The sequence below is a fragment of the Panthera onca genome, chromosome B2 (genome assembly GCF_046562875.1).
Source record: "Panthera onca isolate mPanOnc1 chromosome B2, mPanOnc1 haplotype 2, whole genome shotgun sequence".
Lineage (NCBI taxonomy): Eukaryota > Metazoa > Chordata > Mammalia > Carnivora > Felidae > Panthera > Panthera onca.
The window spans coordinates 1741265-1855872 of record NC_138343.1 but is presented as its reverse complement, the minus strand read 5'-3'; the positions used below and the strand labels follow the sequence as shown (position 1 = coordinate 1855872).

At 49.3% G+C, this 114608-nt stretch overlaps 1 protein-coding gene, 2 long non-coding RNA genes and 25 other non-coding genes across 28 annotated transcripts; 10 read left to right on the top strand and 18 right to left on the bottom strand.

Annotated features, from left to right (window-relative positions):
• The first annotated feature begins 1381 nt into the window (after positions 1 to 1381).
• On the top strand, positions 1382 to 1453 carry TRNAA-UGC (transfer RNA alanine (anticodon UGC)). Its single transcript has one exon. It is a non-coding gene; the product is annotated as a tRNA-Ala (tRNA).
• A 3599-nt stretch (positions 1454 to 5052) lies between these two features.
• TRNAT-CGU (transfer RNA threonine (anticodon CGU)) lies at positions 5053 to 5126 on the bottom strand. Its single transcript has one exon. It is a non-coding gene; the product is annotated as a tRNA-Thr (tRNA).
• Positions 5127 to 12680: 7554 nt separating this feature from the next.
• TRNAA-AGC (transfer RNA alanine (anticodon AGC)) lies at positions 12681 to 12752 on the bottom strand. The gene has a single exon. It is a non-coding gene; the product is annotated as a tRNA-Ala (tRNA).
• Positions 12753 to 27756: 15004 nt separating this feature from the next.
• On the bottom strand, positions 27757 to 27828 carry TRNAA-CGC (transfer RNA alanine (anticodon CGC)). The gene has a single exon. It is a non-coding gene; the product is annotated as a tRNA-Ala (tRNA).
• Positions 27829 to 32966: 5138 nt separating this feature from the next.
• TRNAK-UUU (transfer RNA lysine (anticodon UUU)) lies at positions 32967 to 33039 on the top strand. Its single transcript has one exon. It is a non-coding gene; the product is annotated as a tRNA-Lys (tRNA).
• A 3784-nt stretch (positions 33040 to 36823) lies between these two features.
• TRNAA-CGC (transfer RNA alanine (anticodon CGC)) lies at positions 36824 to 36895 on the bottom strand. Its single transcript has one exon. It is a non-coding gene; the product is annotated as a tRNA-Ala (tRNA).
• Positions 36896 to 46240: 9345 nt separating this feature from the next.
• On the top strand, positions 46241 to 46312 carry TRNAA-AGC (transfer RNA alanine (anticodon AGC)). Its single transcript has one exon. It is a non-coding gene; the product is annotated as a tRNA-Ala (tRNA).
• A 643-nt stretch (positions 46313 to 46955) lies between these two features.
• TRNAA-AGC (transfer RNA alanine (anticodon AGC)) lies at positions 46956 to 47027 on the bottom strand. The gene has a single exon. It is a non-coding gene; the product is annotated as a tRNA-Ala (tRNA).
• A 1954-nt stretch (positions 47028 to 48981) lies between these two features.
• Positions 48982 to 49053, top strand: TRNAA-AGC (transfer RNA alanine (anticodon AGC)). Its single transcript has one exon. It is a non-coding gene; the product is annotated as a tRNA-Ala (tRNA).
• A 10336-nt stretch (positions 49054 to 59389) lies between these two features.
• TRNAF-GAA (transfer RNA phenylalanine (anticodon GAA)) lies at positions 59390 to 59462 on the top strand. Its single transcript has one exon. It is a non-coding gene; the product is annotated as a tRNA-Phe (tRNA).
• A 645-nt stretch (positions 59463 to 60107) lies between these two features.
• TRNAF-GAA (transfer RNA phenylalanine (anticodon GAA)) lies at positions 60108 to 60180 on the bottom strand. Its single transcript has one exon. It is a non-coding gene; the product is annotated as a tRNA-Phe (tRNA).
• Positions 60181 to 60616: 436 nt separating this feature from the next.
• On the bottom strand, positions 60617 to 60689 carry TRNAF-GAA (transfer RNA phenylalanine (anticodon GAA)). Its single transcript has one exon. It is a non-coding gene; the product is annotated as a tRNA-Phe (tRNA).
• Positions 60690 to 61673: 984 nt separating this feature from the next.
• TRNAT-AGU (transfer RNA threonine (anticodon AGU)) lies at positions 61674 to 61747 on the top strand. Its single transcript has one exon. It is a non-coding gene; the product is annotated as a tRNA-Thr (tRNA).
• Positions 61748 to 63263: 1516 nt separating this feature from the next.
• On the bottom strand, positions 63264 to 63336 carry TRNAF-GAA (transfer RNA phenylalanine (anticodon GAA)). Its single transcript has one exon. It is a non-coding gene; the product is annotated as a tRNA-Phe (tRNA).
• A 2039-nt stretch (positions 63337 to 65375) lies between these two features.
• TRNAA-UGC (transfer RNA alanine (anticodon UGC)) lies at positions 65376 to 65447 on the top strand. The gene has a single exon. It is a non-coding gene; the product is annotated as a tRNA-Ala (tRNA).
• Positions 65448 to 66864: 1417 nt separating this feature from the next.
• On the bottom strand, positions 66865 to 71785 carry LOC132666263 (uncharacterized). Its single transcript, XR_009604589.3, has 5 exons — positions 71358 to 71785; positions 69900 to 70178; positions 69500 to 69631; positions 69135 to 69353; positions 66865 to 68195 (listed from the first exon to the last, which is right to left on the bottom strand). It is a non-coding gene; the product is annotated as an uncharacterized LOC132666263 (long non-coding RNA).
• Positions 67936 to 68007, top strand: TRNAA-CGC (transfer RNA alanine (anticodon CGC)). Its single transcript has one exon. It is a non-coding gene; the product is annotated as a tRNA-Ala (tRNA).
• Positions 71252 to 71323, bottom strand: TRNAA-AGC (transfer RNA alanine (anticodon AGC)). The gene has a single exon. It is a non-coding gene; the product is annotated as a tRNA-Ala (tRNA).
• Positions 71786 to 77101: 5316 nt separating the features above from the next.
• Positions 77102 to 77174, bottom strand: TRNAR-CCG (transfer RNA arginine (anticodon CCG)). The gene has a single exon. It is a non-coding gene; the product is annotated as a tRNA-Arg (tRNA).
• A 3818-nt stretch (positions 77175 to 80992) lies between these two features.
• TRNAK-UUU (transfer RNA lysine (anticodon UUU)) lies at positions 80993 to 81065 on the top strand. Its single transcript has one exon. It is a non-coding gene; the product is annotated as a tRNA-Lys (tRNA).
• A 2337-nt stretch (positions 81066 to 83402) lies between these two features.
• LOC132666248 (protein RER1) lies at positions 83403 to 84258 on the bottom strand. The gene has a single exon (XM_060614201.3). It carries the CDS (start codon positions 84166 to 84168, stop codon positions 83578 to 83580), a length of 591 nt encoding a protein of 196 aa, XP_060470184.3. The 5' UTR covers positions 84169 to 84258; the 3' UTR covers positions 83403 to 83577.
• Positions 84259 to 89280: 5022 nt separating this feature from the next.
• LOC132666266 (uncharacterized) lies at positions 89281 to 95642 on the top strand. The gene is made up of 3 exons (XR_009604593.2): positions 89281 to 89351; positions 95152 to 95206; positions 95369 to 95642. It is a non-coding gene; the product is annotated as an uncharacterized LOC132666266 (long non-coding RNA).
• Positions 89912 to 89983, bottom strand: TRNAA-UGC (transfer RNA alanine (anticodon UGC)). The gene has a single exon. It is a non-coding gene; the product is annotated as a tRNA-Ala (tRNA).
• TRNAF-GAA (transfer RNA phenylalanine (anticodon GAA)) lies at positions 92212 to 92284 on the bottom strand. Its single transcript has one exon. It is a non-coding gene; the product is annotated as a tRNA-Phe (tRNA).
• Positions 95643 to 98376: 2734 nt separating the features above from the next.
• Positions 98377 to 98448, bottom strand: TRNAA-AGC (transfer RNA alanine (anticodon AGC)). The gene has a single exon. It is a non-coding gene; the product is annotated as a tRNA-Ala (tRNA).
• Positions 98449 to 102114: 3666 nt separating this feature from the next.
• Positions 102115 to 102186, bottom strand: TRNAA-CGC (transfer RNA alanine (anticodon CGC)). Its single transcript has one exon. It is a non-coding gene; the product is annotated as a tRNA-Ala (tRNA).
• A 3889-nt stretch (positions 102187 to 106075) lies between these two features.
• TRNAA-AGC (transfer RNA alanine (anticodon AGC)) lies at positions 106076 to 106147 on the bottom strand. The gene has a single exon. It is a non-coding gene; the product is annotated as a tRNA-Ala (tRNA).
• A 6924-nt stretch (positions 106148 to 113071) lies between these two features.
• On the bottom strand, positions 113072 to 113143 carry TRNAA-AGC (transfer RNA alanine (anticodon AGC)). The gene has a single exon. It is a non-coding gene; the product is annotated as a tRNA-Ala (tRNA).
• Positions 113144 to 114608: the final 1465 nt, after the last annotated feature.

Sequence of the window (114608 nt, the reverse complement as noted above, 5' to 3'; positions counted from 1 at the left end):
GGTGGGATCATGGGGTGCAACTGTTGCCCCGGAACAGGAGTTTTTATCATTTTGGTCATAATTGCCCTGGGTGCCGGCCGGCACCGCGATTGGATGCTTGAGTCCAGTCCTGGACAGGGCGGTCTGCCCTCCTGCCCTTGCTCCCTCCCACGTGACCTTCGATGTAGGCCTGAGGTCCTCGGTTCATCCCTGGTCTGTCCACGCACGGGACGTCTACACCTGTAGACGCGCTTTCTTTCGGCCTTTTGCCGTTCTTAATCTGCCTTCGCTCGTCTTTATCTTCCTCTTCTCTTCGAATGGCCAGTGGACAGATTATCTGATGTTCAAGGGCTTTCCAACATCGAGAGAAGGGTCTGATATGGTTTGTACGTCAGTGCACAATTCATTAAGCTTTAAAAATTAACATTTGTAAATATTCACACTCTATTTTCACAGTGTATTAAAAACATAAATTCAAAACTTAGATTTCCCTTACACACAAATATTTATAAAAACTCAGGCCTTATGTTAAATTGTTTAATCTTTAAATGTTGGACGCACCTTAGTCCTGCAGTGTTGTTGGAAAATGATGTAGTAAGGTAGCATTCTGCACAGCAGACTGTTCAAAAGCTCTGTACAAAAACTGTTCCTGAGTTTTTGCGTGTATCAGCATCACCTCCGGGTCTTGTCAGGACAAGGGTTGCTAGGTCCCCATGCCTCAAGTTCTGGACTCACCGAGATGGGGCCTAAGAATTTGCACTTTTAGCAAGATCTCAGGTGATGCTGATGCTGCGGATACAAAGACCATGCTTTGAGAGCCGTTGCCTCACCCTAAAACCCTTTCTAAAGTATTAAAACCTGGATTTATGTTTGAATCTTCAGCGTCTTTCTTATACTTTCTATTCCACAGGATACAGGTTTACTCACCCAGTCTACAGAGTGGGCTCTTCCTTCTTGGGCCGAGATTTACACACACTGTGGACAATTCCAAGCCTAGAACCTGAGATTGAGTGGACCCTGCAAGATGACTCTGTCTCCGTCCTGTACCCAGGACTTTGTCCATCCATCACATTTCCCAGGGGGTTGCTGTAGCCATCTGTGGGTCTAGTTTTTCTCATGCCAGCCTTTCCAAAAGCCTCATGATCTGAATGACATATTCTTGGTCATTGTTAGGATAAAACCCACATTTCCACCTGCTTGTTTTGAGCTGGGCCTGGGCAGATTAAGGTGAATCTAAAGCCTTTAGTGATATTGATTTACAAACATTTTCTTTCTGACATTCAAGACCTGTAAAATTCATATAATTCTTGCACAACAAAGTGTAGCGAAATACATATTACAGAAAACTTGATGTATGTTCATAAAGAAAGGTATTTTTGTGCCCCATAAACTCTACAGTTCTGGGGATGTAGCTCAGTGGTAGAGCGCATGCTTTGCATGTATGAGGTCCTGGGTTCGATCCCCAGCATCTCCAGTCTCTGGCCGCTTGTGGCACGCCTTTTTAAAATGCTACATCTTGAACCAGACGTCTGTGGCTTTTAGCCCTTTTGACACTTTTGAGCAATTTAAACTGGAAGCAACTAAGTCAGGTTTCACTCTGGCCAGAAAGCCAAATATGCTGCTGAAGAAAATACTCGACTTGCTCTGCCAAGGGCACAGACTGATGTTCTGTTCCCCTTGAACAAGGAGCAGAGGCGAGGGTAAGGAGAGATTAAGCTGAGACGGTGGACTGGTTATTTCCACTTCTGCAACTTTGCTTTGTCAGCAACTTTTTGAACTTTGTCATAAGTGCCTCTACCGTTCATAACCAAAGAAATGCTTTACATCTCATTCTTTCTGTTTTAGAGGAGATCACATCTAAAGCCAGCCGCTGACTAGGAAGTCCACCACTGGTATAAATGGGGTAAACACATGACTAATTTCTAATGAGTTGGTTGCTGGAAGCTGAGAATGTAACAAGGAGAAATTGTAGGCCAAGAACAGTCTTCAGGTACAAGAGGAAAGAGAGACTTGGTTAGAAATCCATGCAGAGGGGGCCGCCTGGGTGGCTCAGTCGGTTAAGCGTCCGACTTTGGCTCACGTCATGATCTCACAGTTCTTGGGTTCAAGCCCCGCGTCGGGATCTGTTCTGACAGCTCAGAGCCTGGAGCCTGCTTCCCATTCTGTGTCTCCCTCTCTCTCTGCCCCTTCCCTGCTCATGCTGTGTCTCTCTCTGTCTCAAAAATAAGTAAACATTTAAAAAAAAATCCATGCAGAGAGCAAAAGGTTTTATTGGCTTCTCCTTGGTTCTTTTTGTAAACCAGAAAAAACTGCTCTTACCAATTATCATCAGGGACATAGGCCAACAGTGTCCTCTAAAAACATAGGCTAAGAAAATTTGTTCTTGGAAATCATGTCAGTAACAATAGAGTATCCTTATTATCTAACTGATGTGGCTTAAATGACTTTGGCTTTGACAAAAAATTTTGCTATGACTTTGACATAGAAACTTAGACTCTATTTCCAACCACTTTCCAGAGTTTCAGTAAGGATTTTCAGGAACATCTTCTAAAATTTATTATAACTGTATAGTTTTCTTTATTACTTTTTTAGAGAGAGAGCAAGCACATGCCAGTGGGGGCAGAGAAGCAGAAGGAGAGAGAGAGTCCTAAGCAGGCTCCACACTCAGCATGGGGCCTCATCCCACAACCCTGGGATCATGGCCTGAGCTGAACTCAAGAGTCGGTCGCTCAGCAGACTGAGCCACCCAGATGCCCCTCTAACTCTGTAGTTTTAAGAAAACAGGATGTGAGTCCAATTCTCAGGCCTGCCTGATGCTGCCACTTTATATACAGTCCTGCTTTGCTTTGATTCTATAAAACGCTGTTTCGATTATATTATACTATATTATATTATTATATTTAAAACTTAAACTCGCCCCCCCTCCCCAGCAAATCCTATAATGACGATGCCTCTTGCTTCGTTTGGCCAAAGTCTGTACTTCTGTTTGCATTTCCCCCATTGCCTGAGCAAGGATTAAGTTCATCTTTTATGTGTGAAGATTCAGCAATTGTAATTTATTTAACATTTTCTAATACAGAAGCGAAAAAATTGATATGGTGAGGCTAAGAAACAGAGACTGGTCTTTAAATAAAGTAAAAATTAATGTTCTTGAACTTTCTATAGGGAAAGCCTATTTAAGACACCAAAAAAAAAAAAAACCCCTACATAAATAAAAATATTGATTCATTTGCCTGGTTGTATTTAATATAAAGACACTCGTGGTTGCCATCCACAAACCAAGGGGAAAGGCTTTGAAGAACGACCCAACCAACACCTGATTGCAGACTACTTTCTTCAAGAACTGTGAGAAAAAAAATTCCTGTTATTTAAGCCATCGTGTCTGTGGGGCTTTGTGACGGCAGCCCTAGAAAGCTGACACAATTCTAAATGTGCCCAGGAGGCAGTGCTATTGTTACTGTCTTCACACCCCAGGGATAAAAGGAGAGTGTACATTTGTTGGATACATATTGGCATTCAGCATGCATTCCTACTTTCTTCTGGTTGACAGTCTTTACTGGAGGGCTTGGAAAGCTACAAAGGGTATGTCCCATACCCCCTTGCACCTAGGGATCTTGATACAAATGATATTAAAACAACTATTAGGCACACTTCTCTGAGGTTTACAAAACAGGATATTATCCTGCTCATTTTGGCCATTTTCTGCTGGCAAGCCAGACTGTGGACACATGCTTTCTCTGTAGCAATGTTACAAGCCCAGCCTCTGTAGAACAGGAGAGAGAGCGGTGACAGAGCCAATGCCATCATCCACGTTCCAATGTGCAGTCACAGCTCCTGAGTTTGGGAAGGGTCCTAGACAAGGCGGTCTCCTAAGCTTAACCTCATGGTTCGCAGACATGGTGGCATGTCCACGAGCTCAGCAATGTTATCACTAGCTTCCCTTGTAAAGCAGTTCTATAGATATGTGTATCCTTGTAATCAGGGGAAAGCACAAACACAGTCTTGTGGATATTTCTTGGACTCTTACTTGAAGGTCCAGTCTGAAGTCTGTCTCTCAATCACTTCTGCTGACTTTATACTAATCCAGTTTCCTGTTTTTAAATCCTTCCTGCTTAAGACATTTAGAGTGCTTCCTGTTTACTACACTGAACTCTGAATTGTGCTTCAGGTTAAGAAATATCAAAATAAATACTGATAGTAATGGGCTATAACCTATTGGATACAATAACAACCTGTGAATCCGTACAAATAAATAAGTCAATGAAGAAGAAAGAAATCGTCTTCTTCTTATACTAAGAAGTCAAATTATAAATATAGAAAGAATGATGGGTTTAGAAAATCACCATTTGGAAATCATTACATTAATAATTGATTTAGGCAAGAATCATCGAGTGATAAATTAAATAGGTAAAAGTTGAATGAGAACAGTACCTTTACATAGTCTCAAAGCATGTCCTCAAAAGATACTTATTAATTGCAAAAAAAAAAAAAAGTAGTTACGGAGAAATCTGGAAGACATCATCATAAGCAAGTGACCAACATTAACATCAGCAAGAACGGGACAATATGGGACAGTTGACATTATATGTCCACTGATGTGATGCACTGAAAAAGACACAACATCAGTTATATTCCTGCCCAGAATACAGAGCCTAAATTAATTGTGAAGAGGCCGCAGACTAACCCAAATTATGCAGTATGTTACAACATAACTGCTCTGTACTCTTCGAAAATGGCCATGTCAGAAAAAGAAAGCCCACAGGTTAAAGATGAAAGAGAACGACAAACGAGTTCAGTACATAATCAAAGATTTTTGCTAAAAAGGGCATCATGGAGGGAGGAGGACTGACATCCGCAACATGTCAGAGTTGGACCCTCCTCCCCAACAAGCGCACTATTCAGCAACAAGTCATTAATCCCTTCCTGAGAAATCAGGAACTATTGGAAACGCTCCCTCACGCAGGACTGTAAACCAGATTAGAGCTCCAAACAGTAGATTTGAGATTGAGATCAGAGATGATTTCAGACTAAAAAATTGGAGTAAATGGCCAAACAAAAAAAAAAAAGCTTTGCAGGCCCCGCTGGGAGTCGAACCCAGGATCTCCTGTTTACGAGACAGGCGCTTTAGCCAACTAAGCCACAGAGCCAGCTGCGCGGCGGGCGGAGGGACTTTGGTGATCAAATCGCGGTGCATTAGGGGGAAAGCCACTTCCGCCAGGTTCCCGCGCTCGCCCTAGCGGAGGAGGTCGCGCTCGCATGGGCGGGCGGGGGCTCGCGCGGGACACCCGGGAGCTTGGACGGGCACCTGCACGACAGCACGCATGCGCGCACCCTCCCCGTGCCGGGGAAAAAGCCTGGACCAGCCTCGCGGCGGGAAAGGCGAGAGCCGAGCTGAGTGTTGTGCGCGGGAAGGGGCTCGTCCGCGTGACGTCACACCGATCGCGGTCTTCGGGAACCTTCCGGTGAGAGGCCGGGTGAGGGGCCGGCTCCTCCCGCGAAGCAGGTGGGTGCGGCTTCCATCCCGGCGCGCAGAGGACCGCGCGCTGCGCTCGGACAACCGAGCCGAACCGAAACCAGCCGGGCGCCTAAAGGTTCCGGGCGGCTGTGCCCGAGCAAGTAGCAGACGGAGCAAGGTGGCTGCTCCAGGGTCGCCGCCCCGCAGCCCCGCCCTCGCGGGCCCGAGCCCACCAGCGCCCCGCCGGCCGCGGCAGGTGCACAGGGGGAAGCGAAGTTGGCGGCGGCGGCGGAGGAAATTCCTCTCGCTTTGGTGTTTCCAGAGGCTGCCCTTCTGTACTTTCCTCGTGGACTCTCGGCTCGTGGGGGCTCAACAAGCATCAGCTGACTGTGTAAATAAACATCACACAACCAAGCATTCATTCTTAAACCGTCAAGGACTGCACCCAGGTTTTCTGCCTTTAATTAGAAGAAAGTGCTACCAGGGAGGGGAGTGAAGTCGCCGGTTTAGAAGGTGACGCTGCACGTCCGCCCCGCTCCCGCTGCCCGGTTAAAATGCAAGACCGAGGACTCCTGAATTCTGTATCCATCCAAGTAAGGCTAAAAGGAATTCTGCATGAGGAGGCCCTCGAATCGCAAAGTCGTTTTAAATTCCTTTCTTGAATCAAATGTTCTGGCCTTGCCATTTTCTATTCCACTCACAGTGTTTTGGTAGAGAGTGTAAACACATGTCTGCGAACCAGATGATCACTTTTAAACTTAGTCTGTTAGCAAACTTCTATGGCTAGGACGGTGTTTACTGTATACTCCGGATACTGTGGATTTACTGAGTGTGGAAACCAGCACCCCAAGTCATAATTGGGCCAGGGACCCCGGCATTTCTGAATTCTAATTAGCTGCATTGTTTATGATAAGGACTGAATAAATTTCAGTCACAAAAGTGCAATTGGGGGGCAGCTGGGTGGCTCAGTCGTTGAGCATCAGAGTCTTGATTTAGGCTCAGGTCATGATCCAGGGTGGTGAGTTTGAGCCCCCTCCCCCCCCCCCCCCCCCACACACACACACGAGCTCTGTGCTGAGCCGTGGAACCTGCTTAGGATTCTCTCTCTTTCTCTCTCTCTCTCCCTCTGCCCCTTCCCCATTATGTGCCCCCCTTTCTAAAATAAAAAATAAAAAAAATAATTTTAAAAAAGTTCAATTGGAATGTCAACATTTTCAGTGAAGTATGGCCAACAAGAGTTGTACTACTGAGAACCTAGCATGTGTCAGGTGCTGAAATGACTTCTGTGGATACAACTGGGCACAAGATGGCCACAGATGGTAGGAAACGAAAGGAGAAATGTTACTGAACATTGTAAGTGTTACAATAAAAGAAATACAAGATAACAGATGAACGCCTAACAGGGCCGGTGACATAGTTAAGTACACAGTACTCCCTATGTACATGGCTCAGTACATTTTCTTGGTCATTGCTCTTCGTTAGATTTTTCTTCTAGAAAAAAAATTATGTGTGTGTATAAATGATACAGGTAGCACTTAAAAACATCTGTAATACTTTCAAGTTAATCCCAGGCATTTAACCAAAATAGGAATCTGTGCTGAGGTGCAATGAAATAAACCTGACCAAGGTCCAGTGGTGGGAAGGTCTGGAAGGCACTTTAAGTAAAATTATCATGAGAGCAAAAAGAGGCAGAAGCTGGGGAACCTATTCCAGCGAGGGTCTCCCAGAAGTAGACTTGCACAGGGAAAGGACTGTGACTGGACTGAAAGAGCAAACAACATGAGACTACGGGCCAATTTGATGTAAAATTGCTTGAGTAACATTAGACGCAAAATAGCTACATAAGGGAGCACGGATACTAGAGCCTGGAGATGTTTCGTGATTGCAGTGATTTCTCATGAGCCTCTGAGTGCTTTCTCTGTTGAGAATAGGGTGAGGTGATGTACCACTAGCTAACGGGTGTTATCAGTGGAACTACGTCCCCCTAAACATCCCTATGTTGACATCCTAACCCCCAGGCCTGCAGAATGGGGTATAACTAGTGAAGATAAAGTCACCCTGGGGTAGGGTGGGGCTCTCTGATATATTATATACGTACTATGGATCCATATATACTCCTGTCCTTGTACAAGGGGAAATTTGGAGGCAGACATGCACACGTGTGAACATGAACACCAGCATCTGGGTGATGCATCCACAAGACAAAGAAGATTCCAGCAAACCACTAAAAGCTGGGGGTGGGGGGAGCATAGAGCAGGAGAAACGACCCTGCCTGCACCTTGATCTTGGATGTGTAGCCTCTAGAACTGCCAGGTAATAGACTTCTATTGTTTCAGTCACATAGTTTGTGTTATTTGGTTATGGCTGTCCTAGGCATCCTCCTCTGAGGAAGAACTAAGTTTTTTCCTGTGTTTTGCCCCAAACTTAACTGAAATAAATTTATTTTAAAAGGGAACTACCGAATAAGGGGCAATGGGAGGAAAGTGCAAGAGGTTCCTATGTCCTAACTAAAAAGCTGGACAAAAATTCAAGTTCAAAAGCAAAAAGAAAAGGAAAGTAAAAAAGGAAGGAGGAAGGAAGGAAAGAAGCAAGGAAGAGGAAGGGAGGGAAGGAATAAAGGAAGGAAGGGAAGGAAGGAAGGGAAGGGAGGAAGGAAGGGAAGGAGGGAAGTAGGCGGGGAAGGAAGGAAGGGAAGGGAGGAAGGAAGGGAAGGAGGGAAGTAGGCGGGGAAGGAAGGAAAGAAGGAAGGAAAGAAGGAAGGAAAGAGGGAGGGAAGGAAGGGAAGAGGGAGGGAAGGAAGGGAAGAGGGAGGGAGGAGGAGGGAGGAATGAGAGAGGGAATGAAGGAAGGGAAGGGAGGGAGGAAGGGAAGGGAGGGAGGAGGGAGGGATAGAGGAAAGGAGAAAGGAAGGAAAATGAAAGGAAAGAAGGAAGGAGGGAGGAGGAAGGAGGGAAAGGGTGGGAGGAAGGTAGGGAGGGGAGGAAAGAAGGAGGGAGGGAGGGAGGGAGAGAGAAAGAAAGGGAGGCAGTCAGGCAAGCACAAGGAGAAATCTATGTCTGATCAGTGATCAGGTCCAAAGTTCCAGAAAACAACCAGAGGTGGGGAGACGTGGAAAGAAATATGGGGCACTCAGAATTGGAACCCCTGATGTGTTGGGAAGGGGACAGCTTCAGCCTGGGAAGGAAAAGTTAAGAACAGGGATACCATGGAGGCTTGGGGGAGAAGGATCAAATGGGGGTAACCAGGTAAGGGGCCGTTACAAGGGGAGCAAAAGCAAAGACTGAGTGAGGAGCACACAGAGGCCAGAGCCTCCAAGGGGGGTTGAGGGGGGAGGCGAAAGAGAGGGGAATGTGGGGAGCATGGGTGAGTGAGATCTGGGATGGAGGTGGCGGGCAATCCGCACCAGGATGGGGGGGGAGGTGCAGGAAAAGGCACTTTGAAGAAGACAGGAGAGGTGCAGGCAGTGCAGAGGGCAATGTGGGCTGTTAGGGGGTCAGTACAACAGACTTCTAGTATAAAGTGTAGACTGCAAGGGTCCACATGGAGAGAGGAAGGGAAACGAAAAGGTAGGGGTCCATCATTTTCCCAGAAAAAGAAAGATTTGGATAATGAGTTTATGAGGTCTATTGTAACATTCTCTGTATCAATATCTTAAATATCTCATAATTAATTTTAATAACAGAATGTTTTGCATAAACTTTCACATGATCACATTAGAAGAAGAATATGGACGTAGAGCTGGAGGCCAGCGCACCTGCAAACTCCGAGCATGAGCCTGGTTGCTTTACACGTAGTAGAGCCTCTTCCATAATCAAGTGTTGCTACCATTTCTAGACTTCCAAATCTATGAATCCAATGCCCGAGGAAAGGAGCAAAGGGTAGAGAAATGGTCTTTGTCCCTAAGTGGCTCCGTTTAGATATAAAACAATGTATCCGTGGGCCACCATACTGTGGCTTTCCTAGAACACACGCCATTCTTCCTCAAAGTGATTCCTATTTCTTGACAAAGGTAGGGATCATTGCTTCCCTGGAGAATTGGCAGACTTTTGTTAGATAAAATTTTACCCAAGAGAATGCCAGGACCTAAGAACAAAGTGTGACAGTTTAATTTTATGTGTCAACTCGGCTAGGCTGTGGTGCCCGGCTATCCGGTCACAACCCAGTCTCGTTGTGGCTGTGAACATATTTTTTTTTAGACGCGATTAACATTTATATTAGTAGACCTTGAGTAAAGCAGATTACCCTCCATAAGGTGGGTAGGCTTCATCCAAACACCTGAGGGCCTTAAGAGTAGTTCCCCCAAGGAGGACACATTCGGCTTCTGGATTGCCTCTGCACTCAAGACTGCTCTGTCAACTCTTGCCAGACTTTTCAGCCTGCCCTGCAGATTTCAGACTTGCCGGCTCCCACAGCTGAGTGAGCCAGTTCCTTAAAATAAGTCTCTCGCTCTCTCTGTCTCTGTCTCTGTCTCTCTGTCTCTACACACACACACACACACACACACACACACACACAACACTGGTATATTTCTCTGGAGAACACGGACTAGCTCACCAAGTAAGATGTTCAGTTGCTAAGAGAAAACACCTGTACAGCTCCCAGGAGACCAGCAAGACCTTCGGGCTCAAGGAACTCCTAGCTCTTAAACCTGACCCCGGGCTGAGTGTTTAAGCTCTCCCAGATTTGCTGCATTCTGCTGACATCTTGGAGCCCGGAATGCAGTCTGGTTCTATGTAAATGTCTGCATGAGAAGTGCAGTTGGCTTGTCTCCTCATCTGGTTTGTCCTCTCTTCGTACCTGAAGACCCAATACAGACAGGAAAGAAAAGAGATTAGCCTTCTGTGCTATCTACATACCTGGACATATCTTATTTTCAATGACCAAGAGGCCCGTGGTCACAATTTAAGATTAAACTGTGCGAGGATCGCCCAGTACTACCATGCAGGTCGGCTATGTCTCATTCTCCTTGCAATGAAAAGAATAAGGTGTATTTCTTTTTCATGAAACTACCTAGGTTCACCTCTAATTTTCTCTAGCCACAAGACTATAGAAACTGGTAAATGGAGTCAAACTCAGTGTGGGCTCAGAGAAATTTCATTGTTCCTAAATAAAAGGAGTCCTTAGCCTTTTCAGTGCTAAGGAATAAAGATCAGCAAATCGCATTTTCCCCAGATGTCAGCTCTGCTCCTTTCTATGTTCTTAGAAAATAGCTGCATTGCTTTCTGTCTTTGCTCCTCTTAATATTCTTTGGGCCAAAAAAAAAAAAAAAAGAAAAACTACAAAAAATGAGATCTGGCTTTATGTGATTAAAATAGTCATCTCTTGAAATATTGTTAAAGACATTATTATCTTCCTATCAGGGAGCCAGAATCACATGACACATTAAAACAAGCCCTCCTTTAGGGGTCCGTGAGTTCGAGCCCTGCATCAGGCTCTGGGCTGAAAGCTCGGAGCCTGGAGCCTGTTTCCGATTCTGTGTCTCCCTCTCTCTCTGCCCCTCCCCCGTTCATGCTCTGTCTCTCTCTGTCCCAAAAATTAAAAAAAAAAAAAAAAAAAAAAAAAAAAAAAAGTTGAAAAAAAAAAAACAAGCCCTCCTTTATGAAGACATAGCCCCAAGTTACCAATATCAACCCCTGCATTCCAGGAGTAATTTTATTTCAGGAAACTTGTAAGTCTATATCAGAGTCTCTTAGAGCACTGAGAGATACCTCCAAATTTAAATCTGGGGGAGCAGAGTTTAGGGTATATGCCTTCTGTCCCAGATGGCCCTCAATTATTAAATAATCTCCTTTCTTCCCAATGACCAGCTTTGCAAACTAGGGACCTCAGGGGGAGAGAGGGGGAGAGGGGAGAGACAGAGAGAGAGGTGGAGGGGGGAAGAGGGAAAGAAGGAGAAAAAAAGAGAAGCAAGAGAGGGAGAGAGGAGAGAGAGAGAGGAGGGGAGAGGGAGAGAGTGACAGAGATGTGTGGAAGAGGGAGACAAAGGGAGGAGGAGAGAGAGGGAAGGAGGGTGGGGAGCGGGAGAGCGAGCCCTCTTCTCTCTACTTAATGGAACTGAATGTGGAGAACTTAAGTTCTATCTGATTGGTGGCCTCCAGCTGCCCCTGACGTGGCCAGCCTGGGGACTGCTCAGACATCTGCGACCATCTGAGTGGCCAGTGTGGTCCCTAGATTAGTTTCGCCTAACTGAGAAAGGAAAAAACCTGCAGACGACCTGCCTTATCCCTCATCCCACCTTTGAGGGTATTTGGAGAGAATTTCAGTAGACACCATTGGAGTCAGGGGGCCAGCCGTGGTGACAGACGGGGGTATTAAGGTCTGACATAAAGGATGCTGGCCACGGTCACAGTTTAGGCCGGGCTCCTGCACCTGCTAGGAATCTGGGACGTTCAGGGTCGTGTCTGCGGTCCCTGGGACTCTAGGGAGGCCTGCCTGGGGGTGGGGGGAGCGAAGCCACAGAAAACCGTTCCCTAAACCCCCTGCTGGCAGAGGTGACAGAGGGTCCCAGGTGGAGAGGTGGAGGCTGAGGCACGAGGAACAGGACGCCGCGTTCGGAGACCCGGCAGACCCGGCGGACCCGGCGGTGGACGGTCCTCACCCGCAGGCGCCGCGTCTACTGGCATAGATTCTCCGGGTTGAGTCTCCAACCTGCACACCCGGTCCGCGCAGAGCACACCCGGACCCAGCCCTCCCGGGGTCGCACCCGGGGGCGAGAGGTCGGGCTGGGGAGGAGGGGGGAGGGCCTCCCACGCGCGTCCGCACCCCCCCCCCGGGGAGGGAACCCCCCCTCCCTGTGGCGCGTCCGCAAACCCCCACCCCGGGGAGGGACACCCCTCCCTGTCGCGCGTCCGCACCGCCCCACCTGGGGGAGGGACCCTCCTCCCTGTCGCGCGTCCGCACCCCACCCCCACCCCGGGGAGCCTCTGGCGGCCACGGCCTGGAAACTCAGCGAAGATACGGATTCATCCGCAAACCTTCTGGTGCAGACTTTTCACGGACAAACGTCACCAAGTCACCAAGGCTTTCTTCCTGCATGGGCGGGGGAGGGAGGGGGGAGCCGCTCCTGATTCGCTTTGTGGGCAAGCGCGGCCAGGCACGCAGTGGAGACGGTGGAGGGGTTCCGTGGACAGCCCCGCACCCCGCTGCCGCGGGGGATGGGAGGGGGGTAAGATGAATCGGCTTCTGCGGGGATGGACCCGGGCCGGAAGCAAGAAGGAAGCGTGTCCCCTGCGAGGGGACAAAAGGCTGGAGATGCTGGGGATCGAACCCGGGACCTCATGCATGCTAAGCATGCGCTCTACCACTGAGCTACATCCCCTCCGCGAGTGAGCCGGCTTTTCCAAACTGTCTTCACAGAACGATACAAATTTACCCCCTTCACGTTCTACATGCGTCTGTGGTTCGGGGAACTCGGATTTCCATCTCTGTCTATGGGAACCCACGGCCCAGGAACTCTGACCCGCAAGCCGTCCCCGCAGTAACCGCGGGGACGCGCGTCTGGGGAACCTGTAAGAAACACGCTCCCACAGCTTCCCCCCGTCAGTGCCTCGCTCTTCCCTCTGGAGGCACGTGGGCCAAAGGACAGGTGCTTCAGGGAAGGAAAAACCGCTTTGCCAACGGGACCCTCCAAACTGCCCCCAACTATCCCCCCACTTCTGCACCCCGCCCCCGGGCTCCAGAAACAGCCCTGCACCTCATTCCCGGGCTTCAGAAACTGCTCTGCACCCCGTCCCGGGCTTCAGAAGCCTCACTGCATCCCATCCCCGGGCTCCAGAAACCGCCCTGCAACGCGTCCCGGGATCCAGAAACCGCCCTGCACCCCATCCCGTGATCCAAAACAGCCCTGCACCCCATCCCCAGGCTCCAGAACCGCCCTGCACCCCGTCCCCAGGCTGCACCCCATTGGGGCGCTCCAGAAACCGCCTCGCACCCCGTCCCCGGGCTCCAGGAACTTCCCCGCACCCCATTCCCGGGATCCAGAAACAGCCCTGCACCCCATTCTCAGGCTTCAGAAACCTCCTGCACCCCGTCCCCAGGGTCCAGGAACCGCCCTGCACCCCATTCCTGGGCTTCAGAAAGCGCTCTGCATCCTGTCCCAGGCTTCAGAAACCTCCCTGCACCCCATCCCCGGGCTCCAAAAACCGCCCTGCACCCCATCCCGGGATCCAGAAATTGCTCTGCACCCCGTTCCGGGGGCTCCAGAAACCGTCCTGCACCTCGTCCCCGGGCTCCAGAAACCTCCCTGCACCCCGTCCTGGGCTCCAGATCGCCCTGCACCCCATCCCGGGATCTAGAAATCGCCCTGCTCCCCATTCCCGGGCTCCAGAAACCGCCCTGCATCCGGTCCCCGGGCTCCAGGAACTTCCCTGCACCCCGTTCTCGGGATCCAGACACAGCCTTGCACCTCATTCCCGGGCTTCGGAAACCGCTCTGCACCCCGTCCCTGGGCTCCAGAAACCGCCCTGCCCCCCGTCCCCGGGCTCCAGGAACCTCTCTGCACCCCATTCCCCGGATCCAGAAACAGCCTTGCACCCCATCCCAGGATCCAGAAATCGCCCCGCACCCCGTTCCCGGGATCCAGAAATAGCCCTGCACCCCGTCCCCGGGCTCCAGCAATCGCCCTGTACCCTATTCCCGGGATCCAGAAACAGCCCCCCACCTTTCCTTAGAAAACCGGGGCCGGTGGAGGGAACTCTGTCACAAGAACGATCTGCTTCCTCTCCCCTCGACTTGACGAGCCAAAGGGCGGAGATGTAGAGTGCTGCCCTCGGCTCGTGGCCCCCATTTTATCCAAAGAATGCAACCCAAATTCGGAGACTGGGAGTTCTGCGTCTTTGAAACAAAGGGCCTGGAAGGAGGTGAGAGAGGCGATACCGTGGAGGGCTTCCGTGGGGCTTTATCTGCTACACAGACGTGGTTCTCGGCCATCGGGGCCCCTTTCTCCCCAAGGGTTGCGAGCCGAGGCTTGGCGCCCGAGTGCGCGCACCCGGTGACCCAAGAACAAATCTGGAAGGACGGAGGGGATGCGGGGAGAAAGGAGAGCAGAGCTGAGGCTGCCGCGCGCAGAGGCGCGGATGTGTGAGCGGCTCGGAGGGGCCGGCTGCGCGCAGCTAGACCCTGGCCCGCGCCCCGCGCCCTTCCTCCCGGCTGGGGGAGCCCCCGGCCCGCGCCCCGCACCCTTCCTCCCCGCTGGGGGGGCGGGGTGTTCCCGCACTGGGGGTGGTGGGCCCCCACAGTCTGCGCAAAACTGAGTCGAATCGAGTTCAATGGCCCTTCCCTTCCCCGGGGCCAGTGATGGTTTTCAAGGAAGGTACAGAACCCTCTGGTGGACACACACACTAGCCAGTCCGCAAAAAGACCAGTTTTCTCAGGATAAAAAGAGAAACACGAGAGGGCAATCACGCGTCTTCGTTTAGCATTGCAACTCGATTTTCCGGGAGTGTGGTTCCTGATAATAGTCTGCTATCTTAAAGGAAAGGATAAAAATTATTTTTTTGTGAGCAATTATTATTTACTAAAGAGAAAATGTGTTTAAGGCCTGCGGTGACTATTAGCTATCTACTGTGTAACCTGGAGGTAGACATCATTGCGTGCCTTCCTGAAGGTTGGCCAAGGCACTGCTATCCCCAGTCCTACAGTACCTGGCCTAAGTAAATATCTGAGTCATTTTTTTTAAGAGTGAATGAGTGAATGGATAGACAGATGGATGCTTGCATAAATAAACCAACAGCATATTTCAGTGGCCACTTAGGAGATTTCAAATGGGAGAAATCATGAAATTTGCGTTCAGTCCCCTCAATTCCAAGAGAGAAATGGAAAATGTATAAAAATGTACCAGTTATCAAAGCCAACCCAAGAAGTTACAGAAAATCTGATTCAACATACAACCATTTAAAAAGCTGAATCGAGAGTTTGAGCAACATTTCCATAAAATATATTTTCTAGTCTGATATTATTTTATTGGCACGGGATATGAAATCTGAAAGGAAATGATAGCCTCTGTTATACAAAATATTCCAGCAAACAGAAAAGCTTTATAAGTTATTCTAGGAGAGAAGTATAATATTGCCACCAAAACTCAATGGAGAAAACTTAAGAAAGAAAAATTACAGGACAATTTCACTAACAAACACAGAGGCAAAAACATAAATAAAAACCCCAGCCAACAGACCTCCAGTTTCTGATTCCATAGGTAAGGACTTTGGAAGTTACCACTCCATCCTACTAACCAGTAAAAAGCAAAACAGGCTGAAAAATCAGCAACTACTGCCCCCGAGTTTGGAAAGACAGATGGTAAGTACAGGGAGGAAACATGCTCTGGACTTTTATCCAACATGGTACTGGAAGTCCTAGCTCCTGCAGTCAGGCAAGAAGAAGAAATAAAAGGCATCAGGGGCCCTGGGTGACTCAGTCGGCTGAATGTCTGACTGTTGATTTCTGCCGGGGTCATGATCTCACAGTCGTGAGACTGAGCCCCACGCCAGGCTACGGGCTGACAGCGCAGAGCCTGCTGGGATTTTCTCTGCCCCTCCCCCACCTGTGCTCGCTCATGTTCTCTCTCTAAATAAATAAATAAACATAAAAAAATAAAAGAGAAATAAAAGGCATACAAATTGGAAAAGAAGAAGTAAAACACTCACTATTTGCAGATGACATGACACTATGTATAGAAAACCCTAAAGACACCACCAAAATCTAGGAAAACTAATAAACAAGTCGGTAAACTTGCAGCATATAAAATCAATGTACAAGAATCAGTCGTGTTTCTAATAACAAATGATCTGAGAGAAATTAACAATCCCATTAAAAATTTTTTTTACATTTATTTATTTTTGAGAGACAGAGCACAAGTGGGGAGGGACAGAGAGAGAAGGAGACAGAATCCGAAGCAGGCTCCAGGCTCTGAGCTGTCAGCACAGAGCCCCACCCCACGCGGGCTCGAGAGAGCCCCACGGGGCTCAAACTCACAAACCATGAGATCAGGACCTGAGCCGAAGTTGGACGCTCAACCAACTGAGTCACTCAGGCGCCCCAACAATCTCATTTTAAAGAAGATGTGGTATATATAAACAATAGAATATTACTCAGCCATAAAAAAGGATGAAATCTTGTCATTTACAACAACATAGATGGAGCTAGAGAGTATTATGCTAAGTGAAATAAGTCAAAGAAAGACAAATACCATATGATTTCACTCATATATGGAATGTAAGAAACAAATGAGCAAAGGGAAAAAAGAGAGAGAGGCAAACCAAGAAACAGACTCTTAACTACAGAGAACACACTGGTGGTCAGCAGAGGGAAGGTGGGGGGAAGGGTGAACTAGGTGATGGGGATTAAGGAGGGCACTTGTGATGAGCACCGGGTGAAGTATGGAAGTGTTGAATCACTAAATTGTACTCCTGAAACTAATATTACACTGTATATTAACTAACTGGAATTTAAATAAAAACTTAAAAAAATTTTTACATGAAAAAAGAAACAAAACAATCCTATTTATAGCTGTATTGAAAAGAATAAAATACCTAGGAATAAACATAACCAAGGAAGAAAAGATCTATATACTAAAAACTATAAGACATTGATGAAAGTAATTGAAGAAGACATTAAGAAAATGGAAAGATATATATCCATGTACATGGATTAGAAGAATTAATGTTGTTAAAATGTACCCATACTACCCAAAGCAATTTACAGGTTCAATGTAATCCCTATCAAAATCCCAATGGCATTTTTTATAGTAAAAGAAAAAAAATCCTAAAATTTGTATAGAATCACAAAAGAAATGGAAGAGCCAGACAATCCCAGAAAGAACAGAGCTGGAAGTTTCACACTTCCTGGCTTTAAACCGTACCACAAGGCTGTAGGAACCAACAGTATGATACTGTCATGAAAACAGACACATAGATCAATGGAACAAAGTAGCTCAGAAATAAGCCCTTGCATATATGGCCAATGAATTATGACAAAGGACCCAAGAATATACAATAGGGAAAGGATAGTCTCTTCAATCAATGGTGCTGGGAAAACTGGACAGACACATGCAAAACGAACCTGGACCCCCATCGTACTCTGTACACAAAAATTAACTCAAAGTGGGTTACACACTTAAGTATAAGACCTAAACCATAAAACTCCTAGAAGAAAACACACAGGGTAAGCTCCTTGACACTGGTCTCAACAATGATTTTTTGGATTTGACAGCAAAAGCAGAGACATAAAAACAAAAATACAGAAGCAGGACGACATCAAACTAAAAAGCTTCTGCACAACTGAGAAAATCATTAACAAATGAAAAGATAACCTATAAAATAAGCAAAAATATTTGCAAATCATATATCTGGTTAGTTATCCGATAAGGGTTTACTATCCAAAATATATAAAGAACTCATACAACTCAATAGCAAAATCGAACAATCCAATTTAAAAATGAGCAGAGGAACTGAATAGACACTTTTCCAAAGAAGACCTACAAATGGCCAACAGGTACATGAAAAAGTGTTCAATGGCACTCATCATCAGAGAAATGCAAATAAATACCACAATGAGATATCACCTCACACCTGTTCCAATGGCTATTGGCAAAAAGTCAGGGCTGTAGGCAAGGATGTGGAGAAAAGCGGACCCGTCCACACTGTTGGTGGGAATTTGAGCAGCCACCACTAAAAATATAGAGCTCCTCAAAAATTAGAAACAGAGCTACTATATGATCCAGCAACTCCACTTCCGCGTGTGTATGTCTGTGATATTGTGCTTTATAATAAGAAAAAATTTGTATTTGGTTTTCATCCTGTTGCCGGCCCACAGCTCCTAAAACCCACAGAATTTCCTAGGTCATTAGAGCGGCAAAGATGTGTTTTGTTATGTTAATAGTGACGGCTCCTGCCGTTGGGGGCTGGGTGCCAGGAGAACCAGCCCTGCGGCAACGAAGGTAGGAACTTCTAGCCCCACCTCTCTAACTCCCAGGAAGGGGAGATGGGCTGAAGGTCAAATCAACTACCAATGGGCAACGATTTTATCGATCATGCCTGCGTAGTCGTGCCTAAGCACGGAGATTTCTCTGCACCGAAACCCTAAAGAACAGGATTTGGAACAAAGCTTCTGGGTTGGTGATCACGTAGAGACTGGGGGTGAGTGGCACACTTGGAGGGCAGAGAAACTCCATGCCCTTTCCCTAAGCAGTTCTTCCATCTGGCTGTTCTGAGTTACACCCTTTTAATCCAGTAAGTAAACTGTTTCTCTGAGCAGTGTGATCTGTTCTGGGAAATTAATCAAACCCAAGGAGGGAGGGTCATGGAAACCTCTGGTTTATAGTCAGTCAGTGAGAAGTACAGGTGGTGTCCTGGACTTGTGACTGGTGTCTGAAGCAGAGGAGGGGAGAGGAGAGGCAGTTCTGTGGGATGGAGCCCTTAACCTATGGGACCCAGTTCTATCTCCAGGTAGATAGCGCCAGAATACAGCTGAACGCTAGGACACTCAGCTGACACACAGAGCATTGCTTATTGGTGTGGGGAAATTCCCTGCACACACACACTGGAATTTGGTTATTAGAACCACCTTTTAATATTCAAAAGAAATTAAGATAGATATCGAAGAGATATCTATTCACCCATGTTCACTGCATCATTAATTGCAATAGTAATATATGGAAACAACCTAAGTGTCCACCAACAAATGAATGGGCAAAGAAGATGTGGCATATATATTCAGTGCAGTATTATCCAGCCACGAGAAAGAAAATTCTACCATTTGTGACAACATTGGTGGACCTTCAGGGCATTATGTTACATGAAATAAGCCAGACAGAGAAGATAAATATGGCAAGGTGTCACTTCTATGTGGAATCAGGGCGGGCAAAAGTCAAACTCATAAAAAACAGGGCAGAAAAGTGGTTGTCAGGGGCTGGAAAATGGGGGAAATAAAGAAGTTGGTCTGTCACCTTAACATGACTTCTGCCCCAGTTCCATGCGGAAGTCCCCATCATGAAGTGAAAGCCCCTTCATGAATATGGATGCACTCTTAGGCTAAAACTTCCCAGTTTTGTTTTTGAGGAGACACTGCTTTGGGAAATATCCCTGGTGTTCTCCTTTATTTCTTGCAAATAAAACCCTTCCTTTTCCTACTCTTTGGCTTGGTTGTGTCTTTTGGCTGATGCCCCCCCCCCCCCAGATAAACCCAGTGTCAGGTAACAGTGAGTCTGATGTGTTCCCCTCCCCACCCCCAACAACACCAAGCAATTCTCCAATTATCAGCGGACACTGACTGGGTGTCCTACGAATTTAATTCAGATCTGACCCTATGTACCTGGAGACACTATCAGATTCCATAGGTTAAGGGCTCAGTCCCACCAGACGGCCCCTGGGTGGCTCAGTTGGTTGAGCGTCCGACTCTTGGTTTTGGCTCAGGTCATGATCTCACAGGTTTGTGGGATTGAGCCCCTCATCAGGCTCTGTGCTGACAGTTTGGGATTCTCCCTGTCTCTCTTCCCACCCCTCCCCCACTCGCACACACACACTCTCCCTCTCAAAATAAATAAATAAACATTAAAAAAAAAAAGATGGCCCCAATTCAGATGCCAATCACAAGTCCAGGGTGTTACCTGTGTTTCTGACTGACTGGATATAAACTGGAGGTTCACACAATTGCCTTGCTGTCAATCACTTGCTGAAGTAGCTCACAGAACTCTACTTACCAGGTTAGTACTTGATGTCAGGTTATCTACTTGACCAAGTCCTTATAAAAGATATAATAAAAGATGCAGGTGAACAGCCAGATGAAAAGACACATAGGGCAAGGTCTGGAAGGGTCCTGAGCATGGGAGCATCTGTCCCCATGGAAGTGGGTGCAACCCCCCCCCCCCCAGCATGTGGATGCTTCACCAAGACGGACAGTCATCAAATCTTGTTGTTCAATAGTTTTTATAGTGGTTAGTCTTCAGACCTTGTCTTCCCAGAGGCCAGTGGTTGAGGCTGAACAATGCAACACTGTAAACACTCAGTTGCTCTGGGACCAGTGAATCCAAGGCCATGGAGGGGTCCCTTTCTAACCTACCACATTAGCATAAATTCAGGTGTGCTTAAAAGGGGCTCCTTATGGGTAACAAAAGACATTCCTATCATTTGGGAGAGTACAAGGGTTTTAGAAGCTCTATGCTAGGAACCTGGGACAAAAACGGGAGATATTTCTTGTTGTGCCACAATGAAAAATAGCAATTATTAAGACAGGGAAAGCAAATGACTAGGGGACAATATTGGGATCACCAGGCAGCAGTGTCTACCCATTTAATATTTGTTTCTGTGAACTTAAAATGACTCCCATGAGCATGGTTAGGTGTTTTTCTTTGGAAAATTTTGGCTTCCCAGGCATTGGCATGGTTAGTTTTAACCTCAATTAAGGACCTTGCTAACAAAGCCCAGTGCAAGGAGGGAAGGGAAGTTGATCTGTGGGTGTTTAGGAGTTTGAAGAATGGCTGGAGATGCATACTAGAGTGAATGAGCAGGGAGGTAGCATATGGTTTTGAGAGGTAATGGAGAGTAGCACTGGGAGTCCTGGGTGATTGATTAGATACGTGTGGGCAAAACAGGGCACGGCACCCATGGGGCAGCTAAGTGGAGATGTGCTAGACTAAAGATATATTTTGAGAAGTGTCAGCTTATTGAGGGTGTTAGAGCCATCTAGTACACAAGAATGCTTAGGAAGGATGTGTAGTGTAGGAAGAAAGATCATCTAGGTCCAACCTTCGCCAAAATATGTCCATTAGATTTAGAGACAAAGGCCTCAATGGTGACTCTGGTAACCAATTCACTGGAGTTCTAGGGGTCAAGGCCATATTTGAGCGCTGAGAAGGAGGAGTGAGATGAGGGATAGAGACAGGGTGCAAAGACTGGCAATTCAAGAAATAGAGCTGGCGTCCAGAGAAGAGGAAGAGTGGGGACCATAAGAGAACATGCAGCTAGGGGAGAAACTTGAGCCATTTTAGATAATAATGAGAAGAAGCCAGTGGAGAGGGAGAGATGTAAGAAAAAAGAAAGAGCGATTGACAGAACAGGGTCCCTCAAACGCAGGACATGATGGCTGGAACAGTTGGAGGACTAGACCTGGGCGGGGGGGGGGGGGGTCAGTTCTTGCCACTAAAAGTGTAGTATGGAGACCAGTGACATTTGATAGGGTTTGGGGGTAATGGTGGGGTCTGGAGCCGACAGCCAAGAAAGAATTCTTGAAGATATCTTTGGTGCAAAGAGGTGATGTTATTAAAACACGGGGACAGGACCCATGGGCAGAAAGAGCTGAGGGGTGACTCTTTATATGCTGTGGAGTTGGGGGAGAAAAAGTCAAGAGGAGGTTTCTTAAAGGGATTTCCATATGCTAATGAAGACTCACAGATTACTGGAGGCCGAGCTGTTGTCAAGCAAAGGTTGTTTTTCCCTCTAGCAAAGCATCAACGTTAGGACAGTAGGAAGTTCCTGGAGATGAAGCTACTCAAGAGATCACCCTTTTCTTGTAATTTACGAAGATATTTGTGAACTGATGGAGACTCAGGTCCTGTTGTCTCTGTCAGTTCAACCATAGTGTTCTGTCCTTTCCTTTGTCCTAGGGCAGCCAGGAGGAGAACCTGAAGAATATCACACATTATCCCACCTGGGGTAGGGGGGAGGGCATTCTTAGCTTTTGCTTGGCCCTCAGGCTGCCTTATGCTTCCTCATCAGCATTGACATCACTGGGAGCTGGTTATAAATGTAGAATCTCAGATCTCGCCCCAGACCCATGGAATTTTCTTTCTTTTTTTTAATGTTTATTTATTTGAGAGAGAGAGAGAGAGAGAGAGAGAGAGAGACGGAGTGGGGGGAAGAATAGAGACAGAGGGAGACACAGAACCTGAAGAAGGCTCCAGGCTCCGAGCCATCAGCACGGAACCCAACGCGGGGCTCAAACTCACTAACCATGAACCACGAGATCATGACCTGCGCTGATGTCAGACACTTAACCAACAGCTGCCCAGGTGCCCCTGGAATTTTCATTTTAACAAAATTCACAGGTGATTTTGTGTGGATAGTCAAGCTTGAGTAGCACTGAGACAAGGGATATTTCTTTCATTTTAGCAGACAGCAATTTAAAAAGGATGGATACGCACGTTTTTTTAAGGTAGTGAAGGAAGTTATGTGAACCTTCAGTTGATTGAATTGTTATGTTTAAAGTAGGAGGCAAAATTAGCAGAAGGGACAGAAAGTAGGATTAGATGTTTCAAGGAACTGAAGCAGCTACTGTAAATCTTACTAGGGAACTACAGAGGAAGAGTGGCATTGGCAAAGGTAACAGAAGTCACCTCTCTCTCTGCCTCAAAGATAGAAATTTGGACTGAAGTCCCCAACGTCCTATTCGGACCCAAAGGGACAAAATTCATAATGATGCCATTGGTCTTTGTTCCTTCTCTCCTCTCTGAAGATGACGCCAGCTTGAATCCCTACACAGGAGGAGACAGAGGTATGGACTGCCTCTTGGACCCCTGCAGAAGAAGGTCTGGCTTCTTTGTTTTTGTTCTGAGTGGGGGCGGGGGTGGGGGGACGCAACAGCAGCCGAGCTCCCCAGACCTCATGCTGGGTGGGGACACAGGGGAGACTCTGGGTCTGGCCTTGGGGACCATGCACTGATGACCCACTCAATTCTCAGAGGGGCACTAACTTTCCTGATGGCATGTTCTCCAGCTGTACGCAGCCATCTTTGTGCAAACAATAAGAAGGTGTGTTTGGAGTCATCTACAGTTAGACTTCTGAGGGAGGGTGCTCATAGGAAACCAAGGAGTCTGCGGTCATTGTCAAAATGTGCTTGAAGGGGAGGGTCAAAGAATCTAGGCTGGGAGTGTGGCTTAGAGTGTGCAGGCTGCTGTAACAGAATACTGCAGATCGGCTGGTGTATAAGCAACAGAAATGCATTTCTCACAGTCCTAGAGGCTGGGAAGCCCAAGATCAAGGTGCAGGCAGATTCGGGATCTGCTGTGCCCTCACGGGGTGAAAGGGACAGGACAGCCCTGAGGCCTCCTCTACAAGGTCACTAATCCTGTCATGAAGACTCCACCCTCAAGACCTAAGCACGTCCCAAGGGCTCCACCTCCAAACACCATCACACAGAGGACCAGGTTTCAATCTGTGAATCTTGGGCAGTCACAAACATTCCTTCTATAGCCACAGGGAAAGAAGAAATTGTAGGAAGTGAAGATTCACAGGGAGAAAGAAAAGTTAGGGAACTGGGAGCTTCAATTCAGTAGAAAAACAGAAGTTGTGGAAGTAACGGGATGAGATTGCCAGGAAGTAGATTAGAATTGGGTTGTAAGCTAGTGCAGTGCCTGGCGTAATGGTCCCATACGACACCCGTGTCCTACTTCCCAAACCTGTGAATACTGCTTGACACAGTAAATGGGACTTTGAAGATGGACTGATTTGAGCATCTTGAAATGGAGAGATTATTCTGGATGACCCATGTGTACCCAGTGTCACCAGAAGCATCCTTGTAAGGGAAAGAGGGAGTCAGGAGGATCAGACTCAGAGACCGATTGGAAGATTCTTTGAAGAGCGAGGGAGAAGCCACAAGCCAAGGAACACCGGCACCTCTAAGAGGTGGAAAAGCCCGGAGGACTGACCCTTGCTTGAAGCCTCCAGAAGGAACACAGCCCTGATGACAGCCTGGTAGTAGCCCCATGGGACCCACTTCAGACTTCTGATCCTTAGAAATATAAAATAGTAAACGTGTGTTGTTTGAAGACACTACTCTCACGGCAGCTCTCAGGGACTAACGCAGATCTCAGTACTGTTAATAATAGCAGCTAACACTCTTGAGCACACACATTACTCCAGGGCATCATCACAAGTACTTTTACAAGATTTAACTCACTTAATCCTTATACTAGAGGTTTAATATTCACTGAGTTTTTTTCCCATGAGTCAGTTATCACGCTAAGTACATTAAATATATTATCTTATTTAATATTTACTCAGCCCTGTGAGTTGGCATCATTATTCACCCCATTTTACAGATGATGGAACTGAGGCTTAAGTCAGTTAAATGGTCTGCCTCAGATCCCACAGTAGCAGGGCAGCTGGGATCTAAACCTTAGCATTATGTTTCCAGAGGTCATGCTCTTAAAAAATCACTATATTCCACATGGACTTAGTATATATTTTTTACACTGGCTGGGACAGTCCTATTGGTCTTTTTTTTTTTAATGTTTATTTACTTATTTTGAGACAGAGAGAGAGAGAGAGAGAGAGAGAGAGAGAGAGAGAGAGAGAGAGAATCCCAAGTGGGTTCCATGCTCAATGCAGAGCCCGACATAAGACTCGATCTCAGGACCCTGAGATCATGACCTGACCCCAAATCAAGAGTCAGGTGCTTAGCTGACTGCACCACCCAGGTGTGCCCCTGGACTTAATATTTTAGCATAATCTTGATTCCTGCTCAGGTGCAGAGGATGGCCACGGAAGTGAGCTGCTAAAGACAGTAGAAGCAAAGGTGATTGGGAAAACAGAGATGGAAGGAGCCAGAAGCTGTTGATCTGGTGACCTGTCTACCTGGGTGCTGATATCACCAAGACCCAGTGGAAGAAGTGAGGCTCCAGTCTCAGGATCCATTCAACTAGGAAGAATCTTCTTGATGAGAAAAGTGAGATAATGGATAGACCATAGCTCCCAAGGGCCAGAGTGTTGTTGTTGTTTTAACGCAGGTAGAAACGTAATGGTTCGGAAATTGGAAATGTGGCCTCAGGAAGGTCCCAACCCCTCCTGATTCTGAAGCTGAAGGATGTGCTGGACCTGCTTGAAGCAGCAAGGTCATTAGGGTGAGCCAGTTTAAGTTAAAGCAAGAAGGTTTGGCTAGATGGGTTGTTAAACATGGAAACTTGAGTCATAAAGAGTGGAGTCGAAGTATTCAGGGGAGACAGACTGCACGTTTAAGTCATTAAACTGGAAGGACAGAGGGTATGTCTATCCTGGAAGGTACCAGATGGGGTAGAGAATCGGGGGGTTCTTGTCTTGAGTGGTGAACTGGGATAGCAAGAATGAGAGACAGTGGGTTAAGCGGTCAAATGGTTTCTAAGTCAATTAACTGTTCCCCACAGTCGAAAAGATTCCATTGGAAGTGACAACAATGGGTAAGAAGGCATGATTAATTAAGATAGTAAAAGATTCAAACAGACAAGGCTCTTAGAATTTAGCTCCGTCCCAGAGATGGATCCCCTGCTGGACCTCAATCTTTGAGACAGTCAGCTGTGCCCACTGTCCAGGTCATTGGGAGCACACCAGCCTCTGGCTTTCTCACTCCTGGGTTCCTAAGGAATGGTCTCAGCACAGGTTTTGATGTCCTGAAGCTCACTCCTCAGTGCAGGTCCCCAGGCTCTCGGGACTTTTGCAATAATGACTGAATTGTTTTCATCTTCTCTCACCTCCATTCCCAATCCATTTTCACATTACAGAATTAACTTTGTAAAATTAAAATCCGATTGTGGCCATGTCTTGTTTACAAGGCTTCATTGTCTCTGCATTGCCTACTGGATCCTTTGGGAAGGCATCCATACATGGGGACATGGTCATTGGGAATGTGGGGTGTGTGTGTGTGTGTGTGTGTGTGTGTGTGTGTGTGTGTCTGCGCTTCTTTATTATGTTCAGGGAATCTGACAGTTTTTAGAGTCAGATGCTTGCTTTCAAGGCTGCTGGCATGGATCTAAACCTGGCCAAGCAGATATTCTTCCCCACTTAAGTGAACCATATGCAGTGTTTGCTTTTTGCAACCGAGAACACTGACTGATAGAGTCCAAAATCTCGCTGAACCACCCAGTCCTACATCTCCCACATTTCCCTACTGAATCCTGTGATCCAGCCTCACATAACGACCCAAGTCTTCCAACGTTTTCTGCCACGGCTTCATGCCGTGCACACGATGTTTGTTACGACTACAGTAACTCTATGATCCTCATTTCCCGCTGTGAACCTCGCACTTGTTCTCTAATACCCATCACCAGTCTCTGCTTTTGTGAAGCTTTGCCTGACCCACCTCCTCGAGAAGAATCGATCCGGCCCTCTGCTGTGTCCCAGTGTGTCTCCTACAAACCTCCGGTATGGTGCTTATGAGAGAGCTGCAAATCCGGCTTATAAATCGTCTCTTCCTCTCCTTTCGGCTCCATCCACTGATTCATAGTGCGGTTACACGGTAATAAACAAAAGCCGCCCGACAAAGCCTCAATAAGTAGACTATTGGATTTCCTTATAATAAGGGCAGGCGAATACATGGTATCAGTTTACCGTATTTTTATTTAAAAAGAATTTTTTTTTTACGTTTATTTATTTTTGAGACAGAGAGAGACAGAGCATGAACGGGGAAGGGTCAGAGAGAGGGAGACACAGAATCTGAAACAGGCTCCGGGCTCTGAGCTGTCAGCACAGGGGCCCGATGCGGGGCCCGATGCGGGGCCCAATCTCACGGACCGCGAGATCGTGACCTGGGCCGAAGTCGGCGCTCAACCGACTGAGCCACCCAGGCGCCCCTAGTTTACCGTATTTTTAAATGTGAACAGAAACGGTAGATTGTTGCTATTTATTATCAATAGTTCAAAGCACTGAGTTGAATCAAGGAATGAATGTAAGTGCAATCGGAAATCACATAAGCCTAAACATCCATTTGATGAGAGATGCCAGATGGCAGCGCCACTTGGGCCTCCAGGGCCGTCAGGCAATCTTTTATGGGTTTCTTCCCACCCGTGGGCTATTTCTAACCTTACTGCCTTCCCGAACCTCCTGCACTGACCAGACCTCCCCTGCCCAGAATCCTTAAGTAAAGCCAAAGAACCAGACAGAAATGAAATGGTAAGGACAGCATATGAAGAAATTATTCTAATGGTCCTCGGATGGCCCCTCGAATACTGACACCCAATGCCCACCTCAACACCAGGAATCCTCCCCCCTCCCTCCCCTAAAATAATTACTAAAAGCTGTTTTGCGTTTACTGATTATTTTCCAGGGGTAAGTGGAATGGATGGGACCTCATTGAATGGAGCTAAATCATTCTGTCCTACGCACCTGTATTCCCTCCTCCTGGACGCTTTCATAGGATGAACTTACTTTGAAGATGGCCCCTCTGGCTTTGCACCCCAGGGGAGTTTTCAGAAAGCAGGGAATGTTAGTAATGAAATGGCAGTAAAACAAATAGGCAGACGGGAAATAGCTCGACCTAAAGAGAATGGTAACAGCAAAAATGAGAACGGGCTAAAAAAAACTGTTTTCTCTGGCGATTCCAGAGCAGAGGCTGGACTGGGGGAGGATGGGGATAAAACGCTACCGTGGAGATGCCGGGGATCGAACCCGGGGCCTCATACATGCGAAGCATGCGCTCTACCACTGAGCTACATCCCCTGGCGCAGGGCGGCGGCTGGGCAGCCTCCCTGTCCTGTTAAAAGCGCGGGTTATTCGGCGTTGGGCCTGCGCGCGGCGGTCGGCGAGGAAGAATCCCATCTGCAGCCTCCTTGGGTGTCACCAAGGGCCTGCATCCCGCACGCGGCGCCAGCTTCCAGCTCTAGGCTGCAGCGAGCAGAGCTGCGGACGCCCGCTTCCCATCCCGCCGGCCTCACCGAGCACCGAGCAGGGCGCACGCGGGGGTCCTCGGGGACCCTGGCGAGAACCCTCCACCAGCCAAGGACTTATGGAAAATGCGACCCACATGTTGGAAAGGTGAATGAATCTGGGGAGGTGCCGCCCCCGACCTGATCCCGCCCAGAGAAACACCTGTCCAGGTAGATGAAAACACCTGTCCAGGTAGATGAAAACGTGGAAATCCTGCCCACATCTTCGTCCCCGGAGGCCACGGCTCGGCTCCGGCGGACACCGCGAACCTGGACTTCGTGAAGAGTCTTCCATTTGAGAAGCCGGCGATTCCTTGTTTCCCTCTTTTCTTGACCACGTGCCAGCTTCTGTTTGATCGAGTCCAGCTGAGACCCCGCAGGGCTGCACGGAAGAGGGGGACCCACACCAGCTCACCTGAGCCCCCCCCCCCCACCGCAAGGCTGAGCGGAGGGAGCCCGCACCAGACCCCCCTGAACTACCGCAGACCCCGCGGCAGCCACCCTCCAGGGTCTCCTCTCACCTCGGAAGTTATACAGGAGAGAATAGCGACTGTTCAGAAGAAACTGTGACAGCAGCGAAGGCGCAGGATCCATAAAAAGAGTAAGTGACGAGTGGGACTTCACCAGACAAGCCGTAGACTGGGAAAAATACTTTCAAGGCACGGATTTGATAGCGGACCGGTATCCCAAGTGTACAAAAACTCTTAAAACTCAACAGTGAGAAAACAAACCTCTGATTAAAACCAAAGCAAACCGAACGGGCCCAATACATTAACACTCACCAAAGAAGACATGCGGAGTCCAGATAAGCCCCGGGAAGGATGGCCCACATATGTCGTCAGGGAGGTGCAAGTGACAGCAGTACTGAGCCGCCAGGACACGCCTACTGGGTGGGATGGCCCAAACCCAGAACACCAGCACCACCTAGTGCTGGGGGCGTGTGGGATGAGGGAACTCCTTTCTTGGAGCCAGAAACCACTCCGAGTGATGCCGTGACGGTGCCATTATCCATTTGTCAAAACTCCTACCAGGCGCAACACTGAAAGGGAGCCCTAACACGCTCGGGGGGTAATGATGGACCAATGCAGGCCTTCCTTCCCTACACCCTTGATTTCTCTTTTTTGTCTCACTCTGTGAGCTGGTACTTCACGGATATTGGGGAGTGCCGAGGGGGACCTCCTTGCCTTACTCTTGACTTTAGCCAGAAGCTTCGAGTTTCTCATGGTTAAGAATAACGTTAGCTACAGGATTTTTGTAGATACATACTCTTTATCAAGCTGAAGATTTCCCCTTCTATTCTGAGTTTGCTGAGAATTTTTATCATAAACGAGAGTTGGATTTTTATCAAATGCTTTTCTGCATCTATTGATATGGTCATGTGATTTATCTTTAGCCTGTTGATGTGGTGGATTAGGTCAACTGATTTTCAAACGTCCAACTAGCTTTGCGTACCTGCAGTAAACCCCACGTGGGCATCATGTTTAATTCTTTTTTGCACATTGTTGGATTTGATTTGCTATTATTTATTTATTTATTTATTTAATTTATTTTTGACACAGAGACAGAGCACGAGTGGGGGAGGGGCAGAGAGAGGGAGACACAGAATCTGAAGCAGGCTCCAGACTCTGAGCTGTCAGCACAGAGCCCGATGCGGGGCTCCAACTTACGGATCCGCGAGATCAGGACCCGAGCCAAAGTCGTATGCTCAACCAACTGGTCACCCAGGCGACCCTGATTTGCTATTTTTTAAAGGATTTTTGCATTTATGTTCATGAAAGATATTGATCTTAACTTTCCTTTATAGGAATGCCTTTGTCTGGTTTTTCTGTTAGGGTGATGCTGGCCTCATAAAATGAATTAGTAAGTATTCCTGATGCTTCTATCTATTGGAAGAAATTCTTGAGAATTGGCATAACTTCCTCCTTAAATGTTTGGTATGATTCCCCAACGAACCCATCTGGCTCTGGTACTTTCTGTTTTGGAAGGTCATTGTTTATTGATTTAATTTCTGTAATATATATGCATTTATGTAGCCTTTCTATTTCTTTTTGTGTAAATTAATTAGTGTAATTTTCCTTTCCTTTTTACTGAAGAACATTTTGACATAGATAAGAACAAAAAAGGATGTTATAATGAATTTCCGCATATCCATTACTCAGTTTTATTAAATACCAACTCATAACCAACCCATTTGGTGCATAATCGGATTAGCTTTGGTGTCCAATTCTGTTCCGATGAGTTTGGGCATCTTTTCATACATTCATATATTTAAGACCCATTTCTATCTACCTTCTGTGAACCATCTTTTTATATTCTTCGCCAAATTTTCTGCTAAATCTTGGATATCTTTCTAATTGATACATAGGCTCCTTTTATATGTATGGGGGCGTAGTAATTGGTATTTTCCCAAATACATCTCTTCTCCTTTTCTGGGTGTACGTTCGGAACACGTTTCTCGGCTCCCTTGAAGTTAGGTGTGACCATTTTTTTCCCCACCCAAATGAGTAAATGGATGCATGTGGCTTCTCTCTTGAACTTCAAAAGCAGGTGCCTAATTCTTCATAGCTCACTTTCCCTCTGAAATAGCAACGGACACTATTCTAGATAGAAGCTGAAGTCTGCCACCCCAGAATATGCCATTTTGGCAAACCGATTATTTTTTAGTTGGAGGTAAATGAGAATCAGCAGATTTGAAAAGACGTTCCCACAACTTCCTTTATCGGAGTAAAAGCAGACACTTCTGAGAAATGAGGGCTGTCACAAATCCCCCCTCCTGGGGAAGTTTTCTGGCCATGGAGAAGTAGAAGGTTGGAGCTGCGATGCATGTGCACCAAGAGACCTTCCCGCAGTTTGCTGCAGGGAAGTCCCAAGCCCTTTTCCTCTATTTTGTCACTTCTCTACAGATGTGTTCTTCTCTGCTAAGATGCTGGATCGGCCCACGTTTTAGCTCCATCGTGAAGTAGTGCCACGTAACACAGGCTGCATGCCTTAGCCCACGTCTGCTCACGTTCCCCTTGTCCGTGTTTTAGGTCAGTTTAATCTGCAGGGCCCCAGGCGGTGAATTTAAACTGGGTAGGAGAAAAAGATGTTTTTCCTCCCCTACACTGCTTTATCATCCTAATTCTCAATCCCAGATTGAGAATGCTGGCGAGGAGAGCCATCAGCCACCCACGGATGGGGGGGGGGGATGTAATGTGCCCGCAATAAGCTTTTATTGTGAAGTCACTGAGATTTTGTGCATGTTTTCTCTTACACCCTAATCAAGCCTACACTTAGTGACGTGTGGAAACTATCCTTTTTGTGATATGAATGGCAATTCTATTTTCCCAGTCTGAGATTTCTCTTTGACTTTGCTTGTGGGTTTTCAGTCTGTCCTACAGAAGGTTTTGTTTTGTTTGACTCCATGATTATTCTAATAGTACATATTTATTGTATAAAATTTGGAAAGTAGGAAAAGAGTAAATATACTGAAGAAAAACTACTATACTCTGACCAGTCTTTCAGATGCTCTCTTGAAATAAAATTTGTCAATATTTTTCTTTAAATAATTTTGGATTTTTGAATCACAACTGGAAACACTATTTGGAATTCATTCTGCTACACGCTGTGGAATATGGAATCAATTTTTTCTCCAGGTAACTACCCAAATTCTGTCTCTTCAATTATTAAATAGACCATCTTTACCCATAATGGAAGATTACAACTCACTGGCTTTGATGAGGGACCATGGGGCAAGCTGAGGGCAAAGTACAGGTTACAGCACCCGTTCCCCCACCCACCCCAGGTGGGACATGTGTGATATTCCTCAGACACTCCTGGCCGCCCAAGAACTAAGGAAAGGGGTTTAAGTGCTGGCCATGGTGATGGGGGAAACTAAGGCAAATGAAAAATTAAATTCCCTTACTGCCTACAGACATTGGCAAGTCCTTGAAACCAGCAGAGCGACCTCCCTCTAGGAGGTCAGCTGCCTCGATGATGGCACTTTGCTGGGGGCAAAAGGGAACCTTAGCTTAACATTATCCTGACTGCCCCCCACCCCCAACCCAGAACCCGTAAGTCTACTTTAACCTATAAAAATTCCTTTGGAAACTTCCTTTATTTCAACTGCCCCAAGATATATACTGAGTTGCTATCTTTTCAAATGTATGTCTAAGTGTCCTTTCAGATGTGAATTTCACCTTGTTTATGATAACTTCCCTTGTTGAAAGTACATATATCTGAATCTCTTTTCAAATATATATCTTATCTTTTTACTGCTACACATTTTGTTTTTAAAGCAAATACATACTCGAATAGCTTTTGAAAAGTATATTATCAACCTTCTGAATGTGTGTGTGTGTGTGTGTGTGTGTGTGTGTGTGTGTGAACCCAAGAATTTCTCTCCCCAGTGGACTGCAAAGTAATTTCTGGAATATTAAGGGATTCCGAGGGTTGTGGACATTTTAAATATGGGTTTCTGCCTGCAGGAAGTTATGGAGGGAATATGTACTGGCAGAAAGTCAGAAACCTCTTTCCAATCTTAACACACCCATTTTATGAGTGAATGATTTGGTTAGAAGACAATCTTAGATCATTCACAGAAAAAATGTATCAGCCTTTAGATATCAGAAAGAAAAGAGATTGTAGAAAGATTATGAAATATGAAGCATCTTATCAGAAGGAATTCAGGAGTTCCTCTTCACTTCTGGAGGAAATACCACAACGTACCAACCAGCGGGAGAGGTGCTTTTCCTACAGCTTCGTAAAGGGGACCTCATCCGCCCCAGACGGGGCGCCACCCCTCGTCTTAATAAAGGGGACCCCATTTATCCCACACGGGGCACCTGAGTTCCGCGTGCAAGCGGCTGCTTTCGACACGTTGTCAACAGAAAAACGGTCATTAGGCGACTGCCCTGACCTTTCCTAGGCGGTCAGAGGAGCCCCAGTACGGGAGCCCGGGTAGCTCAGCTGGTAGAGCATCAGACTTTTAATCTGAGGGTCCAGGGTTCAAGTCCCTGTTCGGGCGGAGAGGCTGACATTTTTCCCCTGAATTCTCACATCCAAAAAGTGTTTAAGCATTTCTTCCCTCCCGTGTGAAGCAGATTGGATCCAGGCGGGGCGGTGGTGCCCCGACTGGGGCGGATGAAGGCCCCTTCACCAAGGCGGAGAGTGGTGCCTCCTCTGAGGAGGATGCGGTCCCCTTTACCAAGGCGGGAGTGGGTTTGGAAAGGATCTCCCCGCCCCCGACGACCTCAAATCCCACAGTTTGGGTAAAAACGGGTGGATTTTCTCGTGGGACAGAAGTGTCCGCCCCCGGTCCTTCCTCGTACCTGGAGGGCAGAGAAAAGATGCAGAGCCGGCCGGGCCCCCCACCCACCTATCCACATCCTCCTTCCGTGTACAGATCCGCACGCAAACCCTCCGCGCCTTGTCGGGTGGCGGTTCCTTAGGCTCGAAGAGGAAGCCTGGAGGCCGGCGCGGAGGAGGCCGTGCCCAGCCGCGGGTGGGGGGGGGGGGGTGGTGGAGCGGGAGCGGGGGTCAGAGGCGCGTCCAGGCCGCGCTCCCCGAGAAGCCCCGTCTCACGGACGGGCCCCGGGTGGCGGCGCCAGCACGGGAGGCTCTGAGCAAGAGAGGAGGAAACGTGGGAGACCAGCCCCGAGTCCTGAACATTCTGTCCCCCGGTTCCCAACCGGCGGTGAAACATGGGGGAGGGGAACCCAACCCCTCGGGATGGCGGCTCGTCCTCGCGCGCTCTGTCACACACACACACACGCACACGCACACACCTGCTCTCACATCTGCAGACTGTACTTTCCGCTTCAGTAAACGTTCCTGCTTGTGTTGCGTCTGTGCTGGATTCCTTCTCCTGAGACCCAGAACCTTCCCGGGCATCTTCGGGTCCGGCTGGGTCGAGGCCCCCGGACCCGGGTGTCCCCAGGTCACCGGGTGGCAGCCTCACCTCGCCTCCGCCCTCTGCCGCATCACCCACGCCTCACCCCTCTCTCCCTCCGCCTCCTCCTCCTCCAGGAAGCCTTCCCAATTTCGCGGTCCACGGCTACCGGGTTCCGGGGTCCCAAGGTCTCGGAGTCGGGGCTTCCCGGATCTCTGCTAGATTATCAGTCCGGGGAGCTTCTCAGTAGTAAATCCTTCTGTGCGGCCCCGCGGGGCTACGACACTCGGTGGCCTAAGGCAGAGAGCGTCCCCCGGGCGCCCGCGGGTCCGGCTGTGGCCGCGCCGCCCGCACGGGCCCTCACGTCAACCCCGCGCCCTGGACCCCGCTCCCGGATCCCCGCGCCCCACGCCTGGCTCCCCGAGCCCCGCGCCGTGCTCCCGGTTCCCCGCGCGCCGCCCCCCACGCCCCATCCCCCGCGCCCCGCTCCCCCGCGCCCCGGGCCCTCTCCCTGCGCCCCACGCCCGGCTCCCCGATGGAACGGAAACGCTTTCTCGACGGATCAGTGGGACCCGGCGCCAGCCGACCGCCGCAGAAAGACCCTTGAAGCAGGAACAGCGAACCCCAGGCTCCAAAACCAGCTTCAAGCAGCCGTTCTTCAGTTTTCCAGAAATTCCTAACCCCCCAGTCCAGCGCTCAGGGCTCTGTCACTTCAGCGTCACCATTCTGCCTTCCCCTTACAGGTGGAAACCCGGTTCGGGACGCCAGCTCTCCGCGGACGCGGCCATCGCCCGCAGGTGGTGTTTCTTACCCGGTTCAGGTCCATCGCGTTCCAGGACTGCCAGATACGTGGTCGTTCCCCCCTCCCCCCACCATCCCGCCCCGTTTCCGTCAGTGGATGAAGATTTTCGGTCTTCTCTTCCCATCTGGACCCAGACTTCCAGAGACAACTGAGTTTTTCCCTTTGTACCCTTTGTTGCGCATTTTCTAGCAGGCCTGTGGGAGCCGGGAGCAGTGGGGCGTCAGGGACCCCGCTATGACGGCGGGTAACGCCCGAGGTAATGACGGAGGTTGACCCCGCAGGGACTGACAGACCTGGAGGGCCATCTGCGTCACGTGGCCTGGCCGTGTGGGGGCCCCAGCTGTCAGCCATTTCCCCAAAAGCGCGCCCAGCACGTGGATTCCCTCGGAGACGACACTGGCGGGGGTCCCAGCGCTGCAGGCGCTCTCGGCTCTGCCCCGATGCCGAGCCTGAGGCCCTATAGAGCCTTCCTACTTAACCCCGGAGGTTACGAAAGTCACGGGAAGCACATAGGTGCTCCTGGAAGGGAAAACACCGAGTGCCAGGTCTCTTCTCTGCCAAGAATCACCAGAAGGAAAATTGAAGACAACAACCAGGTCACTTGAAAAGGAATCTGAGAGCAGCCCTCGCGCCCTGACACAGACGCGGCGTCCGAAGAGTGTTTCTGAGCTGGGAGGGTCTGGGCGCCTGGGACGCCTGTGCTCTAGGCGGTGACAGCTGCTGGACACACAGGTGACAGTGTGACGGACACACAGGTGACAGCTGCTGTAACAACAGGGCCCCCTGAGCCCGTGTCTGTTCCATTTGCCTGTGAGCGGCCCAGCCTCACCCCTTCTGGCCCTGTAGCCTGGGAGAGGGGAGATTTTGTTTGTACTCAGGGGACAGCAAAGCTTGTTTTGAGACTCAGGTTTTGCAGAATTCCTACCCTGTGATACACCGACTAGCACCCGAAAGAAAATGAAAATGTAACGCATTGTGATACATCCACCCAACGTAGAATCATGTTTAGAAATGAAGGAATTCTGTAATTGTTACCCACACCTTGTTTGTTTCAGGAAACACAGGGAACTTACACATCTCTCTATTCCCACCCTTCCCTCCGTGTGCCCACGACCACTCTTACACACACACAGACAAACCACACACACACACACACACACACACACACACACACACACACACACACTGCCCCTCTGGGCTTCATCTCTCTCTCCGATCCTTGCTGGGACCTTAACACGTGTGTTCGCTTTTATGACTTTCCTTAGCGTTCTAGAAACAAGTGCTAGAAACGGTTGAAGAAGCCGGTTGAGGTGATGCAAACTTACTGAATCCGTCACGAGTGCGCGGTGACCTTCCAGAAGACCGCCAAGTGGGGCAGAAGGCAGAAGACTTCCAGGACAGCAACAGGTGGAAACTCTCGGATGGGCCGGGGCCGCGGGGACTTGGTCTGGGGCGGGAGGGCAGGGACCGCGGTTCGGGTCAAGCAGGTCACCCCGACAGGGACTCGCACCTGAGGAGCGAGAACCCCGTGCGCGGGTGGAAGCGGCGTGGAAGGGTTGCTCGCGGACACGCGAGGATTTTATGCCAGCTGCGCGCGTGCGCAGTTCGGGGGTTTCCGGCGCGAGGCCCAAGGAACCCCCCGCCCGGGGCCGAGACCCGAGGGAACCCCACCCCCCGGACGAGGCCTGAGGAAATCCGCCCCCCATTCCTAAGTGGGGCTTCTCCCGAGTCCGTGGCCCCCGGTGCAGCGGTTGGGTCGCGGGGTGTTTTCCGGGTCGCCCCCCAGCAGATTTGGGCTCCGGCCCCCGCACCCCAGCCATGCGGTGACGGGCGGTGGTCGCGCAGGGGTGCGCGCGCGGGGCACGCAGAGGCCTGGGGTCGCGGTGTGGGGTCAGACCCCCTGCTGTCACAGAACAGGACCTGAACGCGGGTTCAGGTTTCATCTTCCCTGTCCTGTGTGCGTCCTGCGCTTTCCGGACACCGTCCGTAATTAGACCGTGGAGGAGGTCGGATGGTGGGCGGGCTTCCTTCTTTCACCTGCTGCGGGCGCGGGGCGGGGGTGGTGCGTGACAAGAAAAACAAGCCTGCAGATTCCCTGATCCCGGAGAAAACTCGGGCTGGAGGTGCCGGGGATTGAACCCGGGGCCTCGTACATGCGAAGCACGCGCTCTACCGCTGAGCTACACCCCCCCGGCCTGCGTCCCTCTCTCCTGCTTCATAAAATAGCACTTTTATTTTTCCTTTTTTTACCATCTAAGAACCGGCCTGCAGAGTCTACTGGGCTAAACTTCGCTGCTTCCAAATTCGCCAAACTGGAGAGCATTTAGCGGCTTGGTCGGAATAGCGCCCCTGCCGACCCGAGAGCCGCCCACCCCCACCCGGGTACCTGCTCCGGGCCCGCTCCTCAGGGCAGGGTCTGCGTGGCCTCCGCCGGGAAAGCTCGCGTCTCCCACCCGGACCGCAGCGCCGACGTTCAGACGGACGCTCCCCGCGCCCCGCGCCGCGGCGGCCGCAGGTGCACCTGCGTGTTCTGGCGCCGCGCGCTGGGAGACGTCCGCGTCCGCTCCGCTGTCCCTGTGGGTCCCCCTCCCGAGGGTCAGGTCCACAAGGGGTTGTACGAACAACAGCCTCAGAACTGCCCCCACTTTAACTGAAGTGACTTTGTCCCGCACTGGAGGGAAGAACCGGGGCGCAGGGCAGGCAGGGGGCAGCCGAGCAAAGTTGGGGCACCGAGCGAAGCCGGCAAAGTCCTTCCCTGGGACACCCGCTGACCCAGCGGAAAGCCTGCTGTGGGTGCAGATATTCGAAAGAACAAAATCAAGGAACGCGGGGAGACCTCCAAGTGGTGCCCTGGGTGCTTGGGGGTGGGGGTGGGGGGGGGGGTTCCTGGACCCCGAAAAGCAAGCGGGAGTGGTCTGTCCGGGAAAGACCGAGGAAGAGGCTGTTCGCTCGGCGGCCTGCTTACCGACTTGAGCCCCGTGGAGTGCTGACGGATGTCCTTCGGGTGGATCTGCGTTTAAAGACCGGAGGACGTTAAGTGTAATTGAAGGGCCCCGCCCTCCCCCCCCCCCCCCCTTGATTCTCTGCAAGATTTACCGGAGACACGAGCGCGTCTGGATGTTTGCAATCAGGTGACACGTAAGGAGACACCTGACCTTCCAAATGGGAGATCTGGGACTTTTAGACCATCATTCCCGGGCTCTCCCCGGGTATTTCGGCCACACCTCCACCTTCATGGACACTGATAGTTTCCGTGTTCAGAACAGTTCAGTAAGCACTGCGTTCCTCGAGAAATCCCTCCCTTGCTCCCTCGAGAAGAAGTTGGGGTCCATACCCTGTCACGATTGGTGATTGATCTGGACTAAGGAAAAGGAGGGGACAATCAGTGGGCACGTCTTCTGCGCCTCAAGCTTCATACAAGTGCAACTGAGAACCCAGAAGGAAATTTGACAAACATTGTGCGAGGGCCGTCCTCTTCTTTGGTCTTTGTTTTTCTCTCCGGTTCATTGGTGAGCTGCGCCATGGGCAGGGGCATGAGCCTCTTCGTGGGGGCGATGGCACCCTTATTCCTCTCCTTTCCAGAGACCCCCGAGTGAGCGTGGTCTTTCTTCCTGCTCACTCCTTCTGGTCTTCCTTGTGCTGATGCTGCTTGGACGTGCACAACCTCGAAGGGGAAAGAGGGAAGCTGGGTTGAAGGAATCCAGGAACACACCCAGCCTCTCCTGCAGGTGAGCCCGAGCTGGGCACCTGGGTACACCCCACACTCCAGCAAACCCTGTACAGTGGATGGTTGCCCTGCCTACCGGGTTATCCTAGGATCTCACAGTTGGTAGAACAAGGTTTGCTGTATTTAGCTTCACTAGTTCACAAAATCTTAGCCCGAATCTTTTTTGCGCCTCTGCAGTGAGAAGGATATCTGAATGCTAGACCAAAGATCCCGCGGCTAAGATCCCCTGAGTGCAGCCGACTCCAAGGTCAGCTCAAGTTCCAGGGGGAGTCCCAGGTGGAATATTCACCTCTGTCTCCAGTTCCCTTTTCTTTCAACTTCTGTTGTGACTTCTAAGCAAGGAAGACCCTGTTAAAATTAAATACAAAATAGAGACCAGACTTGAAAATTGCCTGAGCAGACAGGACCACATAAGTCACATAAGCCACAGTAAATGCAGCCTATCTCATGAACACAAGTGTAATGTGGGTTGTCCCTTGTAAATGCCTGAAAAGAACCAAGTCATCTGCTTAAAAATGGTGTAAGATAATCACTTCTAACCAATCCCTGCCATCTGGAAATCACTGCAATACCCAATCCCTATAAAAATTAAACAGCTTCATCGGGGCACCTGGGCGGCTCAGTCGGTTAAGCATCAGACTTTGGCTCAGGTCATGATCTCACCGTTAGTGAGTTCGAGCCCTGCTCAGACTTTGTGCTGACAGCTTGGAGCCTGGAGCCTGCTTTGGATTCTGTGTCTGCCCCTCCCTCTGTCTCTCTTTCTCAAGAATAAATAAGCATTTTAAAAAATTAAAGACCTTCCCCACTTTCACGTTATAAGCCATCCTGTGATGTCATGCCTTGAGCTTTGTATCAGCTTTACATCTGAAAGCTCCCAGTTCATGAGCTATTATGTATGCACAATAAACTCATACTAAATGTGATTTTATCGATTTGGTGGTTTTTAATTTAATTTTAATTTTCTGGTTTTTGATAACCGGTAAGATAGTGCAGAGGGGCAGATAGAAGATTAGCAGTGTGTCACCTCAGAGAAATTACATCCAGGTTGGAGAAAAGATACAAGTGGAATAAAGTAAGAACCTTGGAGAGAGACAAAGCATAGCGAGATGAGTGATGTAAACGCAGATCTCAAAATCTAGGCTACTGTGGGGGAGATAAGACAGAAGAGGACTGAATTGGTCACAAAACTTGGTCATAGGTGGCGAACAGTGTGTTTCACAGTCACTGCTCTAGTAATCCCTGGTGTAGATCCAGTTAGTGGATGCTTCAGCTCTAGTTCAGGAGACCCCCATACAAAGACGAAGGAAGAGGAAAGGAAGAAAAGGCTACAATTTATCGCAGAGCCTTGTTTGGACAGATTCTCGCCTAAATAAAGAAAGCACAGAGAGGCAAATATGTGAGCTGGGACACTAGGTTTTACAAAACCTTTGCAAAATCTAAGACTTTGGAAAACCTCCAGAGGCTAGAGAAGTCTTCAGCTTCATCACATAGAACGCAGAGCCCTGAGTTGTGGATGAAGTGCTGGACACCGTTGAGGAAAACCATCAATAGTTTCCGTGACTTTGAAGTCTCCCCAGTGATTCTAGTAATCGGCCAGTTCAGGAACCATTAGCCTGGAAGGTCAAGCACCCAGAAATTGCATTCAGTTAACTTACTGGAAAAGTGCCATCATCCAAAAGGAGACGTATCTACAGGTGGCCCACCTCATCCTTCTCCCCATCTTCTGAATACAAAACAATGGGCAATGTCCCCTTTCTCCGGGAAAGAGAAGGGGATGATGACATTTGTCCCACAGGAAGACCCGACTTGTAGAGTCCAGAGCTGTCGTGGCTTGGGCAGTGCCAGGCTGCTCGTGCTGCTGATGGAGAACACTGTGAGCATGCGTGGGCTGGTGGGGGGGACCTCCTTGCAAGAGCCTCTGTTACAGGTAGCTCCTGCAAGAACCACACGAAGCCAGCTTTCCTGAAACCCCATGTGTCCCTGTGTGGGGAGCATGTTGACTGCGGCATTCAGGCTTGAACGTCTCTGGTATAAGTGGGGGCAAAATCCACATGAATACCTGGAATAAAGAAAAAGTACAAGGCAAAAATCCACATGACTAGACATCAATGATCTCTTTGCCTAGGGAGTGGTATGGCTCTGTTGGTGAAGGTTTAGTCTTTGGTGCGAGACTTCAGGATTTCAGGCCCTGTTCAAGCTACTCTTTCCTTTCCCCTACACATTTCTAAGTCTTAGAAGAAGCTAATTGAAACCTGGCTTTCTCTTAGGAAACTCACTATGGTGTTTATAGTGTGGGCATCTCTGTCCATACAGCCTCATCTCTTCTCAACTGGCTTCTAAAGTCAAGACTTTGAGGGGGCAAAGCCAGAGTTGCAATAGAGTGAGAACACCATTGTTCCAATGTAGGTAACCCACTAATCCTCTTTAGAGACTCTTACAAGATTTAGACGGGTGAACAAAAGAGTGGATGTAGGCGTGAAAATGGAAAGACAGATTTGAGAACAAGGAAGAGTGTAGACAGACACAGGATTTGCAGCCATGTTGGATTTGGGGAGTGAGGGATTCACTTAAAAGACCTCTAGGTGGCTTGACCAGACTTAGAGTAAAACCTAGGTTTCTGAGCATAGGTCGTCCTGGAAACATGCTTGTAATCCAAAGCACTTGCATATCAAAGCGAATTTCCCCATAAGAAATAATGGAAATTTAGACGATTTGTTCCACAACCCAAAGATATTCATATAAAAATGATTACGATGTTAAATTACAATACTGTAATATAATACAAAATAATAAAGAAAATACAAAATATAAAGAAAAACAAATTGGCCTGCACTTACCTTTGAGAACCTTGGTGGCTGGTGTGAGGGAGACAAGAGAGGAGGATTATTGCATAGGACGACTTTCACTATCAGTAACAAAATCACTGCTATCTCTTGGTTCAATGGAACCTTTTCCTGCACAGGGGCCATTGTATGTGCTTGCATGGATGTTGACTACAGCACAGTATTAATAATATAATACTTAAATTTAAATAATTAAAATACTCATCATAGACTGTATTTAATGTAACTGGCAATAAGGCAGCAGAGGAAAGGGTCTACATCTGCAGGCAGCCTGACCTAAAATGAAGCAAAGGATTCCTAAGCTCACTCTTGGATGGAAAAGCAAAGGACTGTCCATAGGTGTTTGGAAGTAACAAAAAATACACTAGTGCCAGTTACGGGCACCTTCCAACGTGCTGAAAAATCACTGATTTCTGCCAAACACAGCAGCCTGAGACCCAGCATCTGAGCATGAGAGATGATCACCCACAATCCCAGAGAGAGAGAGAGAGAGCGCGCCATTGGCTCAGTTGTGATCACGTGACATTTGGTGTCACAGACGACTCATACTCCAGGACATCGCTTGTTTATCAAGTTAAAACATATTAGAAATGTTTGCTTACCTTGCAGAACATTCACAGAACAAGTTACTCGCAATCCAAGGTTTTACTGTGTATTATGCTAGTAAGTACAGAGGCACGAACAGGATTTCTTCTAGGTTTTTGTTGTTTTTAGGTTAATTTGTTTCTGCATTAGAAGCAAGAAACAGAAAATCCTTGACACCATTATGTGGCTTTAGGCTTTGTGTTAGCATGGAGAAACTTGGGCATGAATTAACAATGTAGCTTAATGGATACAATGTTTAATTCCAACTAGAAAATTAAGAGCTCACAATTGAAATTGGATCGATACCCTTATCTTCTGATACCAATGGATAATTTTGAGCCCTTCTTACCACCTAGTCTCCAAGGGCCCTCCTTTTCATGGAGGGCCTTAGGATCCTTAGGATCCTCATCCTTAGGATAAGAGATATCTACAGAGTTCCCGACTCAGAGATTAGAGCCTTCTGAAACCTCTATAAATTGTTACTTAGATGTAGTAGGCTCTACAGTGAAAAGAAGTGTCAGGCTTCCTGCCAGTAATGCCCACCTAAGTCACTAATATGGATGACCAACTCAGGGTAGAGATGTCTGACCCCAGCGATCAAGTCTGCAATGAAGTTTGTATAGATTAAAATAGTAACAGCAAGGGGGCACCTGGATGGCTCAGTCGGTTCCAGCCCCACGTCAGGCTCCTTGCTGACAGCTTGGAGCCTGGAGCCTGCTTCAGATTCTGTGTCTCCCTCTCTCTTTCCCCCCTCATTCGTGCCCTGTCTCTCTCTCAAAAATAAATAAAAATGTAAAAAAAAAATTAAAATAGTAACAGCAAGGACCCGCAGGGAGTTCAGAAGTTCTTTTTGCTCTCTCATTTCTATGTTCCTTTCTCTTCAGCAATGTTGCAAAATGGTAGCTCTGGTTGGAAAAGCTGATTAATCTCGTGGCTACTTGTGGCTTTACACTCATTTCTTTCTTATGTTGTGCCTATCACCCTGTGTAGGAACAACCCACTGGATGTTGTGACAAGACAGGGGGAGAAAGGAGACAATTCCCTATTTCCAGAGTCAGGGGAAGACAGAGCCGCCCTAGATCCGTCAGGAACCCAAGCCAGAACTTTCACAAATGCCAGAAACACAGCCTCCCATTGAACCATCTTTGACAGTGGCAGGTTTTTTGCAGCATCCTGCAAAATATGTGTATATTTCACTTATTTTCTGTGGTTCTTCGAAACCCTCACTTTTTAAACTAAAAGCCCGTTCCCTTGGGGCATCTGGCTGGCTCAGCTGGTAGAGCATGTGACTCTTGATCTTGGGGTCATGAGTTCAAGCCCCATGTTTGGGTGTAGAGCTTACTTAAAAAAAATTAAAAATCAACTGGATTTAATAAGACTTTAGCAAAAAGATGTTATTTTTTTAAGTCCGTTGTGTTAAACCCACTATATCTATAACCTCAACCTAGATCCATAAAGAAAGGATAATAAATTCTAGACTGTATGATACCATCCTGCTCTTACAACCTTACCTGCCTGGCCAGTCTCTCCCAGACACCTGTTCACTGGCCTAAAACCTCTTTTTATATTATTTTCAAGCCACACCCACGAAACTCCCAAGATGGAACTTTCTCTTCCTCTCCACAGTTTCTTTCTCTCATGCTACAAACCAGTTCCAATCCAGTCTTTCTTGACCATCTTGTCCACACCCGCGTTCAAGTGTCATCTGTCTACAGTTGACTTGTGGCTTTATTTTCTATACCATGCCTGCCTTCTCCACCTGCAATCAATAAAGCCCAGGAAATACCTCCTGGGAAAGAAGAACTTCAGCACCACCATATACAAAACAAAAATGTCTCCTATTTCCAGTGGTCTCTTTTCTCTCAACTTTGTAGTTATGAGATGGCTTCACACTACAGCTGGTAAGACCGGAGAGTAGGTTACCAAGAATTCTTGTGGGTTTTGATGTAATTGCCTTCTAATCTTTTGTACTCCCAACCCCTTGAGGTCAGAGACTACTTCATTCACACTTTAAGCCAAGTGATTAACCCAATAATTGTTTCAATATAAGTAGCAGATACGAGACTTTGATTGAATTGTTGCGGCATGAACTGGGGAGCCCCCTGGTCCTGGGGCCTCCACCCAGGCCAACCCGAAGGAGTCCTCTAAGGTTCTGAGCCTTGTCAGGGGAATGAATTCAAGGACAGACACGCATCACGGTCAACAAGCCACACAGATGGGAAAGTTTATTAAAGCAAAAGGTACACTCTGGAGATAGGTGAGCTAGTGAGAGCCCAAGCACCCCGGGGTTTGGAGTTTCTATCTGTTATTGACAGTTGTTAAGAAGCAGGAGGAATATTCATTACCTGGGGGTGGGGATTTCTTGGAAGCAGGATCGTGTGCCTTCTCCTCCATACTTGCTCAGGGGCTTCCTGTCCTGGCTCCGCCATCTGGGGCCCGTCTGGTGTGCTGGGGCTTCTGGGGAGTGCGGCCGGACAGGCCTCTGACCCTCCCCATGACTGGGCACAGCCTCCTCCGTGCTGGCCTCCAGGCTTCCTCTTAGAACCTAATTAACTGCCCACTCTAACACAATGAGTGGAAGGTAATGGGTGCACAGCTGCTGTTTTTTGTTCTTCTTGGAGGGACACAATGAGTGCATAATATATTTTTTTTCAAAATTCCACTAATCACCAATTTCTCTGGTCTGGGTTTATAATTCTCCTTTAGGGGCTGAGGAATGATGGCTTCAGACCTCGAACGTGCTGCGATAATTTAAGTACTGTCGAAGCCTCCACCACTAGAGCTTAAGCAGCACAATCCGGCTTCTTCTAAATCTAGTGTTGCCATTCCTTCTCTCGGTGCTAAAAAATCACCATTTGGATTGGAAGTTCTCCCTTTTCTTCCTCTTCCATTTGCTTCTCCTTTTCCTCTTTCTTCTCTCTTTTTTAACTCCTGCTCCTCGTGAAGCCGCCTCAGCTCCTCCAGCCAACCAAATCGTCTTTAACTTTGAGCAAGTAGCCTTAGCCCATGTCATTGATGAACTTAAGCCTTTCCTTGTATCTTGATCAAGATCATGAATTCTTTCCTAAAAAGAACGGAGCCTCCTACCCATCACCAGGCTCTCCTGCACCACCCTGGGCACCAAGGAAGCAAACCCTCTTGCACGACCTTGAGCCCTGAGATAATGTCTGTAGCTGTCGCCATCAAAACTGTGCATGATCAAGAATTGCCACAGATCACTGCATCCTTAACTGATTAACTAAGTCCCCTTAAAAACCCCATCCCTGGGCCAGGCAGAAACCTTGGAGGTGGCTTTTGGACAAGAGTCTGCCTTCTCCCCAGGTTGCTGGGCTCCTGAATAAAGGTCATATTCCTTTCCAGTCAAATCTGGTCTCTTAAGTATTAGCTTTTCAAGCCAGGGGCAGATGAACTTGGGGTTCAGTGACACATTCTCTCTAAACTAAAAAAGGTTTGTTTGGGTTTTGTTTTGTTTTGTTTTAATATTGGGTGAGTTTTGATGAAGGGAAGCCCTGTTTCTTAAACAATGTCGCAGCTTACCTGGCACCCTCACACACCTCTTTAAGCCATATTTAACTTCCACACGAAGAAAACACAAAATCCCAGTCAGCCATCTTTTGGTGATGTTTCTATGTGTCCTAACAAATACTCCCTGGTATCCTGTTACTCAAATTCTGGGTCATAAAGATAACTACAGTGACTAGTCTTACGTTATGGGGTAGTTGTACTCAGTTGAAATTTCCTCTTCCTCCAAATTCATGGGCGTCCTGGGACCTCAGAATGTCACTTCATTTGGAAATAGGGTCTTTGCAGATGTAATCAGGTGCAGATGAGGCCATTAGATGGGTGCTAACCCAATAGGACTGGTGTCCTCATAGGAAGAGGGAAATTTGAACACGGAACCCCAGAGACAGAGACTTGGACTGATAAGGCTGCAAATCCAGGAAGGCCAGGAGAGAGGGGTGCTTCTGGCCCTTCTAGTCCTTGTGTCTGCCGAGTATTGGTCATCATAGCCGTCCGCTCCACCTCTATTCCATATTTCCTTCCCATCAACAAGCACTCCAGCTGGCCGAGTGAGGCTCATCCACACTGCCAAAAGTTTGGTCACATTAGCAGTGCTCCCTATATCAGGTTATTACAGTTTTCATTGACTTTTTAATCACAGTGCATGAGGTCATTGACAGGTACCCCTGGGAAATCTCCTTGAGCTCTACACATATTCCCTATGTAACCCCATTTTATAGTAGTGCAACCTCTCCTCTCTAGTGCGTCTGAAACAGCAGGGTTGTATGCAGTAGGTCCTGAGTTGTCAGCTTAATTCTTGTCGCAACTGCAGATAATAGGAGCCACCAGTATGGTGGACACCAGAGCACTCTACCAGAAGGGGGTGTGGCTCAGTGGTAGAGCGTGCGCTTAGCATGCGCGAGGCCCTGGGTTCAATCCCCAGCACCTCCACATGGCCATCCGCGAGGGCAAGCTTTTGAACGAACTCCATGGGTTTGACTCCGGAAGGAGTTCCAACCTGACATCTCACTCTTTCTTTCCCTGGTGGCATTTTCATGCCAGGCACAGTGTGGAAGGATAGGGAAGAGCAGGGAATAGCCAGGCACAGTGTGGAAGGATAGGGAAGAGCAGGGAATAGGAAAAAAGGGAAAGTTTCTTCTCTGTGTATTCACTTGAGGATAGTGAGAAAGAGACAGAGAAGAAATTTGGTGCAATTTGTCCCAGGATTCTTCTATCTTTCCTTTTCATGGTTGATAATTTAATACTTAGTCATTTCAATTCCTAAGGGCTTGGTTCCTCCAAACGGACTGCTTCAACACTGCGGTAATTATACCTGTGCTAGGTAAAGACAACACGGCTATTCTTCTGTCAGTGGTATGCCTGTCCTGGCATTCAGATCATGGTTGATAATTTAATACTTAGTCATTTCAATTCCTAAGGGCTTGGTTCCTCCAAACGGACTGCTTCAACACTGCGGTAATTATACCTGCGCTAGGTAAAGACAACACGGCTATTCTTCTGTCAGTGGTATGCCTGTCCTGGCATTCAGATCAGTGTGGAGTTCGGTCAAAAGTGAACCTGCAGGAAGGAAGCATGGAGGTGCTGGGGATCGAACCCAGGGCCTCGTGCATGCTAAGCACGCGCTCTACCACTGAGCTACACCCCCTCCTGGTGGGATCCTGTGGTGTCCACCATACTGGTCGCCCCTATTATCTGCAGGTGCACCAAGATTTAAGCTGACAGCTCAGGACCCACTGCATACAACCCTGCTGTTTCAGACGCACTCGAGAGAGGACACATTGCATTCCAACCTGCAAAGCCCTTAACACAATTAGCCTCATAACTGACCCTCAGAGGACTGCAGGCAGCCGACTTCCTGAGTGAAAGTTCCTGTCCACCACCAAGGAGAGTTTCAGGATGGAACATTCTCTTGGTTCTTCAGTTTCCTTCCCTCCTATCTGCAGAGCTCTCAGAAGAAAAGTGGTGCGGGGGATACACAAAAACAGTACCTGTATAGGATCAGCGCTAAAAACAAACAAAACAAAACAGAACAGAACAAAAGAAAAGAAAAAAAGGACAAACCAGTAAGGTGAGGCCACTCAGGAAAGTGAGGTCCAGGTTGGGAGACAATGTGGAGTCAGTACTTCACAATATTGGTGTGAAATGAGGAGCAGAGTGTGTCTGTCACTTCTTCCCTAAATTGCTGTGCCAAACATCTGTGTCTAGGGAGGTGGGGTCCTCACTCTGTCTAGACGCTGCGTCTCGTTCTGAGAGCCGGAAGGACAGAAGACAGAAAAGTAGACTAGAAAACACACTCCTGTGTACATAGAGGCTCTTTCAGAAGAAAATGCTCTCCAGGGGAACTTGAAGGAAGGAAAGAAATGAATTTGCTCTTTATAAGCCCCTTCGTACAGAACACACCAAAACTCATAGTGAAGTTGTTCAAGCCCAGAGTGTAGGTGGGTCGTCATTTGAACTCAGGGCCACTTCCACTGAAGACACATGAGGATCCGTGGTTCCACACGTAGTAACGCACAAACCATTATAAAGAAAGCTTTCTCTTCTCTCTCTTTCTTACCAGTATAGACTCAGGTTTTCTTATTGTATCCATTAGATTACATTCCTTCATTGTTCATTTTCCATTTTAATACTCAGTGCTTCCAACATTTCTCTAGAGGCCCCGTGTCCTTTTGAGCCTACCGTCATCTTTTGAGCACTTTCTTACATTCTGGCACAGAGACATGGTCTAGGGTCCTCTTGTGATTCCCCTGCCCCAGCCCTGGGGCGACAGCAACTTCCTCCAGCAGCCTTGGTTCCTGCTAGCGGGGATCTGTATTAAGAAATTAAGATAGAGCCAAATTATGGAAAGAGCCCAAATGTCCATGGACTGATGAATGGATAAAGACATGCAAAAAGATGGTACGTATACATATAAATAAGTCAGAGAAAGACAAATATCATATGATTTCACCCGTGGAATTGAAGAAATACAACAGATGAACATAGGGAAAGGGGAGGAAAAATAAGATAAACACAGAGAAGGAGACAAACCATAAGACTCTTAAAGATAGAGAACAAACTGAGGGATGAGGGAGGGAGGTGGGTGGGGGATGGGCCAGATGGAGATGGGCATTGAGGAGGGCGCTTGCTGGGACCAGCACTGGGTGTTGTGTGTAAGTGATGAATTCCTGGGTTCTATTCCTGAAGCCAAGACTACACCGTATGTTAACTTACTTGAATTCAAATAAATAAATCTTCAAAAAAGAGAAATTAAGATAGGAGACTAGCCCTCCTCGTTGTCACTAGGGCAGCACTGTTTCTGTGCTTCTGTGCTGGCAGACCTATGACCCGGCTCCTCACTGCCGTCTTCTCATGAAGCTTTGAGGGGCCCCAAGGTCAGGGCGGGCTGAGGAGCATGAGCGGGTCTCGGGAAGGGTGTCTTTCACTCGAGCACCATCACCTTCATCCTCACGCAGCTGCACAAGAGACGCCGTCTAGGGGGTTCCCCGAAATAAGGAGTCGTGTGTAAGGATGTCGGCGCTCAAAGCTTCGTGTCCTCAGGACGCCCAGCGGGTAGATGGCTGCGGTGAAAATGCTTCTGAAAAAGGTGTGCCCACACCGGGGGTGTAGCTCAGTGGTAGAGCGCGTGCTTAGCATGCATGAGGCCCCGGGTTCAATCCCCGGCACCTCCATTCCCCAGGCTCCTATATCTCCTCGAAGAGGGATCTTTTGATCCTGGAGTGAAAAAAATCCAGGTTTCTGTCTGCAAGTCTCCATCCTCCTAGGAGGAGGATGCTATCGTGGCGACCTTCTAGCCACTTTGGAACACAAGGTAGAATTCTAGCCACTTTGGAACACAAGGTAGAACTTCGTGCTCATTCACTCAACGTCAGCCTTTTTCATCCTCCGCCCACCCTCGGCAACCAGCGCTGCATTCTCCAAGGTCTTCACTCCGCCATCACTAAGTTGGGAAAGTCAGAGTTCCAAAAGCAGGAAACCCTCTGACCGGAAAGGGCATCTGCTAAGACAGTGAAACCATACCCACCTAGCCTCTCCTGCACCTCGAACATCAGGAGCCAAGTCAACAGGGTTTTCCTGGATTTGAGGGAAAGTCTAAAATTAAAGGCCTAGAAAATCTGAAAAAGTCAACCTGCTTCGGTACCTTCAGAGGAAGGTTTCCGCTCTGCAACAAAAAACACGGGATTGCCCAGTGATGAAAGGTGGCCCGGCTGGCTGCATAATCTGCTGGGCCCTGGTCAGGGACTGCGGCTGGCCCTGATGACATGTCGGGTGACAGACCGGGGGGAGGCCAGCCTAGGCCGCTCATTCCCTGAAAGACCGAGAGCGAGATGTTCAAGGACACCGAAGGTAGCCACTCATGGCAAGCACTTGCTGCTCTCCCTGCCCTGTTTGGATTCCAAAATAAGGGCAGAGTGGGGGAAACATCCCCCTCGCACCGGTCCTGAGCTCAGACTCCGCGTAGCTGGCAGAGCACGGCCTCCTGGAAAGGCTGTAAGAGAAGAAGGACGGCAGGTGCCATGAGCACTTACAGGAGAATCAGAGAAGCCGCTCACCTTCTCCCCTGATTTAGGGCAATTGCTTTTGCTTGTGGGGCGACTGGACCTTTCTCCACAATTTTTCAATCCACAGTCCTGATAACATAGTAACTTTGGTAAATCCATATGAATTCGTTCATACAACCCAGTTTTATAAAGTAAAATAGTCTTTATGCCTGACCTAAACCAGGAGAAAATATTGCACGGAGAGACTTGAATGCGAAGCAAGAGATTTGAGGGAAAGAGCAGCTAACTTAGTTTTGAAGTTATCTCTACACCCAAGGTGGGGATTGAACTTACAACCTGGGGATCAAGCAGCCCAGGCTGTACCAACTGAGTCAGGCAGGTGGCCCAAGAGCTTCTATCGTTGATCACGAAAGAGGTGATTGGTTTGCTGTGGGCTAATTCAGTGTTTGTCGCAGATAATGAGCCACTCTCAGGAAACCAAACCACTGTATGAATCGAGAGGTGCTATGAAGGCTCTTCTTCAAGACTGTGGGAACCTTGTATCTCTTGCCCCGCCCTCCGGGGCCCCGTAAATTAGGGCGACATTGGAGAGTCACGCAAAATCACCAGTTTTCTGTGTACTAACTCACATCGGCTCTAGCGGACATGCTCCACCCAAAGTAAACGCTCCTTTCCTGCAAGAAGGGCCCCCAAGCAATCCCGTGCCTCCGGGTTGCACACAACATCCTCAACATCCAAGCCGCAGAAGACGTGCTGTCCACTCTTCCCGAGACCTGAGGCCCTCTGGGTCCACCCATCCCGCACACCCGGCGATTCAGCCAAACATAGGTCCTAAGATCACGTGCATTTATTGTTTCCTCCAAATGTCTTCATTAATTTTAATTCTGTACATATTATAAATGTGTAGTTATTCATAAGACAGAAATGTTTTTATGCCACACTACAGTCTGTAAATGCTGTGGGTTTCTCAAATTGTTATAAATAATCGAAGGCATACTAAAGAAAATTCTAAATGACTTATATGTTTGTATCTATTACGGAGTCCTGAGAAGATAATTTCCTTATGACAATGATTCTTAAACTTTAGCAAGACCACATTCTTGAAATCTACAGTATAAATGAATTATATGAAAGACTTTGTTTTCTTCTGATGGAGCCGTCAGTTGCCGCTTACACATTCTTCCTGGAACATTCTTCCTGTGATCCTCACGTCTTCCTAATATCCTATCCCTGTCTCTCTCCCCTGTTCCTCTCATCTCTCAGGTCATTGTCTCCACCTTCATGGCAGAAGTTGGTCTCTGGCTCAGGCTTCTCCACTCCAGATGCTTGAATACACACACACACAATCATGAGAGTGCCATCAAAATCGGCTTGTCTCCCAGACTTTGTGATACGTCCCCCTTTCTAATATGTCCCCCTTTCTAATAAAGAGCTTGTTACCAAAACTTGGTGATGCAAATGGGACTATCATACATCCTTGCACTGTGCTATGTTGCCTGATCTATTCTGATCGTGATTTCATTTAGAAATTAAAAAATAAAAATCTAAACTGTAATTGGAAAAATCTTCAAGAAGTGTGTGTGTGGGGATTCCAGTATGCTACTCAGCAACACCCTTTTTCATTCATTCCTACCTTGAATGTTATATGCGTGTGCATGTGGGGTGATGGCCAATCATAGGCACAGTGAAAATACCCAGAAGAATCTCTATAGTGTGTGTGTGTGTGTGTGCGTGCGCGCGCGTGCGTACGTGTGTGTGTGTCACTGTGGTGTGCATGTTGTTATGAGAAACTACTTGGCATTAGGCCATCTTGGTTTCACTGGTGACATGGGGAAAATTGTTGAACATCACTGGCCATTTGCACAATGAACTGAGCCTTTTAATTCTCCCTCCTGCCAAACAGTCTTGCAGCGAACCTACCATTACTGGTAGAGTTTTGTCCCTGTCTGGAATGTCTAACTTTTCAGGGCTCCGGGAAAGAACAGTATGAACCATTCTTAAATGAAGGATAAGTTAACTACTGAGATTAGAATACTAAAAATGTTGACTAGAATTTAAATAAAAATTTGAGAAAATAATCAATAACTTAAAATAAAAATGGAAAGCAGATGACAACCAAGGTCATAAAGATTCAGATCTGAAAACCAATTTCATTCACTGACATCAATAACTTCCTTCTTGGTATTCCTTATTATAGATACTAAATCATTTTATTTTATTTTGCCATATATTCATTCGACATTTCTAGGCCAATATCTTTGATGCAACATTTCGCTAATGTCTTGGCAATTACAGTTTTTAATAAAGTAGCATTTTATAAAAGTAGCCTGGATCACTAACGTTCTTATGTAAAATATTGAACATCTGCCCCCATAGCTTTTTAATTCAGTCTTCTTTTCAAAGAGCTCTTTTTATTTTGAATTTGTTTTATGTTTTGGTGTTAACATAACTTAAGTTCTAATGGCTTTGTTCCTTGATCAGCCAACACGTTTCTGCAAATAACCCCATTAGCACCTCACCATCAATGAAAACTACAAAACCAAACTTAACCTATGAAAGATCACATGTCCACCTAAAACCAGAAGGACCAATTTTGGTCTGCATTTTTTGCAATCATTTCTATCCTCATCCTATTGAGATACTACCACTTTTTTGACAAAAAAAAAAAAAAAAAGAAAAAAAAAAGAAAAAGAAAAAGAAAACCATCAAATGAACCTAATTTAGTCTTCAATAAATTAAATTTTAAAAAATATATAATTTGGAGCCTGCTTCGGATTCTGTGTCTCCCTCTCTCTCTGCCCCTCCCCCATTCACACACTGTCTCTCTCTCCCTCAAAAATAAATAAACATTAAAAAATTTTAAACATATGTATAATTTTAAAATTCCAATTAGCTACTAATGTTAAACTGTAAAATTTTAAAAGTTTTTTAAAAATGTTTAATTATTATTTTTGAGAGAGAGGGGGAGAGAAAACCCAAGCAAGGGAGGGGGCAGAGAATCCCAAGTAGGTGTTGCACTGTCAGTGCAGAGCTCAATGTGGGGCTCAAACCATGAACCGTGAGGTCATGACCTGAGCCCAAGTCAGATGCTCAACCAACTGAGCCACCCAGACTCCCCTAAACTATAAATTTTTAAAAATAGACCTGAAGGGGCGCCTGGGTGGCGCAGTCGGTTAAGCGTCCGACTTCAGCCAGGTCGCGATCTCGCGGTCTGTGAGTTCGAGCCCCGCGTCAGGCTCTGGGCTGATGGCTCGGAGCCTGGAGCCTGTTTCCGATTCTGTGTCTCCCTCTCTCTCTCTGCCCCTCCCCCGTTCATGCTCTGTCTCTCTCTGTCCCAAAAATAAATAAAAAACGTTGAAAAAAAAATTAAAAAAAAAAAAAAAGAAAAAAAAATAAAAATAGACCTGAACACTTAAATATAACAAGATACGAAAAAAACATAATTTCTCAGGTTTTCATATGCTTTTGGGTTAGTTGACAAGTTAACCCTAAAATATCATGTGCCACAATATGGTCCCACTACACGTGACTAGTGAAGTAAACCAAAATATGTCACTTAAAATATTCCACTTTGACATAAAAATTACTTTGACCAGAAGGCAGTTAAGAAGCAGCAAACACAAAATATCTCTCTACCCTTCCCCTTTCTGCCTTAAGTCAGGATCTAAAGTCTCTGTTTACAGGAGACGGACATGTACCAGCCTGGAGAGGCACCAGACGAAGCTGCAAACAGACCTTTTCCCCATTAGTTTCCTGCCATGTCTTTACTTTCTGCCTTGCTGCCCTTATCGCCTAAAACTGTCTTCCTCAGTCCTGTTGGTCCTGTTGTTTCTCTGAAAATTTCCTGCTCTTTGTAGAAGATGCTAAGAAGTTCTAAGCTGATGTTTTCAGCTACTGTTTGTTGAGGTTAATCCCACACGATATATACTTCACACGTTAATAAACTCTGTTTTTCTCTTATTCATCTACCTTTTGGTTAGAGTCCCAGTTGAGAACCTCGGATGGGTAGAGGTGAAGTTTTGCTCCCCTGTACTAGTCTGTTTCCTCTCTTTGTTCTATTCAATGAGCAGGCGGACAGCCCCCATTAGACCCACACACTGTTAGGTGAGCCAGGTCCTCTGGGTATGCACGTGGGGGTGAAAGCCATCAAAAGATTCCCCAGCATTTTTAAGTCCTTATTTCCATGTCTACACTCATTTCATGGGGAACCAGTAACAACTAATGGAAGTCAGCAGAGACAGGTATGTTTCCGAACTTCTCGGATTATGAGGCAGTGTAGTTCAGCGGTCGAGTGCATTCCTGCCCTTCCCCTTCCATCTCTTAAACCACACATGGACAGCCTTTCCTCACTTTCCTCTCATTGAATTAATTTACTCACTTTGCCCTGTTTATATCAGAGTTTGGTTCATACCCTGCATGGGTTGCCTTTGCTCCTGACCCATCTCAACGCCACGGGCCTCATCGTTACTGATGATGTCTGTCTTCCCAAGGAATATTTGATTGAAGGAAACAAAAGAGAAAGATCTGGAACTGGGGATGACAAAGTTACATCAAGCCTGAGGACTCGATTCCACTGGCAATATCTTGCAGAGGCATGAAAGAGAAAACAGAAAGAGAAAGAAAAAGTAACAGATGAGATTCTCAGTCAGTTATCTCTTAAAGGGCATTATTTTTTCAACTGTGCCTGGGTCAATGCACTAGCTGCAGGCCAAGGAGAAACAAACCTTCCTGGTGACAGTCCCTTCCCCCTCCCTCCCCACCCTTCTATCTTCAGCTAGAAATTATCCTGTACAGTCACCAGAAGGAGCAAGCAACGGGTCGTGACGCTTTCCAAGCAAGTAAAGTGGGGTCCTCCACAGAAGAGAACTAATCACTCTGCTTCCAAAGTTGAGAAACGTGGGGGTGGGAGTCAGGGGGTTGGTGAATCCACAGTGTTCTGGTGCAACCAAAATAGGTCTCTCCTCCTTACTGGATGTAGGAAAAGTACTGTTTTTGTCCAAAAACATTCTCATCCCTCCGCTCTTTGTACACAACTTAACAGACCACGTCCTCCTTCACCGGTTCCTGAGGTGAATTCTTCAGAGCTCTGACATAGGGAACTTAGGGATTTCATGCCGTCAGGTTCTCCTCTGTATCCCTCACTAACCCCCCACCCCCACTGTTTTTAACTCTCTAAATAAGGTCATGCCTGTTATACAGACGTTCTGATCACATAGAGAGCACTGGAAAAACACTTAAAGGCTCTGGAGTCAGAATGAAGGTCGTCAATGGCATAGACAGGAAGCAAAATGGTCCCTTGGCCATTAGCCATAAGAGCAAAAGGACTGAGTCCCATCTCCTCTCCCTGACTCCTGCAACCACGAATCCCCATGAGAGAGAGACAGTGCTACGTACTGGTTCAGAGCACCTAGCATATCCTGGATGTCATTACCCCCGCTCCCAGAAAACTGTTGTCTCCTAACCCGTACCATAACCAAGTACTTGGAAGGGCAGTCCACCATTCCAGTAGGCCAGCTGCTTCAGAGAGATGGCGAACTCCAGAACATTAGCCCACCGCCATACTCCATCTGCTCCTGAAATGGTTTCTTATCTCAGAAAGAATGCTGTGCAATCAAAGGACACTCAGCAAATTCATGGATGGTGGTTTGGCCAGAGCACTGTGAGAGGTAAAGGCAAATCTCCACCCAGGGTCAGTTTCTATTCCGGTGACAACATACGCCAACCCTGTAGTGTGAACTTGGTCAGGTGTAATGAACCCGACTCGAGGTGGGTAACTGGTTCCTCCGTGGAATGATAACATGTGAAGACTCAAGGTTTGTGATGTTGTGAGTTTGGTCACTCAGAAGAGGCTCGAAGCAGATCTATTTTGCTGAGCCCACAGTGACCTCCCAGCTCCTTGAACAAGGACAGTGGTGGCAAGGACAGGAGAAGCTTACAGACTTAGCAGAATGGGTCATCTTGTCCACCTGCCTATTCAGATTCCCCTCTGAGGACAGTGCTCTTTGGAGAGCATTCACTTGGGGAAGAAACGCCCTTAGACTTTGTACTTTTGGAGAAATCTAACCCTCGGCCTCCTCCCCAGACCTCTTTGTCACCACGGCCCCAATAATTTTCCCTCCAAGCCTCTCTGTAATCATCCAGCCAAACTGTGAGCTGCTCTCAGTAATTAGCACGGACTCTATATCACCTCTGTCCTTGCAGGCAGAGCCGGCAGGTGCCTGAGTGAAGCAATGCTCCCTGGAAAGATCCGCCTTCCCCACCGACCATCAAGTACCCTGGAACCTGCTGGCTTTCGTGTGGTGCAGCAGAACCACCTGGAAGCCCGGCTGGTCTTTTCCCTTCTTCAGTTGTGGGAAACACCCCATGAGGCTGAGGGTGTGGGCTGAAAACATAGAGAAGATGTCCCAAGTGTAAGAGCCAAGGGAACATGGCTGTTTTCTCTGCCTGTGGTCCGTGGTTGTCGACCCTGCTCAGATACTCTGCTTCTGCTTGCGATGAACTGATGCTGTCCATGCCCAGTGTTATGGCTGTGTGGATTAGAGAGACCTCCGTCATGACTGGAAGCCCCGGTCCCACTGTAACTTGGTGACTTGTGCTCGAGAATCCAAGCTCTCCTGGCCCCAGTAGCAAGCTACAAACTATTTTATTAAAGAGGATAACAATTTGCAGAGGATGCCATAGTCTTTCCTCCAAATCCCAAAGGTGTGTCCTGTGACTCACTTGCAGAAAAATGCATAAACTCCAAATACCATGTGCGTCTTCCACAGACACTCTGAATGCTTTGCTGGGTCACAGAGGTCAGCTGTCACTGTGGCCTTCATACAGCCTGGAGCTGCCACAGACTTCCTTTGTTCCGGGCTTCACACAAAATAGGTAGCTTTCCTAGACACAGAGAGGGGGCTGGTAGTTGCCAGAAGCAGGGGTGGGGGGCGAAATGGGTGAAAGGAGTGATTCCTATTCATAAAATAAATAGGTCCTAGGGATGTAAGGCACAGCACGGTGACTATGGTTGGTAATACCTTACTGCATATTTGAAAGTTGCTAAGAGGTTACATCTTCTCATCATAAGAAAAAAAACCATTTTGTAACAGTATACAACACGAGCAACTGTGCTAGTCATTTTATAAAGCATACAGATACCCAACCATTATGTTGTACATCTGAAACTGATAGAATGTCATATGCCAATTATACCTCAGTTTAAAAACAACTGGTTTAAAAAAAAAAACAAATCTGGTAGCTTTTCAAGTACAAATGACTCTGTATTGTCTCCGAAATTTAAGGAGGCTCGCTAGACATTTTACTTCTTTTCTAGTGGGACGAGCCAGAAGCAACAGCTTGTTGGTCACCCCTGAAGGGTTATGTCAACATGGTCGATAGGTCACAGAGATGACAGGCTCCTGAACTCTTGTGGGCTGTGCTTTCACACTGCGGCCTGCACGTATTAACCAAGGAGTCTACACTGGCGGCTGCTTGTAATCAAGGACTCAAAACCAGGTCCAATAAGCGTGTTATTATCAATATAACGGACCAGCGCGATATCCTGCACAATGGAGAGGTGAGCGGTGTCCCAGGACTCGATGGTCAAAGGCTAGGCATGCCCTGTGCTCCTAGGCGAGACTGGAAATACCTCACCGGCCCTGCCAGTCGGAGGCGAACCATGCCTGATGGCTGTGTTACTCTGCCAGGTCTGCCAGAGCAAAATACCAGAGATTCGGTGGCTTCAACAACAGAAATTCATTTCCTCGCAGTTCTGGAGGCTACATGTCCAACGTCAGGGCGTCAGCAGGTATGGTTTCTTCTGACGCCTCTCTCCTGGAAGCAGCCCTCTCACCACGTCCTCACGTCTCTCCTCGGTGTGTGTGCTGTGTGCGTCCTCGTCTCCTCTTCTTGTAAGGTCACGGTCCTTACCTGCGTCATACCGGATTAGTCCGCACTCATATGACCTATCTTACCTTAATTATCTCTAAGTACAGTCACAGTCTGAGGTTGGGACTCTGTGGGTTGGGACTTCAACACAGAATTTTGGAGAGACAGAAGTCAGCGCGGAGCAGTGGTCAGTTTCCATCGACGCGAAGAGTGAAATATTTTCTGCGGCAGTAGGTGCACATGAAGTACGAGTGGCCGCGACATTTGCTCCAGGAGGGAAATCCTACCGGACGTGGAAGCGACCGCTTCATTCGGCTCACGATACCATGCTGCCATTTCTCACCATGACTCTGCTCTCTGCACAGGCCAGACAGGCAGCGGGACGGCCAAGTGCTAAGAATCACCGCCCTCTGCATCTTTCAAGTCCTTGCCGGTGGTTCTTGTATTTGGAATTCTTCCAGGACCGCAGTATCCTTCGCAAATATTATTTCCGCAAGTGGAGAGAACTCTGATGGCTCCCGACTGGCGTTTCCTAACTTAACATCTCACACGTCAGGAACCCGATTCAGATCTCCTCGAACCGAGAGGAGGCTGGCGCCACTTGAGCAGGGAACTTGGCACACAGCTAAAAATGTACACGGTAAGTATTACTTTTCAAGTCTTCCCCAAAGGAAGTCCGCTCACTGAGGCAATTGTAAGAATGTTTGCAGATGACTGAACACGATTCTGAGCTGACATTAGGAATTGGAACACATTAAAATGTCACTGTGGTCTATGGTTGGGGGGGGGGGTGCTTATAGAGGTCATGTGAAGAGTAGAATCAGGTCTATTTTACTGCAGCCCTATTTGGATCCCTGAGTCTGCCCCATAGCTATTTCGAGACCCAGGATGCCTTGCTGCAGTAGACACAGCCACTCCTGTATCCCATCATCACAACTGAGTCTGGGAGCCATTGCAATTGTAACGTCCATCTGTCCCTCCGGGCCTGCAGAGAGTAGCCCCTGCAGACACTTTTACGAAGGATGCTGTTTTCTCCTCACCAACACATTCCTCAAGGACTCAGAGAAGAGAGTCCTCTAGACCAGGAGTTGGCAAACTTTGTGTAGATGGCCAAAAAGTAGATACTGTAGAATTTGCAGGTCACATGGCAAAATCAAGGCTATAGATACTTATATAACGATTTTTAAGCATGACATTAAAGTATAGTAATATTTGAGTACAGTTATTATTACTACCAACAAAGAATGGAATTATCTTTGGGGGTGACATTTTGTTTAACTGGAGTTCCAAGTTAATGTTCCTGATCACAGAAATTTCTCAGCATTCTTGGAGATAATGAAACAACGGAAAGAAGAGAAAAATGAGAGACAAGATGTATTTCCTTCGGTTTCGTTTATTCTCTGAGTGGTGCCTGGGACACTTCACAGGACACAGAGGAGGGGGGAAGGCCTCCAGGGTTTCCCTCATCCCCACCCCCTCCTGTCCCCTCCTCACTGACCACCCCGCCGGGACAAAGATATTGGGCAACTGGACAGTCGCACTTAAGGAATCCAAAAACGCCCAAAGACACCCAAAAACTTGAAAACGGTCCAAGTACTGGCGAAAAAAAAAGACAAGAAAACACTCCTAACAAGGAGCCGAAATAGCTCAGCTGGGAGAGCGTTAGACTGAAGATCTAAAGGTCCCTGGTTCGATCCCGGGTTTCGGCAGGTGCAGTTTTGGTTCCCGTGAATGAGCCACGTGGGTGTGTTCCAATCACACGTCACACGTGGACGCGGAGATCCGAATTTCTTACACATGCCACGTGTCACCAAGCGCTGTTCTCCTTTTACCTTTCCGCCTCTTACGACAGTAACAGGTGCTCGCTGGGGTCGCACCTGCACGCGGTGCGCGTTGTCCACTGCGTGAGCCGGGCTGGGGAGCCCTCCCTTCGCTCCCCTCTGCTCCCCTCGGTTAGGTTCTCATCCCCTCCGTTCCCCTCCCCTCCGCTCCCCTCCGCTCCCCTCCGCTCCCTCCGCTCGCCTCCGCTCCCTCCTCTCTGCTCCCAACCGCTCTCCTCCCCTTCCCTCCCTTCTCCCTCCGCTCCCCTCGGCTCCCCTCCTCTACCCCCTCTGCCTCCGCTCCCCTCCCCTCCTTACATCACAGTGACAGCGACACGTCGTCCGCAACTTTGTCAGGGTCCCGCGTCCCTGTTCCTTCCTGTGACCAAGGTTCGCACAGCTGTGGGAACAACAAAAGTGCGCTGCGATCGCGACCCTGTTCCTGAGTGACAGCACAGCTTCTGTGCAATCGGCCCTTTTCAGTAGCCCAGTCGTCTGCATGAACACCTTGTTCACGGAAACCAAAACAGCACCTGACGAAACCCAGGATCGAACCAGGGACCTTCAGATCTTCAGCCTAACGCTCTCCCAGCTGAGCTATTCCGGCTCCTTAAGAGAGGCCTTTCGCCCCGCCCCCCCCCCCCCCCCCCCATACTTAGACTGTTGAACTTTCGGTTTTTTGAGGGGTGTTTTTAGATTCCTTAAGTGCGACTGTCCAGTTGCCCAATATCTTTGTCCACCCAGAAAGACTCGGAGTCTGCGGTCTTCCTCCGTGCACGGTGCTCGGACTCTTGGCAGGGTGGTCGGTGAGGAGGGAACAGGAGGAGGGGAGCCCCAGCCCGGCTCACGCAGTGGACAACGCGCACCGCGTGCAGGTGCGACCCCAGCGAGCACCTGTTACTGTCGTAAGAGGCGGAAAGGTAAAAGGAGAACAGCGCTTGGTGACACGTGGCAAGTGTAAGAAATTCGGATCTCCGCGTCCACGTGTGACGTGTGATTGGAACACACCCACGTGGCTCATTCACGGGAACCAAAACTGCACCTGCCGAAACCCGGGATCGAACCAGGGACCTTTAGATCTTCAGTCTAACGCTCTCCCAGCTGAGCTATTTCGGCTCCTTATTGGGAGTGTTTTCTTGTCTTTTTTTTCGCCAGTACTTGGACCGTTTTCAAGTTTTTGGGTGTCTTTGGGTGTTTTTGGATTCCTTAAGTGCGACTGTCCAGTTGCCCAATATCTTTGTCCCGGCGGGGTGGTCAGTGAGGAGGGGACAGGAGGGGCGTGGAGGACGAGGAGGAGGACGGAGAGGACAAGCCGGCGCCCACCTGCCCGCGCTCCTCACTTGGTGACAGCCCCTGCTCACAGACTGCCGTGTCGGAGGGGAGGGTCTGCCCTGGGGTGGAGGCCCCGCTTCTGGCATCCTCCCGCCTCGCCCCCGCCCTGCCGGGCTCCGTGCCTGGGTGCCTGGAGGTCCCCGCCTCCCCCACGTGCCTGATCCCGGGACCTCTCCGCGCACCGAGTCCCTGCAGCCCCGCCGAGCGCAGGTCAGGTGGCCGCGGCCGGGATCCCAGGAGCAGAGCAGGGATCCGCGGCCTGCGGGACGCCTGGTGCGCAGGCACGCGGGGGGCCTGGGGACTGGGCGCCCACTCCCCCGAGGGACTGAGACGCCCCCGGGGCAGAGGCAGAGGGACAGGGAGAGGGTGTGAGGCCCCGATGCGGCGTCGCGGGCCTGGTCCCCTGATAAAATGGGCGCACTGGGACCCGCGCCCCCCCCCCCCCCGCGGCCTCCCCTCCAGGGTCCCCGTGCTGCGGGAGGACATCCGCGCGGAGCCCCTCCCGGCCCCTGCCCCAGTCCCTTGCTGACCTTCAGCGCTGAGCTGACCGCAGGCCCCTGCCCCAGTCCCCTGCTGACCCTCAGCGGTGAGCTGACCAGCACAAGGCAGCAGGAAGACCGACGAGCCCGTGTGCGGGTTCAGGTGGTCCGGGTGGCTCTGAGTGGGTCAAAGGCCGAGGGGACGCAAGCCCAGGAAGGGGTGAGGCCCTCCCTGGACACCTGCTGGACAAAACCCTATTGGTGAGAGACCCAGGCTGGCCGGCGGCGGGGCCCCGTGGCTTAGCTGGTCAAAGCGCCTGTCTAGTAAACAGGAGATCCTGGGTTCGAGTCCCAGCGGGGCCTGGAGTGTCTGTGGGTTTGCCCCTTCCGCTGAGAGGTGCTGGCCCTTTCCTTTACACTGCGATTTCTGCAGCTTTTTTTTCTACCATGGCCCCCCCCCGCCCCCCCCCCCACACTTCCCGACCGTCTCCCCGCCGCCCCAGACTTTGGACAAGGAAAATCCCAAGACTTCGGAAACAAAATGGAACAGACTTCAGAAACAGCCACACAACGCAGGAGTGTAAGAAAGCAAAGAGCTGTGCGACGATCTTAGCCTGCTACTCTGTTTTCTCGGGGTGCCTCTTCGTGAATGCAAGCACCATGCAGTGTATTCCAATCCTGATTTCGTATAAAGAGCTGTGCACGGATTAGCTGAAGTCCGGGGAGGGAATACAGACTGTGGGCATGAATCTTAATGTGGTGGTGGCCAGTGCCCTTGAGGTTATAATTCAACTGTGCTATAATTATAACATATTTATAGTCTACTATATAACTATGTTACAATTATACTTATAGTCTATTATATAACTATGTCATAATTATAACTATAACTGTATTATAATTCAACCCTGGGGACCCTGGGGTGGCCATGGAGGTGGGTGTACTGAATCCAAGACATGTGTGAAAGCGTACTGTGAGTGTTGATTGAATGTTGGGCCCAGTGCAAGGAGACAATGGACAGGAAGCCATCCTCACTGCCAGCCTGGCCCTAAGTGTCTCTTCTCCACCTGCTGTACTCCAGCCATCAGAATTGCCCCCAACCTCGGCGGGCATCAAATCAGGGCTCATATCTGCTGTGCTCTAACAGAAATCCAGAATCTCTTCTGCTGTGCAGAGGCCGCGACTTCATGCTTTTGAGATAAGAGTCTGGAGTATAATATGTGGTCATCCCAGGGGCAATAGTTCGTGGCTTTCTCCCCGACATGGATTCTTCCTCTTGACTGTACCCATCGTTCAGAAAATAAATAGATAAATAAATAAATACATTTTTTTAAGGAGAGGGAAAATACCATTAAAAGTGGTAATAAAATATAAACTTTTTTCCTTTCTTCCTTCTCTCTCCACCCGTCAATGTATTTTTCACTTGCTTTCTTAATGTCATTCTAAATTTTTTTTTTTTTTTCAACGTTTTTTATTTATTTTTGGGACAGAGAGAGACAGAGCATGAACGGGGGAGGGGCAGAGAGAGAGAGGGAGACACAGAATCGGAAACAGGCTCCAGGCTCCGAGCCATCAGCCCAGAGCCTGACGCGGGGCTCGAACTCACGGACCGCGAGATCGTGACCTGGCTGAAGTCGGACGCTTAACCGACTGCGCCACCCAGGCGCCCCAATGTCATTCTAATTAAGTAGAATTAACATTGTGAATTATCAGCATGAATTTTATTGTTCAACTTTTTTTCCTACATCAGCTAACAAAATATAAGCTAACAAAATATAAGTTTTAAGGTGTCATTATTATGGAGTTTCAAGATGGTCAGGGTGGATCTCGGGGTTACTGGCTGGAGTCGTCTGTGTTAGGATCAACAAAAGGCTCCACCTGCCGAAACCCGGGGTCAAACCAGGGACCTTTAGATCTTCAGTCTAACGCTCTCCCAGCTGAGCTATTTCGGCTGCCTAGAGGAAGGTTTCCTGATAATTGGTTTTGCAATACTTAGATTGTCTTCTACTTCCAATTTAGGAGATTTCAGATTCTTCAAGCGTTGCAGTCTAATCGTCCAATACATGTACCTATCCAGAAATCTGGGGGATCTCTTGTCTTCCGCCTGTATTAATATTGCATATAATTCCTGGCAGGTGGGAAGGTGGGTGCAGGAGGAAGACAGAAAAGAGGCGTAGGGTTTCCTCCGAAAGCCTTTCTGCTCTTCTGCAACTTGGCTAATCCAGACACATCTCAGAAAACTAAGGAAACCAAAGAAAACATTTCGTGAGGTCCCTTACATAGGAGAAAGTCTTTGTGACCCTGGGTCAGACAAATATTTTGTAGATACAGCAGCAAAAGCATAAAAGTTTGATAAATTTAACCTCATCAAAAAACTTTCAATCCTGCTCTGTGCAAAACTGTTTAAGAGAACAGCAAGGCCAGTCACAGACTGGGAGACAACCTTTGCAAACCATGTTTGCACCTTTGTATCTTATAAAGGATTTGCGTCTAGAATGTGTAAAGCGCTCTAAGCAGCCAACAAAAAGAAAACATGATTTTAAAACAGACAAAATATTTAAGCAGATGCTTCTCCAAAGAAGCAATAAGGATGGGAAATAAACAAAAGGTGTTCCACATCAGTCATTAAGCAAAACATGAATTAAAACCATAATGATATACCATTGCACTTATGACTTGCTAAAATTTAAAAATGCCAGGCATACCGAATGTTTGCAAGAATGCGGAGGAAATGAAACTCTCATATCCTGTTAGTGGCAAAGGAAAACAGCACTACTTTGAGACACTTTGTCAGTTTCTTAAAAAGTTGAAGATATACCTTCCCCGTGATGCAGCCACTCACATCCTAAGTATGTATCCAAAAGAAAAAAATAAAACTATTATGTCCATACAAATTCTGGTACACAAGTATTCATATGCTTGTAAGAGCCAATAATGGGAGAGAACCCAAATGCCTTTCCCTGGGTGAACTGATAAACAAATTGTGGTCTATTCATACCATGGAATATTCCTTGGCATAAAGTGGAATAAGCTATTGATATGTACAACATGGATGAATCTCAAAATAATTATGATGAGTGAAAGAAGATCAAAAAAGTAAATATATGATTCAATTTGTGTAAACCTTTAGAAGCAAACTAATGTATAGTGACAGGAATTAGATGGCCGGTTTCTTGGGGTTGGAGAGGCAGGCAGGAGTATGACAGAAGGGGAACCCATAAACGTTTTCTTCCTCTCTCTCTCTCTCTCTCTCTCTCTCTCTCTCTCTCTCCCCTTCCCAGCCTCCCTCTCTCCTCCTCCCTCCTCCCTCCCTCCCTCTTTCCTTCTCTTTTCTAGACTTGCCAGAGAGCCGTGGGGTTAAGACCATTTCTCAAGATACGGAATGGAGGGAAGCAGCAGGATTGGAAATAAGTGATAATTATTTTCATTTTGCACGTAGGATGTCAAAGTGCTTCCTTGATTTTCCAGAGCATGAAATCCCGGTCTTGAAAATGGCTGGTGAGAAAGGTAAGGTTCCATGTAGAGGGTAAGGGAGGAGAATGAGTACAGACCCTTGAAGAGGTGGGTGGGTGCAGACAAGATGGTCAGTGAAGATTAGGTACAATGATCTATGGAGGAGGAAAAAAACGTGGAGAAAAAGAGAATGAAGTCAAGTGAAACTTCCAACTGGAGACTTTCTGTGGCAGTGGTTCTCAAAAACAAAACAAAATACAGGCATTAGGACGGTAAGATCTTAGAGAAGACTGACCCTGACAGGGAAGAACTTAGGAGCAGCAATAGTATCAATTTGGATTTAGAATTTACTATTCTTGAGTATAGCCAGAAAACAAATTCCGATTTAGAAATACAATTAGCGGAGTTAACAGAATGCATTTTCTGGCGCGCGCGCGCGCGCACACACACACACACACACACACACACACAGCCTTGCCCAAGAATACAGAAAATAGCTGTATTTCCTAATATATCACAAAACAAGCAGCTCTCACCTGGGGGTGTAGCTCAGTGGTAGAGCGCATGCTTTGCATGTATGAGGTCCTGGGTTCGATGCCCAGCACCTCCAGGGGCACCTCCCTTTTTCCCATCCCCAGTCACCAACCAAATCTGCTTTCCTGCCTTTTGTTACTTTTTTTTTCTTCTGCTCTCACGGAAAGTAAACATGACTGGCGCAACATCAGAAGGAAGAAAGGGGGAATAAAGACTTATTCAACAACTCCGAATGCAGCCAACATAACCAGCTTTGTCACACAGAGTATCATTTTACAAAAGGAGGTAAGAAAGAGGAAGAGAGGGGGAGAGAGAAGGGAAGAGAGGAGGAGAGAAGGGGAGAGAGTGGGGGGGGGGTGAGGAAGAGGAGAGGGAGAGGGAGAGAGAGAGGAACCCAATTTCATTAGCCTGAACAGCTAATCCTAAAGACCGAGGCATGGGAAAAATTAGGGTGACGTGAGCAGGATTCCAACTGTCTCTGGAAAAGTACTTTGGCCGGCAAACCAAAGCTTTGGACAAACAACTATTGGTGAACCTTCATCACATACCAGGAATAGAACACATGAATCCCAACAAGGACTTTTGTTTGTTTCTTCAGTAAGAGCCTGAAAAATGACAGAGTAAGGAAAATCCCAACTCGACCTGCGTTCATTTTGGAGACAAAGTAATGTTCATCCTCTGCAGCAGAGAATGCTTCGCTTTCCGATAAATCCAGGGAATGGAGAGCTCTCGTCTTCTAAGAAGTCAACCACGCCCTTGTGTCCTTCCCATCTTCCCATCCCACTGCGTCTAAAGAAGGTGGAGGAGCCCTAGGTGTGCTGTGGAGGCAGGAGACCCTCCCTGTCAATAAACCGGCCCCGTGGACAGTATTTCTACTCAAAGAGTGTCCTTTGGGGACTGGTGGAACTGATGGCCTAAGTGACCTGCACGTTCTGTGATTGCTTCTCTCAAGGTGGCCACTCCGGGAAGCCACCCTGCGAGGCGTCCACGAAGGAGCACTGTGCTGTGAGGGAGCCCAAGCTAGAACCGTGAAGAGAGAAGGGAACAGAAAACCGCACAGGGTGGTGCCCCCTGGCACCTGTGAGGCCAGCCTTGCTACCAGCTCCGGGAAGAGCAGAGAATACCCCAGCTGGCTATAGGAGCAGAGGAAGGCCCAGCCAAAATTTCTGACCCAGGGAATTGTGAGCAAATGTGATAGATGTCTGTTTAAAGTCACTCGATTTTGAGGAGTTTGATACACAACATTGTATAACCAAAATTGTCCCAGACTGGCAACGATAGGCAAAGAAGACATCACCACCTTATCCGGAAGCTGATAGCAGGAGTGGGACTTTTACTGGTGTTCTCAGGAAAATGTAAGGCCATGATGAGAAGTATAAATGTTTTACAGATGAGATCAGTCTAGGAGCAATCTCATTTTTTCCCCACAAATACCAATAAGTTCTTTACTAGTCTTTTAAAAATGTTTTAAGTTTATTTATTTAGAGAGGGGGCAGAGGGGGAGAGAGAGAGAGAGAGAGAGAGAGAGAGAGAGAGAGAGAGAGAGAGAGGATTCCAAGCAGGCCCTGTGCTATCAGTGCAGAACTCAACTTGGGACTTGATTCCGTGACCCTGATCATGGCTTGAGCCGAAATCAAGAGTCGATGCTCAACCCACTGAGCCACCCAGGTGCCCAGGTGCCCCCTTTATCTTCTGGTCTTAATGGACAACTTTAAGTCCTTACTCTACCCACTCCTAACCGGCACTCTCCTCCCAGACACATGAATGTCCGAAATTCAGGGTCAGAGATGTCTCGAGAATTCCAGACTCCGCTTGTAATGTGTTTAAGAGACACCCTCAAGGGGCTATCCTGTAGATACTTGAAATATGCCTATCCAAACTCAAACTATTCGTTTCCCCCTTACTGCTCCACATACGGGCCCAAAGCAAAAGCAAATCAACAGACCAGTCACAACAAGGACAAAAAGAACAGAACTGTCTCCCCTCCTCCTATAGTTACTATTTTGTGCAGAAGGCGTCACTATCTGCACAATTCAAGCTGCAGGGCTCCCTAGGTGTATTTGCTCTAGGAAGAGCCCGAGCCCTGTGATTGGACCTCGTTCCTCGTTCTAGATCTCTCCTTTGCCTTTCATCCTTAAATTCTTGTTCAACTCGTCTGGATCCTGGAAGGAACCTCGGAAGCTGCGTGCCTAGATGAGGACAGAGTAGAGGTCGCTGGATCGCACCCGTCAGGGCTGTCTCGTGCTCTCGCCCCCTCAGCGCCCTGCTTCTCAAAAGCCAGCTGAGCCCTCAGGCGGTGACAAGAGGAGGGACACGCTGGCGGTCGATAGGCGGCGCCCTTTCCGTACAGAAGCTGGAAATAATGCAGAGGAAACAGGAAACAACTCCAGGGGCCGCAACTCCGACACTCGTTGAGAGGCTGAGACCCCACTGAGCCGCAGACCTCGTTACAGCGGGTGCAGCCTGAGCTCGCCGAGCTGGGCGCGTCTACTTTCTCCGACGGAAATACAACGTGAGCCGCGGATGCGGTTTTCAGTTTACAGGTGATGCCGCCCCCTGCGGCTGGGGGTGTAGCTCAGTGGTAGAGCGCGTGCTTCGCATGTACGAGGCCCCGGGTTCGACCCCCGGCTCCTCCACCCGTGCTTTTTGTGCTTTTTCCTCCACTGTTACGTCGTTCCCGCTGCGTGGGGTTTGGTGCCCCCCGGGACGCGGGCGTTCTCGAAGAAACGCGGGAGAAGAAGGCACGGCCGCAAGGCCGCCTGAAGCCCCACGGGGCAGCCACATCCACGGGGACGTCTACCGCGGGTCTCACCTGGCAGAACCCCTGAAGAGCAGGGCAGGAAAGGGAAAGAACACGTCTGTGACGTTTCCTGGGTTTGAGGAGCACCATGCGGTCCAAGGCGCGGGGGCCGGGCTCCTCCGCTTCCCCCCCGCGCCCCAGCTCGCCCCCAGGGTGCCCCCCACCGCGCCCCCGCTTCCGGGGACGCCAGGACCGCGCCGGTGCGAACCCCGCCAGGCTCCCGCGGGGTGGGCAGTGGGCGCCTACCAGCCCTGCGGGAGTTTAAGCCGTAATTTGGGAGCTGGGGCGAGACGGTAAGGGACAGGTCCTGGGGTTGGCGGCTCGGTTATTTTGTATTTTATTCCGAATCGGCGCGACTCTCGCAAGTGTACCCAGAACGCACCCTCGAAGACCCCAACTAACCCCGCCACCCCCTCAACCAAAACGCCTCCTGGAGCTAAGTCTCGGGGACCCGGACATTTTATTCTTAAATCTTTAGGTGGATTAACACCCCTCGGAGCACCACACCGAGTCCCGCGGAGACGGGGCCACCGGGGTCTTGGTGGGATGGGGCGGGTGTACAAAGGTCCTGTGTTCACACAGACCAACACTTGTTACAGAGACGGCGCGGACGGCGCAACCGGGAGCATCTCTGCGAGGCGCCCGTCTCCCGCGCGAGCCCCGTGCGTGAGCGCACCAGCCTTCGCCTGCTCCTTTTGTGTTTTCAACCGGGGCGTCGACAAATCTGAAAGATGGTGCCTAAATCCCCTCCTTTGGAAAAACTAAAAGCACGTTCCTCATCGCTCCTCCAGGATCTCGAGAGGAAGCAGGGACCCATCCCCCCCCCCCCCCCCAGCTGGGCTTCCTCCTGGGCTCGCGCCGCAGACGGACCCTGTACCAGCGAGGCCACAGAACTTCCTGCCACGGCCATCGCTGGGCTGTGGTCATCCAGGCGTGTTGGCGACACGCTGCTGGTGAAATTACCTGAGCAAAGGCTGAGCGAGCGAGCGTCCCTTGTGATTCTTCCTCCTGACTCCCGACTGGGCGCAGGAACCAGCAGGGGAAACCGCTGGGACCACCCTCCTCCATTTTGCCACGCGCGGGTTCTCCGGGCACGATCCTGCTCCTGCTCTTTATGGCCTTGGCCTCGCTGTGATTGGTGTGGAGCCCTGGAACTGCCTCAGGGAAGCTCTCGGGCAGCTGCTAAATAAAAGTCAAGACAGACAGTAAGTCCCCCTCGGGCCATGTAATTCACGAGGGCATCCCTATTTGGGATACACTTTTTCCAGGGGGAGGGAGTAGCTGACCCCAGAACCTAGAAGCCGCAGACCCGGACATGCATGGCCCACCTCAACTCAGGTTGGAACCCCAAACGTGCGGCTCCTCCTCGGGGCAGTCTGGCTGTATCACAGATTTCCCGCATCAGTACCCCGGGGCCTTTGCACCGCCAAAGCTTCTCGCTGTCACGCGGGCAGGAAATGCTACAAGAAGGGCACAAAAGGGCAGAACCCGAAACGTTGCCTCAGGGAACTTAGACCCAGATGGAAAGAGGGTACAGATCCCACATAAAAACCAGTATGTGTATGCTGTCACATCGGGTCAGGACCCGGGCCTGGGCCTGCCTTCCGGAGACCCACAGCGAGGCACCAGGGAGGCGCTCTGGACGCAGAGCAAGGACCTCCTCTCAGCAGGTTCACAGTCACAACAGTCCCCCCCCCCCCCCCGGGGGTTGTGGACAAATATTCCAACCTCGATCACCACAGCGGCTTCCCTGCTGTTGTTGGAAGTGATCCCGGATGGTCGGTTCTCCTGTCACTTTCCATCAGGCTCTCTTGTCCCCGTGCGGAACCTGTACCTTCCTGACTCTCTCCTTTGACCGCGTGTCGCTCTCCGGCTCACCCCTGCGCTCCTCTGCCCGGAATCGCCCGGCGAGGCTCCGTCGTCGCTGGGAAGTGGCCGGAGCGCGCGTCCGGAGGGAGACGACCTTGAGGAGGAAGGCGGTGAATAACCCCGTCGCCCCGAGGTGACCTGTGGATCGGAGACAAGATGTTGGAGCAGGACTCAGCGGCTGCCGACCCCCTGGGGACCGTGCGGGGACTTGGCGACGGCGCACATCCCCTTGTCCCCGGACGGCTCCGGTGCGCGCTGACCCCCCCCCCCCACGGGCAGCGGGTGTAGGGGGGCGTCCATAGGATCGAAGCGCCTCCCCAGACCTCTTTGTCCACCGCGAAGGTTCCAGAACCGCCAGCCGGGAAAGCGCGGCCGCGGGAGCTGAAGGGAGCGGAGCTGCCCGAGGAGGCGGCACGGGGGCGAGCGCGGAAAGGAGGAGCGGGCGGTGGCGCAGGACTCGGAGAGGAAAAAAGGGGCAGAGGGGCCGCGGGGTGGGTCTCTGCACCCGCATCTCCACCAGAGCGCAGGCTGCGGTGCGGGGGGGGGGGGTGGTGCGGGGGGGCGCCTCGTCTCTGTTCCCACCCGCAGGTTCCCGTCCTCCTGCGAGAAGTGGGCTCAACCCCGGGTGCCCCACGGGAACGCGTAGCCCCCTTTGCCCCGGCTGTCAGGGCTCTGGGGGCGGCTCGCTACCTCTGGGGGTAACGTTCCCGCTGCGGGTTCAGGGGGCCTCCGAGGCACCCGAAGCGCCCTCCCCTGGACGCAAGCCTAAACACCCGTCACAGGAACGAGCTGGGGTCCCAGCGCCCGGGGCTGCTGACCGACCTTTTGCTGCCCAATCAAGATTCTGGGGGGTGGGCGGGGGTGCAGGGGCGAGTGGGGACCGGACGACCGGCAGGACAGGTGTCTCCTGGGCCAGCAGTGTGTCCACTGAGGCAAGCACAGCTGAGGGAAACGGGGGGCGGGGTCTGAGGTAGTTTCTCCAAAGGCCTCCTTGTCTTCTTCCCACTTCTTAGTAATAATTACGAATAAATCTTAGTAATAACGAAAGCGGTCCCGTGCTCTCCCGAAATAACGAAAGCGGCCCCGTGCTCTCCCTTCGGGTGGATTCTGTACTGTGCGAAGCAGTCTGGTCGGGAGATTAAGGGACAACTAAAGTGCGCGCTTTGCGGAGACGGAAAAGTGCGGGGCCGAGCTACCCGGCTCCAAACGCCTGGAGGTGCCGGGGATCGAACCCGGGGCCTCCTGCATGCTAAGCACGCGCTCTCCCGCTGAGCTACACCCCCTCGGGGGCAGGGGTTTCGGGAATGGCCACTGCACCGTCTGGATCGGTTGGCAGGTCCTTCCACCTCCGAAATCTTCGGACTGAATCCTGCCTCGCAGCTGCGCCCGGGGAGAAACGCGTCCGGAACCGAAGGCCCCCACCTTCCTCCCAAGGCGGCCTGCTGAACCTTCAGATCCCCCTTCTCAGAAAACGTCCTTCTCTGCCCACGAAGCCACCAGACAGACAAAAGGTAGCGCGGGGACACAAGGACGCGCCCCGTGGGCACCCTGGAGACGATCGGCTCCGGTGTGGACTTGGGACAAGAGGGAATTCATTCACAGCACGCGACTCGCCACACGCGACAAGGGTGTGTGTTGGCCACGTTCAGCACCGGCTTTGGAGACGCGACAGCGCCTCTGTTCGGGCGCCGCGGTGGCTCTGGTTTTGAGGACAACACACGAGAGGACACGGCCCTGCCCCGACCGCGTCCCTGCACAAGCTTTCTGCGCACCGAGGGGAGCCTGGGGACGCTGGGAGCAAACTGCGACACAAACGCGCCCTCTGTGACCCCTCCCGAGGCCCGCGCGTCCCCGACTGTGCTCAGTCCCCGAGGCGCGGAGTCGTCACTTCCCACCTTTACGCAAAATTCGGTGCAAATGTTAACGCAGATGCGAGTTTTGGAGAAAATCCTAAACCCTCTGGCCGGAGAGGGGACGGGGAGGAGCGGACAGGTGCCCGCAGAGGTCACGTTGTTACCGCCCTGGAGAGGCCCAGGGCTTCGACCTGGACCCAGCTGAGGAGCGGACCCGCGGAGGGCTGGAGCAGGGCGAGCGCAGGGGAGATGGTGGAGGAGAGAAGAGGCCGCGAAGAGGAGGAGAGGAAGAGGGGGAGGAGGAGGAGGAGGAGGGGGAGGGGAGCGGGAGGAAGAGGAGGGGAGGAGGAGGGGAAGGAGGAAGATGGGGGGAGGAGTGGGGAGGAGGGGGGAGGAGGAAGAAGATGAGGGGGAGGAGGGGGAGGAGAAGGGGGAAGACTGAGGAGGGGTGGTTGGGGGATAGGCCTGGGGGTGGGGGGAGACCGGGAGCATGTGCAGGTAGAAAGTGACCGAGGCCCGGTCCCGCCACGCGGTCTCCAGGCCCCGAGGAGGGAGGTTCGGAGAAGGGAAGTCCCTTCGGCTGGTTTTGCCGAAGGTCCTGGGACCCTGAGAGTGTCCCGCGGCCTGTGTCGCGGCGCACGGAGGCCGCGCATTTCCAGGGCGCAGCCCGGGTCGAGGATCCGCACCAGGAGCCGGGGTCCTGGGATTTGGGGGCGCCACGATGTACGCACCCCACGTGGAAGCAGCGCCGAGTCTAGAAACACGTTGTAACCCGGTTTTCTGCTCGCGCACCTCACCGGCAGCGACGGGTTTTTAGCGCGTTTGGGTTTCAAACACAAGGACGAACGGAGGTGGGGGCGGGGTTCAGCAGTGAGTAAACGGTGTGGTTGGAACGAAGACTAGACACCGCCGCGCTCCCGAGCTTGCCAGGTGCGCACAGGCCCTGAGCTGATCCACCGCTAGCCTCGTGCGCATTCTTTCACTTCCCACGACCTCTCGACCTCTCCGAAACTCTTGTAGGCCGAGGGCTGAGCCCAGGGGCGGGGCGCCCTGGCACTCTTCCACCCACACAACTGCCGTTTTGTTTTACCCCGCGCTGGATGGAAGGACACCTGCACAGAAATCAGGGGCACCCGCGCCCCAAGTCACTCTCGTGTCAGTGTGGTCGCTGAGGGGGACAGAGCTCGGTTACGCGCGCGCATTCACCCTGCGGAGGAATCTTGGCTCTAAACCCTTTTAAACACTCCCTTCTCTTGTATGTCCCGACAGAAGTCATTTTTATTTTGTAAATGGCGTTTAATTTTAGAACAGTAATAGATTTTCAAGAAAAAACCCCTGAGAATGTTAGAGATTTCTTCTATCCCAGCATCCAGTGTCGCTTATGATTCTCTAACATTAAGATGATATATTTGCTAAATTAATAAACCAATTGATATATTTTATTAAATGAATTCCGTAGTCTATTCAGATTTCCTTAGTTTTTAGCCTAATAGCCTTTGTCCGATCCACAATAGACATTACATTTACTTGTATGTGTCTTCAGGGTTGTTGTTGTTGTTGTTGTTGTTTTTCTGTGACAGTTTCTTAGATTTTTCTTGGTTTTGATGACTGTATTAATCAGGGTTCTCCAGAGAAACAAAGCAAGTAGGATACATAGAGATTGTCAAAAATCCAGAAACAGTAAAAATCAAAGCCAAAGCAGTGAAATCGTATTTAGTAAGGGTTTACTGTGCACCAGAAACAGTTCCTGAACTCAGTCTTCAGTTCCAACACTGATAAGAAGCTCAGGGGCATGACATCACAAGACGGCTTATAGAGTGAAAATGAGGTCATTGTTTAACCTTTAAAATGACCGGTTATTACATCGGGGGGGGGGGGGGGGTTCTAGACAGCAGGAGATGGTTAAAAGTGATGATCTTATACCATTTTAGGAAGATGACAAGCTTCTTTTATGATTATTAGAGACATTTACAGGAAATAACCTCCATTAAGTTTTACTTGTATTCATGAAATAAGCTAGATTTGGGTTCACTTATGTGGTTTGCAGGGTTTTGTTTGCTTGGGCGATTTTTGAGGGTATTCTCATTTTATTTTATTGTAACAAGATATATGTAAGAAGAGATTTCATGTGGGAATTGGCTCATGTAGTTGTGGAGGCTGAGAAGTCCTATAATCTGCCATCTACATGCTGGAGAATCAGAAAACCCAGTGGCATCATCAGTCCCAGTTGGAAAGCCTTCCAACCAGGAGCTCAGGATGTCTGAGAATGTAGATTTTCAACATGTAGATTGAAATGTAGATTTCCCAGCTCAGGCGAGAGACAGTCTCCTCTCCTTTGCCCTTTTGTTCCTCTTGGGCCCTCATTGGTGGGGGCAGGTCTGTTCACTCAGTCTACTGAATCAAATGCTAACCTCTCCCGGAAACACTCTCAGACACACCCAGAAATAATGTTTTAGCACTTCTCCCGGCATCCCTTAGCCGGGTCAAGTGGACACACAAGATTGGCCTTCACAATGACTTTGATACTTTAGAGGAACTCTGGTGAGGTATTCGGTAAGATGCTCTCTGCTGGAATTGTCTGCTCTTTTGGACATGATTAGGCTGGGGCGCTGAGTTCTGGGGAGGAAGACCACAAGGTATAAATATTTATATATTTATAGATCTATCTACATATATTTTTCATCACATATTAAGGGTATATATGACTAGCATGACTTATCATTGTTGATGTTAAAGGAGAACTTTTAAGGGTGGCTCAGGTCATGATCTCACTGTTCACGAGTTCAAGCCCTTCAAGCCCTGCGTCAGGGTCTGTGCTGACAGCTGGGAGCCTGGAGCCTGCTTCGGATTCTGTGTCTCCCTCTCTCTCTGCCCCTCTCCTGTTCTTGCTCTCTCTGTCTCTCAAAAATAAATATGTTTAAAAAGAGAGAACTTTTAAAAAATATTGTCTTTGGCATCTTCGAAGCAACTGCTGGACTACACCAAATATTTTTCCCACACTTTGTAGAGAAAAATCCCAAAAGTAATGAGCTGTATTTGCTGTGTCCCACATCGTTAGTTAGCAGAAAAATAATTGTGATGCTTTCTGTTACAAATTCCTTAGTTCAAAAGAGAACAAAAACCCAGCTAAGTTAATTATATAAATAATTGTATATAATTAATTATTACATATAATGGGTAAATGCTTTTTTTTTTTTTAATTTTTTTTCCCAACGTTTTTTATTTATTTTTGGGACAGAGAGAGACAGAGCATGAACGGGGGAGGGGCAGAGAGAGAGGGAGACACAGAATCGGAAACAGGCTCCAGGCTCCGAGCCATCAGCCCAGAGCCTGACGCGGGGCTCGAACTCACGGACCGCGAGATCGTGACCTGGCTGAAGTCGGACGCTTAACCGACTGCGCCACCCAGGCGCCCCTGGGTAAATGCTTTTTAATTTAAATACACTTTTTCTCGTAGGCTCCATGCCCAATGCAGGGCTTGAACTCACAACCCCAAGATCGTGAGTTGCATTCCCCACCCACTGGGTGAGCCAGCCCCCCCCCCCAGGTGTTTTAATGTAAATATATTTGAGCTACTGTGTACAAATCTCAGATTGGAGTGGGAAGTTTCTTGAATCAGAAATGCCAGAGAGGCTCTAGCTTAATGATTTCAAAATTAGTGAACTTTCTCTTGCCAATTGTTAGGTTTTTCAAAACTGCCCCAAAATGACACTGATACTTTATGAAAGATGTGTAGCACAGGCTGATTTCTCTGGGCTTCAGTACCGACATACGACCCCAGTATCTCTATATGTGTTCTCTGCCATGTAACCAAACCTTTCTTGTACTTTTTCACTCATGTTCTCATGACTCCCTGCTCACCTCACAAGAAAAGCAATGATCCAATGTTCCTTGTCTTTGCAGCCGCGTGGTCCTAGGTCCTACTCTGTAGTCTTTGCTACCACACAGGACGGCTGTTTTGCTAAAAGGAAGACAAGATAAGACAGAAAAAAAGGTGGGGGGGAGAACTCACCGTATTTCCATTAAGAAGCAAACACCTACCCAACACTTACAAGTTCACCTTGAGTTCTATTTTTCAGTAACATTGAAGAATGGAACAGAGAGGGAAAGATGAAAGGAGAGGAAAAATAAAGCGCCTAACAGACATAGTTGTTGAGTCTAATTTTGAGTCACGAAACAGACACTAAACAGAGAAGCAGAGATGTTCCAATGGAGCTCCCCTACCTCTCTCTTTGCTTCTGGCTCCCTCCCCCACCCTTCCATTCGGCACCACCAAAACCTGGATCCCAAATCTTTCTGGGTGAGTGGTAAGTGCGTGAGTGGGTGGTGGAAAACGGCAATGCTTAAGGGATAGGAAGTCGTCCAAAAGTGAAAGTTACAAATCATGTGAACAGTTGAAGAAGCAGTTGAAATATTGATCCTTCTGAGATTAGATCAGAAGGGACAGCCTGGGGCTGACTTGGTCCCTGGTTCAGAACCAAGTTTTGGTAAGATGACGCTGGTCTTGGTCAACATCAAGTCCTGTCCTTCACACCTTTTCCCACAAATCACATGATGGAAAAGACCAACACTGTGTGCTTGTAATAAAGACAAATAATGGAAAGATTAGAGAATAATTGACTTACTGGCTTTGACTAAATTCTCAGGGAACGTTGGATCCCTGAGCCCGGATAGTTCAGTCTGAGAAGTAACAGACAGACACTCACTATGAGTGTTCAGATTTCAAGGGCCTCTTCTGGCCTCAGTATCCCCGACCCCTGGTATTTCTTACTCTTGCATAGAAGCCCTTTGAAACCCGGCTTTCCAGAGAAGCATTAACAGTTGGCTTTTCCACCCCTCGCCTCCTTTTCTGGGCCATTATCAGCCAGTTCTAGTGAGGGGCTTTAAGCCGGGAGATCCAGGGCGCGACAATGTTGGTGACTATTCATTCACTAGTGCTTTACTGCTATCTTTACTGATTAGAGGCCACTAGCAAAATGCAGGCTGTTGGTGACTCACTGGCACACAGGCTTGCCAGTTTCCAAAAGACTTATGTTTCTGAAAACTTTACAAAAAGCTTATAAAGACTAACTTTAGGTTTCTGAAGAAACTTTAGGTTTCCGAAGACTTTACAAAAAAGCTTATAAAGACTAACTTTAACTTCTCAGGGGTCCTTCCCATTGCGAGTCAAATGAAAGAGTTACCGTTTCTTGTCCAGCAAGAAAGCAGCGACCACGAAGGGACTCGAACCCTCAATCTTCTGATCCGGAATCAGACGCCTTATCCATTAGGCCACGCGGCCAGCCCATGGGGGGAGGGTTTCCAACCCCACAAGCTGAGATGTCTCCCTTCTAAGATTTAATTTTGTAGCTGGAGGAGGATTTAATTATCAGCCTTCAAACCCCCCTCCCCCCCCCCCCAAAAAAAGGAACAAAACCCCATCCGGGATCGCTAACAACCATTCCTTAGAACAGGTGCACGGAGGGGGACAGAGGGATGTGATTCCTCCAAGGTCTCTGCCTCAGTCGCTGGCAAAGACCACGCGTGGGGGGGGGGGGGATTTGCGGAGGGAGAAATAAGAGCCCCAGGGTCGCTGACCCCAGGGTGGGGGAGCGCCCGGGTTTGGTCGGCCCTGCCCTTCCGGCTTCCTCCGGGGAAAGGCGGCCGCCGCGTCCTGCTTTCGCACGCTGGAAACACTTTACCACAACTCATTCGTGCAGGCGGCGTTAACAACCTGACCCTGCACCCTCAAGGGCAGGGGTCACCCCCAGTGGGGCGGGGTGCTGGTCCCCGATCTCCGTCGGAGGCTGGCTCAGGTGCCTTGTGCTGACTCCCGAAGTGCTCCAAGGTGGGGAGGGGGTAGGGCGCAAACCGCGTGCACGGGCGTCGGCCTCCTGGACCCTAACGGCCCAAGGGCTGCCCCATTCCCGGCACCCCCCGCGCATCGACCCCCCGGAACCACCGGGGGCCACCTCGTGTGAAATGTGCGCGGCCCAGTTGTCGGGGTAGGACGGGTAAGAACCCCCCACAGCCACCACCACCTCCCGAAGTAAAGCAATGACAGATCCTCCCTGTTCCTTATCCTCTGGGTTTCTGGAAGAGTCCAGACAGACCACACTGCTCTTTCTTTTCCTGTGCCCAGCACCGTCTTTCCTCCACTAGTCCTCTCGCCTCTGCACCTGCCGGTCAGTTGCTGGATCCCCTGGGCAGGCAGGGTTAGGTCACGCTGAAGAACCGCTTTAGGCCATGCTCGGGATGGGATGTTCTGTCTTACCGAACTTGCCAGGATGAGTCGCCATTTCTGAGACCAGAGGAGGCTAAGCGTTAAGGCCTGGCCCCGGTGGGTCTGGTTGGACCAAGATGCTTCCAGATGTTTCCTATGCATCTGACTCAGTTGAACTCCTTTCTTTCTGGAGATGGGTTCAGTGAGAAGACTGGATGACGGTCCCTTGGATCCCCGTTTGGGGAGGCTCAGGGCACCGGCAGGAGGAACGGAACCACTTCACCTGCGGGAAGGAGGCCCGGCACCAAAGTTCCTGCGAACTCAAGCTCCTTCACAGGCTGGGAAGGGTCTCGGCTGCGGTTCCTCTAATTCTCCCTTGTGGATTTTGTGCTCAAGGAATAGCAGACAGAGACCTCAAAACGCCACCAAATATTTAAAAACTGGTATTTTTTGTTGTTGTTCAGTTTGGGGGAGGAACAAATTCACGATCCGCATAAGCAGCAGAGTAAGGCTGGTGGACTGGGCCAAACCGTCCACATTTCTTTCTTGCGGAGCAGGCGGCGACGTCAGGACACGAAGACGGGCACAGATGTTTTAAAAATGGTACTAAGCAGCCCATAGGTAGCTTTTGAAAAACATAAACTTTTCTTTCTAGGGATGATACGATTTCCCCCCAAAGCCATTCAATGCTTCTTTCTCTGAGAGTTTTATCCGATGTGCTCCAGGCAGCATTTCTCTAAAAATCTTAAAAATTTTCCATGAACTATTTTGTGAGGAATCCAAGGAGGACTGGAGAGTGTGGAAGTCGTATTCTTGCTGCATCTGTCTGGATATTTTGCTCGAGGACGTGGGTGGCAGAGGGTGTCCCTAGTCAGAAGAGGCCTCTGTAGTTTTGGAAAAGAGTTCTTCCTTCCTTTTTATTTTTATTTTTACTAAATCAGAGGGCCTGCCAAACCCTGGATCAAATATGCATTCACACCTTTAGAGCAAGAATCTCCCAATTTGGTCATGTCAGCCACTTAATTTAGGGCCTATTCTTAAGTTCTGAATTCGGAAAGCGCAGCATGTCCTGTGAGTTGTGATTCGAACCATACGTTTGCTCAATCCCGCAGGAAGAACGTCTGTAGCCCTGGAGATCTGGGCACTGACCCCACGTGCTGTGTGCGCAGCGGGCCGACAATGAAGTCAGGGATAAAGAAATGTCAGGTTTTCTATGCTACCTGCCACCTGCTTGCTCGCTGGTGCAGACACAGCTGGGGAAACAGGGAGAGGAAGTCGCCTGTGGCTACCTTTTCTGAACCTTTCTCTTTTCTCTTTCTCTTTTTCTGATACCTTTTCTCTTTCCGCCTTGCTCTTTAATAAAGCTGAGACTGGAACCAAAGGTACAAGTGCTGGTTTACGTGGAGCTGGCTTGTTATTGCCTCCTGCTGGAGGGATCCTGAGTAAGCTGTATCTCTGTCCTCTCCTCAATCCAATATTCCCTGTGCTGGCTTCACCACAGTTCAGTGGTCCCAAGGCCCTTGGATACACCTTTACTTTCAATATGAGCAGCAGACAGTGAGAGAAGACTGAAGCAGGAAGAGATGGTGAATTTGGAGGGAGGAGAGGAGGAGGAGGAAGAAGAGGGGGAGGAGTGAGGAGGAGGGAGGAGGAGAAGGAGAGGAGGGAGGAGGACAGAGGGGGAGGAGGAGGAGAGGGAGGAGGCGGAGGAAAGAGGAAGGAGAGGAGGGGGAGGACAGGAGGGAGGAGCAGAGGAGGAAAAGGGTAGGAGGAAGAGGGGGAGGGAGGGAGGAGGAGGGGGAGGGAGGGAGGGGGAGGGGGAGGGAGGAGGAGGGGGAGGGAGGAGGAGGGGGAGGGAGGAGGAAGAGGAGGGGGAGGGAGGAGGAGGGGGAGGGAGGAGGAAGAGGAGGGGGAGGGAGGAGGAGGGGGAGGGAGGAGGAGGAGGGGGAGGGAGGGAGAAGGAGGAGGAGGAGGGGGAGGGAGGAGGAGGGGGAGGGAGGGAGAAGGAGGAGGAGGAGGGAGGGAGGGGGAGGAGGGGGAGGGAGGGAGGGGGAGGAGGGGGAGGGAGGAGGAGGAGGGGGAGGGAGGGAGGGGGAGGAGGAGGAAGGGGAAAATCACAGGAACGACAGGAAGGAAGACTTTGGTCCTGAAGGAAGGCCCCAGGTGCGGAGGATGACGCCCAGGCCCCCTGCTTGCTGAGACACCCCCCCTCCCCGCCCCCACTCAGGTGCACCGTCGCAGACACTCGGCGGTTGAGCGCGTGTCTGGACTGATTACCACCCTTGTCTGTGGGTGTTTGGGGGAGGAACGAGGCAGGACGAGGTCGCTCTGTCAGCACTACTATTTCTGAAATCTTTGGGCCGCGACCACCCCAGGGAGGAGGCGCTGCCTTCAGGCCGACCCCGACAGCGCTCCGCGGCTGTCCCCGCTCTCTCAGCCCTGGGACTGCTCGCCCTGCGCGGGGGCGGCGGTCCCACCCAACAGCAGAGGGAGGGGTCCCTTGTGAAACATTGTCGTGCGCCTTCAAGCTCTTCCTCCTTCACAGTCTGCCCCTCCGACGTGTAAGGGTGCAAACAAGGGCCGTGTGAGCAGCGCGCGTGCAAACGGGAAACATTCAGGTGCCGGTGCTTGGCTAGAACCCAGAGCCTCCTCTCTGAAACCTGCCGGCTTCCTGGAGGAGACGGTGCATCTTTGGTTCTGAACAACTGGGGGGTGGGGGACAGAGAGGAGAGAAAAAGAGGAAAAGGTCCCGGAGATTGTAACGTGTCTCTAAGGGCACTTTTTCCCAGTGAGGAGAATTCAAAGGCTGTTATTTGAGAACCAGGACACAAAACCATAGGAAGTGCCCCAATGTGCAAACCAATATTAGATACGCACGGAGAGGGAGTGGTGCATGAGCCTGGATAGCTCAGCTGGCAGAGCATCAGACTTTTAATCTGAGGGTCCAGGGTTCAAGTCCCTGTTCAGGCGTATCACTCTCATTTTGCTCTGAGCACCCAAAGGGTGTAAGAGAGAAGGGTTCTGCTTGCACATTGACTGGAACTTTGTCTACTCTTTGATTTGTAGGCGCCACCTCTATGGAGATTGCTGGCCTGGAGAGTCACACTTTTATGGGGTTTTTAGAGAAGAGTCGTCAGGTGACTGGAAAGAAGAGCAACCAAAACTTCTGAACTCTAAAAACAAGAAAAAAAAATTGACACAAAAATAATTTGAATGACAGTGGCAATTTCATCAGAAACCATAGAGGCCAGAAAGAGTGGCATATTTTTTTTTAATTTTAGAGACAGAGTATGCAACAGAGTGTGCAAGCAGGGGAGGGTCAGAGAGAGAGGAGAGAGAGAATCTCCAGCAGGCTCCCCGCTCAGTGCAGATCCTGATGTGGGGCTTGATCCCACAAACCTGGGATCATGACCTGAGCTGAAAAAAAGAGTTGGACACACTCAACCGACAAGCCACAGGCATCCCAAGATGGCACTTTTTCAAGCGCTGAAAGAAAAGGACTGTCAAACCAAAATACTATATCCAGAGAAAATATCCTTCAGGAATGAAGGGGAAACAAGATACTCCAGATCAAGGAAAACTAAGATAATTGCTCGCAGCAGAACTACCCTAAAACTGCCTCCAGTAAGTTCTCCAAACAGACAGAAAATGATACAGAAAGCAATGTTGGGCATCAGGAAGGAAGAAAATACATTGTAAGCAAGAAACATGGCAAATATAGTAAATTTTCATCATCTGGAGCTTTCTAAGTTAGTGTTTGACAGTTTGAAGGAAAAGGTATAACATTGTCTGACATGGTTCTAATGTATGTAAAAGAAATTGCTAAGACAAGTACATTACAAATGAGGAAGGGTAGAGTGACAAGAAGGGAGGTAAGGTTACTACAGTTCAGACAAAATGGTGACACGAGGATACCGTGGGAAGGCAAATCCACATGATGTAAGTCCTGGAGCAGCTGCTGAGATCTATGCGAAGGGAGACAGTCCAAAAAGCTACACATAAAGGAATATGGAATCCGAAAGATGTACAAGTAGTCCATAAAACAAACAAAAAAAGGAACAAAAAGCGAAAATCGCAGAACCAAGCAGAAGCAAAAAAATAAAATGCCAGACTTAAGCCCTAATGTATCAATAATTGCATTAGATATAAATAGTCTAAGTACACCAATCAAAATACAGATATTAAGAGGGTGGATTAGAAAACATGACCCTGCTGTCTGCAGGAAGCTCAGGACAAATATAAATACAGAGGCAGGCTGAAATTACGAGGGGAAAACAGATATGTCATGAGGGACAGCCGGAGTACCTATGTCATCAGTAAAGTAAGCCTCAGGACAAAGATCATTAACAGAGACAAAAAAGGACATGATATAATGGTAAAAATTGTACATTTACCAAGATGGCAGTCATCCCTGATACACACGCACCAAACCACAGAGCTGTGAAATATGCGAAGAAAAAACTAAGAACTGCTAGAATTGAAAAGAAAAGTAGAGGGGCGCCTGCGTGGCTCAGTCTGTTGAGCTTCCGACTTCCGCTCAGGTCATGATCTAATGGTCTGTGAGTTCGAGCCCCGCGTCGGGCTCTGTGCTGACAGCTCAGAGCCTGGAGCCTGCTTCAGATTCTGTGTCTCCCTCTCTTTCTGCTCTTCCCCTGTTCATGCCCTGTCTCTCTCAATAAACATTAAAATTTTTTTTTAAAAAAAGAAAAGAAAAATAGACAAATCCACAATTATACTTGAAAACTTCAAAACCTCTCTCAGAATAATTGACTGAACAGGAAATGATCAAGCATAAAGAAGAACGCAAAAATACTATTGGTCAACAGAATCCAGGTTTTTTTTCTCATTGTTTTAAATGTTTATTTATTTATTTATTTTTTAAATATAATATATATATTTATAATTCCAGGCCCTCAAAAGCAATCATGGTAGTTAAGAACAGAGTTTTGAGTCATTATGATACAGACCAACTTGAAACATCTCTCGTGAGATGAAATTGGGAAACTGGCATTAGAACCCCAGAGTTACTTGAAAATCACCTTTCGAATGTTCTTCCAAAGCGCAGGAATCAGGTTGGCATCATCATCCAGCTGGGCGACGTGGCCATGGCGTCCAGGGGTGCGGGGGGGGGGGGGGGCAGCTGGGGCGAAACCTGGCTCCTTCCGTGCAGGTCAGTTCCAGGACCACACGACAACTGAGACCACCCGCCCCACCCCTCACCCCACCCGACAGTCCTCCCAGCCTGCAGTTTACTAGAATTCCATCCATTTGAACACTTGAACGTCACTGAAAAATAAATCAATACAATTTGGTTTAAATGTCAGTTTCTTCAAGAACCTGATGTTTCAGTTACAAATAATTGAAGCTCCTTTTTAAAAAGAAAATTCGACTCCCTCGAAATCAACTACTTCATGTGAAGGAAGAAGGCATTGTTACAATGGCGCAGAACCGTCCTCAGACTCTGATGGGTCCAGCTGAGCGCCTAGCTGGCAAACGTCTTGCCCGCGTCTTCCTTCCCCTTGCACGTCCTCTTGCCGTGCGTGAACGGGATGTACCGGTACTTTATCATGTGCTTAATTTGCCTCTTCATGGTGATACAGAAAAGCATGATGAAGTACATCACCAGGATGGGCCAGAACACCGGGACATTGAAAGCCTCAAAGAAGGTACAGGCCATGGCCACGAGGATGCCCTTGGTCGCCGCGTGCCAAAACTTAAACCCCGGAAGCCTTCGAATAAAGGGCCGGAACTCCTCATTCTGTTTGGTTGGTAACGAGGGGCCGTCATCTGAGTCTTCCATCAAGGAAGGATCCACTTTCGGAGAAAGAAAAGCTATGAAAAGGTTGAGGTGGTAGATCCCCAAGGCGTAGGTCACGATGTACCAGCCCTGCAGCAGGTAGACGCGAATCATGTACACGAAGCTCAGGCCCAGCGTCACCACCCATCGCACGGCCGTGTAAGGCGTGGACTTGTCTAGCCAGGACTGATAGATCTGCCTGAGTCTTGTGAAGAATCTGCACACCACAGAAGGTTTCCCATGGACAGAATCTCCCACGCTGTCACCTTCAGACATCCTGTACCTCGTTGCTCCCTGCGGTCGAGCGCGGTCTCCGAGGGCCGCGGGAAGGAGGATGCGGGCAGGCGGCCGCGCAGGCGCTTCGCACGGTCCCAAATGTTTATTTATTCTTAAGAGACAGAGCATGAGTGGGGGAGGAGCAGAGAGAGAGGGAGACACAGAATCCACAGCAGGCTCTGGTTCCGAGCTGTCAGCACAGAAACCAATGCAGGGCTTGAACCCAGGAACTGTGAGATCAGGACCTGAGCCGAAGTCAGACACACAATCAACTGAAGCCACCCAGGCACTCCCAAAACCCAGTTTTCTTATCCAGTTTTATTGAAATGTACGTGACATAGAGCACTGTATACGTTTAACACATACAGCGTAACAACTTGAGTTACATGTATTGTGAAATGATTATCGCAATGACTTTAGTTAACATTCATCATGTCATAGATACAAAAAAAAAAGAGAAAATATGTGTTTCTCTTTGTGATAAGAACTGTCATAAGAATATATATATATATATATATATATATATATATATATATATATATAATTTGAGGGGGGAGGGGCAGGAGAGAGAGAGAATCTTAAGCAGGCTCCATGCTCAGTGCAGAGCCTGACAACGGGCTCCGCCCCACGACCCCGGGATCATGACCTGAGCTGAAATTAAGAGTTGGAGGCTCAGCTTACTGAGCATATTTGTAAAAATACTATTGAGTCTATTTTGAAAATGACAGAAACTGATTCATCTGGCAGAAATTCCCTTATCTGACTTACAGAGCTGGTAGAACAGGATGATAAGAAAGAAGGGATGGACTTCACTGAGGAAGAATCTAGAAAAGTATCAAACACAAAGATCTTTGAGTTCTGACGTGTGAGTGTGTGTGCATGTGTGTAAAATGCTGGTGGTGGCAGGACAAGAAATGTAGTGAGCTCTCTGGTCACATAAAAGCACAGTTAGGAAAGTCTCCAGCATTACTGAGTGATGTTTCTTTGCATTACACCAGGAAGAATCTGGATATTGGTTGGATTCACGATATTTATACTAAGGACGTGGGCTTTGTTTTTCCTGTTTGCCCCATGAGCACCATAGGAACTGTTTATTGAATATCTATTACAGTAGCTGGACTGTGTACGCACAGTGCTATTGGAACGCCCATGTTTGTAGAGGTATTGGACAGTTTCTCAATAGAGAATCTTTTAAAGATGTAAACATTGTGTTCAAGGCAAAGAACACACTCACGCCCTGTTATATGTAATTCAGGAAGCCTACAGGTAACAAGACTGTATTGCACATATGAAACTTACTACCAGTAGATCCTAGAAATCGTCATCTCAAGAAAAAAACTGTAACTATGTGTGGCGATGGATATAATAAGTAGACTTCCTGCGATGATCATTTTGCCGTGTATACAAATATCAGATCATTATGTTGTGCACCTGAAACTAATATAGTTTTATAGGTCAATTATATATCAATTTAAAAAGAAATAAATGTGAAAGAATAGATTTAAAGAATAGAGCTAAAGTGTCACCATTGTTCCACCATCATGGTAATGATTGATTACCATAGAAAATTTATCCACCTATTTTGAAACTGTGGGTAAAAGGGGGCACCTGGGTGGCTCAGTGGGTTCAGTGTCTGACTTCAGCTCAGGTCATGATCTCACAGCTCTCGGTTCAAGCCCTGTGTTGGGCTCTGTGCTGACAGCTCAGAGCCTGGAGCTGCTTCGGATTCTGTGTCTCCCTCTCTCTCTGCCTCTCTCCCGCTCATGCTCTGTCTCTTTCTTTCTCTCTCTCTCAAAAATAAGTAAATATTTTTTTTAAGTGATGGATAAAATTTTGGTGAGGAATGAAGTACTTGTTTGACCTCAAATGTTTCTGCCCATTTTACAAACTAACTGAAGGGAAACATTACATTTAGTTAACACCACTCATAAATGAAAAACGCTTATGTGATACACTGAGAATGAACATCGTTTGTATTTTTGCCAAAGTGTGTAACCCGAACCCAATCATGAAGAAACACCAGATAAGCCCAAACTGAAGGGTCTACTGGCTTGAGTTCCTCAAAACCGCCAGCGTCAGGAAAGGAAGGGTTGAGAAGCCATCCCAGATTGAAGGACACAGAGAACAAGAAAGCCACCTGCCGGGCATGATCCTGAACCGGGTCCTAGACTGGGGAAAGTCGCTCAGAAGGACCTTTTTTTAATGATTGGTGGAATTCAAGTACAGCTGGGTGTTACGTCATAGTACGCTATTAATGCTAACATTTCAGAATTTTAACTATTAGAAATAAGACCTGACAATATGCAAGTTATTCTGAAATCAGAAAACATAGTAATTTGTGTGTTTCCATTTGGGGGGAAGAGAAAAAACAAATGTGGCAAAACGATTGAAGCGGAGAAATCCGGGTTCGGTGGCGGTCGCTCCTGGCACAGGAAGCCGTGTCTGTGTCTGCAAAGCACCGACCCACCGACCACGGAGGTCGCGAGCCGCGCTGCCCGCGGACCGCAGGGGGGTCACCGGCCGTCCAGCCGCCGTCGCGGGTCGGGTCCCGGGTTCGCGCCGTCGCGGGTCCCGCCCGGGTTCGGGTTCGGGTTCGTGTAGGGGGCGCGACTCCGAGGCGCGCGGAGGGCGAGACGGAGGGAGGGCGCCGGAGGGGGGCGGGGGGCGTCCCGGGCGGCCGCACCTGCTGCGGGAACCTGAGCCAAGGGCGCGCGCCCTTCCAGCCTCGCCCATAATGCGGTGCGACAGTCACTGGGTTTGTGGGGATCCCGGGTCCTGTGGGGTCGGGGGGTCGGGGACCCACACTGTTTAAAAGCCGCAGCTGATTCTGAAAACCAGAGGGTTGGTCAGGCCGAGGCCTGGAGACTCCGCCGCGGACTGAGGCCGGGCTGGCGGGGCGGGGAATGGGAGCTCGGCGCGGGAAGTAGGCGAGGGGGGCTAGGCGAGCCCCCGGGAGCGGGCGGGGCGGGGGTGACAAAGGCGAGCGGAGGGTCGCGTGAGTGGGCGCGAGAGGCCGGGGGGGGGGGGGGGGGGGGAGAAGATCGGTTCCCGGTCCCGAAGGGAGCTGAGCGCGCGTTTTCCCCGGACGGTCGCACCGGAGAGGAGGCGCGCGGCGGAGTCGGCGGGGTCAGTCGCCCGGTGCGGTCGGCGGGGTCGGTGGGGTCGGCGGGTCCGCGCAGTCGGTGCGGTGGGTGCGCGAGCGGGGTCCGCGGGGTCGGTGAGGTCGGCGGGGTCAGCGTTGTCGGTGGGGTCGGTGCGCCCGGCCGGGCCGGCGGGTCGGCCGGGTCTGATCCCTGCGCGGTGACGGCCCGAGAGGAGCTGCAGGTGGGAGCGGGGTCTGCCGGCGTCCGCACGTCGGGCAGCGGGAGGAACGAGTGTTTCCTGGACGTTGAGTGTTGAGGTAGAAGCCGTGGCACGGACCCTAAGGCAGTAAGTGGTGCCAGGACGGAGGGCACCTTGTGTGAACAGGTGCAGGGTGTCGGCTGGGTCCAAGGGCCGACGGCTCGGGACTGTACGTGAGCGGTGACATCTGTCATGTAAGCAAGCCTCTGGAATCCAGGTGTCTGTCTCAGAATCTCACCCCCGCTTCTGCAGGGGCCCCGGCGTTGCCCGTGTCCGATTCTTGGGGGCACAGGGAGAGGGCCCTGTCACGGCCCCCTCATAATAGAAGCCCTTGTAAGAGCTAAGGGGGACAAGCAGAGACTTAGGCTTAGTGGACAAGGTACAGACGTGAGGGCAGCAGGGGGAGGGGGAGGCGCAGGATTTCTTCCATGGAGGGAGGAGTGGCCTGCGAGCCTACAAGTCTCGGCCCGCTGCACAAGCAGCCATACCGGAAGGAGATATTTTAATCACAATTCACTCATAGTATAGTTTTTTAGCAATTTGATCCCAGACGAGAGAACTGGCCAAATTACTTGGGACGGAGAGGACATTTCGGTGCTTGCCATAGGGCTAGAAGTCCTCCAAGTTTGGCTTTCTGAGACCCCCAAATAGTTTGATGGAACCCAAATAGTTTGATGGAACCCAAATAGTTTGATGGCATTTTGGTAGATCAGGTCTCCCGGCGCCCATTGGAGCTCATCCACAGAAAACTCAGGGGCTGTGTGATGGGACCCACAAAGTCACCTAAATTATTGTCCAGGGGATTGGACCTGGAATCTGGAAGTCTGCTCAACAGCACCCTAATTCCACATGCCCTCTCCAGGTCCTTTCTCAGTAACACCCCACACTCCATGTGCTTAAATGCTAGAGAAAGCACTCAGAGTAAAGAGAATACATGGAATGACCACATTACCCCCCTCGAAAACGGCCTCCTGGAACAAGTAATTGGCCCCAGGGAGCACCACCAATCAGCAGCCAGGCAGACTCCAGGCAGTCCCCCTCGGGAGTGCCCGCTGTAGATTTTGTCACCGGAGAAGGGAATCTGGAAATAAGGACATCCCAGCCTGGTGGAAAGTTAGACTTAGAGACTGGAAACAAATTTAATTCCCTCCCAAAGACAAATGATCCGCCAGGAAATAAGTCCACAGAGAGCAGCAGTTTGAAACCATCCCGCATCGAAATTCCTGAAAAGGTGCTGTTAGGGACTGAATTGTGTGTCCCCCCTCCCCATCTCCAAATCCATATGTTGATGTCCTAACCGCACAGTGCGACTGTATCTGAAGATGAGTCTTTAGGGAGGTAATAAAGGTTCAGTGAGATAAGGGTGCCTCTCACAGGAAGAGGAAGAGACACAAGGCGTGTGCACACGAAGGAAAAGCCACGCGATGGGACAGCAAACGGAGGAGGCCGCTGTCTGCTGCCTCCTGAAAAGGGCTCACCAGAAACCATCCCTGCGGCACCTTGATCTTGGCCCCCAGAACTGTGAGAAAAGAAATTTCTGTTGCTCGAGTCTGTGGTATTCTGTTATGGTGACCCTAGCGACTAATGCAGGTGCCACCAGTGGGTCAGGAACTCCTAGGTGTTCCCTGGCCACACAGAGCAGAGGCGAAAGGACAGAGGAAGTGGCTGCCCTTCACCCGCAAAAGCGGCCGACACATCTGTGTTCTCGTCACCTTTGCATCTCTTTCCCATTGTGATGGAAAAGCCTTTCCTACTTCCTCACGTGAGGGCCTTCATTTGATGTTAACGGAGGTGTCCAGGCACTGTTTTGTTTCAAGATTTAAAACAACGGTGAAAACGGGGTGAGTGAAGAAATGTAGGGAAGCAGATATTATGGAATATCGATTGAGAATGCGTTGATCCACGTTTATTTCTTTCATGTTTGGAAGGCCCCTATTGAGGTCCCTGGCCCCCCCCCCCCCCGGCCCAGTCGTCCAGCATCCTTCGGCTCGCTCACCCCGGAGGGCTTGGGGTCCGCAAGTGCTGGGGGTCCTGTAGAGCAGCCAGAGGAGTAATGCTGCTCTCATTCTGCGTTTGGCCCAGAAAACAGAAAGAACCAAAGAAAATGTAGGTAGGGCGATGCTGTTTCTTCTCCGTTGTTGTATTTCCCTCTCTTTAATAATAGTACACGGTGGGAACCACGGTGAACCGCTACTTCGTGTGCGCGCTTTTGTTCGGATTCAAGGGATGTTGTTAGGGTCCCGCCCCCCTGGGTGGTGTGGGGGCTCACAGCAAGAGATGAGGGAGAATTCAAGACAACCCATTAGGTTTTTCTCTCCATACGTGCAGGAATGGGACAAAAAGTTAGGAGTGCTAGATCAGTGTTTCTTGAAGAAGAAAAAAAAAAAAAAAAGCTACAGCTTGGAGGTGCCGGGGATCGAACCCGGGGCCTCATACATGCAAAGCATGCGCTCTACCACTGAGCTACACCCCCCTCCGGGAAAGCTCGTTGCTAACGGTTATCTGGAAATAAGTTTTGTTTTCTGAGGCCCTTGATTCCTGCCTGTTGTGGTGGTTCAGTGTTAACGGGGCTCCCGCGGCTACTTTGAGCAGGAGACCTTCAGGAACCAAAGAGGGGCACTGATTCTTCAGAGTGTAGAACTTGAGATGGAAAGGAAGACCCTGGAAACGTGTCCGGTGATAGCCAAGAAGTGTCTCCTGTGGCTTCAACACGTGTTTACAGTTTCCTTCTCCCATTCCTGCCAAGGAATTAATCAAGCCCCAGTTTTCAGCTCTTTTGCTTTCCTTCAGATATGTCTTACCCTGAGACACAAGGCTTTGGAAAGTCAGCATTTTCCGGCCTAAAATGGTTCATAATATTTCTTGTTTGCTCCATTGGAATATTAAGTATCAGATTTAATAGGGAAAAGGCATCACGACCCTAAAAGGAAACCCTAGAGTGATGCATTCAGCATTTCACTTAAAGGGTTGTTTCTCTTCAAACTTAGGAGGCCCTGACAATTGTCCAAAATCTCTTTTTCAAAAGGCATTCATTAGGCATGAAGGAAACAGCTTTGGGGATGGAGAGAAATGTTGGATTGTGAGAGTGAGACCAAACGTAAAGAGCCACAAGATTTAAGGGTCAAGGGAAAAATTATCTATTTATTTATAGGAAACATCATGCCATTATCAAACAGAAGAAGTGCAGAAAACAGGTTATAAAAATTCTTTTGGAGATGGAGGGAGGCAGGAGGATGGGAACATGAGGAACATGAGCTAGCTTTGCTCACATTAAATTCGAGATACATGCAGCGCACTTGTGAGGATGCTACACGGCCAACTCAGGATCACCTGGGCTTCAAGCCTTGGGTTTGTGAGTCACTGGGAGAACCAAGAATGAGAAGCCAGGTAAAGACCAAAGAGTGTGCTCATTAGCGTTCACTCCTGGACATTTCTTGAACCCTGGGACTTATCCTGGTTAAGACTGTGTTCTTTGAACTACATGATGCTGAGAAAACCCATTTCCTGGTACCGGATTTCTAGTGGTTAAGTGTTTCCCATTCTGGTTTCCCCATATATGAGCTTTTGCCAATATTCCTAAAATGACAGTGAGTCCTTTCTGAAATTGGAGGAATAAGATTTGTCTGGCAGACTAGTTCTCTCACTTGGCTCATGGAACTTTTATTTCCTTTATTTTCTTTTATTTCCAGTATGGTTGATAATGCAGTGTTAAATTAGTTTCAGGGGTACAATATAGGGATATGGCAATTCTATGCATACTCACTGCTCATCAGGACAACTGTGCTCTTAATCCCCTTCACCTATTCTACCCGGCCCCCCACCCACCTCCCCTCTGGTGACCATCAAGTTCTTCTCTGTAGTTAAGAGTCTGTTTCTTGGTTTGTCTTTTCCCCCCACTTTGTTCATTTGTTTTGTTTTCTTATATTCCACACTTGAGTGAAATCATATGGTATTTGTCTCTCTCCAACCGAGTTTGCTGTGCAATTCCTGGGTCATAGGGTAGTTTTATTTTTGATTTTTTGAGGAGTCTCCATACTGTTTTCCAGAGCGGCTGCACCAGTTTGCTTTCCCACCAGCAGTGCAAGAGGGCTCCTCTTTCTCCGCATCATCACCAACATCTGTTGTTGCCTGAGTTGTTAATGTTAGCCATTCTCATAGGGGTAAGGGGTTATCTCATTGTGGTTTTGATTTGTATTTCCCTGATGATGAGTGATGTTGAGCATTTTTTCATGTGTCGGCCATCTGGATGTCTTCCTTGGAGAAGTGTCTCTTCATGTCTTCTGCCCATTTTTTAATTGGATTATTTGGTTTTTCGGTGTTGCGTTGTATAAGTTCTTTATGCACACATATATCCACATAATAATGGATACTCTCGTTTTCCGGTTGCAGAATTGTCCTTGTACATACACGAGCACACACCACACACATTCTACTGCAACATTGCAGGGGTTCTTTCTCTGCAGATTCCCCCCTGCAATTGTTGTGTGGATTAAAAACATCACACACACACCCATCAAGACAGAAATGAGTTGTAAGGGTAATGGCATGTAACATATTGGAATTTCTTAGGTTGTAAAACTTTAAATGAAATATTCGCTATGTCAGTTAACGTTTCATCCAAGACCTCAGTGAATAGGAACCAAGAGAGTGTGACAAAAACGCGCCCCCGCCCTCCCCCACGTGCCGGGGCAAAAGCCAAACTGCCGAAACCCGGGGTCGAACCAGGGACCTTTAGATCTTCAGTCTAACGCTCTCCCAGCTGAGCTATTTCGGCTGCTGGAAGACCCCTCCTTTAGTCATTCTCCAATTGGTAAAGTCTGCATCGCGGGGCCAGGGTACCCTTCCTCCCCCCGCCCCCCAACGTGTCCGCTCCCACTTTGCTCGCAGGCATCCGCTTCCCCGAGAGTTGGGGGGGGGGGGGGGTTGGGAAGGGATCCCGGAAACCCTGCGCGAGGAGAAGGCCTTCGGAGGCAGCGGGTGAGCTGGAGGAGGAGGGGCGGGTAGAAACGGGTCAGCAGGTGCTCCCTGCGTGGTCGCCTGGGGTTCCCCACGACGCGAATGCCGCTCGGGGATGCAGGGAATTCAACACGGAATTACCGAGTCTTCTCCGGTCCTTTCTCTGTCTTGCTCCTCAGGGGCCGAGCAGCAGGAACAGGGCTAGTGGGCACGTGGGGGTGGTGACTGGCTTCTTGCTCGGGGTTCAGGAAATCCGGACGAGCCGGTGTTTCCTCCCTGGCTTCCCGGAGCGGACACTGCGGCAGCCGAGGGGAGACCCCAGGCGGGGACTCAGGTAGAGACGTTGGGCGGGGACCCAGGGAGAGACCTTGGGCAGAGACCTCGGGCGGAGACCCAGGGAAAGACCCCAGGGAGAGACCCTGGGCGGAGACCCCGGGCAGAGACCCAGGGAGAGAACCCGGGCGCGGACCCAGGGCGCAGGTTGAGGCCGATGAGGCCCTCCCTTTCGCCACAGCCTGCAAGAGGAGTTGTTCAAAGGAGACGAGTACTGGAGTGCCGGAGACAGACAGGTAGACGCGAGAGCGTGGGTACGAACCCGCTCTCTAGGAAAGGGCGGAGCCCCCCTGAGCCACACCTCTCACTGCAGAAATGCCCTCACCCTCCGGAAACATGAGCCACATTTCTGAGGAGTCTTCAAGGACAGAAAATCCACCGTGTCAAACGCCGCCGTGCCCTAAACCTCTGAACGGGACCCCGTGCTAGAAGTGTAAGAGGAAGGCAGGCCAGATAACGGCGCTTCTGCTCAAGGACCGCCCTCCCCATCAGTCCCTCCCAAGGCCCCCGCCCCGCCAAAGGCCCAGGGCATTTTTCCTGCACGGAAAAACCACAGAGATCTCCGGATGGAACTCTCTCCTGTGTCCTCAACCTCTCTCCCCTTCGTTTCTTCTTTCCCCTTCTTCGAAAGTTTGTCAAGCCCTCTCCGCGTTAGGAAGAGATGAGCCACAGTCTCAGAAGGCATTTCAATACTTACAAATTACAACTACTCTTACCTGGCATATGTGAAGCACTTCTACAAAACGCTAAGAAAAAGACTAAAATCTCGAAAAGAAAGAGCAAATTAAGACGCACTTCACAAAAGAGGATCCCCATATAGCAGTAGGCGATTTAAAAGGTGCTCAACGTCTTTTGCTAGCAGGGAGATTCAACTTTAAAAACAGTGAAATACTCCTCACCAGCATCAGGTTCTGCTGAGGGTGCGAAGCAGCTACAAGTCTCAGGCATCTCTGACCAGGCTTTCCAGCCACCCGCACACCCGCGCTGGGAAACTATTTGAAAAAAAATTTTTAAAGATTTTATTTCTAATCTCTACACCCAAAGTGGGGCCCAAGGTCACAACCCTGAGATCAAGAGTCGTGTGCTTCACCAACTGAGCCAGCCAGGCGCCCCCAGAAATATTGGCTGGAACTAAATATGCATATGACCTGTGGCCCCGAGACCACACCTGTGCGTGTGCCTAAGAGAAACGCATGAGTATTTCCCTTGTGGAGGGGTGCAGAACTGCCACCCCGAAATCTGCCACCTTGGCATCTTGATTACTTGGAACTAAAGGGACTTGACAAACAGCTGGTGTGAGGACACTCTGATTCTCCTTGGTCCCTGAAAGCAGATGAGTGTCCCCTGTACCAAGAGGGCACAAAGCATCTCAGCACCAGAGACAGGGGATTTAGGGCAGAGAAAGTCAGATAAATGAACCTCGTTACTTCTCCACCGTTTACTACCCCAAGCCCAAACCCCTTTGTCTTGTCACTCCTTCGAGTTTCATGTTTCTATGGGGCTCTCATATATAAAGAATTAAATTTGTTTTCCCCCTGTAATTTGTCTCACATTAATTTATGTTGTTAAGTGCTGTTGCATTTGCTCATGAACGCTAAAACTACATTTTTCTGTCATTTTCTGTCAGTGCACGACTCACATGTCCCACACCTGTTTTAAATCACAGAACATTAGCATAAACCCAGTTATTTGAGAAAATGAGAGAAGAACTTGAATTAAGAGTACAAATGTAGAGGGGCACCTGGATGGCTCAGTTAGTTAAGCGGCCGACTTTGGCTCAGGTCACGATCTCGTGGTACATGAGTTCGAGCCCCGCGTCGGGCTCTGTGCTGACAGCTCAGAGCCTGGAGCCTGTTTCAGATTCTGTGTCTCCCTCTCTCTGACCCTCCCTCGTTCATGCTCTGTCTCTGTCTCAAAAATAAATAAACGTCAAAAAAAATTAAAAAAAAAAGAGTACAAATGTAGAATTTAGAAGCATTCCTAATTATCTTAGAAGTCTTACGTTAATTACTGGACCAGCATAGAATCCAGTTAATTACTGGACCAGCATAGAATCCAGAAAGGGAAAAGGGACAATTTTTCACCTACACTAGAATGACATGAACATGGACAGGAGTGCTTGTGGCCACGTTAGACGTTCAGCCAACACCCAGCGCCCTCCAAATGTGCTCCAGCAGCGAAGGGAATCAATACCTTGTGGTGTTATCTTGTGATGTACAGTTTCCATCCAAAGGAACGCCTAGGGGGCAACGAAAACTTCCACGACCATCACTATGGATGAATCTAATTGTTTTAAAACTGGAGTGAAATACTCAAATGAGTACATATCATATGATTCTATTTCTATTTCAGAACAGGAGAAAAACACATCTCTGGTGGTGGAGGTCAGAAAGCAGAGCGGATCGTGGTAAGAGGGGGAAGCTCCGGGAGCTTAAGAGTCTTGGGTCTTTGCCAGGGTGCTGGTTACCGTGGTGCTGGTTACCGGGGGTGCTGGTTACCGGGACGTCTGCATAGTCGCAGCCCATCAAGCTCGTTCATTAAGGTTTATGCATCTTACTTTATAATTAAGCCTCGATTTATGTAACAAGAGAAGAAGAAAGAAGGAAAGATGTCCTTGCGAACCTCCTTGCCTCCAGTACCTCCTGTCTCCCCAGTGCTTTTCAACCTGCGGCTCCGGGCTGCTGCCCTCTGTGAGCACTAGAAGCTCCCGCAACAACTCACAGAGCCAGGACCCGCACTCTTGTCAACAATCTCCGCGATTTTCAGAATTTCGGGAACGGTTTTCTCTGGAACCAGGAAATACAGTGAAGGACTGAATTTCAATAAAACCCTACGTGTCTGCATGGGTCCTCAAACGCCAGTCTCCACGTCCAGGCTTTTTTTTTTTTTTTTTTTTTTTTTTGCCTTTAGCCAAGAGTTGGTAGGAGTGTAAAATTTGGATGTAAGGTTTGGGATGAAAATCTCCCAAACTATTTTGGTTCTTTTACCGATTGCTTCTCCCCAGCACAGAAAACATTACCTACTCAGGGTTTACCCACAGCCCCGCACGTCGCGCCAACCAGGCCCGGGCTCGGCCTGAACTGGGAGCACAGGGAAGGAAGAAGAGTACAAAGTGATGTGGACGGGAGTCAGCACAGAGACTGAAGCGGGCGGGTAGGGACGCGGGGGCGCGCTGGACTGCAGGGAAGGCTTGGAGTGCACACCGCGGGGGCGGAGGGTTGAGGCAGGGAGGGGCGAGGCGCTGGGCAGGGCCGAAGGGGAGGAGCGCAAGGAAAAGCATCCTGGGAAGGAACAGCATCTGCGGGCAGGTGCAGCGGCTAGTGGACGCCCGCATCTCTCCGCAGCTTCCTGCCGGTGTGAGGCCGCAGAGGCGCGCCTTCTCTCTCAAGGGACGCGGGCTTGTCCCAGAGGGGATGTGGCCCATTTTGCCTCGGACCTTGGTGGCTTCGGAGCCTCACCTCTCGTTGGGCCTCTGGCCGGACAGGTTGCGCGCTCTGAGGCCGCGCGAGGCTGACGTGTGGTCGCAGTTCGGGAGCTGCGGGGAGTCCGGGAGTACGTGGACGCGGTGGGGGCACGTCCCGCCCGCGCCCCTGGGATCGGCACAGCCAAGACGCTGCAAGCGTGGTGCTTTGTAAGGTTTTGCCTGACATGCAAAAGGTAAGAATGTTCTCGTTTGTTGGCCCGCTTATTGCCAACTCTCAGAAGCGTATTGGAACCCGACTTTCTCCTGAAGAAACGCTTCTGGCATTTGCGACGCGCTCCTTTCCTTCTCACACCCGGCCCTTGCCTCAGCAGGCGTCCCAAGAGCGGGGCTCGGCCTTGGGGAGCCCGGGGCCCCGACAGGGCTGATGCTCGCGGCCGCCACCCCATCCTCGGGCCAGCACGCGGGCAGTGCGGGTGAGTCAGCTGAAGGTTGGTGACCACCCCGCGTAGACAGGTAGGAAAAGGTGAGGGAGTTTTCTGGAAGATCCCTGGTCTCTTGGCTTCTCTAGAGGGAGAAGGAGGCTGCTTTTCTGCTCTCTGGATGCTTGGAACCTCGACTGCTTTTTCCTTCGGTGACTGATTTTCTTTCTTTTTTTTTTTTTAACGTTTATTTATTTTTGAGAGAGGGAGAGACAGAACATGAATGGGGGAGGGTCAGAGAGAGAGGGAGACACCGAATCTGAAACAGGCTCCAGGCTCCGAGCTGTCAGCACAGAGCCCGACGCGGGGCTCGAACTCACGGACCACGAGATCATGACCTGAGCCCAAGTTGGATGCTCAACCGACTGAGCCACCCAGGCGCCCCAGGTGACTGATTTTCTAAGACGGGATGGCGTGTCCTCCTGTGGGCTTCTGTTGAGGCGCCTTGACATCAGAATCCGGAACTCTGGAAAGTTCCAGAGACAGAGGGTGGCCCTGGAGACTCAGGAGATTGAGGCCGAAAAAGATGTATGGTGTTGCGGTGGGGAGAAGAGCTCCTAAGTTCTGGGGGAACAAAGAACTGAGCGTCCCCTGACTGGTCCTGGCCCCAGGACCTCGGTGCCTGCCTTTTCAGACGGAAACGCCCCGGGGCGCCCCGATTTCAGCACAGGGGACCACTGTCGTGTCCACACTTATCATCCTTTGCAGCTTAACGGCTTTTCCATCACTAAGCCCCAGAGTGTGAGAGTCTCTGACAGAAGCCGTGGCCACCTGCACATCAACCATCAACCGCTGGCCGTGAACCTAGGAAGGTTTGCGTGCAAGTTTCCAAGCCGTGTAGACTTGGCTTGTATAAGTCATCCGGGTTGGGGAGGAGGTAGGACTGTAAACCCGCAGGACAGCGTGAGTGCTTAACTCTGATCCAGACCCACATGGCTCTTCCCTTGGGCCGCACAGACCCCATGCCGAGTGCTTCCAGGTCCCACAACCAGACCCCGCGCGGTTGGAAGGACTGCTGTTGTTAGACGAGGTTATTTAGGCCCTAAGAAGCCTGGAGGCCAGCCTGGAGGAGGCCGTGGCTAGCCGTGGGGAGGGTCAGAGGCCTGTCCGGCCTCACTCCAGAGAAGCCCCATCACCCCCGACGGCCCCGGGTGGCGGAGCCAGGACAGAAAGCCCCTGGTCAAATAAGGAAGGGAGCCCCCAAACCCTACTTCTAAGAATCCCCACCCCAAGTAGTGGGTTCTCCACCCCCTTGTTAACAACTGTCAGTAACAGAAACCCCGACCCCTTGGGCTCACACGCTCTCACATCTCAAGACTGTACTCACCTCAATAAACGTTCCTGCTCGTACCCCTCATCTACTGTGGTGTCTCCCCTTGAATGCGACATCTTTTCCATGGCTGGGTCAGGGCTCAGGGCCTGGGGTCTCCCAGGCTCACCTGACAACACTACCCTCTGGCTCCTGTAGCGCACTGATGGGGCCCAGGTGCTGGTGATCGCTGAGAGTGCTTGCAGATTGGGTGATAACAGAATCAACAACAAATAACCTCAGTGAATGAGCTCGGCCACCTCCCTGCTTCCCAAAGGGGTTAAGAATGAGCGGCGGCAGCAAGTAGAGTTTCACGGAGATATTTGGCGCAGCGGTAGAGGTTAGAAGTACGGGTGGAACGAAACTGGAGGTGCTGGGGATTGAACCCAGGACCTCGTGCATGCTAAGCACGCGCTCTACCACTGAGCTACACCCCCTCACTCTCACTTAGGCCTTGAAGCCCTTTCATGACCCTACTGTAACTGCAGTTGCCTGAGTCTCAGGGTTCATCATCCAGGCCTTTATGTTTAGTTCCCTCCTTTCTATACTCCATACACCACATCCCCTCTGAGGCTCGGCTGCCCCGGAAAAAAGGCGTTTCAGTTCCTTGTTCACGGTCAGCTCATGAGCAGCCCTTCCCAGAGTCCGCTGCCCACAGGCTCTTCCAGTCCACCACCTGGGTGCCTCCTGGGACACGACGTTCTCTTGTGGGGTTTCCCAGTATTACTTTCGGTGTCCTTTGACTCTTGGATACATCAATGCTTTATATAGTAAAAAAAAAAAAAAAAAAAAAAAATTAAACTCCCTCAAGTGTGTGTCCAAAGACTCTAAAGCTGAATACAAACAGAAACAAATTGAACATAGAATAACCACATAGAGGAAGAACAGATCCAAGCAAATGTTTTACACAGTATTTTGTTTTAATTGTAATGACAGAAAAAGCGAATCTTAACCTTTATGTAGCAGGGTTATCATTATTATTTTTTGTAGTGTGTAAGAGTATAGCAATTGTGATATTTTGTGTGAATTTTATTTATTTTTATGTGTGTGTGTGTGAATTTGTGTGATTGGAAAAGTGAATACATATTTGGTGTTGGAAATCAAGGCTCTCTCGTTAGAGAAGGAAGAAAGGAAGGCATAGTCCTGTTGACTCTGGACAGGAATTAGAGCCATCAGTACGAAACTGTATATAAATCTGTCACTTCCCCCCAGATCTGTCTGCTAACAGGGCCTAGAAGACATGATACTTCTGTAACAAAAAGCAATGCTAGCCCGCTATCTTGCTTTTTAAATACCATTCCCCACTCAAAGGAACCAGATACTTTTAGAAATCACTGACTCTAGGACTGGACCAGGGAAAGTACAAGATGAATCTGAGATATCTTTCTGTGCTATAATGTAGGTGCTTAAAAGTGAAGGGGGCAGTTCAAAAGGATCCAGAGGCCAACTTGAAGGGCCTCTCACTGGTCAAATCAGAGACACTTCCAGCATGAATAATGACAAGTGATTATAATTCTTGGATACTTAAATCAATATGGAAGAAGGGAAAGTTTTCCTTACAGTGGGGTGTGAACTAATAATAGAAGTAATAATAAGGTTAGAAAATCACCACTTTGCCACCATCAGAACAATAATAGAGTCAGGCAAAATTCATAAGTCAGTTAAAAGCATAGGTAAAATTTTTATGATGATCAGAATATTTATATAGTCTCAGAGTATTTCCTTACAGGTTTATTAATTATAAGGGGGGAATGATCATTTTAAGGGGAAGAAGCCTGGTAAACACAACCTTAACAAAGTGATCAAAGCAAACATGACTAATAAGCCTGGTGTGATGCAAGGAGACATCATTCCTGTGACATCCCCCCCAAATATTCACAACCCAAATCTAGTCTAATCACATTAACTGGGGAACATGTTGATCTCATGAAAAACAAGAAGCGTGAGAAACCATTCCAGATTTAAAAAAGACTAAAGGGTAAATTCATACATGATGCTGTAATGGGCCCAAGTTTGGGACAGAAATTTCTATAAAGGAATTTATTAGCAAAATTAAAGCTAATAAGACTGCATATTAGACAATACTATTTAACCAGTGTTAAATTTCCTGACTTCAAAATTTGTGCTGTGGTAAGAAAATGTCCTTGCTCTTAAGAAATACATGCTGAAGTGCATAATAAAAAGATTATGACGGAGGTTTACAATAAAAGGATTGTGGATAAAAAGACACAGTATCCAAAAATGGTTTTGAAATAGTTTAGAAAAGAATAATGTTTTTCTCCCTTTGTCTCTCAATAGGATAGATAGATGATAGATAGATACATGATAGGTAGGTAGATAGAAAGAAAGAAAGATAGATAGATAGATAGATAGATAGATAGATAGGGATTTATTGGTTGTTGAGGGAGAGGCAACACGGTGCTCTGAAATGATCCCAACATTTGGACAGCATGTGCTTCTCAGGTGGTTCCCATCGTATTGAAAAGACTGCTAAGCAGAGACAAAGTTGTGAATTTGTCAACTTAGAATGTTAGAATCTAGCAGGTGTTTTGCTCTGTTTCGCTTTCACACTCCTTGCTTGTGAGTTACTCATCTAAGGACATCTGAAAGGGATGAATTTCTTTCTCCAGAGCTGGGAAGCGAGCCGGGCCTGCCTGGCTGGGAAGAGAGAGTGAGGCTGTGAGACCCAACACTCCTCCCTCTATTATTCAGCGGCAGTGATGGGAGCGGGTAGTTTGGGATTGAAACCATAACAGCCCTTTGGTGGGGCCATCAGTGGACTAGAAACTTTGAGCAGTGCCTGGAAAACGCAGAGTAGAAGTTTGGACAAGAAGCAGAAGAAGAAATGGCTGCTCTTTCGCAGCAGCGAGGATGCCTTAGACACCTGCGAACTATGTCTTCTTGTTTTGGCTAATGATTTCCATTTTGACGCAAACAAAAAGTTTTTTTCTGCCACCTCTTCATAGTAGCACGGTGGGTGTTAACTGACATTTCTGGGTATACTTTTATGTAGAGATTTTACTTTATTATTTTTTATTTTATTTATTTTGAGAGAAAAAGAGCAAGTGGGGGAGGGGCAGAGAGGGAGAGGGAGAAAACCCCAAGCAGGCTCCGCGCTGTCTGATGCGGGGCCTGAACCCATGAACCGTGAGATCATGACCTGAGCCCAAGTCAAAAGTCGAGAGCATTTAACCAACTAGGCCACCCAGCTGTCCGTAAGCAGGGATTTTAAAAGAAGGGACTGATTGGAGGGAAGGAAATCGGACGGTTTGAGCCAGCAGTCGGGCCCATGCAGGCTACTGAGTCATTTAAAGCAGATTTTTTTTTTTTTTTTTTTTTAATGTTTGGCAGGACTCTGGCCTCTTTGTGCTGTCCTGTGGCGGCAGCGGCCACCCACTTAGCACCTGCCTCAAACTTCGGGTGATGGAGACAGAAGAGGAGGAGTCGAGAGAAGACTGTGGTTCCTCCTAAAAACTTCACACAAACAAAGGAACTACTTTGCCTCAGGCCTCTGGTTTCCTCCTTTTTCCGTGTGCCCTTCTCTCAACAGTGGTGGGAATAGGGGCGAACTGACAACTTTGTTACTATGGGGGCAGGCTTCTTGTGTCGAGCGGAGGGGTCGTAGGCGGAACACCGGCGCCCAGCGAGCCCAGGTGTCGTTCCCGCGGAGGGAAGCAAAGTCTTTGCGGGTGTGAGGACAGAAGGGTCTCGAAACGCGGAACCTGCCCTGGATTGTGCGGTAGGCCCAGCCGATCACAGGGGTCCTTACAGGAGGGAGGCGGAGGGGGGAGGCCAGCGGGAGCTGGGGGCAGGGGTGGGGAGATGCGGCCGCAGGGTGAGCAGCGGAGCCGGGCCGCACACCTGTGCGTTCAGCCTGTGCGTGCGCAGTGACGCGTTACACCTGCCGGAGGGAACCGACTGCGCGCCTCTTCTGCCCGCAGCCTCTGGTGGCTTTGAGGCTCGTGGGGTCTAAACAGAGTAAAAATTAACGTCTTGGGTCCCGTGTTGGTTTTCTGGTGAGCGTTCTGCCAGGGAGTAAAGAAGCAGAAGGTAGGACAGTGCAACCTGCACCTCCTAAAGACGGGGTGGGGGGGGGGGGCGGCTGGAGGTGCCGGGGGTCGAACCCGGGGCCTCGTGCATGCGAAGCACGCGCTCTCCCACTGAGCTACACCCCCCCGGCCGCCGAGGTCCCCCGCACCTGTCTCCATGGGGTGGAGGAGCCGCAGGTGTGGGGGGGCGGGGGCGGGGGGGCTGGGAGCGGAGGGACTAGCCTTTTAGCAAACAGAGCTCGAAAGGGGGCACAGAATATTGGAAGCGCTTGTCAGAAAACTGGCCGGCTCTTCCCTGGCTTGAACACGTCTTGCTGTTTGCTGTCCGCTCCACGGGGAAGGGAAGGGCAAGGCAAGATTTTCTTGGGAAAACCCGGGTGGGAATCCATACCACAGGCCTTTCGGAGTTTCAGAGTCGGATTTATCACAGCCTGAAGGCAACTGAGCAGGCCGGAGGGGGCGTCCAGGGTAATAACGCTTCGGTGGCCGCACAGGGATAGGGACCTACTGGGTTTACAGAGCGAGACCCAGATGGAGACGCGCGAAGGGACCCGTCCTTCAGCCCAGAGATTTGTGGTCCTTGATCTTCCAGAGAATGGGGGGTGGGGCGTGGAGAGGAAGGGGTGGGTGTGGTTCGGGGCACGTGGAAGTTAAGGGCTCCGTCTCTAAGGTCGGCCTGGGGGTGCCGCACGGCGAACCCCGCCCAGTGCCCAGACCTGACTGTGGGGGTGGGTGGGCGTGAGCAGAACAAGTATAATAGCAGAAAGAGAGCTGAGTGTCCTGGGAGATGGGGACTCAGGAACTCGTTTACTGATGGTTCTGGGGGCGGGATTCTGAGGGGGAGACTTCTTCCCAGACTGACCCTGAACCCTACAATTCACACTGGTTAGCCCTGCGGCCTTGAAACTTCCATGGGAGACCCAGAAAGACTCATTTCCTGACACCAGGCTCCTAGTTGGTATTCTCTCTTCTTCGTTTTACATCTTTTTAAGTAAGTGTGTCACTGAGCCTCTTGAAATTGAAAGGACATTATTGGTTTGGCAGAATTTCTCTCTTGGCTGGTTCATGGGGCTGCTAGAATAGATAAGAAGGAAACACAAGTGGCAGGTTTCACTGGACTCGAGTGCTTGAGAAGTGCCCCCCACCGAACTCTGCAAGCTCTGGTACGTGGTTGTATGTGCATCTGTATGTGTGTGTGTGTAAGTGTAAGAGGATGGCTGGAATATTATCTAGGCTGTTCGATGCTGTGGAAACACAATTGTGCAAACTCCCAGGATCATCCAGTAATTACCCCTTAAATCGCTCCTGGAGAAACCTACATATCAGCAGGAGTACTACAAGTGATTCACAAAGAGGTTGTTCTTTGTGTTCTTTTTTTCTGTTTGCCCCAAGGTACACTGAACAGCATAATTGTTAATCAATGTTCTTTGACAACATTCAGACTCTCCATCCACCGCATGATTGAAAATATCTATTCCGGGGGAGATAGTAGGATGAGTTTCAAACATGATTCTTCTAGTGAAATAACCGTTTATCTCATAAAGTTAATTGTTAATCAATGTTCTTTGACAACATTCAGACTCTCCATCCACCGCATGATTGAAAATATCTATTCCGGGGGAGATAGTAGGATGAGTTTCAAACATGATTCTTCTAGTGAAATAACCATTTATCTCATAAAGTAGAACTCAGACCCTGAAGACACATGAGGCGTATTGCCAGTGCATCTAGGACAGGTGGAAACATTGTAACTGGTTGGGTGCCATTTTTAAAAAGGTGGCAGGCCAGCAGGAGTCGGTTTTTCATGTGGGGAGCTTTTGTGCTCCAGAATTCCAATCCACACTTAGGATCCGTGTGTGTTTACAATGTCTCACCTTGTTAACATGGACAGGGAAGATTAGTTATACTGCTCTAATAAGTCTCCTATCTTGACTGAATGTGAAGAAACTTTCTACACTAGGTAGTAAATGATTAACTCATCCTTTTTCTCCAATTAAATGTGCCTCTGAAAAAAATAAAGCACTGCCTTTTCAGTTAGAGTGTCTACATGGCCTAAGGGATCATGTCTGCTCCCACATTCCTGTGCAGCCCATGGTCCTACCCAACTGCTGCCTCCTGCACATTCACAGATGGTCCCACACATGACCACATCGCCTTTCCTCTAAGAGTTTCTTAATCTGTAATTTCTCCCTGAGAAAGCTAAACAAAAGATAAGTTTGTTGAGATAGAACACCCAAATAAAACATGGTTGAAGTTCCAGAATTCATCTACAGTGTACTTTAAAATGAGTCAGTCTTATTCTGAGTCAAAGTTAGACACAACTTGCTCTCAAAGAAGTACCTCAGACAGCTCAGGCAGCACGTTATTTGTTTTTATTGTTTTATTTTTATAATGTTTTGTTATTTTTATTTTATTTATTTTTATAATTTAAAATTTTTCCATCCAATATTTTCTAAAGCGTTCTCATACTAAGCTTTTGACCTTTTTACTATATTCTCTTCTCCTTTAAATCACAGAGGTGGGTTTCCATGGAGAAGTCTATGGTTGGAAGGAAGGAAGCATTTTCCCTTTTCCTTTTTTTTTGCCTTCCCCCCACCCCCACATTTGGGCTGAGCCCTAATATAATACAGAAAGGCAGTCGTGATAATTCAAGATATTCTTTCTCATGTTTTGTCTTGTTTCTTTTTGTGACTTCATGAATTCCCATAGTTTCCTGACATGGTGGGTCCAAGTGGCAGAAAGACACTGTAAAATTGTACCTTGAAAACAAGAGGAGGGAAAACATGACAGCAGAATAGAAAGAGAACTATCGTTCGCTTTAAGAAAGTCTGGCTCCTGAGCACTACTTCTGAATCTTTTATGGAGATGTAAATCCCAAAGCCAAGACATCTTAACTTGAGAAAGAATTGTCCTTGGAACTTATTTATCCTTTGAAAATTCCCTAATCACAAAAAATAAAGTAATGAAAAAGAAAAAGAAAAAATTTCCTCATCACTTCACAGGGAAACTTTTGACATTATGTTTGTTCGGGGAACCAGGATTCCCAATACCTGAGCAGTCGGTCAGCCCGCACTTCCATTGTGGTAGCTAAGGGTTAGGGATCTTCAAAATGTATCACAGGGCTTAGTACACGAAAGGGGACTTTGGTATTAGCCAAATTGTTAATTTTGGTATTAATACCAAAGCTCTTAAAGATTTGATGAGGACGAGGCAGCTCTGAGTATGGAAATGATTACAAGATACTATGCTATTTTAAATGTTGCTGAGCACAAAGACAGACACAAAGTTCCCAGTACATGTTGGAAGTTAGCACAGTGTTGATTGCAAAACTTGCGAATGTTTATTAAAAGGAAAAAGAAACTTCACCTCGAATTCAATTATGTATGTTGATTCAGAAAATATTAATATTATATTACCATGGGAGAGAACAAGGTCCATTATCAGGCCGCACAAATGGTTCGACAATAGAAGTACATTTTTGCAATTGTATCTCCTGCATTGGAATAGGAAATTGGGAAAAGATTAGAATACAGGCATGCACTTAAAATGTATACCCTCCTGAGCCACGTCCCAGCACCCAACCCGGCGCTTCCCAAAGGAATCGGTTGGGGGATCCAGGTCGTGGTTGAGCGGGTCTGCGCAGGGGCGGACGTTCCGCGTTTCTCATCAGCTCGCAGGGGCCACCACGGTTGGTGCGAGGACCGCACTGATGGGGGCGCACCTGCCTCGGGCCGGGTCGCTAGGGGTGCAGACGGAACTCGGCTGGCACCCGTGTTGGGGCGCGGGGACCCTGCGCGGACGCCTGCGGGCGGCGCTGCACCCACGCCGAGGGCTGTGGGCGCGGCCACCGCGGCCGGAAGCAGGGGAGCTAGGAAGACGGTGTGAGAGCCCGCGCCCTTCCCCCAGTCGGCCTCTCCGTCCTCGCCTCTCCTTTCCCGCGCGGTTAATACAGCCGCAAAATGGAGGCGGGGCCCCCGCGCCCACCGTATCGGTGAGGAGGGACCCGGAGCAAAAGTGGAGGTGCCGGGGATTGAACCCGGGGCCTCGTGCATGCTAAGCACGCGCTCTACCACTGAGCTACACCCCCGCGGGAAAAGCGTTCTCCCGGGAGGCTATTCAAGGGCAGCGCAGGCGCCGGCGACCGGTTCCCGGAGGCTGCCTGGGCCGGGTCCGCGGCGCCTGATGCGGCGGCCCCGCAACCTCGCAGCCGGGACAGAGGCTCGCTCCGCGGAGAGACGAGCGAAGCGCGCTGCGGGCCAGAGCCCGTGGGAGCCCCGGATCCGCCCCGCGAGGCCGTGGCGAACGCGTTCTCTCGGGCCTCCGCGCTCTCGTTTTCCCGCTCTCCCGGCTGCCAGAAGTCGTGCGCAGGGAGGCGACCGAAGAGGACAGGTGCAAAAGGCGGGGGGCGCGCAGACGCCGCTCCGGGGTCGGTCCTCCCGGGAGACCGCGCGGGCGGTGCACCTGTCGCCCTCCCCCGCCTCACCACCACCCCCCGCCCGGGCGGCAGGCGCCGCGCCCCTCCCTCCAGCCCCAGGAGCGCACCTGCGAGGCTGACGGTGCGGACGTGGCTCTTTGGGTAGAGACAGTGTGGTTCCCCAGCCTCTCCAATTAGAGGCTAGAAGGACGCTGGCAACAGTGAAAAAGCCACCGAAGTCTCGGCTCAAGACGTTAGAAGACGAACAGCGTGATAAACCAGAAGACTCGGAATAAACTAAAAGAAGGGAGCGCTGATAAAGACGAATGCAGAAAATAACGAGTTTTAAAAAGTGGAACTAATAAAGAACCTAGATATTTGAAAAGGCAACAGAAGAGTCAAACTTCCAGCTAACCTAATTAAGAAAAGAGAAAATCAGGACCGCAGCCAAGTCCCCATCAAAACAAGAGGGCTTTCAAAGTCGTGAGAAGCATCGTAGCACAGTTCAGCAAATGATTTAAAAACTTAGATGAAGTGGATTTTGTAAATATCATATCCAAGTTAATCCTTGTACAGACGGGAGGCCAGCAGGCTATTGCTCTAGAAAAACAGAGAAAGTAGTTGAACAGGCACACCCCCCAAAAGGGCACCAGGCAAAAATACTGTCACAAGCAAATTCTACCAAACTTAAATATCAGAAAGTCATGATGTTAGTTAGATTATTCAAAGCATAGAAAAAGAAGAAAAACTTCCTATTCAGTGCATAAAGTGAGTTAATATTAACCACTTTTTTCAGTTTGCACCAAAAATTAAAACTATAAGCCTATTTCGCATAATACAGGATGTCCAACTGGGGGCTATTCCAGAAATGCACAGAGCACTCATTATTAAGAAAGATATCGGCAAAGATTCCCTTCTCCACACAAGTCTATGCCGGGCCCCCTGCTCTCCTTTTCAACTAGGCTTTGGCTTTGGGTCTTTGATTTTCATCTCTGTGTTGTCCAGTTTCTGTAAGAGTCCTTAGTTGGGTTAGCTAGGTGTCCCCCATCCTCCGTATCTGATCACCTTCCATGTCTAATTGGGCCCCTTATCCTCCGCCATCCCCCAGGTGACTAGGGTCACTGTGGCCCACTTCTAGCAAGAATCCTGTTAGGGCCATTCAGCCACAATCCCTCCTTACCTCTGATGTTTCCTCTTGGGAACTTCCTAACCACTGATGAACCCCCACCCCACTCTTGGCTATAAATTCCCACTTGCCAAACACTGTATTTGGAATTGATAGTTCTATACTGAGGCCTCTTTCCCCCTATTACAATATTCCTGAATAAAGTCTGTTTTTCCTGCTATTATAGCTACTAATCAGCTCTGGCTTATCTTTAACAACATTAATACAGACCATCATGTTGATAGAGAAAAGGAGGGAAAAAACATACATGATTATCTCTATAGGTTCAGAAAAAGCATTTGACAAAAGACAACGTATGTTTAATATTTTACTGGAGGACTTAGTGTCCTCCAAAAGTTCGTGTCCATTTGGAACCTGAAAATGTGACCTTATTTAGAAATAGCGTCTTTGTAGATGCATTTAGTTAGGAGGAGATCATATTGAAATATGATGAGCCCTAAATCCGCTGACTCATGTCCTTCTAGGAAGAGGAAAACATGTCAGAGACAGAGACACACAGAGAAAAGGAGGCCGTGCCACGATGCAGGCAGAGATTGGAAGTGGAGGGGTACCGGGAGCTGCCGGAAAGGAAGATGAGGCAAAGAAGGAGACTCAGAGGGAGCATAACCCAGCTGACACCTGATTTTGTACTTCCAGCCCAGATAACTGTGAGAGAATAAATTCCTGTTGTTTTAAGCTACCAAGTTTGTGGTAATTTGTTACAGCAGCCCTAATAAACTAATACAAGTAGGGTGCCTGGGTGGCTCAGTTGGTTAAGTGTCTGACTTTGGCTCAGGTCATGATCTCACAGCACTTGGGTTCAAGTCCCGTGTCAGGCTCTGTACTGACAGCTCAGAGCCTGGAGCCTGCTTTGGATTCTGTGTCTCTGTCTCCCTATCAGCCCCTCCCCAACTCATGCTCTGGCTCTCTCTCTCTCTCTCTCAAAAATAAATAAACTTTAAGAAAAAAACTAATACAAATATACTAAAAGCACTCAGTAAAATAAGAATTGACAGACACTTCTCAGCATAATATTTCTTGTCCTACTTTTTGGTGTCACAATCCTCCTGTATTCTAAAGAGCCCCTCCCATTCTACTTTACTTTGATTCTCTTGGCTGTAGGGGACTCTGGAGTTATGAGAAATGAAGTCGTGATATGGAACAAGTAAGACTTTGATAATACGGAGGACAGAAATCCGGGGCCTGTTTCTCTGGGCGTTTACTGAAAATCAGGAATGAGAGTAGAGGGTTAAATAGTTTGATTGAGAAAGAGCAAATCGTTGATTCTATATAGTTTACTTGGTTCTGTGCAGCTGTTTTAACCAAAAAGTCAAAAAAAAATCATAGATGACAAGAGTTCTGTTGCCTTTCAATTTTCCTGTAAACCACTACGAGCAGATTCTGATTTAAATCCCAGCTGGTCCTCTAGGCTTGTGGCCTGAGGCATGGTTCAAAGGAGGCGAGGAACCGCCTTGCTGCACAAGGTTCAGTTGGTGGGGCAGAAGACTCTTGGTCTCGGGGTGGTGAGCTTGAGTCCCACGATAGGGGAAAGCTAATTGTTGGTCTCCCGCTGGTGCATTTGCTGGTCTCCTCAGTTGTCCTCTGGGCTGCAGCCCCCGGGCTCCATGGCAAGGACAGTATACTTGGTGGCTGTCCCAGGGGAAAGCTTAGAACTACACACAGTTCAGAGGAGAGGGGGAAGGACGCACTGAGAGAAAAACCTTCCTCTGATTCACCAGTGTCTGTAAGCCACGAAAACGTGGATTGTATGAGCAAGAGTATACAAAAGTGGAAGTTCTGACATAGAATCCTATTAGGACCCATGCCAAGGGGGCTGTCGACGGTGCTGACGGCCAAAGCTTTTCAGAGGCGAAAGGTCTAGTGAGGTCAGGCATGAGTGTATTTACAAGCTGGTGAAGGAGACTGAGGTGACCAGAATTATCTAATAGGAGTCTACTAAGGAGCCTCATTGATCTCTTTGTCAGACAGAGAAAGGGGGGTATGTCCTGACTGCCGTGTGCTGATAGCTCCCCTGCACAACTGTGATTCATATCCTTAAAGATTCAAGGTGTACTTTGTGCTGGATGTGCTGTAACTTTTTCAAACTGGGTAAAAGAAGCTACCTACCCCTTTGCCCAACATCCACTCAGATGGCTGGACTAATGTTCTAACCTGCTAAAGGTTTAAGAGTTCACATCTATCCTGACAGTACATGTGACTTCAGACTGTGATTTTGAAATGCTATGATATGGAAACATATTTTTTTTTAAGTTGATGTATGGTTTGCACACACTGTTATGTTAGTTTCAGGTGCACAACAAATAATTCGACAACTCTGTACATTATGCTATGCTCACCACTATAGAAACACAGAGATTTTTAACTGTCTTGGGAAACTTAATTAAAAATTGGAAAATGTTAATGATTTATTAGAGGAAAATGCACATCTGAAAAAAAGCTCAATTATGAGTGTTGAAGCATATTGGGGAGTTAGACTTTTGAAGCTAGAGGAAATGCCCTAGAAAACTACTATCCAGGGGCCCCTGGGTGGCTCAGTCGGGTAAGCTTCCAACTTCGGCTCAGGTCATGATCTCACGGTTTGTGAGTTCAAGTCCCGCGTCAGGCTCTGTGCTGACAGCTCAGAGCTCAGAGCCTGGAGCCTGTTTCAGATTCTGTGTCTCCCTCTCTCTCTGACCCTCCCCGTTCATGCTCTCTTTCTCTCTGTCTCAAAAATAAATAAACGTTAAAAAAAAGAAAAGAAAACTACTATCCACATTGTAAAAACGGTTTCTTGATGTGATTTTGAGAATCCAGAAGGACATAATCAAAAACCACAATCTACCATTAAAGAAAGCTTATTGCCGTCTGAGAACTCTCATGCACAGCAAAGGACTCTGATGTTCCCAAGATGGCCATTTGGTGGTGCCCACGCCATTCTCCAGAACATGGATGTGCTCAATACCTGAAAGTGCTCACAAGGTCAAGGACAGATTCCTCCAAGCTCTTCACTTTATTTTTAGAAAAGTACACCCAAGAAGCTCCTTGGGTGGCCGAATCTTTTCTATGTCTATTTATCATAAGCTCCTTCCCCAAACAACAACAATGCTAAAGCTCTGATGAATCTTAAGATTCTCCCATTAAAACGTACATTTCATTGTCCTCATTCTCCAACCTAAGAAAGCAGTACAAATGAAATTCATGTTTTTTTTAAAATCAACATTTTCAGAAGAGCTTTCTTTACCCTAAAATTCTACCTATTAAAGGATAAACTGAGGCATATGAAAATTTTTTAGTTTATTTGAGCAAAAATCAACTCGGATCTGCTAGGGGCAAGCTTGTGGTGGTTAGAGATGCCCCTCTGACAGCAGGTATAAACACAGAGCAGAAGACAAGAAAGGAAGTCATTCGACTGGCTAGAGCTTAAAGCCTCGTTGGCTGTTTGTGATTTGTTGTCCTTATTGTTTCTATTTCTGAACCTTCGAGAATATACAGGCTTAGTTTTAATCTGCTTAAGCAGGCATTAGAGCCCCCTCGTCTACTGGCCTCTCTGTTTAATTGATTTAACAGTCCTAAGGTAATACAACAAAATCCTCACAAACCTATACTGTGTAACATCGCTGGAGAACTCTATAAAGTTTAGATTATTTCTTCCCTGACAAATTCTATCCTATTACCAATGGAGTTCAGGACATGCTACTCCAACATATGGCACTTCGGCATATTACATATTTTAAGCTGAAGGGATCTGAGAAAGCAGCAAAAGGTCACTCTGGCCTCCCTCTATTGCCCTTCTTCCCTGAAACAGGTCATAAAAGGTGACCTGTGAGAGATGCCCGCCCTGTGACTGAAAGAAGCATCCTTATTTCCAAAGACAAAGGGACGCCCCTGAAAAACAACCTTGCTAAGTTTCCCCCAATTTGCCAGATTACCTCAGCCTCCTTAACCTATCACATCCCTCCACGGGTGACCACTGTGCACCCAACCCAACCCAAACATACTCACATCTGTTTCCTTGGGTCATCCTTTCCCTAGGAAGGCTCTCGTGTCACGGTGTCATGTAAAACTTATGTTAAGTAAATTTGTATGTTTTTCTCCTGTTAATCTGCCTTTGTCTTTTTAATGTTCAGACCCAGCCAGGGACCCTGAGAGGGTTGAGGAAATCTTTTGCGACCCCTACATAACCTTCTAATTTTGCAGGTATTATCACAATCTAATGTTAAGCACATGGTTCTGTGGTTCAGGTACAAGTTGTATTTTCAAAAGAGACACTACAGGACACACACATACATGAGTCAGGAAACTGGTTAATTTGGAAAAGATAGCCTGTAACGTTAACCTTAGACCTACATTGGAAAAGTCTGATTAAACACAAATATCCCCTTAAACTCTGGGGCATCCACTCGGTTTCATGTTTAACAATGGGCAAGAGATGATTATGTCCTGGGGCCCCTCCTGGCCATGTCTCTTCCTGTGGGTATTGGGTCCACACTCTATGTATGGGGCTCCCAGAATTCTCTATCAAAACAGCCCAGACCCTCCCCTCTTCCAGGGCCTGAACAGACGTCACCCACCCACCCCCCTTTCGGAGGCCATCCTTCTGAGGGCAGACCATGCCATTAGCATGCATGCTTCTAGGCCTAGGAGGTGGCCCTGGACTGGCTCTTTGCCAAGTGGAGTGTTTGAAGCTTGGAAGTGTGTGCTGAGGTGTTCACACGTTGAATGTACAAAGCCCTTCAAAATGTGGGATGGAACCGGGGGTGCTAAGAAAGGGGATGGGGCTGTCTCTTTATTTTCTGATTCCCCTCTTAACTCATCTATCAGTATTAGCCAAGCAGGTGCTTCTTCAAGTCAGTCAGATAAGAAGGATAGAGTTTATTTAACACAAAGAATTTCTGTCTAGATGATAAGTTTACGTGATACTTGAGAAGTTTCTTCAAAGTCAGGAACGACTTTAAAGGTGTAACAGCAGAGAGAGGGGATGGGAGGAGAGGGCGGAAGGAGGAAGGAGGACTGTGACTGGGGGCGGGGGTGCTGGGAATGCCCAATTTCGTCCGCCCCCTCCCCCCCCGCCGCCCCAGCAGCTCGGAGAAGGAGGGCATCGAAGGACAGGGTCCAGTGCGCTGCGCCTCCGTGCGTCTTGCTCTCCGACGGTACCGCGAGGTGAAGCCGCTGCAGGTGCGCCTGGTCGTCGCTGCTGCGGTAGTTCTCGGGTGGAGAACCCGCCAGCAGGTGGCTGCGGACTCGGCTACGCCCAGTCCCGGAGCAGAGATGCGCGCGCACCGCAAGCAGAGTGGGGTCGGGTGGTTCTCGTTGTTTTTCATGTGAGTTCGGAGGACTGCAAGAAAACAAAGAGACGAGAGAGGCGCAGACACGTTTTAATAAATGGCGAGGCGGCCGGAGAGCTGTTGGAGCAAAACCTGCGTCTTTAAAAGTGGAGGTGCCGGGGATTGAACCCGGGGCCTCGTGCATGCTAAGCACGCGCTCTACCACTGAGCTACACCCCCTCGCACACAGAGAGGCCCGGAAATATGCCTATGAATGTTCGCTGCGGGTTTCCGTGGCGGCTCACAACCCTTCGCGGTTCCGAGGCGGGTGCGCGGGCCCAGTACCAGACTGCCCCGAGGACGCGCTGGGAGAAGAAGAACCCGGGCCGCACGGCGGTCCCGTGTGGGACCTCACTGCGCGCCCAGGCGGAGGTCTGGGAGGAGCTGTGTGTCCGGAGAGGCGGCCGAGGGCCGAGGGGGAGGAGCAATGAGGGGACCAGGACCCCCAGGACCCGAGGGGCCCGGAGATGCGCGGGGGACGCCGGCAGAGCGGGCGGAGCGCAGCGCCGGGTCGGGCCCGAGCCGCACCGACTGCGAGGAGCGCGGGGCCGGCGCGTCCAGGGGGCTCGGTCTGCAAACCCGGCTCCCTGAATCGACCCTTGGACCGGCCGTGTGCACGCTCCCGCCGTGTGGGTCCTGGTGCGCCGCCCCGCGGGTGGATTCTTTCCCGCTGGGGACACTCGAGGCACTGCCGACTCGGGGGGGTCTTGACCTTCCCGGTCACGAGCTGCACGAAGGGTTTGGACGGGGGCCCCTATCGCGAAGAGCGCTGCCACTCTTGGTAAGAAAGACGTCTCTGCACAGCCGGGCGAACGTGTTCGCCGAGCGTGCCTGTCCCTACGTTTGGTGAATTTGCTTCCCCTCCAAATCCCCTAAATCTGCGCTTCCGGAGAACGGCTCCTCCCCCGCCCCCCCCCCCCCCCCCCGCACTTGCTTGCTCGGTCACCACACGTGGGCGTCTTTCCCGAGCGAGGCAGGGAAGCCAACCGTGTGTCTGCGCTGCCGCGATGTGGGTCCTGGGGTGGGGGTGCACCTGCCTCGGCCCGGGCCGCTGGGGCAGCGGGGAATACCGACCCCGGGAGCTCGCGTGGCTTCAGCGTGTTGAGCTGGGGACCTGGGGCAGAGGATGAGGAGAGACAAATGTAGATAAATGCGTATGCTTTACAGGGCTCTCAGGAAACAAAACAAAACAAAACAAAACAAAACACGAAGTTTCTGAATGTAAGCATCTAAGCATATTTTATTGCAGGAGCCGAGATTCAGGTTCTATCCGTGGACATGCAAATTATCTTTCTCCTCCAAGCGTAAAGGTATCGAAATCGGGCTTGGCCCTGGAGACTCTACATTTATGGCTGGCCCGGGGTACTCGCACCTGCCGGCTAACAACAAATCCGAACAGCAGAACTGGGGGGACGAGGGAGAGCCACGGTTGCCGTTCAACCCTGCTCTGTCCTGCTGTACAGAAGGAGGTTGTCTGGTGGTTGTTCGTAGGAGCAGTGTTCAAGGCCTAAACCAGCAGAGGCGAGGGATGGGAAGGATGGGACCTTTTGACAAGGAGAGTGAATGGACAGGAATTAGAGTCTTGGTGGGCTTGAGAAGATAGCGTGCACTTAGAAACACACACACATAGCTTGACTGATGTGGG

What these genes read in the sequence shown, in the direction of transcription:
- LOC132666248 (XM_060614201.3), bottom strand. Translation starts at nt 84,168, where the DNA reads ATGTCTGAAGGTGACAGCGTGGGAGATTCTGTCCATGGGAAACCTTCT.